General features: G+C 48.1%; 1 protein-coding gene and 1 long non-coding RNA gene across 4 annotated transcripts; one reads left to right on the plus strand and one right to left on the minus strand.

Annotated features, from left to right (window-relative positions):
• Nucleotides 1-51,291: 51,291 nt before the first annotated feature.
• On the plus strand, nt 51,292-69,976 carry CBS (cystathionine beta-synthase). 3 transcript variants are annotated; one of them, XM_073668817.1, is made up of 16 exons: nt 51,292-51,441; nt 52,660-52,853; nt 52,938-53,044; nt 53,166-53,300; nt 57,115-57,194; nt 65,624-65,758; nt 65,946-66,015; nt 66,334-66,425; nt 66,755-66,880; nt 67,723-67,807; nt 67,922-68,027; nt 68,117-68,194; nt 68,538-68,672; nt 68,947-69,055; nt 69,191-69,275; nt 69,668-69,976. In XM_073668817.1, exons 2-16 carry the CDS (start codon nt 52,666-52,668, stop codon nt 69,826-69,828), a joined length of 1,692 nt encoding a protein of 563 aa, XP_073524918.1. In that variant the 5' UTR covers nt 51,292-51,441; nt 52,660-52,665; the 3' UTR covers nt 69,829-69,976. The 3 variants fall into 3 exon arrangements, with proteins under 3 accessions (XP_073524918.1, XP_073524919.1, XP_073524920.1); XM_073668818.1 differs by having other exon boundaries at nt 69,671-69,976; XM_073668819.1 differs by lacking the exons at nt 65,624-65,758; nt 65,946-66,015; nt 66,334-66,425.
• A 9,714-nt stretch (nt 69,977-79,690) lies between these two features.
• Nucleotides 79,691-115,744, minus strand: LOC141241959 (uncharacterized). The gene is made up of 2 exons (XR_012306620.1): nt 115,428-115,744; nt 79,691-79,896 (listed from the first exon to the last, which is right to left on the minus strand). It is a non-coding gene; the product is annotated as an uncharacterized lncRNA (long non-coding RNA).
• Nucleotides 115,745-144,179: the final 28,435 nt, after the last annotated feature.

Here is a 144,179-nt window from a genome sequence, read left to right on the forward strand (position 1 = left end):
TTTGTACCTGCTGTGGGTCACACCCCTTGTGCGTCCTCAGCCTATTGCTGTCTGACACTTGGTATATAGCTCAGCAGCTCCCTTCTATCCCTGCCTGAGCATAGTGTTTCCTTCAGTGTGTGCTTGCACTCTGAAGGTGCCAGGTCCCGTCTCTTGTCTCCTGCTTTTTGTATCAGTTCCCGTGTCTGAACTGAGTCCTGTATGTCTCCTGCTTTGCGGTATCAGCTCCCGTGTCTGAACTGTGTCCTGTATGTCTCCTGCTTTGCGGTATCAGCTCCCGTGTCTGAACTGAGTCCTGTATGTCTCCTGCTTTGCGGTTTCAGCTCCCGTGTCTGAACTGAGTCCTGTATGTCTCCTGCTTTGCGGTATCAGCTCCCGTGTCTGAACTGTGTCCTTTTTGTGTTCTCTGGTCTGTCCTGTCTGAACACGCTCCTTGCCTGTTCGTTCCGCCTTCTAGTGGCCGATTTCCTAGACCCGCTCCTGCGTCTGGTCTGTCCTGTCTGAACACGCTCCTTGCCTGTTCGTTCCGCCTCTCTGGGGGCCGTATTCCCAGACCCGCTCCTGTATCCCTCTGCAGTGTCGGTCTCCTCCGTACACTCAGTTCCAGTCTGAACTCTCTCCTGTCCTTTACCTGTTTTGCCTCTATGTCCGTTCCCTTCCTTTTTCTGCAGAGTCTGAACTCGTACCTAACTCCTGCTTGTTGTCTCTGCAAGTACTGTGTGAGTATCTGGCTCTGTCTTTCCCTTCCTGTCTGTTCCGTGTGAACAGAGCCCTGTCCTCCCTGCTCAGCCTTGTCTGCACTCTAGCTGTGCTTGCCTGTAACCCTCTGCCTGTATTGTTCCTGAGTCCCGGTGTGTACTGGGTTCTATCCCGCCTGTGTTCCTACCTGCTAGTGCCTCCCTGTCTGCACTCTAGCTGTGCTTGCCTTTACCCCCCCTGCCTGCATACCCGCCTGCCTGCATACCAGTCGTGCCTGCCTATACCCTCCAGTCTGTGTGCCAGCCTACCAGCCTGTTCCTGTATTCCCCTGTGTGGGTCAACAGCCGTGTCCGGGGTCTGACCTGGAGTAGCACCTGGTCCCTCTGCTCGGTTCCTCCTTGGTGCACTGGCGTCGTATGCCGTCGTGCGACCCTGGTCGGATCGGGTGAATACTTAGTCACGCCCCTCCAGGCATTCACTCTCCGGCACGGTCCAGTGGAATCACTACCAATCCCACGCACACGCCGCTTAGCCCGGGCGTGTGCATAACACTCACACAGGGGTGTTATCAGTATTATACAGTGTTATTACCTCACACAGGAGGTATTATCAGTATTATACAGTGTTATTACCTCACACAGGGGGTATTATCAGTATTATACAGTGTTATTACCTCACACAGGAGGTGTTATCAGTATTATACAGTGTTATTACCTCACACAGGGGTGTTATCAGTATTATACAGTGTTATTACCACACACAGGGGTGTTATCAGTATTATACAGTGTTATTACATCACACAGGGGTGTTATCAGTATTATACAGTGTTATTACCTCACACAGGGGTGTTATCAGTATTACACAGTGCTATTACCTCACACAGGGGTGTTATCAGTATCATACAGTGTTATTACCTCACACAGGAGGTGTTATCAGTATTATACAGTGTTATTACCACACACAGGGGTGTTATCAGTATTATACAGTGCTATTACCTCACACAGGAGGTGTTATCAGTATTATACAGTGCTATTACCTCACATAGGAGGTGTTATCAGTATTATACAGTGTTATTACCTCACACAGGAGGTGTTATCAGTATTATACAGTGTTATTACCTCACACAGGGGTGTTATCAGTATTATACAGTGTTATTACCACACACAGGGGTGTTATCAGTATTATACAGTGTTATTACATCACACAGGGGTGTTATCAGTATTATACAGTGTTATTACCTCACACAGGGGTGTTATCAGTATTACACAGTGCTATTACCTCACACAGGGGTGTTATCAGTATCATACAGTGTTATTACCTCACACAGGAGGTGTTATCAGTATTATACAGTGTTATTACCACACACAGGGGTGTTATCAGTATTATACAGTGCTATTACCTCACACAGGAGGTGTTATCAGTAGTATACAGTGCTATTACCTCACATAGGAGGTGTTATCAGTATTATACAGTGTTATTACCTCACACAGGAGGTGTTATCAGTATTATACAGTGTTATTACCTCACACAGGGGTGTTATCAGTATTATACAGTGTTATTACCTCACACAGGAGGTGTTATCAGTATTATACAGTGTTATTACCTCACACAGGAGGTGTTATCAGTATTATACAGAGTTATTACCTCACACAGGGGGTGTTATCAGTATTATACAGTGTTATTACATCACACAGGAGGTGTTATCAGTATTATACAGTGTTATTACCTCACACAGGGGTGTTATCAGTATTATACAGTGTTATTACCTCACACAGGAGGTGTTATCAGTATTATACAGTATTACCTCACACAGGAGGTGTTATCAGTATTATACAGTGTTATTACCTCACACAGGAGGTGATATCAGTATTATACAGTATTACCTCACACAGGGGGTATTATCAGTATTATACAGTGTTATTACCTCACACAGGAGGTGTTATCAGTATTATACAGTGTTATTACCTCACATAGGAGGTGTTATCAGTATTATACAGTGTTATTACCTCACACAGGAGGTGTTATCAGTATTATACAGTGCTATTACCTCACACAGGAGGTGTTATCAGTATTATACAGTGTTATTACCTCACACAGGAGGTGTTATCAGTATTATACCGTGTTATTACCTCACACAGGGGTGTTATCATTATTATACAGTGTTATTACCTCACACAGGAGGTGTTATCAGTATTATACAGTGTTATTACCTCACATAGGAGGTGTTATCAGTATTATACAGTGTTATTACCTCACACAGGAGGTGTTATCAGTATTATACAGTGTTATTACCTCACACAGGGAGTGTTATCAGTATTATACAGTGTTATTACCTCACACAGGAGGTGTTATCAGTATTATACAGTGTTATTATCTCACATAGGAGGTGTTATCAGTATTATACAGTGTTATTATCTCACATAGGAGGTGTTATCAGTATTATACAGTGTTATTACCTCACACAGGAGGTGTTATCAGTATTATTTCCTCACACAGGGGTGTTATCAGTATTATACAGTGTTATTACCTCACACAGGAGGTATTATCAGTATTATACAGTGTTATTACCTCACACGGGGTATTATCAGTATTATACAGTGTTATTACCTCACACAGGAGGTGTTATCAGTATTATACAGTGTTATTACCTCACAAAGGGGTTTTATCAGTATTATACAGTGTTATTACCACACACAGGGGTGTTATCAGTATTATACAGTGTTATTACATCACACAGGGGTGTTATCAGTATTATACAGTGTTATTACCACACACAGGGGTGTTATCAGTATTATACAGTGCCATTGTGGCACCCCAGGGGTCTGGTTTCCACAGTAACAGCAATGTTATGTCTGAGAGCAGGTGGGAGGTCTCTTGGTCAGGGATCCTGTGCATGCCACACCTCCTGCCCAGTCCTGGGAGGGGAAGAACTTCCCCTATATAAACCTAGGGCTGAGGCAGGGTTAGTGAGTAGAGAAGAAGTAGAGACAGAGAACCAGATATAGAAAAAGAACATCAGGAGCTCTGTGGGAGCAGTGCTACACGGAGTCAGGGGCTGGCAGCTGCAGAGCTCGCCCTGACTGAGCAGTTATCACCGGACCCGGAGTCCGAGGCTGTGGGGACTAACTCCTATCCAACAGCAGAAACCGACCGGCAGGGGACTGCAGGTCCTCTGGCCCAGAAACCCGAAGGCACGGTCACACGCGTGGGACCAGCACCGCCGTCGTGGAGCGGAAGCTACTAGAAGGCCCCGAGTCACCGGCCATACGGGTGAGCACCACACGGTACACTCAGGGACGTGGGCTACTTATACCCGCCTCTAGCAAGGTAGCCAGAAGAGTATCGTTAGTTTGGGAGGCCTACAACTCCGCCTGGCCAGGGGAGATCCCATCTGCTCAAGGACTGACCAGGCCCCAATCGCTAGCCAGTACTCCGGGAGGGTCTATCTTTGTCACCAGTAAAGACCCTGAACTACACCGTACCGTCTCCGAGTGGTTCCTGCTACCCCCATCATCCACGTCGGCTGCCCTGAGGCCATACCCCTCCCGTTGGGGGTTATACTATCACGCTGCACAATCCTACCACCGGCCTCAGCGGTCTGCCCTGCAGCAGCAGCTCCTTCGCTGCATTCAACGGGTGGCGTAGTCATCCAACATCTACTGCTAATAGACTGCCGTCCAGTTTGACTCCCTGGGCACGGACCGGGTCACCGCCACGAGACTACAACCCTCAACAGATCCGGCTCCGGGTAAGCTCCCGCGTGCGCAACGCAGCGCGACACAGGCCCAGGGGCGCGTCAACTTTTGGCGTAGTCGGCAGGATTTCGTGCCCGCAACCACCGGGTACTGCGTGCCTGAAAAAGACTGTTCAAACTTACCTGTGGTGAAGATTCCCGCCATCCGTCGCCATCTTCCGCTTCCTTCCCGCCATCGGTGGAGTTTTCCCGCCATCCGGCGCCATCTTCAGCCTTCTTCCCGCCATACGTGGAGTTTTCCCGCCATTGGACGCCATCTTGAGGACGCCGCGCGGGAAGAAGAGGGGCGTGGACTCCGAAAGCGCGCGAGAACTGAAGCCCCGCCTCACGTCCGGACGTTGCGTAAGGTCCTGGAAGGAGCCCAGCAGACGCCGACGTCACAGGAGCGCGACGGAAGGTCCTCAACCCTGACGATCCACTGCGGAGCCGCGGCCTACGGAAGAGGATCATCGCAAGGTAGGCCACGGTCCACTAGGGGGGAGAAGGATGCCGGATACGGAGGAGAGCTTCACCGCTTCAACCCCCGCCAGCGCCACTGCTGTTGCGGTCATGCCTTTCACCATGCCCTATATCCCGGGGGCAGCCTGGCTACCCCAGTACTCAGGGGAGTCACATACCCTGCATGACTTTAGAGAAAAGCTGGATAGCCTCTTCCAGGTGTACCCCCTCACAGAGGAGCAAAAAGTGAGCATCCTGGTGGCCCAATTAACCGGGGCAGCCCAAAGGGAGGTAAAGTCCTGGCCACCTGGGGGGGAGGACTGTCGCAGGGATACTAACCCGGCTGAGGGACACCTTTGATACCCGCACCTCAGCCGAGATCAAGCTTAGATTCTACGGGTGCAAACAGCGGGCACATGAGAGTATAAGGGACTATGCCCTGAATCTACAAGAGGCCCTGAGAGCCATTAAGCAGACCGACCCTGACGGCGTGGGAGACGAGGACAGGCTGTTGACTGAACAATTTATAGAGGGTTTATATTGCAATGCCCACCGAACCCAGTTGCGGGCAATGGCCTTACAGGACCCTCATCTGGGATTTGCACAGTTCAAGGACAGAGCCATCCGGGTGCTTCGAGAACCGGCACCAGGTGGCGTTGTGACCCCCAGACGCCCCACTACCACTTACCACCAGGAGGTGGCGCCCTTGTCGGCAGGGCCTGTGGGAGCTGATGCGCAGGCTTTGAACAATGACCCGGCTCCAGACCTGCACCATCAGGTCCAAGAGCTAGCTAAAAGCGTTGCTGCGCTAACCCGAACTGTGCAGTCTTTACAGGTTTCCACTCCAGGGAAGATCCAGCTGGCATCCGGACCGGAGGACATCCCGTGGCGTCGACCAAGGAGGACCCCACCGGCCAGAGGAAGACCCAGCGACCGATACAACGAGGACGGACGACCCATCTGCCGCTGCAATCAACCCGGACATATGGCAAGGTACTGTCCTTTAAACTGGCACAACCTGGGGTAGAGGGCCAACCCCCAGGAAAAAGATCACCAGGCCCATCGAACTGGCGCGACAAATATGTGGGAGGACGTCCAGTCTTACCCGTGGTACTGGATGGCATTCCTATGAGTGCCCTACTGGACACCGGGTCACAGGTCACCACCATCCCGTACGTGCTCTTCAAGCAGTACTGGAATGACTCGGATATCACCCGCTACCCTGACGACGACTTGAGTATCATCGCCAGCAATGGTCAGCCCGTGCCACAGATTGGATTTAAAGAGGTGACCATTAAAATCGGTAGAGTCGAACTGGCAGCACAGGGACTGATCATTGTAGACACTGACAAACACGAGAGTCACCCAAAGATAACTCTAGGAACTAATGTAATTGAAAATTGTCTTGCAGAGGTGATTTTCCTTTTACAGCAGGTTGCCAAGAACGCCAGCTCCGGCCAGCAGCGAGTGCTCCAGAAAGAGATCCGGGCACTGATGCGACGGCAACAGCTAGAACTCTCCGGTGGTGAGATTGGTAGCGTGCGAATGTGTGACCCTTTCCCTATTGCCATGCCCCCGAAAAGTGAAATGATGATTTGGTGCCGGGCAGCTATTGGTCTGAGAGGTAGAGATTACCAGGCAATGGTAGAACCAGTTTACTCAGACAGTAGGCCCACCATTTTAACAGCACGGGGGGTGGTCAATGTACGCCATAGGAGGGTGCCCGTTCGCATAATAAATATCGGGAAGAGGGAAGTGTACCTGCCCCGGTATGCCACGCTAGCCAAATTGTATACCATCAATCAAGATTCCATACAGTCCGTAGAACCCTTGCCTCCATCTTCCCCGGAGGAAGGTAACGGCTCTCAGAAAACAATGGAGGACTGGTGTCAGCAACTACATTTGGGTACTGACTCCACTCCCTCACACCAGAAACAGGGAGTCTATCGGGTGGTTCAAGAGTACGAGAGAGTGTTTAGTAAACACCCGTTAGACTTCGGGCGAGTCAAGGGGGTAGAACACCGCATCCCCACGGGAGACCATCCTCCCATAAAAGAGAGGTATCCACCCGTACACCCTGCACACTACCAACACGCCAAGGGGATGCTTAGAGACATGAAGGAGGCTGGGGTGATCAGGGATAGCTGTAGCCCCTGGGCAGCTCCACTAGTCTTAGTCAAAAAGAAAGACAACACCATGAGGATGTGTGTAGATTACCGGAAAATCAACCGTATCACACACAAGGATGCGTACCCCTTACCAAGGATAGAGGAGTCTTTGGCTGCTTTAAGATCTGCTAACTTCTTCTCTACCTTGGATCTCACTAGTGGGTACTGGCAGGTTCCTGTAGCAGAGGCGGACCGGGAGAAGACCGCATTCACCACCCCGATGGGACTTAGCGAGTTTACCTGCATGCCGTTCGGACTCTGCAATGCACCAGGAACCTTCCAACGATTAATGGAGTGCTGTCTGGGCCACAGAAACTTCGAGACGGTCCTGTTGTACCTGGACGATGTCATCGTATATTCCAAGACGTATGAGGACCACCTGAAACACCTGGCGGAAGTGTTCGAAGCTCTGGCAAGCTACGGCCTAAAGGTGAAACCCTCCAAGTGTCACCTCCTGAAACCAAAGGTGCAGTACCTGGGACACGTGGTGAGCGCTGATGGAGTGGCTCCCGACCCTGATAAGATCACCGCAATTAAGGAATGGCCAAGTCCCTCCAGTGTAAAGGAAGTGTGGCAGTTCCTCGGGTTGGTAGGCTATTACCGCAGATTCATCCCCGGTTTCACCAAAAAGGCAGCTCCTATGCAGGACCTCCTGATAGGCCAGTCCCGGAAGGCCAAGAACCAGAAGCCACCCTTCAGATGGAAGAAGTTAGAAGAAGAGTCCTTCCGCCAGCTGAAGATGGCCCTCACGGGGGATGAAATCCTGGCGTACCCTGATTACAGCCAGCCCTTTATCCTCTACACCGACGCAAGTAACATCGGGCTAGGAGCCGTACTGTCCCAGATCCAGCAGGGGAAAGAACGAGTAATCGCTTACGCCAGCCGAAAACTGCGACCCACCGAAAGAAACCCTGAGAATTACAGCTCATTTAAGCTAGAGTTCCTGGCAGTGGTGTGGGCAGTCACCGAACTCTTTAAGCACTACCTCGCTTCTTCCCGGTTCACCGTGTACACGGATAACAACCCGTTGACACACCTGGACACGGCAAGACTCGGTGCCCTAGAGCAGAGATGGATGGCTCGTCTGTCCAACTACGAGTTCACAATCAAATACCGGGCAGGACGCTCCAATACCAACGCGGACGCCCTGTCCAGGATGCCAAACCTACCGGACGTAGGAGAAGATCCAGAGGGACTGGAAGAAGTCGAACTCCCCGCGTTCCACCGTCATGGGACTATCCAGTATTCCCATCGGGTAAGGAGTAAGCAAGCCGCTACGTTTAACCCCTTGCCTCACTACAACTGGGAGGAAACGCCGCAAGACAGTGACCCTGCCGTCCGGCTGGTGAAGGAGATGCTGACTCGGCCAGAGGCTCGCCTTGACCCAGACGCTCCGGAGGAAGCCAAGCAACTGTGGGCTGAGAAGAGTCGACTGTTCCTTTACAAGGGGAAGTTGTGCCGCAGAATGGTTAACTCCCGGACGCATGAACTAATCTGGCAAGTAGTGGTGCCACGGAGAGACGCAGCCATGGTGATGGAAGCATACCACGACGAGGCTGGACACTTCGGATGGAAGAAGCTGGAGTTCCTGCTGCGTGGGCGGTTCCACTGGGTAGGCATGAGGGGAACCATCGAGAGGTGGTGCAGAGACTGTGGCCCGTGCAACCTAAGAAGGAAGGACCGTGCCAGCCAGAAGACTCCCCTGCAGTCCATCGTCACCCGGCAGCCGTTGGAACTGGTAGCCTTGGATCATGTAAAACTGACCCCAAGCAGAAGTGGCTACGTCTACGCGTTAACCATTGTGGATCATTACTCCCGGTTCTTGGTTGTCGTCCCCGTTAAGGACTTAACGGCTCAAACAGCAGCTAGAGCCTTCCAGCAGCACTTCTGCCGTCCACACGGGTACCCGGACCAAGTGCTGACGGACCAGGGACCTGCCTTTGAAGCGGAGGTCTTCCAGGAATTCTGCAATCTGTATGGCTGCCGGAAGATAAGGACGACACCCTATCATCCGCAAACTAATGGACTTTGTGAGAAAATGAACCAGGTGGTAATGGATCTCCTGAAAACGTTGCCCCTGGAAGAACGCAGTCTGTGGCCTAAGAAGCTGCCCGATCTGGTGGACCTATACAACCACATCCCGGTCGGTTCCACCAACTGTACCCCGGCTTACCTAATGAGGGCGAGACCTGGTAAGTTACCTATTGACCTGGAAATGGGAGTCCTGACACCCGAGGACACTTCACCAGAAGCAGACTGGGACACAGAGAGGCAGCAGCAGTACCAGAGAGTACAGGAGAGCGTGGAGCGAAGTCTCTGTCAGGCTAGGGAAAGACAAGAGAAAACTTACAACCAGTATGCTCCCGCTGTTCCCCTGGTACCCGGAGAGCAGGTCTTGAAGAGGAAAAGACGGCTCCACAAGTTGGACGACCAGTGGGAGAAGGACCCGTACACCATACTGCCCTCAAGCCACGAGAACCCGAAAGTCTGTACCATCAGTAAAGACGGAGGGGAGACCATAGCCATTGTATCCCGGGATCACCTGAAGAAGTGTCCTGAACAGCTACGGAACCCTGAAGAGGAACAAGAAGACCATCGACCCGTAGAGGAAAGGGAAGATATGGTTAGTACTGTGCTCGGAGACTTCCCTCGGTCCTGGACTCAAGTCAATGGTGCAGTTGTGGTACCCGTCCTCACGTTCCTCCAACCAGCATCCCAAGTGCCTACGGAGCAACAGGTAGAGCTGGAAGAGCAGCCGGTCCAGGAGGCAGAAGACTCCACACAAGCAGAACAGGAGGATCAACCCTCTGCTTATAGTGAGCCTGCCGTACCCCTAGTGAGCCAAAGAGCCGGTAGACAGCTGCCCAGTTTACCCTTGACAGCTCCTACACCCTGTAGTTCAGGGCCAGACAGTCAACTCCGTAGGTCCACTAGGGCCACTAGAGGCCAGTTACCCGCACGTTGGAGGATTTGAAGTGTTTAAATTGTTTTATTTGTGGTCACCTGTCTGTTACTTGTAAATAATTATGTGTTTCTAGTTATTTTTAGGAGTCCTTGGTGGATTTACCGGGAATCTTTGTACATAGTTGGAGCGTAACCCAGGACGGACTAAAGACTGTTAAGGACTCGGGGCAGGACAGACCCCTACCTGGTTACGTCTCCCTGTTTTGGTGAAATGGACACCTTGTTTTTCTTCAAAGACTGCACCCGGTTGCGGACACGCCGTAACCATCTTTATGTGTTTTTCTTATTGTATTATTATTGTTTATACCTTGTTATGTTTTTTTCTAAAAATATGTTTAGTCCCGGAGTACTAAATTTCACTAGGGGGGATGTGGCACCCCAGGGGTCTGGTTTCCACAGTAACAGCAATGTTATGTCTGAGAGCAGGTGGGAGGTCTCTTGGTCAGGGATCCTGTGCATGCCACACCTCCTGCCCAGTCCTGGGAGGGGAAGAACTTCCCCTATATAAACCTAGGGCTGAGGCAGGGTTAGTGAGTAGAGAAGAAGTAGAGACAGAGAAGCAGATATAGGAAAAGAACATCAGGAGCTCTGTGGGAGCAGTGCTACAAGGAGTCAGGGGCTGGCAGCTGCAGAGCTCGCCCTGACTGAGCAGTTATCACCGGACCCGGAGTCCGAGCCTGTGGGGACTAACTCCTATCCAACAGCAGAAACCGACCGGCAGGGGACTGCAGGTCCTCTGGCCCAGAAACCCGAAGGCACGGTCACACGCGTGGGACCAGCACCGCCGTCGTGGAGCGGAAGCTACTAGAAGGCCCCGAGTCACCGGCCATACGGGTGAGCACCACACGGTACACTCAGGGATGTGGGCTACTTATACCCGCCTCTAGCAAGGTAGCCAGAAGAGTATCGTTAGTTTGGGAGGCCTACAACTCCGCCTGGCCAGGGGAGATCCCATCTGCTCAAGGACTGACCAGGCCCCAATCGCTAGCCAGTACTCCGGGAGGGTCTATCTTTGTCACCAGTAAAGACCCTGAACTACACCGTACCGTTTCCGAGTGGTTCCTGCTACCCCCATCATCCACGTCGGCTGCCCTGAGGCCATACCCCTCCCGTTGGGGGTTATACTATCACGCTGCACAATCCTACCACCGGCCTCAGCGGTCTGCTCTGCAGCAGCAGCTCCTTCGCTGCATTCAACGGGTGGCGTAGTCATCCAACATCTACTGCTAATAGACTGCCGTCCAGTTTGACTCCCTGGGCACGGACCGGGTCACCGCCACGAGACTACAACCCTCAACAGATCCGGCTCCGGGTAAGCTCCCGCGTGCGCAACGCAGCGCGACACAGGCCCAGGGGCGCGTCACTATTACCTCACATAGGAGGTGTTATCAGTATTATACAGTGCTATTACCTCACATAGGAGGTGTTATCAGTATTATACAGTGTTATTACCTCACACAGGAGGTGTTATCAGTATTATACAGTGTTATTACCTCACACAGGGGTGTTATCAGTATTATACAGTGTTATTACCTCACACAGGAGGTGTTATCAGTATTATACAGTGTTATTAATTCACACAGGAGGTGTTATCAGTATTATACAGAGTTATTACCTCACACAGGGGGTGTTATCAGTATTATACAGTGTTATTACATCACACAGGAGGTGTTATCAGTATTATACAGTGTTATTACCTCACACAGGGGTGTTATCAGTATCATACAGTGTTATTACCTCACACAGGAGGTGTTATCAGTATTATACAGTGTTATTACCTCACACAGGAGGTGTTATCAGTATTATACAGTGTTATTACCTCACACAGGAGGTGTTATCAGTATTATACAGTGTTATTTCCTCACACAGGAGGTGTTATCAGTATTATACAGTGTTATTACCTCACACAGGAGGTGTTATCAGTATTATAGTGTTATTACCTCACACAGGAGGTGTTATCAGTATTATACAGTGTTATTACATCACACAGGAGGTGTTATCAGTATTATACAGTGTTATTACCTCACACAGGGGGTGTTATCAGCATTATACAGTGTTATTACCTCACACAGGAGGTGTTATCAGTATTATACAGTATTACCTCACACAGGGGTGTTATCAGTATTATACAGTGTTATTACCTCACACAGGAGGTATTATCAGTATTATACAGTGTTATTACCTCACACAGGGGGTATTATCAGTATTATACAGTGTTATTACCTCACACAGGAGGTGTTATCAGTATTATACAGTGTTATTACCTCACACAGGGGTGTTATCAGTATTATACAGTGTTATTACCACACACAGGGGTGTTATCAGTATTATACAGTGTTATTACATCACACAGGGGTGTTATCAGTATTATACAGTGTTATTACCTCACACAGGGGGTGTTATCAGTATTACACAGTGTTATTACCTCACACAGGGGTGTTATCAGTATTATACAGTGTTATTACCTCACACAGTAGGTGTTATCAGTATTATACCGTGTTATTACCTCACACAGGGGTGTTATCATTATTATACAGTGTTATTACCTCACACAGGAGGTGTTATCAGTATTATACAGTGTTATTACCTCACATAGGAGGTGTTATCAGTATTATACAGTGTTATTACCTCACACAGGAGGTATTATCAGTATTATACAGTGTTATTACCTCACACAGGAGGTGTTATCAGTATTATACAGTGCTATTACCTCACACAGGAGGTGTTATCAGTATTATACAGTGTTATTACCTCACACAGGGGTGTTATCAGTATTATACAGTGTTATTACCTCACACAGGGAGTGTTATCAGTATTATACAGTGTTATTACCTCACACAGGAGGTGTTATCAGTATTATACAGTGTTATTATCTCACATAGGAGGTGTTATCAGTATTATACAGTGTTATTACCTCACACAGGAGGTGTTATCAGTATTATACAGTGTTATTACCTCACACAGGGGTGTTATCAGTATTATACAGTGTTATTACCTCACACAGGGGTGTTATCAGTATTATACAGTGTTATTACCTCACACAGGGAGTGTTATCAGTATTATACAGTGTTATTACCTCACACAGGAGGTGTTATCAGTATTATACAGTGTTATTATCTCACACAGGAGGCGTTATCAGTATTATACAGTGTTATTATCTCACATAGGAGGTGTTATCAGTATTATACAGTGTTATTACCTCACACAGGAGGTGTTATCAGTATTATACAGTGTTATTACCTCACACAGGGGTCTTATTAGTATTATACAGTGTTATAACCTCACACAGGAGGTGTTATCAGTATTATACAGTGTTATTCCCTCACACAGGAGGTGTTATCAGTATTATACATTATCACCTCACACAGGAGGTGTTATCAGTATTATACAGTGTTATTACATCACACAGGGGTGTTATCAGTATTATACAGTGTTATTACCTCACACAGGGGGTGTTATCAGTATTACACAGTGGTATTAATCATAGAATCATAGAATCATAGAATGGTAGAGTAGGAAGGGACCTCCTGGGTCATCTGGTCCAACCCCCTGCTCAAAGCAGGTTTCACTAAATCATCTCAGACAGATGTCTGTCCAGCCTCTGTTTGAAGACGTCCATTGAAGGGGAACTCACCACCTCTCGTGGCAGCCTGTTCCACTCATTAATCACCCTAACTGTCAAAAAGTTTTTTCTAATATCTAATCTGTGTCTCCTCCCATTTAGTTTCATCCCATTGCTTCTAGTCTTTCCTTGTGCAAATGAGAATAAAGATGATCCTTCTACAATGTGACAGCCCTTGACATATTTGTATACAGCTATTAAGTCTCCTCTCAGTCTTCTTTTTTGCAAGCTAAACATTCCCAAATCCTGCAACCGTTCCTCATAGGACATGGTTTGCAGACCAGTCACCATTCTGGTCGCTCTTCTCTGAACTTGCTCCAGTTTGTCTATGTCTTTTTTAAAATGTGGTGCCCAAAACTGTACACAGTATTCCAGATGAGGTCTGACCAAAGAGGAGTAAAGACCGATAATGACTTCACGTGATCTAGACTGTATGCTTCTGTTAATACATCCCAGAATTGTATTTGCCTTTTTTGCTGCTGCATCACACTGTTGACTCATGTTCAGTCTATGATCTATTAGTATACCTAAGTCTTTTTCACATGTACTGTTGCTTAGCTCTATTCCTCCCATTCTGTAGATGCTTTTTTCATTTTTATTGCCCAGATGTAGTACTTTGCATTTTTCCCTGTTAAAAACCATTCTGTTGGTTGCTGCCCACTGCTCCAGTTTATTTAGGTCTTTTTGAATCCTCTCTCTCTCTTCTCTAGTATTAGCTATCCCTCCTAGCTTTGTGTCATCAGCAAATTTAATCAGTTTACCCTCAATTCCTTCATCTAAATCATTGATAAAGATGTTGAACAATACAGGTCCCAGGACGGAGCCCTGTGGTACCCCACTTGAGACATTCATCCAGCTGGATGTGAAGCCATTTACAACCACCCTTTGAGTCCGATCACTAAGCCAGTTATGAATCCACCTAACAGTTGCCTGGTCCATTGCATACTTGGTCATTTTTTCAATAAGGATGGTGTGAGATACTTTGTCAAATGCTTTGCTGAAGTCAAGATATACTATATCTACAGCATTTCCCTGATCCACCCAGTCAGTGATTCTGTCATAGAAGAATATTAAGTTAGTCTGACATGACTTGTTAGTTACAAACCCATGCTGACTCTGGTTAATCACTTCATTCTTATCCAGGTACTTACATACATGTTGTTTAATAATTTGTTCTAAGATCTTTCCTGGTATAGAAGTCAGACTCACCGGCCTATAGTTCCCTGGGTCCACCTTCTTCCCCTTTTTGAAGATAGGAACAACATTTGCTCTTCTCCAGTCTTCTGGGACTTCTCCTGTTCTCCAAGAATTTTCAAAGATTATGGAGAGTGGTTCTAAAATTTCTTCTACAATCTCCTTCAGTACTCTGGGGTGTAATTCATCTGGACCTGGAGACTTGAACTCATTTATGGTAGCTAAATATTCCCTCACAATCTTTCTGTTTACAGATAACTTGGATTCCTCTATTCCTTTAAAAGGACAGTGAAGATCAGTTGATGTTACATTTTCTTTCTGAGAGAAAACAGATGCAAAATAGGAATTAAAAAGTTCGGCCTTCTCAACATCCTCTCTTACCATTTCTCCATTTTCATCCTGTAAAAATCCTATAGCATCTTTGACTTTTCTTTTACTTTGACATACCCCCAAAATCCTTTTTTATTGCTTTTGACATCTCTTGCAAGCCTTAATTCATTGTCAGCTTTAGCTAACCTGATACGTGCCCTACAGGATCTGCAGACTGCATTATAATCTTCTTTAGATATGCCTCCCTCTTTCCATTTAATAAACATTTCTTTCTTTCTTTTTAGCATGTGTTTAAGTTCTGTGTTCATCCATCCTGGTTTCCTTAAATGCTTCCCATTCTTCCTACTTTTCGGGATTGTTAACGATTGTGCTTTGAGAATCTCATTTTTAAAAATTGCCCATCCTTCCTGGACATTTTTGTCCTTAAGGACATCCAGCCATTGGATCCCTCCTATTCTCTTTCTGAGTCTCTTAAAATCTGCCTTTCTGAAATCTAACCTTGTAGTTTGAGTCTTCACATGTCTTCCTCCTCTAGTTATCCAAAATTCTATAATAGCATGATCGCTGCCTCCTAGGGTCCCAGCCACCTTTACCTCCTCAACCATTTCCTCCCTGTTTATAAGGATTAGATCCAAAGTAGCAGATCCCCTTGTTTTCTCCCCTACCTTTTGGAAGATAAAGTTGTCAGCAAGAGAGGATAAGAATTTGCTTGACCTGTTAGTTTTACTTGAGAGAGATTCCCAACAAATGTCTGGATAGTTGAAATCTCCCATGACCACTACGTCATATTTTTTGGAGAACTTGGTCATTTTATACATAAAGAGTTCATCCATATCTTCAGCTTGCCCAGGTGGCCTGTAGTAAATGCCTACAATGGTGTCCTTTCCGTTGTTCTCTCCTTGTATTCTTACCCAAACAGTTTCCACGGAACTCCCAGTCTCTGAAGCTTCAATCTCTGTGCAGATATACGCTTTTCTAACATACAATGCGACACCTCCTCCTCGTTTATCAAGTCTGTTTCTTGCAAATAAGTTGTATCCTTTTAGCCTTTTATTCCAATCATGTGTATCGTCCCACCAAGTTTCAGTGATTCCAATGACATCATATTTCTTTTCCTGCATTAGTAGTTCCAATTCTCCTTGTTTGTTGCCCATGCTTTGTGCATTTGTATAAAAACATTTTAGTTTGTGATTGATTTCTCTTCCTCCCATATTTTTATTATTTAAATTGTTTTGTCTTTGTTCTTCCTTTCCACTTCCAGTAGCAGAGATCTCAATAGTATTTGTCAGCTGTATGGCTTTTTCTGGCCTTTTGCTTCCCTTCCCACATTGTTCTAGTTTAAAGCTCTCCTGATGAGTGTAGCAAGGCGACTTCCAAATACATGTTTTCCAGTCTTCGTAAGGTGCACCCCATCTCTAGCAAGTAGTCCATCGTATAGGTAATTCATTCCGTGATCCAGAAATCCAAATCCTTGTTGACGGCACCATCGACGTAGCCAGTTGTTCACCTGTAGAATCTTATTCCACCTCATTGTTCCATGGCCATCCACTGGGAGGATGGATGAGAAGACCACCTGCGCTCCCAATTCTTTCACTTTCTTGCCTAAGTCTTCAAAGTCACTGCAGATGGTTTCCAGGTCCTTTCTTGCGGTGTCATTTGTCCCCACATGTATTAGCAGGAATGGGTAGTGATCTGTAGGTCTGAAGAGTCTTGATATCCTGTCAGACACATCTTTAATTTTTGCTCCTGGAAGACAGCACATTTCTCTTGAGGTTATGTCTGGTCTGCAGATAGCGGCCTCAGTTCCTCTTAACAGGGAATCCCCCATGACCACCACTCTCCGTTTTTTCTTCACAACATTCTTCTTTCTCCATCTAGGAGAATTCTGAGGGCTTACAAGGTTATTCATTGCTGGCAAAGTCTTATTTTGCTGTATTTCTTCATGGTTCTCCTGTGTGAGAGCCTGGTACTGGTTCCTGAGCAGTATGGGTGTTGACTGCCTCTCGATCCTCCTGCTTCTGTGGGTCACATGCTTCCATTCCTCTGTTTCGTCAGGTGCAGTTCGAATTTCTTCTCTTTCTGAATCATGAAGAGATAATTCTGCTCTGTCTAAGAACTCTTCACCTTCCTTAATGATTTTCAAGGTAGTTAACCTCTCTTCTAGATTTCGCAACTTTTCCTCCAACAGGGACACAAGCTTGCATTTCTGGCATGTGAAGTTTGGCTTTTCCACGGGCAAGTCTGTGAACATGTAGCAGGATATGCAGCTCACCAAATGGCTCCTGGACTCTTCCATGTTCTTACTGTTAATGTTCTGAAAACAGTGAAAAAAGCTTAAAAAAAAGTTTCAAAATGCGCGCGCCTGTAGGCGCGCGGTTTACCGATGTCCTCTTTTCAGCTCCAACAGCCAAAATCCAGTGTTCTTTGAGCTCGCGGAGACTCTTCACTTACCCCAAAATGCAATGGGAATATGCAAATTATCTCCTCAGGACTCCTCCCCTGGTTTACCGATGTCCTCTTTTCAGCTCCAACAGCCAAAATCCAGTGTTCTTTGAGCTCGCGGAGACTCTTCACTTACCCCAAAATGCAGTGGGAATATGCAAATTATCTCCTCAGGACTCCTCCCCTGGTTTACCGATGTCCTCTTTTCAGCTCCAACAGCCAAAATCCAGTGTTCTTTGAGCTCGCGGAGACTCTTCACTTACCCCAAAATGCAATGGGAATATGCAAATTATCTCCTCAGGACTCCTTCCCTGGTTTACCGATGTCCTCTTTTCAGCTCCAACAGCCAAAATCCAGTGTTCTTTGAGCTCGCGGAGACTCTTCACTTACCCCAAAATGCAGTGGGAATATGCAAATTATCTCCTCAGGACTCCTCCCCTGGTTATTACCTCACACAGGGGTGTTATCAGTATCACACAGTGTTATTACCTCACACAGGAGGTGTTATCAGTATTATACAGTGTTATTACCTCACACAGGAGGTGTTATCAGTATTATACAGTGTTATTACCTCACACAGGAGGTGTTATCAGTATTATACAGTATTATTTCCTCACACAGGAGGTGTTATCAGTATTATACAGTGTTATTACCTCACACAGGAGGTGTTATCAGTATTATACAGTGTTACTACCTCACACAGGAGGTGTTATCAGTATTATACAGTGTTATTACATCACACAGGAGGTGTTATCAGTATTATACAGTATTATTACCTCACACAGGAGATGTTATCAGTATTATACAGTGTTATTACATCACACAGGAGGTGTTATCAGTATTATACAGTGTCATTACCTCACACAGGGGTGTTATCAGTATTATACAGTGTTATTTCCTCACACAGGAGGTGTTATCAGTATTATACAGTGTTATTACATCACACAGGGGTGTTATCAGTATTATACAGTGTTATTACCTCACACAGGGGGTGTTATCAGTATTACACAGTGCTATTACCTCACACAGGGGTGTTATCAGTATCATACAGTGTTATTACCTCACACAGGAGGTGTTATCAGTATTATACAGTGTTATTACCACACACAGGGGTGTTATCAGTATTATGCAGTGCTATTAACTCACATAGGAGGTGTTATCAGTATTATACAGTGCTATTACCTCACATAGGAGGTGTTATCAGTATTATACAGTGTTATTTCCTCACACAGGAGGTGTTATCAGTATTATACAGTGTTATTACATCACACAGGGGTGTTATCAGTATTATACAGTGTTATTACCTCACACAGGGGGTGTTATCAGTATTACACAGTGCTATTACCTCACACAGGGGTGTTATCAGTATCATACAGTGTTATTACCTCACACAGGAGGTGTTATCAGTATTATACAGTGTTATTACCACACACAGGGGTGTTATCAGTATTTTGCAGTGCTATTAACTCACATAGGAGGTGTTATCAGTATTATACAGTGCTATTACCTCACATAGGAGGTGTTATCAGTATTATACAGTGTTATTACCTCACACAGGAGGTGTTATCAGTATTATACGGTGTTATTACCTCACACAGGGGTGTTATCAGTATTATACAGTGTTATTACCTCACACAGGGGGTGTTATCAGTATTATACAGTGTTATTTCCTCACACAGGAGGTGTTATCAGTATTATACAGTGTTATTACCTCACACAGGAGGTGTTATCAGTATTATACAGTGTTATTACCTCACACAGGGGTGTTATCAGTATTATACAGAGTTATTACCTCACACAGGGGGTGTTATCAGTATTATACAGTGTTATTTCCTCACACAGGGATGTTATCAGTATTATACAGTGTTATTACCTCACACAGGAGGTATTATCAGTATTATACAGTGTTATTACCTCACACAGGGGGTATTATCAGTATTATACAGTGTTATTACCTCACACAGGAGGTGTTATCAGTATTATACAGTGTTATTACCTCACACAGGGGTGTTATCAGTATTATACAGTGTTATTACCACACACAGGGGTGTTATCAGTATTATACAGTGTTATTACATCACACAGGGGTGTTATCAGTATTATACAGTGTTATTACCTCACACAGGAGGTGTTATCAGTATTATACAGTGTTATTACCTCACACAGGAGGTGTTATCAGTATTATACAGTGTTATTACCTCACACAGGAGGTGTTATCAGTATTATGTAGCACCCTGAGGATTCGGCTGCTACAGGAGTATTGCACCTCAAGCCAGAGGTGTGATATTCCACTCCCGAGTAAGGAAGGAGTGTGGAACTGAGCTCGGTAGGCTGCATGCACTACACACATCCCATTTCCGGGGAGCAGACCGACGGTACTCCCACTTAGAAATGTGCAGGTACGACCGAGTCTGTTCCTGGCTGGAGTGGGAGGGGGGGTGGTACATCCCAAGTAGTGTAGGGGCAGATAGGGGGAGCAGCCTGGGTAAAGATAGGAGCTCATTGGGTGCTGGTCACCTGAGCTCACACATAGAGGGTGTATATAAGGTGGGCACCAACTAAGAACAGGGTCAGTTGCAGAGAGAAAGTCAGCGAGCAGAGGAGAAGAGAGACCCAGAGTGAGAGAGGAGAAAGAGAGACCCAGAGGGAGAAACAGAAGAAGAGGACTCTAAGAACCTAAATTAAATCCCCGGGTGAAGAGTCGGCACAGGGTACCGGAACCCAAGCTGGTGGGGGCAAAAACACACCCCAGCCAGAGACCGGAGGCCGTGGGCAGCGTCTGCCACGGCCACCCACCACATCCACCACGAAGGCATACCACGTGGAGGGTCAGGGAACCCAAGGCCAAGGGTCTCCCAACAGAAGGCCCGAGGGAGCTGGACCTGGGTGGATCAATAGTGGGGACGGCCAGAGAAAGGACAGAAGGAGAGCTCAGGGTCACGCTCCGGACTTATTTGGGGGTTGGCTGGATCCAGAACCTGGTGGACGCAGCACGGCTCGGGAGGTCACTCGAAGCTGGAGTGAACGGAACATCAGCAGTGAGTAAACATCCTAAACTGCATAACCCGACTCTGTCTCTGATTGCCGTCTACACTGCATCACCACAACCCCCATCCTCTGCACCTGATCCCCCTGAGGCTATACCCCTCCCGTTGGGGGTTATCCTATCAAGCTGCACCAACACCACAAGCCTCAGCGGACCCTGCTGCAGCGGCGGCCACAGTGACCGCAACACAACGGGTGGCGTAGTCGACATTAAGAACTTAGTAACATCTGTAGGACTGCCACATACAACTGAGTTTGACACCCTGGGCACGGACCGGGTCACAGCCACTCGGAAGACTACAACCCCCATCTGATCCGGCTCCGGGTATTCCCCTGAAAGAAAGGAATATGGCCCAGGGGGCGCGTCAACTTTGGCGTAGTCGGCAGGATTACGTGCCCGCAACACCCGGGTACTGCGTGCCTGAAGAAAAGGACGAGTTTACCTCAAAAAGAAGTCTCCTGCCGGTTCCGGAGGGTCCCCGCCATCGGACCCCATCACCAGTCGATTCCAGCCGGTTGTCCGCCATTAACAGCGTTTTCCCGCCATCTGCAGAGTTTCCCGCCACTGGGAAGCGATTCCCGCCATTTCCAAAGGTTTCCCGCCTTGGAAGAGCGGACGCCATTATGGGCGTGCCAGAGGGTGGTGAGAGGCCACCTCCCATCGTGGGCCAGGACCGAAAATGGCGCCAAAAGTGGAAACCGCCCCCACCAACAGAGACTGTGATGCTGGAGGTGTCGGTCAGCGTGAAAGAACCGCCCCTGGGGCTGACAATCACCAAGTGGCCCCGGGACCGCCCTCGAAGGGGGAGGAGACGAAAGAAAAGAAGGAAGATGGGTGCCGCCTGGAGCAGTCTAGAGCGAGCGCACCCGGAGGCAAGAAGCTTGGAGAAGAGTAGCGGAGGAGCTCACCCGGAGATGGCGAGAGAGCAGAGCAGCACCGGCCCGCTGGCCAGGAGCCTGCTGGAAGAAGAGCAGAGCAGCACCGACCCGTTGGTCAGGAGCCTGTTAGAAACCACGACCCCACTAGGCCTAGTGGTGGTCCTTGCACAGCTCCCCCGAGACCGGGAGTGTGCGCAGACTGCCCTGGAGGGCCTCGCACGGAGGATGGCCCGGGTACAGCGAGAGACATTGGCGGAGTGGAGCCGAGAGATGGCCCAGCAAACCAAGACCCGGAGCACGCCAGCCAAGATGAGGAGACAGACCGCCTCTGAGGATGGCGCGGGAGGACCCAAGGCCGGAGACGGCGCCGAGAAGGGAGCCGAACGCATGGAGGCAGGTAAAGGGGACGTCTACACCCCAAACCGGGACACCGCTTACCTGCCCCAGCTCCCCGTCGCAGAGCCCGAAAGTCCCCCTGCTGTGCCCGAAAACGCCATGTCACCGACGCAGACTAGGCCCCAACCGGAAGCCGCCGCCGCGACCCCTGTGACGCCATGCGCACCGACCCCGAGCGTGGCAAAACAGGAAGTAACACCAGCCTGGTCGCAGGGCCTAGAATTCCCGGGCGTCGCATCACCAACAGCGCCCCCTACCTCCGCGGAGCCTCCGGCCTGGCCGCAAGGCCAGGTAGCCCAGGGCGCCGCCGTCCTAACGGTGCCCTTCACCTTCCAGGTGCCCCAGGCCTGGCCGCAAGGCCTGGGCAACCCGGGCGCCACCACCACCGCGCCCGCACCCGTAAAACCAAGGGTGCCGCGTCTGGGAGAGGACTTGTTTGCCCAGCACACGTGGCCGGACGGGCAGCCTTTCATCTGGCCCCAGAAATATTATGAACTGGAGCACCAGAGGAGAGTTGGGGCCATGTGTGCACCCCTGATTCCGGCTCCGAAGCCCGTGATAAGGATCTCGCCCCCGCTTGAAGAGACCCAATTTGAGTGGGACCCCACCGGAGAAGACCTAATGGGGTTCACTCAAGAAACCAGGGCAGCTGCAGCGGAGCGTGCTGAGTGCTGCCGACAGCAGCTCGAGGAGTTTGCGAGGGAGCGGAGAGAGAGGCGGGTCCGGGAACAACAGGCCCAAATAAGGAGCGCCGAGCAGAAGAGCCGGACCAGGAGGGACCCCCGTGCAGCGCACAGTCCCCGCACCACCGGGACTGTAATCAAGTTCAACATGCAGCACGGGTGGGGCTTCATCAGAGACCACAACACCCCCGGCGACGTCTTTGTCACGCGCAGAGATGTGGAGTCCCATCTGCCGGAGGGGCACAGAGGTCGTGACCTTTATATCGGGGATGAGGTCACCTTTACCCGGCACAAGTGTGCCAAAGGACCTTACGCCCTCCATGTGCATCGCCTGACAGAGGAGGAGCTGCGATGTGAGGAGGAAGAGCAAGAGGATCCGGACGGGTCTGAAGCTAAGATCCCCAAAGAAAGAGCAGGAGGAAGACGTCGTTAAGTACAGCGGAGCAGGTGCTGTAAATAGTTACCCGACCGGGGTACAAAGAAACTGTTACTGCAAATATAGTCCCCGTTGGGACCAGCTGATGTGAACTGTTCACCCGTTTACCCTTAATCCCACAGGCTGAGGACTGTGAGCAGCCATTCCCTTTCCCTCCTTAACTGGCCGAGGACTGAGAGCGGCCATACCCTTGTATATAGTTGCGCGTCCTAAAGCGCCCCCTACTGGTTTTACTGTAAAACCACCTTAAAGAAAGGAACTGTCGCACTTTGCCCGGTCAACAGTTGCCCAGTGACCGGAGGAGGAACAAGAGACGACGAGAATGTTTAATGCTGCTAATTTATATAAAGTTTTATATGTTTTACATGTTTATGTTTATATAAAAATTTTTGTATGTTTTGTGATGTTTTTGTCTTACAGCCCGAGGACGTGCTGTGATTTACCAGGGGGGAATGTAGCACCCTGAGGATTCGGCTGCTACAGGAGTATTGCACCTCAAGCCAGAGGTGTGATATTCCACTCCCGAGTAAGGAAGGAGTGTGGAACTGAGCTCGGTAGGCTGCATGCACTACACACATCCCATTTCCGGGGAGCAGACCGACGGTACTCCCACTTAGAAATGTGCAGGTACGACCGAGTCTGTTCCTGGCTGGAGTGGGAGGGGGGGTGGTACATCCCAAGTAGTGTAGGGGCAGATAGGGGGAGCAGCCTGGGTAAAGATAGGAGCTCATTGGGTGCTGGTCACCTGAGCTCACACATAGAGGGTGTATATAAGGTGGGCACCAACTAAGAACAGGGTCAGTTGCAGAGAGAAAGTCAGCGAGCAGAGGAGAAGAGAGACCCAGAGTGAGAGAGGAGAAAGAGAGACCCAGAGGGAGAAACAGAAGAAGAGGACTCTAAGAACCTAAATTAAATCCCCGGGTGAAGAGTCGGCACAGGGTACCGGAACCCAAGCTGGTGGGGGCAAAAACACACCCCAGCCAGAGACCGGAGGCCGTGGGCAGCGTCTGCCACGGCCACCCACCACATCCACCACGAAGGCATACCACGTGGAGGGTCAGGGAACCCAAGGCCAAGGGTCTCCCAACAGAAGGCCCGAGGGAGCTGGACCTGGGTGGATCAATAGTGGGGACGGCCAGAGAAAGGACAGAAGGAGAGCTCAGGGTCACGCTCCGGACTTATTTGGGGGTTGGCTGGATCCAGAACCTGGTGGACGCAGCACGGCTCGGGAGGTCACTCGAAGCTGGAGTGACCGGAACATCAGCAGTGAGTAAACATCCTAAACTGCATAACCCGACTCTGTCTCTGATTGCCGTCTACACTGCATCACCACAACCCCCATCCTCTGCACCTGATCCCCCTGAGGCTATACCCCTCCCGTTGGGGGTTATCCTATCAAGCTGCACCAACACCACCAGCCTCAGCGGACCCTGCTGCAGCGGCGGCCACAGTGACCGCAACACAACGGGTGGCGTAGTCGACATTAAGAACTTAGTAACATCTGTAGGACTGCCACATACAACTGAGTTTGACACCCTGGGCACGGACCGGGTCACAGCCACTCGGAAGACTACAACCCCCATCTGATCCGGCTCCGGGTATTCCCCTGAAAGAAAGGAATATGGCCCAGGGGGCGCGTCAATTATACAGTGTTATTACCTCACACAGGGGTGTTATCAGTATTATACAGTGTTATTACCTCACACAGGAGGTGTTATCAGTATTATACAGTGTTATTACCTCACACAGGGGGGTTATCAGTATTATACAGTGTTATTACCTCACACAGGAGGTGTTATCAGTATTATACAGTGTTATTACCTCACACAGGGGGGTTATCAGTATTATACAGTGTTAATGACTCACACAGGAGGTGTTATCAGTATTATACAGTGTTATTACCTCACACAGGAGGTGTTATCAGTATTATACAGTGTTATTACCTCACACAGGAGGTGTTATCAGTATTATACTGTGTTATTACCTCACACAGGAGGTGTTATCAGTATTATACAGTGTTATTACCTCACACAGGAGGTGTTATCAGTATTATACAGTGTTATTACCTCACACAGGGGTGTTATCAGTATTATACAGTGTTATTACCCCACACAGGAGGTGTTATCAGTATTATACAGTGCTATTACCTCACACAGGAGGTGTTATCAGTATTATACAGTGTTATTACCTCACACAGGAGGTGTTATCAGTATTATACAGTGTTATTACCTCACACAGGAGGTGTTATCAGTACTATACAGTGTTATTACCTCACACAGGAGGTGTTATCAGTATTATACAGTGCTATTACCTCACACAGGAGGTGTTATCAGTATTATACAGAGTTATTTCCTCACACAGGGGTGTTATTGTGACACCCCAGGGGTCTGGTTGCCACAGTGATAGAGATATTATGTCTGAGAGCAGGTGGGAGGTCCTTTGGTCAGGGATCCTGTGCATGCCACACCTCCTGCCCAGTCTTGGGAGGGGCTGAGGCAGGGTGAGTCAGACAAGGAGAGTGGAGAAGAGAAGCAGCATAGGAAACAGCAGAGTTACAAGGAGTCAGGGGCTGGCAGCTACAGAGCTCGCCCTGACTAAGAAGATTCTTTACCGGACCCGGAGTCCGAGGCTGTGGGGACTAACTCTTACCCAGCAGCAGAATCCGTCGGGCAGGGGATTTCAGGTCCTCTGGCCCAGAAGCCCGAAGGCACGGTCACACGCGTGGGACCAGCACCGCCATCGTGGAGCGGAAGCCATTAGAAGGCCCCGAGTCACCGGCCATACGGGTGAGCACCACACGGTACACTCAGGGACGTGGGCTACTTACATCAGCTTCTAGCAAGGTAGCCAGAAGAGTACAGTCAGTTTGGGAGGCCTACAACTACGCCTGGCCAGGGGAGATCCCATCTGCTCAAAGACTGACCAGGCCCCGTTTGCTAGCAAGTACTCCGGGAGGGTCTGTCGTTGTTACCAGTAAAGACCCTGAACTACACCGTACCGTCTCTGAGTGGTTCCTGCTACCCCCATCATCCACGTCGGCTGCCCTGAGGCCATACCCCTCCCGTTGGGGGTTATACTATCACGCTGCACAATCCTACCACCGGCCTCAGCGGTCTGCCCTGCAGCAGCAGCTTCCTGGCTGCACTCAACGGGTGGCGTAGTCATCAACCATCTACTGCTAGTATATCGCCGCGCAGTTTGACTCCCTGGGCACGGACCGGGTCGCCGCCACGAGATTACAACCCTCAAGAGATCCGGCTCCGGGTAAGCTCCCGCGTGCGCAACGCAGCGCGACACAGGCCCAGGGGCGCGTCATTATCAGTATTATACAGTGTTATTACCTCACACAGGGGGTGTTATCAGTATTATACAGTGTTATTACCTCACACAGGAGGTGTTATCAGTATTATACAGTGTTATTACCTCACACAGGAGGTGTTATCAGTATTATACAGTGTTATTACCTCACACAGGAGGTGTTATCAGTATTATACAGTGTTATTACCTCACACAGGAGGTGTTATCAGTATTATACAGTGTTATTACCTCACACAGGGGTGTTATCAGTATTATACAGTGTTATTACCTCACACAGGAGGTGTTATCAGTATTATACAGTGTTATTACCTCACACAGGGGGTGTTATCAGTATTATACAGTGTTATTACCTCACACAGGAGGTGTTATCAGTATTATACAGTGTTATTACCTCACACAGGAGGTGTTATCAGTATTATACAGTGTTATTACCTCACACAGGAGGTGTTATCAGTATTATACAGTGTTATTACCTCACACAGGAGGTGTTATCAGTATTATACAGTGTTATTACCTCACACAGGGGTGTTATCAGTATTATACAGTGTTATTACCTCACACAGGAGGTGTTATCAGTATTATACAGTGTTATTACCTCACACAGGGGGTGTTATCAGTATTATACAGTGTTATTACCTCACACAGGAGGGGTTATCAGTATTATACAGTGTTATTACCTCACACAGGAGGTGTTATCAGTATTATACAGTGTTATTACCTCACACAGGAGGTGTTATCAGTATTATACAGTGTTATTACCTCACACAGGAGGTGTTATCAGTATTATACAGTGTTATTACCTCACACAGGGGTGTTATCAGTATTATACAGTGTTATTACCTCACACAGGAGGTGTTATCAGTATTATACAGTGTTATTACCTCACACAGGGGGTGTTATCAGTATTATACAGTGTTATTACCTCACACAGGGGTGTTATCAGTATTATACAGTGTTATTACCTCACACAGGAGGTGTTATCAGTATTATACAGTGTTATTACCTCACACAGGAGGGGTTATCAGTAGAGATGAGCGTTGTTCTACTCGAACTGTTCGCCAATCTCAAATTCGAGCTGTTTTGGCCGGTGTTCGAGCCGGTCGGCGAACACGAACAATTTGAGAAAAATTCGGCTGTTCGAGGTTATGTTCGATAACTGTTCGTGCACCAAAATCATAACTGGATTTTTTCTCAGTAATGATGAAAATTAATGTTAATACGCACTTTGAGTGTACAGCGGGGCGGGGGGAGGGGCAGGGGATGGATCTCTGCAGGAACAATGAAGATCTCCATTTTTTTTTCTCTTTCCCGCATTTGCAGTGGGGAGGTGCAATCTGTCAGCCTATCAGCAGCGCACACACGGAGCGAAGTGCTTTTTTTCACACAAGCAAGGGCATGTGTGATTGGCAGTGTATGTCACATGTCCTTGCCCTATAAGACCAAGCCATTTTCCCCGTCGCCACCATTTTCTCACTGCTGCAGCTGCGTGTTAGACGGCACCGCTGTTGCTGTGTGCGCTATACCTTGTTAATTTCAAGCCAATTTTCGCACAAATATACAGATAGCTTGGGAGTAGGGAATAGTTGTGATTGCAGTCCTTTTAAGGACTAGGTTACAGCATTTCCTACGACTTTTATCAGGCAGGTCTGTGCTCTTAAATAGATAGATTGTGGGAGTAAAGACTAATTGTAATTGGAGTCCTTTTCAGGACTAGGTTACATCAGTTCCTATCAGTTTTTGCCAGGCAGGTCTGTGCCAGTGCTGTGCAAGTTTTTTTCACAGCATTTGGCTGAATCTAGCAAAGCTAATCCTTTTTGGCCTATTGCAGAGTGTGTTAGTCAGTGGAGTAGCCTATCTGTGTTGCAAGATATACCACCTGTGTATAGAATACCAATTTTTTTACTGCACCTAGTGAAGTAAAATCTTTTGGGCATAGCATCATTCTATTAGTCCATCTATACTGACCTCCATCAGGTTGCAAACTGAATATAATTTTTTTCTGCATCTAGCTCTGAAAAAATATTTGGGCTTCTAGCGGTGTGTGGGACTTGGTCTATTAGTCCATCTATACTGACCTCCATCAGGTTGCAAATTAAAAATAATTTTTTTCTGCATCTAGCTCTGAAAAAATATTTGGGCTTCTAGCAGTGTGTGGGACTTGGTCTATTAGTCCATCTATACTGACCTCCATCAGGTTGCAAATTAAAAATAATTTTTTTCTGCATCTAGCTCTGAAAAAATATTTGGGCTTCTAGCAGTGTGTGGGACTTGGTCTATTAGTCCATCTATACTGACCTCCATCAGGTTGCAAATTAAAAATAATTTTTTTCTTCATTTATCTCTGAAAAAATATTTGGGCTTCTAGCAGCGTGTGGGACTTGTTCTATTAGTCCATCTATACTGACCTCCATCAGGTTGCAAATTAAAAATAATTTTTTTCTGCATGTAGCTCTGAAAAAATATTTGGGCTTCTAGCAGTGTGTGGGACTTGGTCTATTAGTCCATCTATACTGACCTCCATCAGGTTGCAAATTAAAAATAATTTTTTTCTGCATCTAGCTCTGAAAAAATATTTGGGCTTCTAGCGGTGTGTGGGACTTGGTCTATTAGTCCATCTATACTGACCTCCATCAGGTTGCAAATTAAAAATAATTTTTTTCTGCATCTAGCTCTGAAAAAATATTTGGGCTTCTAGCAGTGTGTGGGACTTGGTCTATTAGTCCATCTATACTGACCTCCATCAGGTTGCAAATTAAAAATAATTTTTTTCTGCATCTAGCTCTGAAAAAATATTTGGGCTTCTAGCAGTGTGTGGGACTTGGTCTATTAGTCCATCTATACTGACCTCCATCAGGTTGCAAATTAAAAATAATTTTTTTCTTCATTTATCTCTGAAAAAATATTTGGGCTTCTAGCAGTGTGTGGGACTTGTTCTATTAGTCCATCTATACTGACCTCCATCAGGTTGCAAATTAAAAATAATTTTTTTCTGCATGTAGCTCTGAAAAAATAATTGGGCTTCTAGCAGTGTGTGGGACTTGGTCTATTAGTCCATCTATACTGACCTCCATCAGGTTGCAAATTAAAAATAATTTTTTTCTGCATCTAGCTCTGAAAAAATATTTGGGCTTCTAGCGGTGTGTGGGACTTGGTCTATTAGTCCATCTATACTGACCTCCATCAGGTTGCAAATTAAAAATAATTTTTTTCTGCATCTAGCTCTGAAAAAATATTTGGGCTTCTAGCAGTGTGTGGGACTTGGTCTATTAGTCCATCTATACTGACCTCCATCAGGTTGCAAATTAAAAATAATTTTTTTCTGCATCTAGCTCTGAAAAAATATTTGGGCTTCTAGCAGTGTGTGGGACTTGGTCTATTAGTCCATCTATACTGACCTCCATCAGGTTGCAAATTAAAAATAATTTTTTTCTTCATTTATCTCTGAAAAAATATTTGGGCTTCTAGCAGCGTGTGGGACTTGTTCTATTAGTCCATCTATACTGACCTCCATCAGGTTGCAAATTAAAAATAATTTTTTTCTGCATCTAGCCCAGCCAATAGTTTTGGCCTAATACCACAGTTTGGCCACTCAGCTCTGCTCGGTTACCATCCATTGTTTTTTTGTGCAAACAACTCCAGAGTTGTGAATTAGTTAACCACCAAAATGAGTGGAAAAAGGCCTGCTGCTGGTGGAAAGGGGAATAGGCGTGTTGGGAAGGGGAAAAAAGGTTGTGTCCGTGGGGTAGGTGCAGAAGAAAGACCATCTTCCAGCCAAACTAAAATGTCTACTTCTTTTAGCGGACAATGTGATAAGATCCCTTTCTTACGGCCACGCCAATCGCTACAAATTCCAGATGAGGCACAAAAACAGCAGGTGCTTCAACGGATATCAAGTGCTCCTTTAAGTGGGCTCTCCTCCACATCAACTTCAACATCACAAATACTCCAGTCCTCAAAGGTGTCACCCAAATCTCACTTGCTTCCTCACAGCTCCCAAATCTCCAGCTGCCCGTCTGAGTATGAGGTAGAACAGATGGTTGAGTCTGCAGAGCTGTTTACTCATACTATAGCCTGGGAATCAGAGGTCGACTCCAGCGCTTCTGTGAATCCAGACGAGGAAATGATCTGCACTGATGCCCAGAATCTTTATGAGTCGGATCCAGGACCAGACGCAGAAGGTTCTGACCATAATGTAGACCCTCATTCCCAAACTGTAACTCCTGTTGGTGGAGACAATGAGGAAGACGATGATAAGACTCAAATACCTGATTGGAGCGACAACTTTAGTTTTTTGTCAGGGCAGGAACAGGTTGGCTCTGAGGACGACGGGTGTGATAACGCACAGGGTGATGATGATGAGGTCGGAGATCCCACTTACTGTCAACCCACAGTCAGCCAAGAGATGAGGTCAGCAGAGGAGGTGGAGGAAGATGCTAGTGACGACGAGGTCAGGTTGCGCCTTCCTGGACAGAGACGTAGTACTGGAAGCACGTCAACAACTGCATCCTCAAACACAACTCTGCCTCTCACCACAAGTCGTGGTGGCTCTTCAGGTCGCATGGGTGCTAAGCCTTACATAGCCTGGGCATTTTTTCAGATCGATAAAGATGACCCAACTCGTGTTATCTGTAACATTTGTCAGCAAAAGCTAAGTAGAGGCCAAAAAATACATAGTTTGAGTACTTCATGCATGAACCGGCACATGGACATGAAGCATAAGTTGCAGTGGGAAGCTCAGTGTGCTACAATGCGGCCTAGCCGGCCGGGCCAATCACCGTCTGCCATATCTTGTGCATCCGCGGCCTCTTCATCCTCTGTGACTGGGGGGACAGCAGTCACACCTGTTTTGGGGCGCAGACCTGCCACCTCTTTACCCGCAACAGCCAGCGTGATTGGCAGGTCATCATTTTCTTTGGAGGTGGTAACACCAGCTGGTGTTGAGCGCTGTCCGACATCGATAGCACCACCTTTGGATCAAGGCAACCTAACATGTCCGCCTGCATCTTCCTCACAGACCGGCAGTTTGCCGGGGACACCCTTATCAACCCCGTCTAAGCACAATAGCCAGCCCTCGGTCCCTCAGATGTGGACAAGTAAAAGACCATTTCCTCCTAGCCATGAGAAAGCTAAGAGGTTGAATTTCACCATCTGCAAGCTCTTGGCTACAGAAATGCTGCCTTTCCGCCTGGTGGACACAGAGGATTTTCGAGACCTTATGTCCGTCGCAGTGCCCCAGTACCAGATGCCCAGTCGGCACTACTTCTCAAAGAAAGGTGTGCCTGCGCTCCACCAGCATGTCGCACACAACATCACCGCTTCTTTGAGAAACTCTGTGTGTGACAGGGTGCATTTCACCACAGACACTTGGACGAGTAGGCATGGACAGGGGCGTTACATGTCGCTGACTGGGCACTGGGTAACTATGGTGACAGCAGGGCAAGGGGCTGCTGTCCAAGTCTTGCCGTCCCCACGAGTTGTGCGTCAATCCTCTTTATGTCAAAGTTCCTCCACTGCTTCTGCCTCCTCAACCTCCTCTCGGTCTTCCACCTGCACCCAAAGCCTGTCTGGTCATGCCACAAGCTTTCTAACTGCGCAGAAGGGATCCTGCACACCTCCTTACTATGCTGGCAGTAGGGCTCAACGTCATCAGGCGGTTTTTACATTGAAATGTCTGGGAAATGTGAGTCACACAGCTGAGGAGTTGTGGTCAGCTCTGGAGAACCAATTTCATGAATGGTTGTCTCCACTGGACCTGAAACCAGGGAAGGCCGTGTGCGACAATGCTGCAAACCTGGGTGCAGCCCTTCGCCGGGGCAATGTCACACACGTGCCTTGTATGGCTCACGTGTTGAACCTGGTTGTCCAGCAATTTTTAGCCCACTATCCCAGACTAGATGGCCTTCTGCAGAGGGCACGGTCGCTGTGTGCTCACTTCCGCCGTTCGCATCCCGCAGCTCAGCGACTTACATCTCTACAGAAGTCGTTGGGCCTGCCACTTCACCGGCTAAAATGCGATGTGCCTACCCGGTGGAATTCAACTCTGCACATGTTGCAGCGACTGTGGCAGCACCGACAAGCCCTGGTGCAATACGTTCTGACGTATAGCCTGGGCCAACGAGATTCAGAGGTGGGGCAAATCACGCTGGAGGAGTGGTCTCAGATCAGGAACCTATGCACCCTTCTGCACAGTTTTGAAATGGCGACGAAGATGTTTAGTGCTGACGATGCCATTATCAGCATGACTATTCCGGTGATTTACATGCTGGAGCACATGTTAAACAGAATTCGGAGTCAGGTGGTGGCACAAGAGGAGGTGGAGGAAGTAGAGGAGGAGAAGTTGTATGCGGAAGGGCTAACATCTGCAAGGTCCAGACGGTCGGCAGCACCAAGGCGGCAGGCATGTGAGGGTGGGGGAGATGGTTTTACCAGGGCGCATGGTAGCAGCCAAACTAGTGAGGAAGGTGCAGGAGCCCAGGAAGAAGTGGAGGACGAACTGATGGAAGACTCATCAGATGAGGGAGACCTTGATCACATTTCTGTTGTGCGAGGTTGGGGGGAGAGGACAGAGGAAGGAAGCATGATTGTTACCTCGCCACCAACACAACAGGGACTTGGTGCTCCTGGATGCACAACACACATGAGTGCCTTCTTGCTGCACTACCTGCAACATGACCCTCGAATTGTGAGAATTAGAAATAATCCTGACTACTGGGTTGCCACACTGTTAGATCCCCGGTACAAAAGTAAATTTGCAGAAATTATTCCTGCCATAGAAAGGGATGCACGCATGCAGGAGTATCAGCAGAGACTGTTGCAGAATCTTACATGTGCTTTTCCACAAAATACCAGTGGTGCACGTAGTGAATCTCACAGTTCCAACTTGCCAACCGTGGGACCGTCAAGTGTTCAGCACTCAAACCGTAACAGAACCACAGTATCTGCTGGTAACATCAATTTTGCGGAATCATTTCACCACTTTTTTAGCCCATCCTTTGCAAGGCCACAGGAGACAAGAAGTCTGACACATAGTCAACGCCTAGAGACGATGGTACAGGAGTATCTCCAAGTAAACATTGAAGCCACGACTGTGTCACTGGACCCTTGCTCTTTTTGGGCTTCCAATCTGGATAAATGGCCGGAGCTAGCCACTTACGCCTTGGAGATCTTGTCATGCCCCGCAGCCAGCGTTCTGTCTGAACGTGTGTTCAGCGCTGCTGGTGGTGTGCTGACAGATAAGCGCACGCGGCTCTCCACTGATAATGTAGACAGACTCACGTTCATAAAGATGAACAAATCATGGATCCGAAACGACTTTTCTACCCCTGTGTCATCCTGGGGAGAGTAAAAGCTTGATGATTGGTTAAAATCACCCTACCAACCGTTTTAAGCTTTCAAATTACTAATCATGTTTATCTGTATCTTGACTGGAAAATAATTTGGGCTTTGTAGCAGTGTGCAGCACTGATCCTATTAGGCCATCTATAATAAGCTTCACCAGATTTAAAATTAAAAATAATTTTTAGCTGCATCTAGCCCGGAAAATAATTTTGGGGCTCCGAGATGCGCAAGACACATAAGTGCCTTCTTGCTGCACTACCTGCAGCATGACCCTCATATTGTCAGAATTCGAAGTAATCATGACTACTGGGTTGCCACACTCTTAGATCCCCCAAACTTTTCGATCAACCTTTTCATTTTAATAAAGACCAAAAAAATGGTCATTTTTGAAATTATAAGCATTAGCAGGTTGTTAGAAACTGAAATCAAACAGTTTTCAACTCAAAACTTTATTCTAGGTGATGTTACATTTTCACATAGGACCCCTTGTTCGAAAGGAGCTTCTGAACTCTCTCGTCCATTGAATTTGTCAGGTTTTGGATGGTTTCTGCTTCAATTGTTTTGCATGAGGACAGAATACCCTCCCAGAGCTGTTGCTTAGATGTGAACTGCCTCCCGCCATCATAGACACTCCTTTTAATGATGCTCCAAAGGTTCTGAATGGGGTAGAGGTCAGGGGAGCATGGGGGTCACACCATAAGTTTGTCCCCTTTTATGCCCATATCAGCCAGAGATGCAGATGTTTTATGTGCAGCATGAGATGGTGCATTATCATGCAGAAAAATGATCTTGCTGTGAAATACACGGTTCTTCTTCTTGAACCATGGCAGGAAGTGCTGTTTGAGAAAATCCACATACATTATGGAGTTCATCTTTAGCGCTGTTATGCACACGCCCGGGCTAAGCGGCGTGTGCGTGTGATTGGTAGTGATTCCACTGGACCGTGCCGGAGAGTGAATGCCTGGAGGGGCGTGACTAAGTATTCACCCGATCCGACCAGGGTCGCACGACGGCATACGACGCCAGTGCACCAAGGAGGAACCGAGCAAAGGGACCAGGTGCTACTCCAGGACAGACCCCGGACACGGCTGTTGACCCACACAGGGGAATACAGGAACAGGCTGGTAGGCTGGCACACAGACTGGAGGGTATAGGCAGGCACGACTGGTATGCAGGCAGGCGGGTATGCAGGCAGGGGGGTAAAGGCAAGCACAGCTAGAGTGCAGACAGGGAGGCACTAGCAGGTAGGAACACAGGCGGGATAGGGCCCAGTACACACTGGGACTCAGGAACATTACAGGCAGAGGGGTACAGGCAGGGCAGGACAGGACTGCCGGAGCAGCGGGCAGAAGCAGGGCAGGACAGGACTGCCGGAGCAGCGGGCAGAAGCAGGGCAGGACAGGACTGCCGGAGCAGCGGGCAGAAGCAGGGCAGGACAGGACTGCCGGAGCAGCGGGCAGAAGCAGGGCAGGACAGGACTCTGTTCACACGGAACAGACAGGAAGGGAAAGACAGAGCCAGATACTCACACAGTACTTGCAGGGACAACAAGCAGGAGTTAGGTACGAGTTCAGACTCTGCAGAAAAAGGAAGGGAACGGACATAGAGGCAAAACAGGTAAAGGACAGGAGAAAGTTCAGGCTGGAACTGAGTGTACGGAGGAGACCGACACTGCAGAGGGATACAGGAGCGGGTCTGGGAATACGGCCCCCAGAGAGGCGGAACGAACAGGCAAGGAGCGTGTTCAGACAGGACAGACCAGACACAGGAGCGGGTCTAGGAAATCAGCCACTAGAAGGCGGAACAAACAGGCAAGGAGCGTGTTCAGACAGGACAGACAAGAGAACACAGAAAGGACTCAGTTCAGACACGGGAACTAATACCGCAAAGCAGGAGACATACAGGACTTAGTTCAGACACGGGAACTAATACCGCAAAGCAGGAGACATACAGGACTCAGTTCAGACACGGGAACTGATACAAAAAGCAGGAGACATACAGGACTTAGTTCAGACACGGGAACTAATACCGCAAAGCAGGAGAAATACAGGACTCAGTTCAGACACGGAAACTGATACAAAAAGCAGGAGACATACAGGACTTAGTTCAGACACGGGAACTAATACCGCAAAGCAGGAGACATACAGGACTTTGTTCAGACACGGGAACTAACACCGCAAAGCAGGAGACATACAGGACTAAGTTCAGACAGGCCTGGAAATACAGCCTCCAGGAAAGGCAGACAAGGAAACAAAGACGGAACCTGGCACCTTCAGAGTGCAAGCACACACTGAAGGAAAACACTATGCTCAGGCCGGGATAGAAGGGAGCTGCTGAGCTATATACCAAGTGTCAGACAGCAATAGGCTGAGGACGCACAAGGGGTGTGACCCACAGCAGGTACAAAAAGCAGGAAGTGATCGGGCGCCGCCCTTAAGCAGCAGAGACAGACACAAACAGACAGCATGGAGGGAAGCCAGAGAGACATTCTGGACAGGAGATCAAGTGCGCGCTCCTGCACAGTGGGAAATGGACCACTATGCAAGGACGCCGCCAGGTATGTTACAGTACCTCCCCCCTTACGCCCCCTCTTCTTCAGGCCTGCCAGAATCTTCCGCAGGGAATTCGAGGACCAGTCGTTCACTGGGTTGGAGGGGGACAGAGACTTGAGGGTAATCTCTGCTTCGAGGTACATCTTGTCAAGCTCACAGGAAAAAATAGACGGGTTATCAGGTACATAATGAGGAAAAGTCACTGTCTCTTTGTTATCTGGTGGTACCCCGGAGGATTCAGGAAACAACTGGAGGTCCTCCGCCGGGTCAGAAGAGTGCAGAGGCTCAGAGAAAACAACTGCTTCAGAGTACACTAGGTCGGACTCACTGGAGGAAGCAGGCGAGGTATCGGGTACCGAGTATAGGAAAGTCTCTGTCCATTCACCACCAGGTGGCACCCCGAAGGGTTCTGAACACAACTGGAGGTCCTCCGCCTGGTCGGAGGGGTGTAGAGACTCGGGAGTAACCTCTGCTTCGGAGTACACTAGGTTGGACTCACTGGAGGAAGCAGGCGAGGTATCGGGTACCGAGTATAGGAAAGTCTCTGTCCATTCACCACCAGGTGGCACCCCGAAGGGTTCTGAACACAACTGGAGGTCCTCCGCCTGGTCGGAGGGGTGTAGAGACTCGGGAGTAACCTCTGCTTCGGAGTACACTAGGTTGGACTCACTGGAGGAAGCAGGCGAGGTATCGGGTACCGAGTATAGGAAAGTCTCTGTCCATTCACCACCAGGTGGCACCCCGAAGGGTTCTGAACACAACTGGAGGTCCTCCGCCTGGTCGGAGGGGTGTAGAGACTCGGGAGTAACTTCTGCTTCGGAGTACACTAGGTTGGACTCACTGGACGAAGCGAGCGAGGTATCAGGTACAGAGTATAGGAGAGTCTCTGTCCTTTCGCTACCAGGTAGCACCCCGAAGGGTTCAGGAGACAACTGGAGATCCTCCGCCTGGTCGGAGGGGTGTAGAGACTCGGAGGTAACTACCACTTTGGGGTACCCATTGTCAGGCTCACAGGACGAAGCGGACAAAGTATTGAGTACCGGGTGTAGAGAAGTCTCTCTCCATTTGTCATCGAGTGGTATCCCGGAGGATTCAGGAGGCAACAGGGGATCCTCCGCCAGGTAGTAGAGGTGCACAGACTCAGAGGTAACCACAGCTTTGGAGCATCCTTGGACATGCACACCGGTTAAAGAGAGAGAAGCATCTGATGCCGGGTGCAGGAAGTTCTCCTGTGTGGAGTCTGGATGGGCAGAAGTCTCTTCGGGCAGGAGAACTGGTGCACTACCCACGCACATTACCCATTGGGGTTTCTCCGGGATACAGGGAGATGAAGCTTCAGTAGGGACTTCAAGGTTGGGGTCAGGAGGTCTCAGGGAGGACAGACCCTGGCGTGACGGCTTGCCTCTACGTCTAGCACGTCTGGACTGCCTCTTGAGGTTGAGAGAAGTATTCCGGAAAGCGTAGTCACCCTGTGAGGATTCTGGGTGGGCAGTAGTCTCATTGGGCTGGAGGACTATTGCGCTACCCACACACATTACCCATCGGGGCTGCTCCGGGATATTGGGAGGTGAAGCTTCAGCAGGAGCCTCCGGGTTAGGATCATCGAAGACCATTAGAAAGGCCACCAGGAAGGCCATTAGGTCCCGGAGGATCGGATCCTGTGTTTCATATAGGGGGTTGATCCATTCCAAGGCATCACCCGCCAGGTAAGACATAATAAAGGCCACTTTAGCCCAATCGGAAGGAAAATAGAGAGGGTAGGCCTTAAAGTGTAGCATGCATTGCTCCACAAATGCACGACACTGTCTTGGATCCCCATAGTAACGTGGCGGATCCGCAGGAACGAGAGCTGATAGATCCATCTGGACGGTGCGTAATTTCGCCTGGAACTCAGCTAAGAGAAAAAAAAAGTTTATTTATTTTATTTTAATGCATATATTCGCTGGAAAACTTCTCAGAGAGCGAAGGCCGTGGGGCTCAACGGGAACCATGGCCTGAGCATGCTGTTATGCACACGCCCGGGCTAAGCGGCGTGTGCGTGTGATTGGTAGTGATTCCACTGGACCGTGCCGGAGAGTGAATGCCTGGAGGGGCGTGACTAAGTATTCACCCGATCCGACCAGGGTCGCACGACGGCATACGACGCCAGTGCACCAAGGAGGAACCGAGCAAAGGGACCAGGTGCTACTCCAGGACAGACCCCGGACACGGCTGTTGACCCACACAGGGGAATACAGGAACAGGCTGGTAGGCTGGCACACAGACTGGAGGGTATAGGCAGGCACGACTGGTATGCAGGCAGGCGGGTATGCAGGCAGGGGGGTAAAGGCAAGCACAGCTAGAGTGCAGACAGGGAGGCACTAGCAGGTAGGAACACAGGCGGGATAGGGCCCAGTACACACTGGGACTCAGGAACATTACAGGCAGAGGGGTACAGGCAGGGCAGGACAGGACTGCCGGAGCAGCGGGCAGAAGCAGGGCAGGACAGGACTGCCGGAGCAGCGGGCAGAAGCAGGGCAGGACAGGACTGCCGGAGCAGCGGGCAGAAGCAGGGCAGGACAGGACTGCCGGAGCAGCGGGCAGAAGCAGGGCAGGACAGGACTCTGTTCACACGGAACAGACAGGAAGGGAAAGACAGAGCCAGATACTCACACAGTACTTGCAGGGACAACAAGCAGGAGTTAGGTACGAGTTCAGACTCTGCAGAAAAAGGAAGGGAACGGACATAGAGGCAAAACAGGTAAAGGACAGGAGAAAGTTCAGGCTGGAACTGAGTGTACGGAGGAGACCGACACTGCAGAGGGATACAGGAGCGGGTCTGGGAATACGGCCCCCAGAGAGGCGGAACGAACAGGCAAGGAGCGTGTTCAGACAGGACAGACCAGACACAGGAGCGGGTCTAGGAAATCAGCCACTAGAAGGCGGAACAAACAGGCAAGGAGCGTGTTCAGACAGGACAGACAAGAGAACACAGAAAGGACTCAGTTCAGACACGGGAACTAATACCGCAAAGCAGGAGACATACAGGACTTAGTTCAGACACGGGAACTAATACCGCAAAGCAGGAGACATACAGGACTCAGTTCAGACACGGGAACTGATACAAAAAGCAGGAGACATACAGGACTTAGTTCAGACACGGGAACTAATACCGCAAAGCAGGAGAAATACAGGACTCAGTTCAGACACGGAAACTGATACAAAAAGCAGGAGACATACAGGACTTAGTTCAGACACGGGAACTAATACCGCAAAGCAGGAGACATACAGGACTTTGTTCAGACACGGGAACTAACACCGCAAAGCAGGAGACATACAGGACTAAGTTCAGACAGGCCTGGAAATACAGCCTCCAGGAAAGGCAGACAAGGAAACAAAGACGGAACCTGGCACCTTCAGAGTGCAAGCACACACTGAAGGAAAACACTATGCTCAGGCCGGGATAGAAGGGAGCTGCTGAGCTATATACCAAGTGTCAGACAGCAATAGGCTGAGGACGCACAAGGGGTGTGACCCACAGCAGGTACAAAAAGCAGGAAGTGATCGGGCGCCGCCCTTAAGCAGCAGAGACAGACACAAACAGACAGCATGGAGGGAAGCCAGAGAGACATTCTGGACAGGAGATCAAGTGCGCGCTCCTGCACAGTGGGAAATGGACCACTATGCAAGGACGCCGCCAGGTATGTTACAAGCGCCTTCAGGGATCCTAAAGGGGCCGACAATCTCTCTCCCCATGATTCCAGCCCAAAACATTACTCCACCTCCTCCTTGTTGGCGCTGTAGCCGTGTTTGCGTGGGGTGTCCATCAACCAGCCATCCTCCACTCCATTCATCTGGACCATCGAGCGCTGCACGGCACTCATCCGTGAACAAAACAGTTTTGAAATCAGTCTTCATGTAATGTTTGGCCCACTGGAGCCGTTTCTGCTTGTGTGAAGTGGATAGAGGAGGTCGACAGGATGGCATATGCACAGCTGCAAACCTCTGAAGGACCCTGCATCTTGTTGTTCGGGGGACGTTGGAGGCACAAGCAGCTTCAAAAACTTGTCTGCTGCTATGACAAGGCTTTTTTGCCGCTGCTGTTTCAACCTGACGTAATTGCCTGTAGGAAAGAGTCCTCAATTTGCCCTTATCAGCACGCACACGTGTGTACTGTGAATCAGCTACATACTTCTTGATTGCCAAGACACTTCATCCTGATCATCGCACAATGTTGATTGTAGTCATGCCTTGACCTAAACACTCCACAATTTGTTGCTTCTCAGCAGCCGACACATCCTTTTTCTTTCCCATTTTGGCAGAAAATGTAGGCTGCTTAATAATGTGAGAGAGCCTTCTTAAGTAGTCTTGCCTTTCATTGGACACACCTGCCAAAGTAATTACCACAGGTGTCTGCAATTGCTTACAGTGATATAAAGAGCCCTGACACACATCACCATCAATGAGTTTAACTGACAAACAAACAAATTCTTCCCTTATCACTCCTAAACACTTTTTGCATAATAATTTGGAACGCGGTGTACATGTGCTTTTCCACAAAACACCAGTGGTTCACGTAGTGATTCTTACAGTTCTAACTTGCCAACCGTGGTCTGTATGGAATTGTTCAATAAAGGGCCCAAAATTAAGATAACATAGATGGGAGAGGTCTCTATGAATAGGAATTCCTAAGTATTTGATACCCTGTGAGGGCCAGGCAAAGGGAAAGTTGGACTGGATGGAATCCTATATGGATTTAGGGAGGGAGACATCGAGGGCCTCAGACTTCGCTGCATTGATTTTAAAATTTTACCATGTAACAAAGTGATCTATTTCAGCCATAACAGCAGGGATGGATATATGTGATTGAGTGATATATACTAGGACATCATCAGCAAATAGAGAGCACTTGTACTCGGTGCCTCCCACCTCAATCCACCTAATATTGGGGTTATGGCGAATTGATGAGAGCAGGTGCTCCGTCACTAGGATGTATAAGAGAGGGGACAGAGGACATCCCTGCCTTGTCCCATTGGTGATTGTGAAAGGTGATGAAAATGTTCTGACGCACCCCCTGGGCCTTGGGACACCCGGAGCCGGACCCTTTTTGGTGGATGCTGGTGGTTGTAGTCTTCGTGGCGGCGATCCGGTTCCGTGGCTCAGGGCGGTCAAACCAGTGGCGGAACTATTTATGTGGTTTTGATGTTTAAATGTCCGACTACGCCACCCGTGGATTGCGGTCAGAGTGAACCGCCGCTACAGGGCAGACCGCTAAGGCTGGTGTTGTGGGTGCAGCAGAGCGTAGCATAACTCCCCACGGGAGGAGTATAGCCTCAGGGCAGTGTATGCGGAGGATTGGGGTGATGGTGCAGGGCAGCAGCAGTAACGACACGGAGTCAGTGATGCAGTTCAGGGCCTTTACTCACAGTTCTTATTATCCAGACCACGTCTGCAGGTAACGGCTGCCCACGTCGTACTGTGCTCACCAGGTGAGGGGCTCAGACAACTCCCAGATAACTTTGGAGCGCTTCACAGGACCCCCTTTGTGTGTCCTTTGTCTGGCCTTTCTTACCAACACTTCTGTCCGGCTGCCTCGGGCCTCCTCTTGGTAAACTTGGCGCCAGTTTCCCTGACCCTATGTGGTGCCTTCCTAGCGGGTGGAGCAAGGGGCTGCGCCACATAAAATGTCAGAGCCTCCGGTTTCTAGCTGAGGGTCGTTTCCTGCCTCCACTAGTTCGGGGACCGGTCTCCCCCTTTGGCCTGACCCCTCCACGCAGGTGGATTCGGGCGTGCGGTGGCGACTCGCCCGTCCGCACCCCTGGGATCCCTTCATTCCTCGTTCCTGGAGCCTTCTCCGCTCCTCTTCCTTCCTTCTCCCTCTTGCAGGCCTGGGCCTCTGTTACTAGGCCCGCCTCCGGAGCAGAGCTCATGCAGAGCCCCTGCTCCCTGCCACTTCTGCTCAGACTTCTCTGCACTGAACTAAGATGGTGCCCACCTTTTATACTCCCTTCTCAATGCACCCAGGAACTGCTTCCTCCCTGCTCCTGCACTGCAGGGTTCCCCTTCCTCAGTGTTCCCTCCCCCCACTCCAGCCAGGGACAGGGACTGTCGTGCCCATCTCAGGGGCATATTGGTCGCCCTGCCCCACGGCAATGTGGTGTAATGCATGCAGGTGTCGGGTCCTGATCCACACTCCATCCTTATCTGAGAGTGAGATATCACACCTCTGGGTGAGGTGCAATACGTCTGTAGCAACCGAGCCCTCGGTGCTACAGTTCCATTTATCTTCAGCCTAGGTGACGTATTGTGATACAGGGCCGTGATTTTGGCTATAAAAGGGTCCCCTAGACCCCTACCCCAAGCTTTTTAAGAGAATCATATATGGCGTGCCAGGAGACTCTATGGAATGCTTTCTCAGCATCCAACGAGAGTATCTACTTACAAATTTTTAACTGCATCTAGCCCAGGAAATACTTTGTGCCTAGTAGCAGTGTCTGCTAGTCAGCGGATTATCCCGGCTGTTAAGCAAGCTACACCACCTGTAGTTTGGACACTTAATTTTTTCAAAGGAAATGCTTCGGGACCACGGGATACTTAGTGAAGAGCATCAGGAGGCACCCCAAGGCATAGAGGCTGGGACTGGCACTAGGATGCCTTGCGGTGGACAGCCGAGCTCGATCCTTATAAAAGCTTTTTAACTGCAGCAGCTTTAGTGGACGCTACTGGAGCTGGAATTACGCGGCTGCTGGCATGAGACTTGCCCTCCAATAGATCCTTGTAAATGGATTTAAAGTGTATTCATTCAAATTAGAGGGACAATTTAAATTAAAAAGCTTAGAGCTGCCTCCACCACAGGGGGGCTCTCTCGACCCACCAGCGGACAGGCACCAGTATTGGGAGAGGGGGGCTGGCCGTCAGGGTTCACCGCGGCTCTGGCACAAACCCGGCGACACGGAGGTGGCACGGGCAGGAGCGGACTGGCCGTCTCGGCTTCTCACTTTTTGGATTTTAGAAGGGCATGACATGCCTATATCTGTGTCTCCCCCTCCTTTTACTCCTCCACCTCTTTTCTTTTCGCATGACTATATGTACTTGTCACTTTTCCATGTGTTAGTTGTGTCTTCTGAGCAGTTTGTCAGCTTTTGGACACCTTTGAAGGTGTTTTCTATGTGTTTCTATGTGTTTTTGTTTGCCTGCCATTGGTTTTAACGGTGTTCGAAGGTGTTCGACGAACAGTTCGGCGAACACACGGGTGTTCGACGAACCGAACCGAACTCGAACACTACGGGGGTGGCTCAACACTAGTTATCAGTATTATACAGTGTTATTATCTCACACAGGAGATGTTATCAGTATTATACAGTGCTAATGTAGCACCCTGAGGATTCGGCTGCTACAGGGGTATTGCACCTCAACCCAGAGGTGTGATATTCCACTCCCGGGTAAGGATGGAGTGTGGAACTGAGCTAGTAAGCTGCATGCACTACACACATCCCATTTCCGGGGAACAGACCGACGGTACTCCCACCAGTTTATGTGCAGGTACGACAGTGTCTGTTCCTGGCTGGAGTGGGAGAGGGGTGGAACATCCCAGTAGTGTAGGGGCAGATAGGGGGAGCAGCCTGGGTAAAGCTAGGAGCTCATTGGGTGCTGGTCACCTGAGCTCACACATAGAGGGAGTATATAAGGTGGGAACCATCTTAGATCAGGGTCAGTCTGTCAGAGTTGAGTCAGAGAAGCAGAGCAGCTCAGCCAGCTCCAAGGCCAAGAGAGAGAGAGAGAGAGGAGAAAGAAGGACCCAGAGGGGGAGAAGAGGGAACTCCAAGAACCCAAAATTAGATCAGAGGGTGAAGAGTTGGCACAAGGGTACCGGATCCCAAGCTGGCGGAGGCTACAGCACACCTTAGCCAGGAACCGGAGGTCGTGGGCAGGATCTGCCACGACCCTCACCAAATCCACCCGGAAGGCAAACCAAGAATAGGGTCAGGGAACCCAGAGACAAGGGTTTACCAACAAGAGGCCCGAGGGAGCCGGACTTAGGTGGATCCCTGGTGGGGAAGGCCGGAGAGGAGGACAAGTCAGAAAGGGAGCTCAGGACCACACTCCGGAGTTGCCTGGGAGTTGACCGAGTCCAGGACCTGGTGGACGCAGCACGGCTTGGGTGGTCACTGCTGTACACAGTGACCCGAGCAACACCAGTAAGTAAAACCCTGGAACTGCATTTTATGCCTCTGAGTCTCCTTGCTGCACCTTCACAACCACCATCCTCCACGGCTGACCCCCTGAGGCTATACCCCTCCCGTTGGGGGTTATACTACCGCAGCTACACACACACCACCAGCCTCAGCGGACCATCTTGCAGCGGCGGCCTTTTGACCGCAAATCAACGGGTGGCGTAGTCGACACTAATAACATCTATAAGGACTGCCGCACACTGAGTTTGACACCCTGGGCACGGACCGGGTCACAGCCACTCGGAGACTACAACCCCCATCTGATCCGGCTCCGGGTATCCCTAACAACATGGCCCAGTGGGCGCGTCAACTTTGGCGTAGTCGGCAGGATCACGTGCCCGCAACAACCGGGTACTGCGTGCCTGAAGAAAAGATCGCATTTACCTCAAAAAGAAGTCTCCCGCCAATTCCAGAGGGTCCCCGCCATCGGACGCCATCTCGGATCAGTTCCCGCCATTTGCCCGTCATCTGCAGTCTTTTCCCGCCATCTGAGAAGGTTTCCCGCCTTGGCAGAGCGGACGCCATTATGGGCGTGCCAAAGGATGGCAAGAGGCCACCTCCCATCGTGGGCCAGGACCGAAAATGGCGCCAAAAGTGGAAACCGCCCCCACCAGCAGAGACTGTGATGATTGATATGTCCATCAGCGTGAGAGAACTGCCCCTGGAACTGGCAATCACAAAGTTGCCCCAGGACCGCCCTCGGGATGGGCGTAGACAGAACAAAAGAAAGAAGATGGGAGCAGCTTGGAGGAGTCTGGAGGAGAGTCCAGAGAGAATACACCCGGAGATGGAGGGAGAGTCAGGCAGCACCGACCCAGTGGTCAGGAGCCTGTTGCAGGTCGCCACTCCAGAAGGCCTGCTGGAGATCCTGGCGCAGCTCCCCGGAGATCGGGAGCGTGCACAGACCGCATTGGAGGGCCTCGCACGGAGGATGGCCCGGGTGCAGCAGGAAACACTGGCGGAGTGGACTCGAGAGATGGCCCAGCAGGCTGGAGCCCGCCAGCGAAGCATGCCACCCGCAGCGAGGAGCAAGTCCACCTCTGAGGACGGCGAAGGAGGGACGACGGCCGGAGACGACGCCGCGGAGGGAGCCGAAGAGATAAAGGCAGGTAATGGGGACGACAGCATCCTGTGCCCAGAAGCCGTAAACCTGCCCCAGCTCCCCGTCGCAGAGCCTGAAGCCTCACTCACCGTTCCCGTAGCCGCTGCGTCATCGCTCCAAGCTAGGCCTCAAGCGGCCGGAGCCGCGGCCACTCCCCCTGCTACGTCACGCGCCTCAATCCAGAGCGCGGCCAAGCAGGAGACGCCACCGGCCTGGTCGCAAGGCCGAGTGCCCCCGGGCGCCGCAGTACCAACAGCGCCCCCTACCTCTGCCGAACCACCGGCCTGGTCGCAAGGCCAGGAACATCCGGGCGCCGCCGTCTTTACGGTGCCCTTCACCTTCAGGGTGCCCCAAGCCTGGTCGCAAGGCCTGGTAAACCTGGGCGCCGCTACCACCTCCGCGCCCTCAACATCTAGGGTGCCGCACCTGGGTGAAGACCTGTTCGCCCAGCATACGTGCCCGGATGGGCAGCCCTTTATATGGCCACCAGAGTATTACCAACTTGAGCTCCAAAAAGAAAGACCCCTAGATGAGCCCCTGATTCCGGTTCCGAAGCCCGTTAAGATCACCCCACTCTCGTTGGAGGAAGCGCAGTTTGCGTGGGACCCCACCGGAGGAGACCTCATGGGATTCACCCAAGAAACGCGGGCGGCCGCAGCTGAACGTGCGGAGTGCTGCCGGCAGCAGTTAGAGGTCTTCGACCGGGAGAGGAGAGAGAGGCGGGTCCGAGAGCAGCGGCTGCAAATCCAGAGCGCAGAGCAGAAGAGCCGGACCCGGAGGAACCCCCGTGCAGCCCACGGTCCCCGTGCCACCGGGACTGTAATTAAATTCCAACTGCAGCACGGTTGGGGTTTCATCAGGGATCATCACACCCCCGGCGACGTCTTTGTCACCCGCAGAGACGTAGAAAGCCATCTGCCGGAGGGACACAGAGGTCGTGACCTGTATGTAGGGGACGAGGTCACCTTCACCCGGCACAAGTGTGCCAAAGGACCCTACGCCCTCCATGTGCATCGCCTGACGGAGGAGGAGCTGCGGTGTGAGGAGGAGCAAGAGGACCCGGACGGGTCTGAAGAATCTAAAGAAGGAGCAGGAGGACGCCGTCGTTGAAGTACGGTAGAGAGAAACTGTACATAGTTACCCGTCAGGGTATAAGAACTGTTCTAGTTAAAATATAGTCCCCGTTGGGACCAGCAGATTGAACTGATGCCCGTGTGTCCCTAGTTCCTAATACCTGGCCGAGGACTGAGAGCGGCCATATCCCCTTGTATATAGTTGCGCTTCCTAAAGCGCCCCCTACCGGTTTTATAGGAAACTGTTTTCTTCAAGAGACTGTCGCACTTTACCCGGTCACAAGTTGCACCGTGACCGGAGGAACCAGAAATAAGAATGTTATTTATGAAAAGTTTTTATATGAAGAGTTTATTGCTGCTAATGATGTATATGATGTTTTATATGTTTATGTTTATGAAAAAAAAAAAAATGTATGTTTTGGATGTTTATATTTTACAGCCCGAGGACGTGCTGTGATTTACCAGGGGGGAATGTAGCACCCTGAGGATTCGGCTGCTACAGGGGTATTGCACCTCAACCCAGAGGTGTGATATTCCACTCCCGGGTAAGGATGGAGTGTGGAACTGAGCTAGTAAGCTGCATGCACTACACACATCCCATTTCCGGGGAACAGACCGACGGTACTCCCACCAGTTTATGTGCAGGTACGACAGTGTCTGTTCCTGGCTGGAGTGGGAGGGGGGTGGAACATCCCAGTAGTGTAGGGGCAGATAGGGGGAGCAGCCTGGGTAAAGCTAGGAGCTCATTGGGTGCTGGTCACCTGAGCTCACACATAGAGGGAGTATATAAGGTGGGAACCATCTTAGATCAGGGTCAGTCTGTCAGAGTTGAGTCAGAGAAGCAGAGCAGCTCAGCCAGCTCCAAGGCCAAGAGAGAGAGAGAGAGAGGAGAAAGAAGGACCCAGAGGGGGAGAAGAGGGAACTCCAAGAACCCAAAATTAGATCAGAGGGTGAAGAGTTGGCACAAGGGTACCGGATCCCAAGCTGGCGGAGGCTACAGCACACCTTAGCCAGGAACCGGAGGTCGTGGGCAGGATCTGCCACGACCCTCACCAAATCCACCCGGAAGGCAAACCAAGAATAGGGTCAGGGAACCCAGAGACAAGGGTTTACCAACAAGAGGCCCGAGGGAGCCGGACTTAGGTGGATCCCTGGTGGGGAAGGCCGGAGAGGAGGACAAGTCAGAAAGGGAGCTCAGGACCACACTCCGGAGTTGCCTGGGAGTTGACCGAGTCCAGGACCTGGTGGACGCAGCACGGCTTGGGTGGTCACTGCTGTACACAGTGACCCGAGCAACACCAGTAAGTAAAACCCTGGAACTGCATTTTATGCCTCTGAGTCTCCTTGCTGCACCTTCACAACCACCATCCTCCACGGCTGACCCCCTGAGGCTATACCCCTCCCGTTGGGGGTTATACTACCGCTGCTGCACACACACCACCAGCCTCAGCGGACCATCTTGCAGCGGCGGCCTTTTGACCGCAAATCAACGGGTGGCGTAGTCGACACTAATAACATCTATAAGGACTGCCGCACACTGAGTTTGACACCCTGGGCACGGACCGGGTCACAGCCACTCGGAGACTACAACCCCCATCTGATCCGGCTCCGGGTATCCCTAACAACATGGCCCAGGGGGCGCGTCACTATTACCTCACACAGGAGGTGTTATCAGTATTATACAGTGTTATTACCTCACACAGGGGTGTTATCAGTATTATACAGTGTTATTACCTCACACAGGAGGTGTTATCAGTATTATACAGTGTTATTACCTCACACAGGGGTGTTATCAGTATTATACAGTGTTATTACCTCACACAGGGGTGTTATCAGTATTATACAGTGTTATTACCTCACACAGGGGTGTTATCAGTATTATACAGTGTTATTACCTCACACAGGAGGTGTTATCAGTATTATACAGTGTTATTACCTCACACAGGGGGTGTTATCAGTATTATACAGTGTTATTACCTCACACAGGAGGGGTTATCAGTATTATACAGTGTTATTACCTCACACAGGGGGTGTTATCAGTATTATACAGTGTTACCTCACACAGGGGTGTTATCAGTATTATACAGTGTTATTACCTCACACAGGAGGTGTTATCAGTATTATACAGTGTTACCTCACACAGGGGTGTTATCAGTATTATACAGTGTTATTACCTCACACAGGGGTGTTATCAGTATTATACAGTGTTATTACCTCAAACAGGAGGTGTTATCAGTATTATACAGTGTTATTACCTCACACAGGAGGTGATATCAGTATTATACAGTGCTATTACCTCACACAGGAGGTGTTATCAGTATTATACAGTGTTATTACCTCACACAGGAGGTATTATCAGTATTATACAGTGTTATTACCTCACACAGGAGGTGTTATCAGTATTATACAGTGTTATTACCTCACACAGAAGGTGTTATCAGTATTATATAGTGTTATTACCTCACACAGGGGTGTTATCAGTATTATACAGTGTTATTACCTCACACAGGGGGATTATCAGTATTATACAGTGTTATTACCTCACACAGGAGGTGTTATCAGTATTATACAGTGTTATTACCTCACACAGGAGGTGTTATCAGTATTATACAGTGTTATTACCTCACACAGGAGGTGTTATCAGTATTATACAGTGTTATTACCTCACACAGGAGGTGTTATCAGTATTATACAGTGTTATTACCTCACACAGGAGGTGTTATCAGTATTATACAGTGTTATTACCTCACACAGGGGGGTTATCAGTATTATACAGTGTTATTACCTCACACAGGAGGTGTGATCAGTATTATACAGTGTTATTACCTCACACAGGAGGTGTTATCAGTATTATACAGTGTTATTACCTCACACAGGAGGTTTTATCAGTATTATACAGTGTTATTACCTCACACAGGAGGTGTTATCAGTATTATACAGTGTTATTACCTCACACAGGAGGTGTTATCAGTATTATACAGTGTTATTACCTCACACAGGGGTGTTATCAGTATTATACAGTGTTATTACCTCACACAGGGGTGTTATCAGTATTATACAGTGTTATTACCTCACACAGGGGTGTTATCAGTATTATACAGTGTTATTACCTCACACAGGGGTGTTATCAGTATTATACAGTGTTATTACCTCACACAGGGGTGTTATCAGTATTATACAGTGTTATTACCTCACACAGGAGGTGTTATCAGTATTATACAGTGTTATTACCTCACACAGGGGGGTTATCAGTATTATACAGTGTTATTACCTCACACAGGAGGTGTGATCAGTATTATACAGTGTTATTACCTCACACAGGAGGTGTTATCAGTATTATACAGTGTTATTACCTCACACAGGAGGTTTTATCAGTATTATACAGTGTTATTACCTCACACAGGAGGTGTTATCAGTATTATACAGTGTTATTACCTCACACAGGAGGTGTCATCAGTATTATACAGTGTTATTACCTCACACAGGGGTGTTATCAGTATTATACAGTGTTATTACCTCACACAGGGGTGTTATCAGTATTATACAGTGTTATTACCTCACACAGGGGTGTTATCAGTATTATACAGTGTTATTACCTCACACAGGGGTGTTATCAGTATTATACAGTGTTATTACCTCACACAGGAGGTGTTATCAGTATTATACAGTGTTATTACCTCACACAGGGGTGTTATCAGTATCATACAGTGTTATTATCTCACATAGGAGGTGTTATCAGTATTATACAGTGTTATTACCTCACACAGGAGGTGTTATCAGTATTATACAGTGTTATTACCTCACACAGGAGGTGTTATCAGTATTATACAGTGTTATTACCTCACACAGGGGTGTTATCAGTATTATACAGTGTTATTACCTCACACAGGAGGTGTGATCAGTATTATACAGTGTTATTACCTCACACAGGAGGTGTTATCAGTATTATACAGTGTTATTACCTCACACAGGGGTGTTATCAGTATTATACAGTGTTATTACCTCACACAGGAGGTGTTATCAGTATTATACAGTGTTATTACCTCACACAGGAGGTGTTATCAGTATTATACAGTGTTATTACCTCACACAGGGGTGTTATCAGTATTATACAGTGTTATTACCTCACACAGGGGTGTTATCAGTATTATACAGTGTTATTACCTCACACAGGGGTGTTATCAGTATTATACAGTGTTATTACCTCACACAGGAGGTGTTATCAGTATTATACAGTGTTATTACCTCACACAGGAGGTGTTATCAGTATTATACAGTGTTATTACCTCACACAGGAGGTGTTATCAGTATTATACAGTGTTATTACCTCACACAGGGGGGTTATCAGTATTATACAGTGTTATTACCTCACACAGGAGGTGTTATCAGTATTATACAGTGTTATTACCTCACACAGAAGGCGTTATCAGTATTATATAGTGTTATCACCTAGGGTGTGTACCGTAAGTGATGACGTCAGAGCTGCACATTATATAACTGCGCAGCCTGGATTGCATCAGTCCCATCTGTTTGCCTCTCAGGTGCGCGATCTCCGCCCACATAGTTACATGAGCTTATGTGAGGTTTGTGATTTCCTGATTGGACTGGAATGGTTGCTGTGGGTGTTTCTCCCTATTATAATGTGACCAATCATAGATCTCCTTAGTAACCACCGCCTTCTGTTTGACCAATGGGAAGACTGGCTTGCGGTTCTAGGTAAATCACGTGGTCTGACAGCGGCTCTCACTGCTGCGACACTGCGCAGAGCCGGGAGGTGAAGAGTGTCCGCTGCCAGGTAACAGTCGTCGGAATGTGTGCGCAGGCCTGCTGCCCCTGCTGTAGAGACCCCCACAATGTCCGTGTGCGGTGACGGAGGATGGGGGAGATGATGTCCCGTTTGTGTGTGTAGTGATCCTGGAGCCCTCAGCTCTGCTCTTCTGCCCCTCCTCACGGTCCCCCTGCCTCCCTCACTCCTGACTGTGTCCCCCCTGCCCCCCTCACTCCTGACTGTGTCCCCCCTGCCCCCCTCACTCCTGACTGTGTCCCCCCTGCCCCCCTCACTCCTGACTGTGGTCCCCCCCCCCCCTGCCCCCCTCACCCCTGACTGTGGCACCCCCCCCCTGCTCCCCCTCCTGACTGTGCCCCCCCTGCTCCCCCTCCTGACTGTGGTCCCCCACCCCCCTGCTCTCCCTCCTGACTGTGGTTCCGCCCCCCTCCCCCGCTCCCCCTCCTGACTGTGGGCCCACCCCCCCCCCCCTGCTCCCCCTCCTGACTGTCCACCCCCCCCCCTGCTCCCCCTCCTGACTGTGTGTCGTCCCCCCCCCCCTGCTCCCCCTCCTGACTGTGTGTCGTCCCCCCCCCGCTCCCCCTCCTGACTGTGTGCCCCTCCCTGTTCCCGCTCCCTCCTGACTGTGCCCCCCCCCTGTTCCCGCTCCCTCCTGACTGTGTGCCCCCCCCTGTTCCCGCTCCCTCCTGACTGTGTCCTCCTTCCCCGGGAGATGCCTCGGGCTGATCCCTCTCTCTGTAGAAGGCTCTGACACCACAGTGATGTGATCGGCCCGGTGTCGGGGAGTCTGGAGATGGTGGACGCGTCTAATGATTACAGGGCCGCCTCAGTCTCCGATCTCCTCACATTACTCTGACCCTCCAGAAGACCATGTAATGTGGAGGTGATCGGCCCCAGGTGCGGGCACAGGATCTGTATTTTGGGCATCTGCTGATGCTGTGGGGTAACCTGAAGGATGAGAAATGTCTGCAGGAAGATCCTATAGTGTGGGGGGCTGCATGTGCCCTGATGTCCACATCCCTGAGCGCCCCCTTGTGCACACTGATCAGGAGCCCCTTGAGGGGCTGGGATGTGCCCTTTAGATGTCGTAGAGCAGCTTCTTGTCTCTTCCTGTCCCCCATGATGGCTCAGCCCTTATTGCAGACTTCATGCCGCAGCATATAAGGGGCCCTGTTTCCTCTCTACCATGTGGTGACCCCCACCCCCCTTATCTTCTCCTTCCTTCAGGTCATCATGCCGTCTGTCCCCCCTGAATCAGAATCTGTCTCTTGTCCTCACCTTGCTGATAATCGCGTAACCAATGGCGGTGTGAATGCAGAACTTGGCGCAGAGAGGAAGTGGATCCGCCCTGACCTCCCCAGCAAGTGCACATGGCAGCTGGGCATGCCACCGGCCAAGTCTCCGCATCACCATGTCCCCCTGTAAGTATAACATGAGCAGAAGCCCCTGGGAAACCTCTGCTCGCTGCAACCGGTGCAGGGACTAAGTGATCCTCTCTGTTCCAGTAACCCCAGTCCCTCCATCCTCCCGAGCGTCCTGCAGAAGATCGGTCACACTCCGCTTGTCAGGATCAACAAGATCGGAAAGAGGCATGGACTGAAGTGTGAGCTGTGTAAGTAGCCACCAGGTGGAGGGTGTCCGTGTCTGATTAATGCCCTTCGCTGCATAGTCCTGTGTGTTTTACCTGTCTTTGTATATGTTTTGATTACTCCCCTTATATTGGTGTCCTGCAGTGGCCAAGTGTGAGTTCTTCAATGCCGGAGGGAGTGTGAAGGATCGGATCAGTCTGCGGATGGTGGAGGATGCTGAGAGAGAAGGAGTTCTTAAACCAGGGGACACCATCATAGAGCCAACCTCCGGAAACACTGGTGAGCATATTACACCCACTGCAGTCTTTTGCAGTCCGTGATGAAAAAAAAAAGGGGTTGAGTGACCGAGACGTGTAGTAAGATGTAAATGTACACGGCCTATGACAACCAGGGTTGTGGAGTTGGTCAGCTGAACCTCCGAATCCTCAATTTCCCTGACTCGTGACTCTGACTCCACAGCCCCGGTCACTACTGAGCATGTACATAAAGAGCTGCACAGATTCATGTCAACTAAAAGCCGAGGTCCTGAGATCAGGACTGGACAGACATTTATAGGACATTTCATCACTTTCCTTACAGCACATCCTGCATTGTACTGGCGCCCCCAATGTATTATCTATTGTACTACTGGCGCCCCCAATGTACTATATAGGTGCATCTCACTAAATGTAGAATATCATCAAAAAGTAAATTTAATTCAGTACAATAAGTGAAGCTCCTATATTCTATAGTCATTACATGCAGAGGGATCTATTATATAGAGTCATTACACGCAGAGGGATCTATTATATAGAGTCATTACACGCAGAGGGATCTATTATATAGAGTCATTACACGCAGAGGGATCTATTATATAGTCATTACACGCAGAGGGATCTATTATATAGAGTCATTACACGCAGAGGGATCTATTATATAGAGTCATTACACACAGAGGGATCTATTATATAGAGTCATTACACACAGAGGGATCTATTTCACATGTTTATTTCTGTTAATGTTGATGATTATGGCTTACAGCCAATGAGAACACAAGTCATTATCTCAGTAAATTAGAATACTTTATAACAGCTTGAAAAATGTTTTTAAAATCCAAAATGTCCTCCTGAAATGTCTGTTCAGTGTCTGCCCTCAATACTTGGTCGGCTCCTCGTGCATCAATGCGGCAATGTGGCATGGAGGCGATCCGCCTGTGGCCCTGCTGAGGAGTTATGGAAGCCCAGGTGGCTTTGATAGCCGCCTTCAGCTCGTTTGCATTGTTGGCTCTGGGGTCTCATCTTCCTCTTGACAATACCCCATAGATTCTCTATACTAGATTCTCTATGGGGTTAAAGTCAGGCGAGTTTGCGGACAATCAAGCACAGTGATACTGTTGTGTGTAAACCAGGTATTGGTACTTTTGGCTGGGTGGACAGGGGCCAAGTCCTGCTGGAGAAGGACATTTCCATCTCCATAAAGCTTGTAGTCAAAGGGAAGCATGAAGTGCTCTACAATGTCCTGGTAGACGGCTGCGCTGACTTTGGTCTTGATAAAACCCAGTGGACCTCCACCAGCAGATGACATGGCCCCCCAAACCATCACTGATTGTGGAGACTTCACACTAGACCTCCAGCAGCTTGGATTGTGGCCTTTCCACTCTTCCTCCAGACTCTGGGACATTGTGGAGTGTGTCAGTGACTGCCTTCTGGACATCTGTCAAGTCAGCAGTCTACCCCATGATTGTGGAGCTTACTGAAACAGACTAAGGGACCTTTTTAAATGCGTAGGAAGCCTTTGCAGGTGTTTTTTGTTAATTATTCTAATTTACTGAGATAATGACTTTTGTTTTCATTGGCTGTAAGCCATAATCATCAACATTAACTGAAATAACTACTTGAAATAGATCACTGTGTGTAATGACTCTATATAATAGATCGCTCTGTGTGTAATGACTCTATATAATAGATCGCTCTGTGTGTAATGACTCTATATAATAGATCGCTCTGTGTGTAATGACTCTATATAATAGATCGCTCTGTGTGTAATGACTCTATATAATAGATCGCTCTGTGTGTAATGACTCTATATAATAGATCACTCTTTGTGTAATGACTATATAATAGATCACTTTGTGTAATGACTCTATATAATAGATCCCTTTGTGTGTAATGACTCTATATAATAGATCCCTCTGTGTGTAATGACTCTATATAATATAGGAGCTTCACTTTTTTTTATTGAAGAACTGAAATAAATAAATTTAACTTTTTGATGATATTCTAATTTAGTGAGATGCACCTGTATATTGTACTGCCGTCCCAGTGTATTAATCTACATGCCTCACCCCAATATGACCAGTACTGGAGGCTGGAGATGGCGGTATTACATGCTATGTACATTATACTACACCCCACGCAATGTGACCAGTACAGGAGATGGCTTTGTTACGTGTGGTTTACAGTATGTTACTCCCCCGCACTGTGTGGCCTGTACAGGAGGCAGGAGATGGCGTTGTTACGTGTGGTTTACAGTATATTACTCCCCCCGCACTGTGTGGCCTGTACAGGAGGCAGGAGATGGCGTTGTTACGTGTGGTTTACAGTATTACTCCCCCGCACCGTGTGGCCTGTACTGGAGGCAGGAGATGGCGTTGTTACGTGTGGTTTACAGTATATTACTCCCCCGCACCGTGTGGTCTGTACTGGAGGCAGGAGATGGCGTTGTTACGTGTGGTTTACAGTATTACTCCCCCGCACCGTGTGGCCCGTACTGGAGGCAGGAGATGGCGTTGTTACGTGTGGTTTACTGTATATTACTCCCCCGCACCGTGTGGTCTGTACTGGAGGCAGGAGATGGCGTTGTTACGTGTGGTTTACAGTATATTACTCCCCCGCACTGTGTGGCCTGTACAGGAGGCAGGAGATGGCGTTGTTACGTGTGGTTTACAGTATATTACTCCCCCGCACCGTGTGGTCTGTACTGGAGGCAGGAGATGACGTTGTTACGTGTGGTTTACAGTATATTACTCCCCCGCACTGTGTGGCCTGTACAGGAGGCAGGAGATGGCGTTGTTACGTGTGGTTTACAGTATATTACTCCCCCGCACTGTGTGGCCTGTACAGGAGGCAGGAGATGGCGTTGTTACGTGTGGTTTACAGTATATTACTCCCCCCCCCCCCCCCCCCCCCCCGCACCGTGTGGCCTGTACTGGAGGCAGGAGATGGCTTTGTTACGTGTGGTTTACAGTATTACTCCCCCGCACTGTGTGGCCTGTACAGGAGGCAGGAGATGGCGTTGTTACGTGTGGTTTACAGTATATTACTCCCCCCCCCCCCCCCCCCCCCCCCTGCACCGTGTGGTCTGTACTGGAGGCAGGAGATGGCATTGTTACGTGTGGTTTACAGTATGTTACTCCCCCGCACTGTGTGGCCTGTACTGGAGGCAGGAGATGGCGTTGTTACGTGTGGTTTACAGTATATTACTCCCCCCCCCCCCCCCCCCCCCCCGCACCGTGTGGCCTGTACTGGAGGCAGGAGATGGCTTTGTTACGTGTGGTTTACAGTATTACTCCCCCCGCACTGTGTGGCCTGTACTGGAGGCAGGAGATGGCGTTGTTACGTGTGGTTTACAGTATGTTACTCCCCCGCACTGTGTGGCCTGTACTGGAGGCAGGAGATGGCTTTGTTACGTGTGGTTTACAGTATATTACTCCCCCGCACCTTGTGGTCTGTACAGGAGGCAGGAGATGGCGGTATATTTGTTAGTCTGTGACGTGTTTGACTATCCCCGCCCTAGCTTGTGCTGCTGTCGGCTGAGCTGGCAGTCCCATATCGTGGTCAGACGGGTTGGGTTTAGATGTTGACCTTCACGCCTCGCACACCTTGTTCTGATTCCTCTGTGAACTTTGCAGATGGTGGAGGAGACGGTGCCATTTCTAGGCACTCCTGAGGCTCAGAGCAGACGTGTCCGTGCAGAAGGTCTTGTTTTTCTGGGATAATCTGATAATTGTGTGACTAGGACGCTCCAGCCGCAGGCGAGTCCCTGCTCATTGCCCTCCCCCCGCCATCGCTCGCTGCTTACTCCTCTATGTATGATGTGCTTCTTTCCTCCTCAGGGATCGGCCTGGCCCTAGCGGCTGCGGTGAAGGGATATCGCTGTATCATTGTGATGCCGGAGAAGATGAGTATGGAGAAAGTAAGTCTGGCTGGAGGTCGGCGCCATGCGCTGCTGCTTAGGCTCCTTCTCTTGGATCAACCTCATCTTGGACAGCTTCTTCCAGATCACATTTAGTTTTGCACCCTGTGCATATGAGTGTGGCTTTTTCTCTGAGCTGGTCATTACATGCCTGGATGTCCATTATCCGGGCTCGGTCCTCATTCACATAAGGTTTTAATATTAGAGGTTAGGACTGTCCCGATTAGGGTCACCGTGACGTTGTGGGACGGCTTTTACATTTTTTAGCAAAATGATGTTACTTAATCACCCTCCATTGTTTTTGTGCCCTATTGTTTGTTTACGACAGGGGATTCGCTTATGTTTTGTCACATTTTATGATGTGTGGCTACAGCGTTACAGTATTCCAGTACATGCGTGCCCCATGCTGATTGTGCTCTCCCTGGGTCTAGAGAGGCTGTAAAAGTCTACACACCCCTGGTGAAATGAGTTTTCTTTCATAAAAAAAATAAAAAATCCCCCTACCAAGAAGAATCATTTCACAACTATTTTTTCCCCATTTATCCTCTTCATGACATCCGCCATACATGTACAGCACAGTGCGAGTTGTGACGACCGTGCCGGCTCACTAGCAGGGCCATCAAAACAATCAGCGGGTGTGAGCTGTCAATCACAGCTGACACCCTGCAGTAACGCCCACCGTCAGTGCTTGCGCTGATCGTGGGTGATTGACCCCTCTGATGTCAATAGTGAGAGCGGCATCGATCTGCTTATAGAGCAGGGGGTTCCATCATGCCGATGGTCTCCATGGTGATGGAGTCACCCAGGTACGGTGGCCTGTAAGGTCTCGCCTCTAATTGATAGCTCTAATTCCCTGCAATGTAAAAGCACTGCAGAGTAATAGACTAGCGATCAGAGCAGGGAAAATTCATGTCCTATCCTGGCACAAAGTAAAAAAAAAAAAGTGAAAAACTTAGTAGAAATGTGAAAAAATAAAATGGAAACATGTTTTGCAAGTAGAAACACGCTGTTAAAAGAAAAAAAAAAAGTACACATTTAGTATCGCTATGTCCGAAATCTATATAAATACCATAATATTAATCTGTCTGAATACCATAAAAACGTGCCAAAAATGAAGCTTTTTCATCATACTGACACAAATTTTAGACGAAAAACTGATCAAACAATCATTAAAAATGTCATCTTGTTCCGGTAAAAACAGTGATGGTCCGACACCAGTACACCCACCTATCAGCTGAAAACTGCCCCGGTAGCAGCCGCACCTCAGTGATATACGGACGGCCCCCCGCACATTGCATAGACGAGTACTGAGCGTCCTCTCCCATTGTAGTGAATGTTCGGCAGAATTCAGGCAATGTACGCGGTGGTGTATGTAGCCCATCCATCGCTTGGCCTCTGTACACACAGTCAGTCCACCTATTCTACAATAAACTCTTCCAGATGTACTCTGTAATGTCATCATGGACGACCATTCAGAAGTGTGATGCCTCCGCCTGACCGGCGTGCACTTGGGTAACTATAGAGAAGCCCAGCAGATTGCACTTTCCTGTACTGGAGGAGACTGGGAAGAGATGAATGCCGTGTGATGACGTCTCTTTACAGTGGGCCCCATGGTGGACGGATGCTTCGAGATCCATCCTGACAGTGAACACTGATGGGCACACACCGCCCAAGCGTATGCACCCCACCGTGTCCACAAGTACAGTGTGAACCTCGCCCTAGTTCAGGCTGCTGTCAGAGCAGTTTCTGCTGATTGTGAGTCTGACCCCCCCCCCCCACCACCACCACCAATCTTTTATTGAGATCAATCCTCACTTGTTGTGTCCTGGACACTCCTCGTAACAATCTATGCGGCACAAGCCGGGCACTAAAATGTAAAATTTGCAGTTTTTACTCTGCAACATCCATTGTGCGCAAATTTCTGGAAAATGCCAGTCGGGTTAAAATAGTCACTACATCCCTAGATGACTTTTCTAAATGTAATTTGCAAAATGGGGTCACCTTTTGGGGATTCTGCTGTTTTGGAAGCTTGGGGGTTCTGCAAATGGTGGCCACAAATTTCTCCAGGACACCTTGCTGCCTAAAAGCCAAATGGCGCTCCTTGTCTTCTGAGCCCTGCCGTACGCCCAAACGGAAGGGGGTGTGACCACGCAGAGGATCCTACTGTACACCCAAACGTAAGGGGGTGTGGCCACGCAGAGGGTCCTGCCGTACGCCCAAACGGAAGGGGGTGTGGCCACGCAGAGGATCCTACTGTATGCCCAAACGTAAGGGGGTGTGGCCAGACAGAGGGTCCTGCCGTACGCCCAAACGGAAGAGGGGGGTGTGGCCACGCAGAGGATCCTACTGTACGCCCAAACGTAAGGGGGTGTGACCACGCAGAGGGTCCTGCCGTACGCCCAAACGGAAGGGGTGTGGCCACGCAGAGGATCCTACTGTACGCCCAAACGTAAGGGGGTGTGACCACGCAGAGGGTCCTGCCGTACGCCCAAACGGAAGGGGGTGTGGCCACGCAGAGGATCCTGCCGTACGCCCAAACGTAAGGGGGTGTGACCACGCAGAGGGTCCTGCCGTACGCCCAAACGGAAGGGGGTGTGGCCACGCAGAGGATCCTGCCGTACGCCCAAACAGAAGGGAGTGTGACCATGCGGAGGATCCTGCCGTACGCCCAAACGGAAGGGGGTGTGGCCACGCAGAGGGTCCTGCCGTACGCCCAAACGGAAGGGGGTGTGGCCACGCAGAGGATCCTGCCGTACGCCCAAACGGAAGGGGGTGTGGCCACGCAGAGGGTCCTGCCGTACGCCCAAACGGAAGGGGGTGTGGCCACGCAGAGGGTCCTGCCGTACGCCCAAACGGAAGGGGGTGTGACCACGCAGAGGATCCTGCCGTACGCCCAAACGGAAGGGGGTGTGGCCACGCAGAGGATCCTGCCGTACGCCCAAACGGAAGGGGGTGTGGCCACGCAGAGGGTCCTGCCGTACGCCCAAACGGAAGGGGGTGTGGCCACGCAGAGGATCCTGCCGTACGCCGAAGGGGGTGTGACCACGCAGAGGGTCCTGCTGTACGCTCAAACGGAAGGGGGTGTGACCACGCAGAGGATCCTGCCGTACGCTCAAACGGAAGGGGGTGTGGCCACGCAGAGGGTCCTGCCGTATGCCCAAACGGAAGGGGGTGTGACCATGCAGAGGATCCTGCCGTACGCCCAAACGGAATGGGGTGTGGCCACGCAGAGGGTCCTGCCGTACGCCCAAACGGAAGGGGGTGTGGCCATGCAGAGGGTCCTGCCGTACGCCCAAACGGAAGGGGGTGTGACCACGCAGGGGATCCTACCGTACCCCCAAACGGAAGGGGGTGTGGCCATGCAGAGGGTACTGCTGTACGCCCAAACGGAAGGGGGTGTGACCACGCAGGGGATCCTACCGTACGCCCAAACGGAAGGGGGTGCGGCAACGCAGAGGGCCCTGCCGTAGGCGGAAGAAATAGCGTAATAATTCACAGGGTACGGTTATTTTCCTCTCTAGCCATGGTAAAGATGAAACCTTTTGATTTGAATCTACTTATAATTGTAACAAATGTCATGGTAGTTCCCACCACATAGTGGGTACTGGGGCACGAAAATGCTTTATAAATGTTTGGGTCCATTTCCTCCTATTTCTTGTGAAAATTTGGGGTGCTAAAATATATATATTTTAAAAAAAGTTTAACTTTTTCATTTTCACATCCCAGTGTTATAAAACTGTGACACACTTGTGGTTCAAGATGCTGACCACGTCCCTAGATGAATTCATTGAGGGGTGTAGTTTCCACAATGGAGGTCACGTGTGTGTAAAGGGGGCTTTTCTGCTGTTTTGGCGCTTTGGGGGCGCTCTTCAAATGCAACACAGAGTCTGCAGTTTATTCCGGCTAAATCAAATTTGTGCTCAATAAATTCCAATGGGCTGTGGAGGGAAGGAGCCTTTCTGTGCGGGGGTAAATAAAAAAACAAGCAAATTTAAGATAATGTAGTTTAGTGTTGTAGTTGTGCTCAGAATCAGCCGATCACATTTCCCTCGCATTACATAGTAGTCAGTGCTCGGCCGCCATCATTTACAGCAATTCTGATTTAACACCAGAGAACGTTAGTTGCATTTTACACCAGAAACCAAGGTCCATAAACAGCTGACAACACAGCAAAACGATCTCATTGAGAAAAGTTGTCAGACATTGGATCTACCATGTACACACTGAAGACCTTATCAATAAATGGTTTAAATTTGGCACAACAGTGACATTACCTAGACCTGGACTTCCCTCAAAAATTGAAGAAAAGGCAAGACAATCTGCCTGGAGGCTGCTAAGAGGCCGACGGCAACATTAAAGGAGCTGCAGGAACTTCTGGCCAGTACTGGTTGTGTCCTGCAGCTGACAACAATATCCCATAGTCTTCATATTTGAAGCTGGGTGACACGATTAAGGCTGTGCGCCCACGATGCGTTTTTTTAAGCGTTTCCGCAGCGGCAAAAGTGCTGCAGAAACGCTTAAAAAACGCATGGTAGAAGGTCTGCCATGTCCCCCAATGATAATCTGCACGTGCTGTGCACATGCTGCGGGAATTTCCGCTGCGGATTATCATTGTAGAAAAAAACGCAGCACTACCATTTATTTTGCGGAAGCGTGGCATTTTCGCCGCCATTGACTTGCATTGAAACGCATAATATCCGTATCAGCACATTTGTACACACAGATATTATGCGTTTCAATGTGCGGATGGTACCTGGGTGTGGAGGACAGGAGACTCTCATCCGGACCCGGGTACCATAGAACCTGTAAAAAAAAAAAGAATAAAATAAAAAATAAATATTATACTTGCCTTCTGACGACCCCCGCTGCGCTCATACTTGCTTGGCAGCAGTTCGCGATGGAATGAAGGACCTGTGATGACGTCATAGTTATGTGACGGGTCATGCTACGCTGACGTCAGCAGGTCCTTCACTCTACCGCTGCCGGCAGCCGGGACGGAGGGAATCAAGACTGCGGCGGCCATCGGAGGGTAAGTATACATTTATTTTTTTACATTCTCTCGGGTCACACTATATATGCCGGTTGCATGGATTTATATAGTGTGACCAAGTTGTCAAGCACTTTCCAAGTGATGCTAAATTCAGAAAAGCGCTTCTCAACCCGCAGGCGGAAATGCAAGTGAAGAACGCTTCACATCCCCAAGTCCCTGGCAGGAAAAACGCATGTACAATCCGCATGCGTTTTTTCTGCCAGGGAGATGCAGAAACGCTCAGGAAAAAATTCTGAGCATTTCTGCATCGTGGGCACATAGCCTAAAGCTTTTTCTTACAAACAAAAACATCCAGGACCAGCTATATCTTTACAAAACGCTCACGTCTGCCAAAAAACAGGAAAGCTATTATGTCTGATGTGACCAAGGTGGAATATTTTGGTAATGGTTCCAAAAGGTATTTTTTTGGTGCAAAGCAGACACTGGTCGCCACCAGAAGATCGCCATCCCCACAGTGAGGCATGGTGAGGGCAGCATCAGGTTCTGGGGCTGTTTTTCAGGAACTGGGTCTTTAGACAAGAGAGGGGATTATGGTCAAAACAAATGTCAGAGAATTTTACCTCAGAACCTTCCGGCGTCTGATAAAAGGCTGAAGATGACGAGAAATTTCACCTTTCAGCGACAACAGCCGTAAGTGACCAAGAGAATGGCTTCACCAGAAGATGGAAGTTCTGGAGCAGCCGAGCCAAGACCTGACCCCAAGGGACGATCTGTGGTGACTTGAGGGCGCTGTACACAGGAGACGCCCCCGCAGTCTGACAAGGATCGCCAATTCTAGATGTGACGTGATAGACCCCAATCCAAAAAAACTGAACGCTGCCCGACACTCACAAGGAACTTCAACAGAGTAATAGTTTAAGGGTGTGCAAAATGATACAACATTATTCAGTTTTTCTCTGTGGCGTGTGCAGATTATGGTGCGACGTTACCTTTTTTAGTTTTCTTAAATCACCAAGAATTATTTCAAAATTTTTTTGTATGACAGAAACCTGGCATCTTAACAGGGGTGTGCGGACACATGGGGTACATGGGGCGGGCACACGCTGCTCCACGCTGTACGTTGGCTCTCCGGGTGTGGTACATGGGGCGGGCACACGCTGCTCCACCCTGTACGTTGGCTCTCCGGGTGTGGTACATGGGGCGGACACACGCTGCTCCACGCTGTACGTTGGCTCTCTGGGTGTGGTACATGGGGCGGGCACACGCTGCTCCACCCTGTACGTTGGCTCTCCGGGTGTGGTACATGGGGCGGGCACACGCTGCTCCACGCTGTACGTTGGCTCTCTGGGTGTGGTACATGAGGCGGGCACACGCTGCTCCACGCTGTACGTTGGCTCTCCGGGTGTGGTACATGGGGCGGGCACACGCTACTGTAATTTGGCTCTCCGGGTGTGGTTCATGAGGCGGGCACACGCTGCTCCATGCTGTACGTTGGCTCTCCGGGTGTGGTACATGGGGCGGGCACACGCTGCTCCACGCTGTACGTTGGCTCTCCGGGTGTGGTACATGAGGTGGACACACGCTGCTGTACGTTGGCTCTCTGGGTGTGATACATGGGGCGGGCACACGCTGCTCCACTCTGTACGTTGGCTCTCCGGGTGTGGTACATAAGGCGGACACACACTGCTGTACATTGGCTCTCCGGGTGTGGTACATGAGGCGGGCACACGCTGCTGTACGTTGGCTCTCCGGGTGTGATACATGGGGCGGGCACACGCTGCTCCATGCTGTACGTTGGCTCTCTGGGTGTGATACATGGGGCGGGCACACGCTACTCCACGCTGTACGTTGGCTCTCCGGATGTGGTACATGGGGCGGGCACACGCTGCTCCACACTGTATGTTGGCTCTGTGGGTGTGATACATGGGGCGGGCACACGCTGCTCCACGCTGTACGTTGGCTCTCCGGGTGTGGTATATGAGGCGGGCACACGCTGCTCCACGCTGTATGTTGGCTCTCCGGGTGTGGTACATGTGGCGGGCACACGCTGCTCCATGCTGTACGTTGGCTCTCCGGGTGTGGTACATGGGGTGGGCACACGCTGCTCCACCCTGTACGTTGGCTCTCCGGGTGTGGTACATGGGGCGGTCACACGCTGCTCCACGCTGTACGTTGGCTCTCTGGGTGTGGTACATAGGGCGGGCACACGCTGCTCCACGCTGTACGTTGGCTCTCTGGGTGTGGTACATGGGGCGGGCACACGCTGCTCCACGCTGTACGTTGGCTCTCTGTGTGTGGTACATGGGGCGGGCACACGCTGCTCCACGCTGTACGTTAGCTCTCGGTGTGGTACATGAGGTGGGCACACGCTGCTCCATGCTGTACGTTGGCTCTCCGGGTGTGGTACATGGGGCGGGCACACCCTGCTCCACGCTGTACGTTGGCTCTCCGGGTGTGGTACATGAGGCGGGCACACGCTGCTCCACGCTGTACATTGGCTCTCCGGGTGTGGTACATGGGGTGGGCACACGCTGCTCCACCCTGTACGTTGGCTCTCCGGGTGTGGTACATGGGGCGGTCACACGCTGCTCCACACTGTATGTTGGCTCTGTGGGTGTGATACATGGGGCGGGCACACGCTGCTCCACGCTGTACGTTGGCTCTCCGGGTGTGGTATATGAGGCGGGCACACGCTGCTCCACGCTGTACGTTGGCTCTCCGGGTGTGGTACATGGGGCGGGCACACGCTGCTCCACGCTGTACGTTGGCTCTCCGGGTGTGGTACATGTGGCGGGCACACGCTGCTCCACGCTGTACGTTGGCTCTCCGGGTGTGGTACATGGGGTGGGCACACGCTGCTCCACCCTGTACGTTGGCTCTCCGGGTGTGGTACATGGGGCGGTCACACGCTGCTCCACGCTGTACGTTGGCTCTCTGGGTGTGGTACATGGGGCGGGCACACGCTGCTCCACGCTGTACGTTGGCTCTCTGGGTGTGGTACATGGGGCGGGCACACGCTGCTCCACGCTGTACGTTGGCTCTCTGTGTGTGGTACATGGGGCGGGCACACGCTGCTCCACGCTGTACGTTAGCTCTCGGTGTGGTACATGAGGTGGGCACACGCTGCTCCATGCTGTACGTTGGCTCTCCGGGTGTGGTACATGGGGCGGGCACACCCTGCTCCACGCTGTACGTTGGCTCTCCGGGTGTGGTACATGAGGCGGGCACACGCTGCTCCACGCTGTACGTTGGCTCTCCGGGTGTGGTACATGGGGCGGGCACACGCTACTGTAATTTGGCTCTCCGGGTGTGGTTCATGAGGCGGGCACACGCTGCTCCAGGCTGTATGTTGGCTCTCCGGGTGTGGTACATGAGGCCGGCACACGCTGCTCCACGCTATATGTGGTCTTCTTACTGGGCTGTGATCTTTTCTCCTCAGGTAGACGTTCTCCGTGCTCTTGGAGCAGAGATTGTCCGCACTCCAACCAGCGCCCGCTTTGATTCCCCGGAGTCGCATGTTGGGGTTGCTTGGCGATTAAAGAACGAGATCCCCAATTCTCACATCCTGGATCAGGTATTGGACAGACAGGTTGGATGATGGGCAGCGGGCAGGACTAGGCATATCAGGATAGATGAGCAGGCTATGCTGTGCGGGCACTGAAGATCGGCGTTACCGTTGGGTGGCAGTATGCGGCCTCTCGTGGCTGTCATTGTATGGTACCTGGATCATTATAGCTTATGCTCCTCTCCTTGTCATCTAGTACCGGAATGCCAGCAATCCTCTCGCTCACTATGATAGTACCGCAGAGGAAATTATCCAGCAGTGTGATGGTAAGTGGGACGTGGTGTGGCGGTATACAGCAACCTTTACCTGCACCGACGAGTGATCTGATCAGTTCTGCTTCCTAGCCCAATGTGGTGGTTTATGGATGGGTTGTCATGATGGAAAGGTTGGTCTCCGTATGAGACAAAGTCCACAAACAGTCTAGAAATTCGGTCTCTCTGGCTTGGGGTGGCAGGCCTAACACGGCAGGCTCCAGCAGACGATGAGGCTTCTGGTACATGTAGATTTTGTGTTCTGATGTTCAGGCAGCTGCTGCCCGGGTGATACAGGCAGATCAATCAGTTATGATCCCTGTTTTTACGCAGGGCGAGTGGATATGGTGGTGGTTGGTGCCGGAACTGGCGGGACAATTACTGGGCTTGCACGAAAACTGAAGGAAAAGTGTCCAAACTGCAAGGTGAGGAGGATGAATGTCACCTGTGCTGCTGTAGTCTGATATATGAGCGGTGAGTGTAATAGTACAACGCAAAGCAACCAAAGTTTTACGGTGTCTCTCGGACTATAAAAAAGGTTGTGCACCCCTGATCTAGAAGGTGGAGTGTAACCGATGCTGCTCGGGAAGTCGTGGTGGTGAGCAGATGCTAAATGCACGCACGCTAGTGAGCCGGTTCCCATATGGTCCCTGCTCCTGCGTGATTTATACTTCTGTTTACATGACTTGTAAAGTTGTTATGGGACCTATACAGGAGGCTTGAATAAAAGCGGTCTCGTCCTCATTTTTTTTAGGTAGTCGGGGTGGATCCAGAAGGTTCGATTCTAGCTGAACCTGAGGAGCTGAACCAGACAGACAAGACGGGATACGAGGTGGAAGGGATCGGATATGACTTCATTCCCACTGTACTGGACCGAATGGTAAGAGTTCATACGGTGTTAGATATTGAGTAGATTTATGAGCCAGAGGCTGTTGAGTTATTGATCGGAGTTATCTGCAGCGGAGAAGTAGCTGTACACTTGGTGATTGTAGTGGATTAGTTGGTGAATCTGATCCGTGAGGAGTAGCTGGAGAATCGGTGACACTAATGATCTGCAATGGCAGAGAAGCTGGGGAATCTGTGATTGTAGTGATCAGCAGCTGGAATACTAGTGATCTGTGGCGGGGTAGCTGGAGAATCGTTGATCGTAGTGATCTGCAGCTGTGGCGGGGTAGCTGGAGTATCCGTGATCGGCGGCGGGGTAGCTGGAGTATGCTTGATCGGCGGCGGGGTAGCTGGAGTATGCGTGATCGGCGGCGGGGTAGCTGGAGTATGCGTGATCGGCGGCGGGGTAGCTGGAGTATCCGTGATCAGCGGCGGGGTAGCTGGAGTATCCGTGATCGGCGGCGGGGTAGCTGGAGTATCCGTGATCGGCGGCGGGGTAGCTGGAGTATCAGTGATCGGCGGCGGGGTAGCTGGAGTATCAGTGATCGGCGGCGGGGTAGCTGGAGTATCAGTGATCGGCGGCGGGGTAGCTGGAGTATCAGTGATCGGCGGCGGGGTAGCTGGAGTATCAGTGATCGGCGGCGGGGTAGCTGGAGTATCCGTGATCGGCGGCGGGGTAGCTGGAGTATCGGTGATTTTAGTGATCGGCGGCGGGGTAGCTTGAGTATCGGTGATTGTAGTGATCGGCAGCTGTGGAGGTGGTATCAGTTATGGTGATCTATGGGCAGGACAGTGTGATCCTGTTTGAGGCGCCATTCCTGCTTCTCTATCTGTCAGGTGGTTGATAAATGGTACAAGTCAAATGATGAAGATTCTTTCTCTATGGCCCGAGCACTGATCAAGGAGGAAGGACTGCTCTGTGGTGAGTAGTGCTGAACCGTTGCGCCATGATGATGCGGGTCACATTGTGTTGGTGAATGATCATGTTGGTCACCCTCGGCTTCCCGGTGATGATGACGACTTTCTCTCTGGGCAGGAGGCAGCTCTGGCAGTGCCATGAGTGTAGCTGTGAATGCTGCACAAGAGCTGGAAGAAGGACAGAGATGTGTGGTGATCCTGCCGGACTCTGTGCGGAATTACATGTAAGGCTCCATGTCCGTGATGCCACCGGGTATTACACTACACCTGCTGGGGCAAGTGTGCCAATTGCTAACACATCTTTTGTTCTCAGGTCCAAGTTCCTTAGTGATAAATGGATGACTCAGAAACAGTTCCTTAAGGTGGAGGAACTGGAGGGCAGTAAACCCTGGTAAGAGGAGACATCTTTTCCTTTTTTTTCCAGGATGTTTTGGTGTGATCTCAGGTCATCAGTCTGTGGACCCTGGTGCTCCTAATGTTTATGCCCCATGCTCATCGTTTTCTGCAGCTGATTGTTGTCTCCCGACTTATTGGACATGTTTGAGAAGAGCACACAGGAGACTTTATCATGTCGTCGTCCAGTATGAAGTTTCTGCTCCCATTGATGGATCCACCAATATGCATTGTTGCCTTCCATGGTTGAGCTAGTACCACATTTATTATGTACCGCACGATGTAGCCATGCACCTGGTTGTCACTTCCTGTACCTATATGCCATCATTTGTCACTCTTAGGTGGTGGAACGTCAAGGTTTCGTCATTGTCTCTTTCTGCTCCACTGACCGTCCTCCCGACAGTCAGCTGCAACCAGACAATCCAGCTCCTCCGAGAAAAAGGTTTTGACCAAGTTCCCATTGTGTCTGAGTCAGGGTGAGTCACGGCGCGGCGTGCGTCACAGTGCGACGCGGTGTGCGTCACAGCGCAGCGTGCACTCCTAGTTTCAGCTCTGTTTGTACTGCGCGTTATGACTACTATAATTTTTTTTTAATTTGTTGTTCCTGAGCCCACACAGCGGAGATTGACAGACGGCCATGTGTATGCCTTCCTTTCGACTAGATGACAGCGCATTGCTGTTGTCATTTATATCCCTACATATGGTTCCTATGTATCTTCTGACTATTCAGCCCTATGTTATATCTTGCAGGTTAGTGCTTGGTATGGTGACCCTTGGGAATATGCTGTCATCCGTGTTGGCCGGGAAGGTGAAATCCTCAGATCCTGTTGCCAAAGTCATTTACAAGCAATTTACTCAGGTACGGCGGCGGGAGGTTGTGGGGTCAGTCTTGTATCAGAAATTGGAGATGGGACAGATTGATGGCGCGGAGTCTTTTATAAGTGTACCCACTCAGTAGAAGTAGTCTGTGTCCATGACCATCTTCCTGTTCTAGGTGCACCTCATGGACAATCTGGGGAAACTTTCCCGCATACTGGAGACCGATCACTTCGCTCTTGTAGTTCATGAGCAGATTCAGTGTAAGTTGCTGCATGGTTCCTGCCTCTTCTCTTTTTCTTACCTCATTTTTTTTGCCTTTTTATTCCAATCCTGCAACAACACAAAGTTGCTGAAAAAATACAAACAACTTTTGACATCTTCATGCCCATTTTGGCCAGCTCCTACAGAGTGGGCAGAGCTGTGACAGCTTGGCAAATTCATGAGAAGTTTTGGTGTACTTTATGGTAGAAATGTTACTCCAGTCAGGGGCCGGAGTAAGATTTCTTGTGAAGGCACATGCCATCATTAAGATGTGCCTAATTCATTAAGTAGTGTGCATCTTACTACAGCGCGCCCATCATTAACCCTTGCATACTCAACGCCAGTCTGAATGAATCGGCTCCACATTTCTAAGTTATAGGCTGTCTCTCAGCAGATCACAACGATGGCTCCTCCAGTAAGAAGCAGATGGTATTTGGAGTAGTGACTGCTATTGATCTCCTAAACTTTGTGACCCGTGAGCGGGAACGGCGAGTCAGTGAATCGAGTGACAGGGACCCGAGTGAAAGGACCAGACATTTCAGCGCTTCTTAGATGGAAGAAGTGAGAGAATCCGGTGCTGTCCTGGTGTTTTCCATAACGAAGGAGGAAACTTTACTGCATGAAGGTCCATTTCATGTCACATAATAATTGCTACCCAATAAATGAGCTTGCAGCATTGATGCTCCCTGCATCCACTGTATTCTGCGTCCCGTGTCTCATTGCTGGCATTATTGGTATCCTTCTCTTCTGTTCAGCGCTCGGTTCTCAATATTTATGGCCATTTCTACAGTCTCTGTACACAGGATGGATTTGACCGTTCTTGGGTAAGTGAGAATGGTGTTTTCTATGAATGATACTGGAAAGAAAAAAAAGTTATACCCTAATCTTTGTAACAATATCTCGTGTATCAGATTTTATAGTCTGTGAATGAGATGAAAGAGGAAGAATCCTACAGAATTTATCCTCCTCTATACTGTCATGACCTGACTCCGGGGCTCGATCCGGTGACCTCTGGCTGTAGGTCGGTTTCTCTCTCTGCACCACAGCCTGTGTTGTCTCTATCCAACTGCTGATGATGCTCTTGTCTTTGCTTCCTTGTGTTGTTTCTGTGCAGGTGTTTTCCCTTCCTCGTTTTGGTTTGTCCGATCACTTCTTGAGAGGGGATATTTACACTCTCCTGGCACTTCCAGTCTTTGCTGGCTGTATTCCAATTTACCGTATTTTTCGAACTCTAAGACTCACCCAAAATTTTGGGGTGTAATATAGGGAAAAAATTGTTTTAGAAGATGGGGATCCTTTTTTTAGTCTTAATAGGTACAGTATCCTTACTTGGGGGGCGGTGGAGCGAGGGTCACAGGAGGTAGGATCCTTCAGGAATCCGGTGCTCCAGCAGCGGGGAGTTGTGGTGGAGCAGGATTGCAGGGCCCTCAGTTCCCTCTCTCAGGAAACTGGCAGCTGGAGCAGAAGAGATGGTTAGGGGCCGGGTCGGGGGCCTGGTTCAGGTGTTTGGCGGTCGGGCCCTGCCTGAGGGCCGGGACCGGGGTCTGGCTGCATGCCGATGAGGCCTGCCTGGGGACTGGGACTGGTGGTGGCGGCAGCAGCAAAGGAGGAGGTGAGATGCTGTGGGTGTCTGGCTGTAGGCCGGCGCGGGTTGGATTGGATGCGGGCAGTGTCTGGCTGCGGACCGGCGCAGGTTTCCTGTGTGCGCGGCCATCTTCCTGAAGCTGTGATCTACAGGAAAATGGCTGCCCGATCTACAAGTCAGTGCATGCGCCGGCTCGGGCGGCCATTCTCCTGTGGATCACAGCTTCTGAAAGATGGCCGCGCACACCGGAAACCTGCGCCGCTCACCGGCCCCGGACCGCTGCCAGACACCCGCTCCTCCTTTGCTGCCGCCACCACCGCCGGGTCCTTGAAGGAGAGAGGCCCCGTGATCCCGCTCCACCACTGGTATGCAACGTTCGGACCATAAGACACACCCCCCATTTTCCTCCCAAATTTGTACGTCTTATGGTCCGAAAAATACGGTAGATGGATATTTTGAGTCCCGGCTCCCCAGTTAAGGATTGTTTTGCTGAGATTTTCTCTATTCCTTCTCCTGCGGTTCGTTTGCATGTTACTCTTCCCATTTTGTTACATTTAGGGTCTGGGGGTTTCTATGTATAACAAAGGTCTTTTGGGGTTCCTCTTTTTCTTCCGTCTTTCATGTATGACTGTGTGAACATGTCCTTAGCCTTGTACCTCACACTCTGTCTGTGCGCTACGTTCTGTTGTTGTCTTGGGTTGCACTCTTGTGTTTTAGGTGAAGGTGCAGTTAAAGACACTCGGGGTCGGCTGATGTTGAGTAGGGGCACCATTGCGTAATTTTAGGGTGCCAACCTCTGCGGTCAGGCAGGGACAAATCAGGGTCAAGTTAGTTTTGCCTAGTCTGTATAAGGAACCTGTGGTGCAGGATGAACATGTCCCCTGGTTTGTTCATCCCTGTGGGATTGTTAGGGCTCAGTCATAAAATTATAGCCGATTGAGTGTGTTCTGGGACTTGTTTGCGCCTTGGCCGCACAACTACAGGCTTTGTCCTCAGAGGTCGCAGAGATTAAGGACCAACTGCAGCATTCATGTTCAGCCACTTCTAGTGACCAAGGTCATCCGAATACAACGTTGGAACCTAAAGTAAAATTACCAGATTGCTTAGATGGACACAAGTACGTTTTCTGCTTCATGTAAATTATACTTCAGTTTACGTCCGGTATCCCGTGGGTCCGAGAGTCAACAAGTAGGCATTAGGCTGTGTGCCCACGATGCGTTTTTTAGGCGTTTCCACAGTGGAAAAAATGCTGCTTAAACGCATGGTAGAAGGTCTGCCATGTTCCCCAATGATAATCTGCATCTGCTGTGCACATGCTGTGGGAATCTCCGCTGCGGATAATCATTGCGGAAAAAAACGCAGCACTACCAATTATTTTGCGGAAGTGCTGCGTTTTCGCCGCTATTGACTTTCATTGGAACGTTTAATATCCGCTTCACTAGATAAGCACATGCAGATTCTATGCGTTTCAATGTGCGGATGGTACCCTGGTGCAGAGCACTGGCTGTGACCCTTGACCCCATCGAGACCTAATTGGTTCAGGTCCCGATGACGTCACAGTCATGCCAGCCAATGATGGCAGTTGCTGGAAAAGTGTGAAGTGAGAACCTTTTCCCAGGTGATTTGCCTCCTAGAAAACACTTTCTCCTCTTATCTTATGTCAGTGAGTGATTAAAAGAGAAGCTGCGCGGCCTCCCGAGTGTTTGCGCGGCCTCCCGAGTGTTTGCGCGGCCTCCCGAGTGTTTGCGCGGCCTCCCGAGTGCTGCTGGGCCTCCCGAGTGCTGCGCTGACGAGTGCTTTGTTCCTGAGCAATCTTGTCATATTGTAAAAACAGACAAGTCAATAGATTCCCCCCTTTCCCAGTTAGTCCCATCATTTTATCAGTTAGGATATAGGGCAGGTGTTTAGTATAGTATATGTTGACTAGATATATTAATTAATTATGACTAATCTAATTTATATTCTTAAAATTGTTAGGGTCGATCGCATTTGTTTTACCGATCATTTATTACTCGTTCATCAAGTATCTGATCAATTAGTTGCGTTAATTCATTTTTGTACTAATATACAGAAATACTATATACACATAATTTGATAGGAAGTTAAATAAATATAACTTAATACTGTAGCGTGTAATTTATATATAAAAGTAATAAACTGCGTCAGTGTTTATCGTGCAGAGGAGCAGTGAAGTCAGATGGAGATGTGGATCTCGAGGGCTTTAGTGACAGTGATGGCTCAGACACGAGCAGTCAATCTGTTCCATCAAACACCAGTACAAGAGGGGCAAATAGCTCCTGGAAAAAGGTCTCCATATCGGGCACCACTGCCCCGTACAAGCGCTTTCCCTGGTGCTGGTGAATTGATGAACAATGTATAAGGGGGCTTTACCACTTGTTGGAGCATTTCACATATGGGGGGCTTTGGATTCAGCTGCTCCATTCAGCCCTGATTTAATGCCATTCCTATTTTTTTTTATTTGCTTGACAGGTTGCTAGAGCATATTGTCCTGAAAACAAATGTATATGCTTCCCAATTCATTAGTCCAAGTCCATGATTATAGAATGGTAGAGTTGGAGGGGACCTCTTGGGTCATCTGGTCCAACCCCCTGCTCAAAGCAGGATTCACTAAACCATCTCAGACAGATGTCTGTCCAGCCTCTGAAGACGTCCATTGAAGGGGAACTCACCACCTCTCGTGGCAGCCTGTTCCACTCATTGATCACCCTAACTGTCATACAGTGTCTTCTAATATCTAATCTGTGTCTCCTCCCGTTCAGTTTCATCCCATTGCTTCTAGTCTTTCCATGTGCAAATGAGAATAAAGCTGATCCTTCTACAATGTGACAGCCCTTGAGATATTTGTAGACAGCTATTAAGTCTCCTCTCAGTCTTCTTTTTTGCAGCTAAACATTCCCAAATCCTGTAACCGTTCCTCATAGGACATAGTTTTCAGACCGGTCACCATTCTGGTCGCTCTTCTCTGAACTTGCTTCAGTTTGTCAATGTCTTCTTTAGAATGTGGTGCCCAAAACTGGATGCAGTATTCCAGATGAGGTCTGACCAAAGAGGAGTAAAGTCCGATAATGACTTCACGTGATCTAGACTGTATGCTTCTGTTAATACATCCCAGAATTGTATTTGCCTTTTTTGCTGCTGCATCACACTGTTGACTCATGTTCAGTCTATGATCTATTAGTATACCTAAGTCTTTTTCACATGTGCTGTTGCTTAGTTCTATTCCTCCCATTCTGTAGATGCTTTTTTCATTTTTATTGCCCAGATGTAGTACTTTGCATTTTTCCCTGTTAAAAACCATTCTGTTGGTTGCTGCCCACTGCTCCAGTTTATTTAGGTCTTTTTGAATCCTCTCTCTCTCTTCTCTAGTATTAGCTATCCCTCCTAGCTTTGTGTCATCAGCAAATTTAATCAGTTTACCCTCAATTCCTTCATCTAAATCATTGATAAAGATGTTGAACAATACAGGTCCCAGGACAGAGCCCTGTGGTACCCCACTTGAGACATTCATCCAACTGGATGTGAAGCCATTTACGACCACTCTTTGAGTCCGATCACTAAGCCAGTTATGAATCCACCTAACAGTTGCCTTGTCCATTCCATACTTGGTCATTTTTTCAATAAGGATGGTGTGAGATACTTTGTCAAATGCTTTGCTGAAGTGAAGATATACTATATCTACAGCATTTCCCTGATCCACCCAGTCAGTGATTCTGTCATAGAAGGAAATTAAGTTAGTCTGACATGACTTGTTAGTTACAAACCCATGCTGACTCTGGTTAATCACTTCATTCTTATCCATGTACTTACATACATGTTGTTTAATAATTTGTTCAAAGATCTTTCCTGGAATAGAAGTCAGACTCAGCGGCCTATAGTTCCCTGGGTCCACCTTCTTCCCCTTTATGAAGATAGGAACAACATTTGCTCTTCTCCAGTCTTCTGGGACTTCTCCTATTCTCCAAGAATTTTCAAAGATTATGGAGAGTGGTTCTAAAATTTCTTCTACGACCTCTTTCAGTACTCTGGGGTGTAATTCATCTGGACCTGGAGACTTGAACTAATTTATGTTAGCTAAATATTCCCTCACAATCTCTCTGTTTATGACGCGCCCCCTGGGCCTGTGCTGTGCATGGGATACCCGGAGCCGGGTCTCTTGTGGGATGCTGGGGGTTGTAGTCTCCGTGTGGCGGCGACCCAGTCCGTGGCTCAGGGTGGTCAAACCAGTGGCAGTCTTAATGTAATAGCAAATGTCCGACTATGCCACCCGTGGATTGCGGTCAGTGGGGACCGCCGCTGCGCTGCAGACCGCTGAGGCTGATGTTGTATGCGCAGCCAAGTATGGGATAACTCCCCACGGGAGGAGTATTGCCTCAGGGCAGCTAGCGTGGATGATGGGAGTGATGGTGTGAGCGTCCCAGTACTAATGGTGCTGGTGCTGCGATGAAACACAGAGACGTGTGGTGCAGTTTAGGGTCTTTACTGATGGTAATAAGCAGACCCTCCTGGGAGTACTGGCTAGCAGTAGAGGCCTGGTCAGTCTGAGAGCTAGCAGGATCTCCCCTGGCCAGGTGGAGTTGTATGCCTCCCCGTCTATCTGTACTCTTTCCTGGCTACCTTGCTGTGTGCGGGTAGAAGTAGCCCACGTCCCTGAGTATTCCGTGTGGTGCTCACCCGTATGGCCGGTGACTTGGGGCCTTCTGTTAGCCTCCGCTTCACGATGGCGGTGCTGGTCCCTTGCTTGTGACCGTGCCTTCGGGCTCCTATGGCCAGAGGACATGGAATCCCCTGCCGGTTGGATTCTGCTGCTGGACCTGGATGTCCCCACAGCCTCGGACTCCGTGTCCGGGTTTAGTGTCTTCAGCCAAGGCGAGCTATCTAGCTTCCAGCCTCTGGCACTCGCTCTTGCTCCTACAGAGCTCCTAGTTCTTGCTTTCCCTGTGTCTGCTGTCCTCCAGACCCGACTGCGTCTCTGTCTGGGACTTCACTCTAGGCTCTGACTGACCTAATCCCGCCCCAGACCCAGTTTATAAGGGCAGATTCCTCCCCTCCCAGGTCTGGGCGGGCAGTGTTGCATGCTTAGGGCTCCTGACCAGAGAAACCTCCCACCTGCTCTCAGACATAATATTTCTATTACTGTGGCAACCAGACCCCTGGGGTGCCACATTTACAGATAACTTGGATTCTTCTATTCCTTTAATAGGACAGTGAAGATCAGTTGATGGTACATTTTCTTTCTGAGAGAAAACATGCAAAATAGGAATTAAAAAAGTTCGGCCTTCTCCACATCCTTTCTTACCAGTTCACCATTTTCATCCTGCAAAAATCCTATAGCATCTTTGACTTTTCTTTTACTTTTGACATACCCCCAAAATTTTTATTGCTTTTGACATCTCTTGTAAGCCTTAATTCATTGTCAGCTTTAGCTAACCCGATACGTGCCCTACAGGTTCTGCAGACTGCATTATAATCTTCTTTTAGATATGCCTCCCTCTTTCCATTTGATAAACCTTTCTTTCTTTTGAGCATGTGTTTAAGTTCTGTGTTCATCCATCCTGGTTTCCTTAAATGCTTCCGATTCTTCATACTTTTTGGGATTGTTAACGATTGTGCTTTGAGAATCTCATTTTTAAAAATTTCCCATCCTTCCTGGACATTTTTGTCCTTAAGGACATCCAGCCATTGGATCCCTCCTATTCTCTTTGAGTCTCTTAAAATCTGCCTTTCTGAAATCTAACCTTGTAGTTTGAGTCTTCACATGTCTTCCTCCTCTAGTTATCCAAAATTCTATAATAGCATGATCGCTGCCTCCGAGGGTCCCAGCCACTTTTACCTCCTCAACCATTTCCTCCCTGTTTATAAGGATTAGATCCAAAGTAGCAGATCCCCTTGTTTTCTCCCCTACCTTTTGGAAGATAAAGTTGTCAGCAAGAGAGGATAAGAATTTGCTTGACCTGTTAGTTTTACTTGAGAGAGATTCCCAACAAATGTCTGGATAGGTGAAATCTCCCATGACCACTACGTCATATTTTTTGGAGAACTTGGTCATTTGATACATAAAGAGTTCATCCATATCTTCAGCTTGCCCAGGTGGCCTGTAGTAAATGCCTACAATGGTGTCCTTTCCGTTGTTCTCTCCTTGTATTCTTACCCAGACAGTTCCTACAGATCTCCCAGTCTCTGAAGCTTCAATCTCTGTGCAGATATTCGCTTTTCTAACATACAATGCAACACCTCCTCCTCGTTTATTACGTCTGTTTCTTGCAGATAAGTTGTATCCTTTTAGCCTTTTATTCCAATCATGTGCATCGTCCCACCAAGTTTCAGTGATTCCAATGACATCATATTCCTTTTCCTGCGTTAGTAGTTCCAATTCCCCTTGTTTGTTGCCCATGCTTTCTGCATTTGTATAAAAACATTGTAGTTTGTGATTGGTTTCTCTTCCTCCCATATTTTTATTATTTAGATTTTTTGGGGTTTGTTCTTTCTTTCCACTTCCAGTAGCAGAGATCTCAATAGTATTTGTCAGCTGTATGGCTTTTTCTGGCCTTTTGCTTCCCTTCCCACATTGTTCTAGTTTAAAGCTCTCCTGATGAGTGTAGCAAGGCAACTTCCAAATACACGCTTTCCAGTCTTCGTAAGGTGCACCCCATCTCTAGCAAGTAGTCCATCGTATAGGTAATTCATTCCGTGATCCAGAAATCCAAATCCTTGTTGACGGCACCATCGACGTAGCCAGTTGTTCACCTGTAGAATCTTATTCCACCTCATTGTTCCATGGCCATCCACTGGGAGGATGGATGAGAAGACCACCTGCGCTCCCAATTCTTTCACTTTCTTGCCTAAGTCTTCTAAGTCACTGCAGATGGTTTCCAGGTCCTTTTGTCATTAGTCCCCACATGTATTCGCAGGAATGGGTAGTGATCTGTAGGTCTGAAGAGTCTTGATATCCTGTCAGACACGTATAATTTTTGCTCCTGGAAGACAGCACATTTCTCTTGAGGTTATGTCTGGTCTGCAGAGCGGCCTCTGTTCCTCTCAACAGGGAATCCCCCATGACCACCACTCTCCGTTCTTTCTCCATCCAGGAGGATTCTGAGGGCTTACAAGGTTCTTCATTGTGGACAAAGTCTTATTTTGCTGTATTTCTTCATGGTTCTCCTGCGTGAGAGCCTGGTACTGGTTCCTGAGCAGTATGGCTGCTGACTGCCTCTCGATCCTCCGGCTTCTCTGGGTCACTGGCTTCCATTCCTCTGTTTCGTCAGGTGCAGTGAGAATTTCTTCTCTTTCTGTATCATGAAGAGATAATTCTGCTCTGTCTAAGAACTCTTCACCTTCCTTAATGATCTTCAAGGTAGTTAACTTCTCTTCTACATTTCACAACTTTTCCTCCAACAGGGACACAAGCTTGCAGGCGGAAGCCTTAAGGCTATCCTATTATGCTAGGCCAAATTTATGGACCCCAACTAATCTTCCTGAAATAAAAACATTTTTTTAGGACTTACATTTATGATGGGGCTTGTTAAAAAAAAAAAAAAAAAAAAGTGTTCGGTCCTACTCGTCCAGCCACCCTATTCAAGCCACCCTTATATTTTCTGTCATTTTACCTAGGACCTGTTATGAAATGCCTGAGATTTTGGCAATCTAACAACATTAGTCAATGCCTGCCCAGAAATGCCCCAGAACATGACAAACGATATAAAATCAGACCCAGACAGAAAAGTTCTTAAGGCTGTACAACACAACATTTCTATCAATGAGTCCTTTGTAAAATTCAAGCCACGGCCCCGCTGTCAGTATTTGGTCAGTATTTTTTCTCAGGCGTGGGAGACAAAACCAGGTGAAGAACAATCAGAGAAAAGGTAGAATAGAAACAAGTCACCAATCCTGCAGTTATCACTCACTCCTGAGAAAAAATACTGACCAAATACTGATAGTGGGGCCGTGGCCTTAGGGTAAGACTGCACCTCAAACAATATATTATATCTGATAAAATGTGGGAGAGTTCAACAGGATTAACATCAGCTTTTTGCATCTGCATGAGGGGAAAAAATGTCCAACTAAACCCATCAAGATGTTCTACTTACCTGGGGCCATCGGGAAAAAGTGTTTGGGAGCTAATACATTTTTTTTTAAAAAAGGCTATAAGCTGCATGTAGACAATTACCACACCAGCCTTCCCCTATTCAAGTCTGGTTGAACTCAAACGCTTGTGGGAACATTGGTAAAAACAGTCAGGGGGTCCCACAATCATTGGCCAACAAAGTTCCAAAAGGGGCAGTCAGGGGCTTGCTCTAGAGCTGCTTGTCCTCAAGGATAAGGGCTCATACCCATCTGTGTTTAAACCGGACAAATGCAATCCCATAAATCATCGGATTACCCTTTGACTAATGTTAGTCCGTGATTCTGTGTTCATCTACTATTTAGTTAGTTATTTTCTCGGATTGGACTGAGCAAAAAATGTCAGCATGCTGTAAGTGGCCGGATATATTGGACGAGACTCGCCAATGCAAGTCAATGGGTACGAGGAAAAAAATCGCATGGCACACTGACTTTTTTTTTTTTTTTTTTTTTACACACCCATCTCGTAGGAAACCTGACATTTCATCAGCCAAGTACAGTAAATTCTCAGCGTGATCTCTCAGAATAGATATATGCATAGGTATGTATTTAGGGGGCGCTGATGGACTACACAACCCGGACTTGCTGCTGATACGGGCAGTGAGCCAGAAAGGCTGCAAGGGTTTAATCAATCAATGAAAGGAGTATCCGAGCTCGAGGTACTAAAAGGAGGGACTGTGAACGAGTAGATTAAATAAATAATTTTATTAGGTGGTTAAAAAAAGTTCAAAAATAGTTATCAGAAGCACTCGTAAATGAGGCACAGATCAATAAATAAAATTGTCAGTGGGGATGGCTGACCAATTCATTCTAAAAACACATGTTCATATGGATCTTTCTTGGAACATGCCACAGGAAGTTAATGGGTCGATGGCTTGATAGTGGGTGAGGGTCACCTGGAAGGGAAAGGAATGGCAATTAATACAGGTCCTAATTCCTTTTGGCTTAGTTATATAGACAGTGAAATTGATATAAAATAATACCTGCTTTGATATAGAAGGGTATTGTGGTTGAGGTTTCAGGTCTGTAGGAATGCTGTAGGTTAGAAGTCTGTGAACACAGGGCAAGGTGAAGAGGATTGTACTTGGAATTGGGGGATTAGTAGTGGTAGGTAAAGGTTTTACCTTGATTTATGGGTAGAGTGGGGGTACTGGTGGAGTGGACTCCAAGAGAATTGCGGAACTGCCGGCTTTCCTCTGTACCTGGGTTGGTTTAAAAGGATGTAACTACGAGGGGGTATACTGATTCAACATATTAATGGGGTATTGAAATGGTAAATTACCCTGCGTTGGTGAGAGGAGTTTCTCACATGTAGAGCACAGTCTTGGTATTCTTGGGTTGGCAAGGAGGTGCTTATCTCTGATGCACAGCGTGAGCAAGAAAGGACCTTTTCTTTCTGCTCCGATTATTCTGTCTGTGGGTGCCAGACAGAGATGGATATCAGCGCTGTGCTCTACCGTGGAGGGCTGGTAGTAAGCGGTGGTATACAGTGCAGTAGAAGCCTTGCCGTGAAACGGCAGCTGGTGGTTCAGGGCACGTACCTTCTGGTAGCTGTGTTTGCTGGCGGTGATCAGATGTCGTTCCAGAGGTCTGTTCCTTACTGACTTGTTGGTTAGAGCGTGAGCGCTCTGTAGTGTGGGGGTCACGCCGCACACGGAGTCCCGGCCGGAGGCTCCAGTGGTGGCGGGCGCCCGGAGGTAACGGTACCTACTTCGTACAAGCGAGGACCTGCGTGATGTCAGGTCACGTGGTGTCTCTCGATGGATTAGGTACGGGTAGCACTGAGGACCTTTCCTACGTGTTTCGGATTACACGGAATCCTTCGTCAGGGATGGTCCTGCCAATGCTGGGTACTTCCTTTTATACGTAAGTACTTGGTCCTCATTGTGCTACATTGATTGAAGACAGATAATGCATAGATAGACCTGGTTATCATAGTTGTTTGATTACTGTCAGAAATCAGTGTTTTCTTGTAATTGATTCAGTTACTTAGTTAAACGCAAAAAGTTCTATTTCACTGTTCAGACCTTTGGGTCTCAGTGAGTTTAATTTGAAGATCCAACTGCTTTCGATTCTGGACATTTGATTGATATAATGTCCTTGCCTCCAATGTTTATGGACAATTTGGATACCTGTAATTTGTATATCTTTAATTGAGCCTTCATGTTTGTCCAAAAAATGTTTGGAGAGAGGGTGTTTCGGAAATTTGTTACGTATGTTTTGCAGATGTTCTCCTACTCTCCTATTCAAGGGACGTATTGTGCGTCCCACATACAGTTTTTCGCAAGGGCATTTGAGTCCGTAGATTACCCCCTTAGTTGTGCAGGTAATGAAGTCCTTTATAGGGAATTCAATCTCCCCGTGGGATATTTTATGTTTTTTAGTGTGTAGACTCTTGCAGACTGAGCACTTATTGCATGAGTAGAAGCCGGCAGGGCTTGAAAATAGACTTTTCGGTAGAGCTGTAGATGGAGGATTTTTTATGGATGGGGCTACTAAGTTGCCAAGATTTCTGGCTTTCCTAAATATGTACTTTGGTTCCAGGGGGATCTGGTCTCCTACTATCTTATCTCTGAGGATGTTCCAGTGACGTTTGATGATTTTCCTCAAAAGATAGGTGTTGGAGTTATATGTGGTTATTATTGGGATATCAATGGTTAATCCATTTGGGTCTGGATTAATTATTTTTTTGTTGTCCAGAAGTTCTGATCGGGGAATTTTTCGTGTCTGGATTTTAGCATTGTCCAGAAGTGTTGAATCATAGCCCTTACTTAGAAATCGCTTTGTCCCGATCTTTCCTGTCTTCCGATCAAGAGGAGGAGCCTATACATGTCATCGATCCCTCCAAAGTGATGAATGTGGCTCCCTTGGACCTGTCTTGTCTCCCACCCGGTAAGACGTTTGTAGCGGTTCCGGATCGTAAGAAGGTTCTTCACTGGGGTCATTCATCTAAATTAGTCGGCTATGCTGGCCATAGGAAGACCTTCCTGCTCATTACCCGGCATTACTGGTGGCCTTCCCTGCGCAAGGATGTTGTAGAGTTCGTCACAGCCTGTTCATCCTGTGCCCGCAGCAAGGTTCCTAGATGTCTTCCAGCCGGCTGTCTCCTGCCTCTTCCCGTACCTGCTGCCCCGTGGCAACACATTGCTATGGACTTTATTACTGATCTCCCTGTTTCTGCCGGTTGTACGATCATTTGTGTGGTCGCTGACCGCTTTTCTAAAATGGACCACTTTATCCCTCCGCCTGGTCTCCAGTCTGCATCTGTGCTTGCTAAGGACTTCATCCATCACATCTTTCGTCTCCATGGCCTACCCCTCCACATTGTGTCTGATCAAGGGGTCCAGTTCACTTCGCACTTCTGGAGAGCTACGTGTAAGCTGCTGGATGTCTCTCTGGATTTCTCCTCTGCTTATCATCCTCAGTCCAATGGCCAAGTGGAACGTATCAACCAGATCCTTACCAGCTTCCTCCGGCACTTCGTCAACGCTCACCATACCGATTGGGTAGAGCTCCTACCATGGGCCGAGTTCTCCTATAATAACCATGAGAGCGAATCTTCTTCCAAGTCCCCGTTCTTTGTGGTCTACGGTCAACACCCCTGGATTCCGTTTCCCGTCTCCGCTTCAGTGGACAATCCTGCCGCGGAGTCTCTGGTCAGCGAATTTTCCACCTTTTGGGAGGACACTAGATCCACACTTCTTCAATCCTCCGAGCGGATGAAAAGACATGTTGATAAGAGATGTCTAGATCCGCCTCAATTCCGTCCGGGAGACAAGGTTTGGCTCTCCTCCAAACATGTTCGTCTCAAAATACCCTCCTATAAGTTGGGTCCACGATTCATCGGTCCATTTGAAGTCCTCAAGCAAATCAATCCAGTGGCCTACAAGTTAAAACTCCCGGCCACCTTACGGATTCCCAACTCCTTCCACGTATCTCTCCTCAAACCGGTTGTTCTTAATTCTTTTTCCGACGATCCAGGTACTTCCCCAGCTCTGGTCTCCGCTGAGGACGTCTATGAGGTAGAGAACATTCTGGCCACCAAGAGGGTAAGAGGAAAAACTTTTTTTCTGGTGGATTGAAAGGGGTTTGGCCCAGAGGAGAGAACTTGGGAACCCAGGGAAAACATCCACGCCCCACTCCTTAAAAAAAAATAAAAAAATTTCTGACCTAAAGAGGGGGCGCAAGGGGGGGGGGGGTACTGTAGCATCGACGTCTCTGCACCCTGACATGCAAAGATGCCGTTCCCCTTACCGCCGCACGCAGCTTCCCGAGCACTGTGCTTAGGACGCGCGCGCTCCCTCCCTCTTAAAGGCGCCTTCCTAAGGAGTCCCCAGCCAATGGCCGGAGGACCTCTCATATAAAAGGCACCTCCTCCAAAATGGAGGTGCCCGTGCAAGGTTGTAGCTCTGTGTTCTAAACTCTGCTTCAGCCCTCAGGTCCCGCTGCTAGTCTACCAGTCCAGTCCGCCAGCCTGACTACCAGTCCAGTCCGCCAGCCTGACTACCAGTCCAGTCCGCCAGCCTGACGTCCAGTCCGCCAGCCAAGTACACTCCCCAGCCCGATGGTCTGCCTATGGTCCTAACCCGCCAGTCTGTCCATGGGCCAGGCTTGCCTGCCTACCCGGAGAACGTACCAGTTACCTGTTGTGCCTACCTGCCAGCCTACCTGGAGGCTCCTGTCAGTTACCCGTGGTGTCTGCCAGTCTGTCTTCCCGGATCACCCGTCAGCCTGCCTGCTGTGCTCATCTGCTGTACCGGTCAGTCCCTGCCTTCTGACCCGTGGGCGTCATCTGCTCTCATACAAGGCCTGGCCCAGAGTAGCACCTGGTCCCTCTGCTCGGTCCTTCCCTGGTTCACGGAGTCAATTGAGCCGACGTGCGACCTTGGTCAGTCCGAGTTGATACCTAGTTATGCCCCTCTGGTCCCTCCTTGCACCGCAGCACAGAGGTTCCACCACCCGGATCTGTAATAGTCAGGCTGGCAGCGGGACCTGAGGGCTGAAGCAGAGTTTAGAACACAGAGCTACAACCTTGCACGGGCACTTCCATTTTGGAGGAGGTGCCTTTTATATGAGAGGTCCTCCGGCCATTAGTCGGGGACTCCTTAGGATGGTGTGTGGCCCCTTTAAGAGGGAGGGAGCGCGCGCCCTAAGCACAGTGCTCGGGAAGCTGCGTATGTCGGCAGCAGCAGGAGGGCCGGAAGACGTCGGGATAGGAGCGCGGCGGTAAGGGGGACGGCGCCTCTGCCTGTCAGGGGGCAGAGACGCCGATGCGACAGTTACCTTTAGTAGCCATTCAAACCCATTTGTGATAAATTCTGTGCATGTTATCAGGCCAAAATCACCAGGGTATGTGAACTTTTGATCAGGGTCATTTGGATGTTTTTGGTTGTCATTAAGCCGGGGTATGTAAACTCTTGAGCACGACTGTATATATTAGGCATGTGCTGTGTATATTGGGTATTGTCAAGGACGTCAGAGACGACACAAGAGATATCACACAATATCCCACCTCTGCCGTCACTTGTCAAGAATTCACAGAATTGAGCAGGGATTCGCGAGCACACGATTCTGATTGGTCACTACGTAGCTATCGGCAAGTGAGCAGAAAGCGTATTGCATCAGACCTCTGGATTCCAACGCATGTGTTACGCTCGCGCCCGGACTGACTGGCGTGAGCGTGATTAGTGATCCCCCTGTACCATGAACCGAGGAGTGCCTGTAAGGTCGTAACTAAGTATCAACCCGATCCGACCAAGGTCACACGGCGGCTTAGTCGACTCCGTGGACCAAGGAGGAACCGAGCAGAGGGACCAGGTGCGACTCCAGGTCAGACCCCGGTCACAGTTGTTGACCCACACCGGGGAATGCAGGAAGAGGCAGGTTAGACTGGCATACAGGCAGGTGGGTACTGGCAAGCACGGCTGGTATGCAGACAGGTGGGTACTGGCAAGCACGGCTGGTATGCAGACAGGTGGGCACTGGCAAGTATGGCTGGTATGCAGACAGGTGGGCACTGGCAAGCACGGCTGGAGTGCAGACAGGGAGGAACTAGCAGGTTGGAGCGCAGGCTGGCTAGGGTCCAGTACAGACTGGGAGACAGGTACAGAGCCGCAGATGCGGTAGACAAGCAGAGTAAAGCGAAACCGCCAGAGCGGAGGACAAGGCAGAGCAGAGAGAAACTGCTGGTGCAGTGAGCAAGCAGAGCAGAGCGAAAACTGCCGGAGCGGTGGGCAGAGCAGAGAGAAACCGCAGGTGCGGTGGTCAAGGCAGAGCAGAGCGGAACCGCCGGAGCGGTGGTCAAGGCAGAGCAGAGAGAAACCGCAGGTGCGGTGGGCAAGGCAGAGCGGAACCGCCGGAGCGTTGGACAAGGCAGAGCAGAGAGAAACCGCAGGTGCAGTGGACAAGGCAGAGCGGAACAGCCGGAGCGGTGGGCAAGGCAGAGCAGAGAGAAGCCGCCGGAGCGGTGGGCAAGGCAGAGCAGAGAGAAGCCATCGGAGAGGTGGGTAAGGCAGAGCAGAGGGGACAGGGCTCTGTTCACATGGAACAGACTGGAAAATACAGGAAGATGGCTAGAACACAGGAGGAAGATACGAAGGAAGGGAAAAGGGACAAGCAGAACCAGATACACACAAGGTACTTACTATGAAGTAGCGAGTGGACACAAAACTCACAAACAGAAGTACAGAGACAATGAGTTGGAGTTGGGTGCAGGTTCAGATACCTAAGGGAAAGGGAAGGTACAGACATAGAGACAAACAGGTAACAGGCTAGGATACAGTTCAGACAGGAACTGGTACTGCAATGAGATATAAGAACGAGCCTGAGTATACAGCCCCCAGAGTGGCGGAAACAGACTAGAAGTTACAGGTAACAGGCCTGGGTATACAGCCCCCAGAGTGGTGGAAACAGACTAGAAACAGAACAGGACCTGGCAATTCAGTAGCAAAGACTAACTGAGTGAAGGTGTTGCTCAGGCACCTCCTTCTGGGTGGAGTGGGTTTAAATATCCAGTGACTCACAGCAATAGGCTGGAGACGCATTAGGGGTGCGCCCACAGTAGCTATAAGAATCAGGAAGCAACCGGGCCGCCGCCCTAAGCAGTCAGTCAAGAGACATGCACACAACATGAACTGGAGCAAGGTTTGTAGGCTGGACTGACAGGTAAGATTGCAGTCTTGCATAGTGGGAGGTGGTGCACTATGCAAGCACGCCGCCAGGGATGTTACAGCATGGAATATGTCTATACGCCTCGTATGGTTACTGCCAGCTTCACGATAGCCCAATTATTATTTGCTGCCACCACCGGCCGAGTTTGGACTATAATACAGGCCTGGCCGGACGCATACGTTCTGGTAATGTATATGGCTTCAGGGGAGGGAATGATTACAGAACAAAAGAAGCAGGACTATTAAATTTTATATTTAATACAAAAGGGAGGCAGTGTTATGAAAAATATACAAGGATTTTACAAAGGGGACAATATAAAACATGCCATTACACAAAATAATAAGGATTAAAGAAGAAACTTACTATATGATCGCAGAGACTATTCAATATAGCTGGAGGGGAGACACTCCAGATTGATTTGACCATTATCGAACGGAATCTGTTGCTTATAAAAAAAATATATACTCCTGGCAACGAATACTGAGCCATCCTCAGTGGATTCTTTTATGCTGAAAGCGAGACCTGCCCACACAGCCCCTGGGACGACGACATGTGGGCTGAACTCTAGCTTTCATACTTTCATATTTTTATTAGAATATCTGGCTTTTGCAATAACTCATCGTTGGTTGATCGCAGAAACCCTGAAGTAATAAAATTGTTTCCGTTATGAATTCACCTTCCTTTAGAGACCACACATGACATAGTTGCGGTCTGCTATTTTGTTACTTTTGCGCCACAGCCCCCTGGAGGGGCTTACAGTGACGGGAAAATATCTATATCGTTCCTTAGCTGACCCTGTCACTAAAAATATGGGCCCCATTATTATCGGAATTTTGGATCTTTCAATATTCCATATTCCGGGTCAGCTCCAGCCCAGCTGCCAGACCTCTATTAAATTCCCTTTGACGTCCTGGGAATAAAGTTTCCTCAGCTAGATGTAAATTGTCGCAGGTCTGTGTCAGGGGAAAGCACACTCACATTCTAGTTGGGTTTGTAGCACCTTTCTTTGTGCTAGCATTTGTTTATAATTCCTTCTGCTGTGGGGGCTAATTTGCATAGGAGCAGATGGTCCAGGTGTCAGCTCTTGGTCCTTTGACAAATGGTGGATAAGGGAGGGGTGAGAGGGGCTTCACTGGGTGAAAGAATATTTTCAATTTTTCTATGACATCTCCCCCTCTTTGAGGTGGCGTAGGGGCTGATTTACAGATCTCCCCTTAAGCCTACCTCCTCTGTATCTCCTTGATGGGATAGCCCATTTGCGTTGCCATGTTCACTACCCTTCTTGTGCTGAATGGTAAAATCGTACTGCTGTAGAGCCAGGCTCCACCGCAGTAGTTTACCATTGTCACCGGACACCCGATGCAGCCAGCTGAGGGGGTTGTGGTCAGTCACTATGGTGAAGTTGCGCCCGTATAGATAGGGCTGCAGCTTCCTCAGGGCCCACATTATCGTGAGCCATTCCTTCTCCACAGTGGCGTATGCCACTTCCCGGGTTAAGAGCTTGCGGCTGAGGAACATCACCGGATGCTCTTCCCCCTGCCTGTTTTCCTGGCTGAGCACAGCACCCAGGCCAAAAGCACTGGCATTCGTTTGGACTACAAACCGCCGGGCGAAGTCCGGGGGCCTGCAGAACTGGGGAACTGGCCAGGGCAACCTTCAGCGCCATGAAAGACCGCTCAAAGTCAGTTGTCCAGTTGACTGTCAGCGGTAGCTTCTTTTTTGTGAGGTCCGTCAGAGGCTTAGCAAGGGCACTATAGTTGGGAACAAACTTCCTATAGTACCCTACCGTACCCGAGAAGGACATCACCTGCTTTTTGGTTTTGTGGGAGGGCCAGAAGGTATTAACCTTCCCAGGCTCAGGCTTCAGAGTTCTGCCAACCACTCAGTGTCTGAGGTACTGCACCTCCGTCATGCTTACCTGACACTTTGCAGGCTTTATAGTCAACCCAGCGTCGTGGACCCACCTGAGCACCTGCTCCAGGTGCGCAAGGTGTTCCATCCCAGGTGGGACTGAAGATGGCAATGTCATTCAGGTACGCAACCGTGAACCCCTCCAGTCACTCTAGCAGCTGGTTGACTAATCGCTGGAAAGTGGCAGGTGCATTCCTCATGCCAAAGGGCATGACGAGGGATTCATACAGCCTGAACGGTGTAATTAAGGCGGACCTCTCCTGGGCCTCCTGAGACAGAGGAATCTGCCAGTATCCTCGACTCAGGTCCATAATTGTCAAGTACCAGGCACCAGCTAAGCAATCCAGCAGCTCATCGATTCATGGCATTAGGTACACAGCGGGAGCTGTGATGGCATTTAGCCTCCTGTAGTCCACGCAGAACCGGGTGGTCCGGTCCTTTTTCGGGACCAGGACTGCAGGCGAGGCCCACACACTTTTTGACCTTTGGATCACCCTCAGGCACAACATCTCGTCTATCTCCGCCTTCATGTCTTTCTGCTCCTCTAGAGAGACCCGGTAAGCGGATTGACGGACTGGGGTGTGACTCCCTGTGTCCCCCTGGTGGACAGCTAGCTGCGTCCTCCCTGATACACCCGTGAAGAGGGTCAGGTAAGGCCGGAACACCTCCTGCAGCTGGGACTTCTGGTTCACGGATAGCTTTGGGTTGAATTCCGCATCCTCAATAGACCCTCTGTCCCAGGAGGCCAGTAAGTCCACCAGGACTAGAGTCTCGCCTTCTTTGGGGACGCTACACACAGGAAGGGCAAAGGCCTCCCGGTCATGATGAGCTTTCATCATGTTGACGTGGAAGACCTTCTGCCTCTTCCTGGCATGGTCAATGGTGACCACATACAGTAGTTCACATCATTGAGGCTCTGGCATATGGGCCTTCCCAGGCTGCCTGAAGCTTGTTCTGGGTCATGGGGACTAGGACCCACACCTTCTGACCCACTTCGTACACCTGCTCCCAGGCGTTCCGGTCATACCACAGCTTCTGGCTGGCCTGGGCCTGCACCATACTCTCATGCACCAGCTGCGTCATTGCCTGCATTTTGTCACGGAGCCGCATAACATAATCTATGATGGACACTTCGGGTGAGTTCAGTTCCCCTTCCCAGGATTCCCTTACCAGACGAGGGGCCGTCGGACTCGTCTGCCATACAGGAGCTCGAAGGGGAGAACCCCATTGAGGCCTGTGGTACCTCTCTGTAAGCAAAGAGCAGGTGTAGGAGGTACTGCCCCAGTCGCGCCCATGGGACTCAACCAGCATCTTAAGCATCTGCTTAAGGGTACCATTGAATCACTCACACAAACCATTGGTCTGTGGGTGATACGACCTCGGTACCAGGTGCTGCACCTGCATTTTCTTACAGAGAGCTTCCATTAACTGAGACATGAACTGAGTCCCCGGGTCCATAAGCATCTCACTGGGAAATCCTACTAGTGAAAACATGGCCAGCAAGCCATCTGCTACCTTATCAGCCCTAATGGAGGACAGAGCTACTGCCTCCGGCTACCGGGTAGTGTAGTCTACCACAGTAAGGATGAACTGTTTTCCAGAGCTGCTGGGGATGGCCAGCGGGCGAATGATGTCCACAGCAATCCTCTGGAACGGCTCCTCTATCACTGGCAAAGTGTTCAAAGGAGCCTTGGATGAACCCCCCGACTTCTCCACCCTTTGACACATGATACAGGAGCGGCATTAGTTGGCAACACCTGTCCTCATTAGAGGCCAATAGTATTTGTGCAATAGCCGGGCCTTGGTTTTGCGGACCCCCAAGTGTCCATCTAGAGGAATATTATGGGCAACCCGCAACAACTCCTCCCTAAACTGATAGGGCACGACCAGCTGTCTTTTCCTCATCCACTCCTGTTGGTGGTTACATGGGACCTTTTCCCGGTACAACCTCCCTTGATCCCAGAAAACCCTCTCCTTATCGGATTCGGAAATGGGCTTCTCCGTGAGGTCCCTTAATGTCTCTAGGCTGGCATCTATGTGCAGAGCCGCCTGGAACTCCTGGCTGGAGGTAGCCATAAGCGACGTTAGGGCCCCAACCTTACTGGAACCAGCTCTGGGTCCACAGCCAGTTCTGTTGTCCCACCAAGGAATGAGGGCCCAGAAGGCAGGCTGTCTCCCCGGAGGACAACAACCTTTTACCATCAGCCTGACAGGCTGGGGGCACCATCTCCCGGCATCCCACAATACCTCAGGAGCCATGCCAATCATGGGACAGCTACGACCGGCCAAGTCACAGTCCGCCGTGACACTGGTCAGCGGCACGGGACCGCTGGCTTCCCCCATCGCCCTTAGCACTCATGCTGGCTCCATTTTGGGGGTCCTCAGCAACATCACCCCGCTGGGTGACATGGCTGAGCACTCCCTCACCGCAAGACAGGTTATCATTATGCATCATATAATCGTTCATATAATCAGCATTTTCATCACAGACATTATCAGATCTGGGTGGATTGTCAGGAGCATATTGGGCAATCAACCATCCCAGATCAGTCCACAATAGCACATTTGTTGGGAGGTTCTCGGACACCCCCCCCACTTCCCGCAACTTCCTCCCTGCACCATAGTCTAGGAAATCCTGGGCCATGGCCAAAGGACTGTGAACACCCCCAATCCCGGTGACAGGGTTTTCCCAGGGATAAGGTCTTCAGAGGACACCAACTCAGAGCGGATGAGGGTTTGTTCGGCTCCAGTGTCCTTGAGCCCCATAGTGACTTTATCGCCCACGGTGACTGATTGTAAGCTGTCATAGACCCCCCCCCAACCGCCCCACCCACTAAAAGAACCGCTGCAGTAGGCCCCTGGGCCTTAGGTGTGGGGCTCTTCTGCCTCTGCGGGAAGGTGAGGCTGATCTGACCAGTCTTGTCACAGGTATAGCACCGGCGTGCGTCAGATGCAGACCGGGTGCTGGAAGATGGGGCAGGACGCGTTGAGGGCTGGGTGGCTGGAACACTGGGGGTGGTTGTAGGCTTACCCCCTTTCCAGCTGGCGGCGGCTGCCTTTCGCACCTATGGTGTGCGGTTGGCCTCATAGGCATCCGCAATCTGGGCTGCTTTAGCGGCTTCCTTCGGCTGCCAGTCCAGCACAAACTGTCTCACCTCCACAGGGCAAGGATGAAGAAACTGGTCCTTCACCATCAGGTCCTTTAGGTCCTCAAAGGTGGTGACCGACAGTCCTTGGACACACTGCTCAAAGTTGGTCCTGAGCCCATCCACCACATCACTGTAGCTGTCATGTGATCCACGTTGGAGGGCTCTGAACTTTTTACGGTAAACCTCTGGAGTCAGCTGGTACTTTTTTTATCAGGGCCTGCTTGACGGCCTCATAGTCTCCATCTTGGTCTCGAGGAAGAGAAGCAAACACATCCAGAGCTTTTACTCGGAGGTCTGGGGTTAAATACCTGGCCCACTGGGCTTCAGGCAGCTGATACTGTCTGCAGGCTTTTTCAAATCTCCGCAGAAATATGTCCAAATCTCCATCATTTTCCATCACAGGGAAATGCTCAGGATGGGGTTTAAAACAGTTGGCACTGTTGGACTCACGGGTCTGTGTGGAAGATGGCTCCCTCTGAATCCTGGCTAGCTCCAGCTGGTGCCGCTGCTCATTTTGCCACTTCCGCTCAGCAGCCTCTCGGTCAGCTTGGGCCTGTCGCTCAGATCACTCAGCCTGGGCCTCGCGCTCAGCAGCCTCTCGGTCAGCTTGGGCCTGTCACTCAGCTCGCTCAGCCTGGGCCTCGCGCTCCGCAGCCTCTCGGTCAGCTTGGGCCTGTCGCTCAGCTCTCTCAGCCTGGGCCTCGTGCTCAGCAGCCTCTCGGTCAGCTTGGGCCCATTGCTCTGTTCGCTCCTGGAATTTCAGGATCAGCTGCAGTCGTCCGTCACGATCATCTGCTTTGAGCAGCTTCAAGACCATATGGAGGTGAGGATCCACACTACCCTGGTTGCGCGAATGGCTGGCAATCACAGGTGGGACCCCTGCAGCAGTGCCATCCAGGCCTTGGCTGGCCGCCCCATCATCAGGGCTCTGAGGTCGGACTCGCTCTGCGGCACATTGCAACAGTTCAGCAATCAATTGGGCCTTGTTTTTGCCCTTGGAGTCAATCTGCCTCAGCTCACAGAGAGCGGTTAGAGTGACCTTTGACTGCCAGGTATACCAGGGCTCTCCGCGCATAGTCATTATTGCCAAATAAAAGATAGGACAGAAAAACAAGAGAAGGGAAGGGGATGCAACTGCTACATGTACAGTAATGTCTCAGATAAAAAAAAATATTAAAACACTGAGTCTGATTTCTTAAAACTTTGCACAGAATTCTCGCAAGAACTGTGCAAGTTTTCAGTGACAGGAATGATTGCTCAATCCAGCCACAGATGTTCTGTAATATCCCACCGCTGCCACCAATTTGTCAGAGACGACACCGGGGAGATCACACAATATCCCACCGCTGAAGTCACTTGTCAAGAATTCACAGGATTGAGCAGGGATTCGCGAGCACACAATCCCGATTGCTCACTACCTAGCTATCGGCAAGCGAGCAGAAAATGTATGGCGTTACACCTCCAGATTCCAACGCATGGAATATGTGTATACGCCCCGTACTGTTACTGTCAGCTTCACGATAGCCCAATTATTATTATTCGCTGTCACTACCGGCCGAGTTTGGACTATAATACAGGCCTGGCCGGACGCCTGCGTTCTGGTAGCGTATATGGCTTTGGGGAGAGGTAACGCTTACAGGACAAAATAAACAGGACTATTAAATTTTATATTTAATCCAAAAGGGAGGCAGTGTTATGAAAAGTATACAAGGATTTTACAAAGGAGACAATACAATACATATGCAGTTGCACAAAATAAAAAGGATTAAAGAAGAAACTTGCTGTACGATTGCCGAGACTATTCAATATAGGTGGAGGGGAGACACTCCAGATTGATTTGACCGTTACCGAATGGGATCCGTTGCTTATAATAAATATATACTCCCCGCAATGAATACTGATCCATCCTCAGTGGATTCTTTTATGCTGAAGGGGGCACTTGCCCACACAGCCTCTGGGATGACGACATGTGGGCTGGACTCCAGCCTTCATATTTTTATTAGAATATCTGGCTTTTGCGATAACTTATCGTTGGTTGATTGCAGAAGCCCAGAAGTAATACCATTTTTTCCGTTATGAATTCACCTTCCTTTAGAGACCACACATGACATAGTTGTGGTCTGCTATTTTGTTACTTTTGCACCACAGCCCCCCGGAGGGGCTTACAGTGACGGGAAAATATCCATATTATTCCTTAGCTGACCCAGCCACTAAAAATATGGGCCCCATTATTATCAGAATTATGGAACTTCCAATATTGCATATTGTGGGTCGGCTCCAGCCCGGCTGCCAGACCTCTGTTAAATTCCCTTTGACGTCCTGGGAATAAAGTTTCCTCAGCTAGATGTAAATTGTCGCAGGTCTGTGTCAGGGATTCTAATTGCATTTGTAGCACCTTTCTTTGTGTTAGCATTTGTTTACAAGCACCTTCTGCTGTGGGGGCTAATTTGCAAGGAGCAGATGGTCCAGGTGTCAGCTCTTGGTCCTTTGACAAATGGTGGATAAGGGAGGGGTGCGAGGGGCTGCAGTGGGAGAAAGAGAATATTTTACATTTTTCTATGACTGGTATATATATTATGTATGTGCATACTATATATATATATATCTATATCTGTTACATTCACTTTATATATTATGTGCTGTGTGTGTATATATACACTACCGTTCAAAAGTTTGGGGTCACTCAGACAATTTTGTGTTTTCCATGATACTTTTATTTATCAAATGAGTTGCAAAATTAATAGAAAATATCGTCCAGACATTGACAAGGTTAGAAATAATGATTTTTATTTGAAAGAATAATTTTCTCCTTCACAGTTTGCTCCTTTGCAGCAATTACAGCATTGCAGACCTTTGGCTTCTAGCTGTTAATTTGCTGAGGTCATCTTGAGACATTTCCCCCCATGTTTCCTGAAGCCCCTCCACAAGTTGGATTGGCTTGATGGGCAGTTTTTGCACCATACGGTCAAGCTGCTCCCACAACAGCTCAATGGGGTTGAGATCTGGTGACTGCGCTGGCCACTCCATTACAGATAGAATACCAGCTGTCTGCTTCTTCCCTAAATAGTTCATGCATAATTTGGAGGTGTGCTTTGTGTCATTTTCCTGTTGTAGGATGAAATTGGCTCTAATCAAGCGCTGTCCACAGGGTATGGCATGGTGTTGCAAAATGGAGTGATAGCCTTCCTTATTCAAAATCCAATGTACCTTGCACAAATCTCCACTTTACCAGCACCAAAGCAACCCCAGACCATCACATTACCTCCACCATGCTTGACAGATGGCGTCAGGCACTCTTCCAGCATCTTTTCAGTTGTTCTGCGTCTCACAAATGTTCTTCTGTGTGATCCAAACACCTCAAACATTGAGTAGTCTGTCCATAAAACTTTTTTCCAATCTTCCTCTGTCCAATGTCTGTGTTCTTTTGCCTATATTAATCTTTTCCTTTTATTAGCCAGTCTCAGATATGGCTTTTTCTTTGCCCTGAAGGCCAGCATCCCGGAGTCGCCTCTTCACTGTAGACGGTGATACTGGCGTTTTGCGTGTACTATTTAATGAAGCTGCCAGTTGAGGAGCTGTGAGGCGTCGATTTCTCACACTAGAGACTCTAATGTCCTTGTCTTGTTGCTCAGTTGTGCAGCGCGGCCTCCCACTTCTCTTTCTACAGTCATGGCCAAAAGTTTTGAGAATGACACCAAAATTATATTTTCACATGATCTGCTGGCCTCTGGTTTTTATTAGTGTTTGTCTGATGTTTATATCACATACAGAAATATAATTGCAATCATCTTATGAGTACCAATAGATTATATTGACAGTTAGAATGAGTTAATGCAGCAAGTCAATATTTGCAGTGTTGCCCCTTCTTCTTCAAGACCTCTGTAATTCTCCCTGGCATGCTCTCAATCAATGCTTGCATTTTGCCAGAATTTGTTGGTTTTTGTTTGTCCACCCGTCTCTTGATGATTGACCACAAGTTCTCAATGGGATTAAGATCTGAGGAGTTTCCAGGCCATGGACCCAAAATCTCTGTTTTGTTCCATGAGCCATTTAGTTATCACCTTTGCTTTATGGCAAGGTGCTCCATCATGCTGGAAAAGGCATTGTTGGGCGCCAAACTTCTCTTGGACGGTTGGGAGAAGTTGCTCTTGGAGGACATTCTGGTACCATTCTTTATTCATGGCTGTGTTTTTAGGCAAGACTGTGAGTGAGCCGATTCCCTTGGCTGAGAAGCAACCCCACACATGAATGGTTTCAGGATACTTTACAGTTGGCATGAGACAAGACTGGTGGTAGCGCTCACCTCTTCTTCTCCGAATAAGCTGTTTTCCAGATGTCCCAAACAATCGAAAAGGGGATTCATCAGAGAAAATGACTTTGCCCCAGTCCTCAGCAGTCCACTCCCTGTACCTTTTGCAGAATATCAGTCGGTCCCTGATGTTTTTTCTGGAGAGAAGTGGCTTCTTTGCTGCCCTCCTTGAAACCAGCCCTTGCTCAAAGAGTCTCCGCCTCACAGTGCGTGCAGAAGCACTCACACCAGCCTGCTGCCATTCCTGAGCAAGCTCGGCACTGCTGGTAGTCCCATCCCGCAGCTGAAACAGTTTTAAGATACGGTCCTGGCGCTTGCTGGTCTTTCTTGGGCGCCCTGGAGCCTTTTTGACAACAATGAAAGCTCTCTCCTTGAAGTTCTTCATGATGCGATAGATTGTTGACTGAGGTGCAATCTTTGTAGCTGCGATACTCTTCTCTGTTAGGCCATTTTTGTGCAGTGCAATGATGGCTGCACGTGTTTCTTTAGAGATAACCATGGTTAACTGAAGAGAAACCATGATACCAAGAACCAGCCTCCTTTTAAAGTGTCCAGTGATGTCATTCTTACTTAATCATGACTGATCGCCAGCCCTGTCCTCATCAACACCCACACCTGTGTTAATGGATTAATCACTAAAACAATGTTAGCTGCTCCTTTTAAGGCAGGACTGCAATGATGTTGAAATGTGTTTTGGGGGTTAAAGTTCATTTTCTGGGCAAATATTGACTTTGCAAGTACAGTAATTGCTGTTAAGCTGATCACTCTTTGACATTCAGGAGTATATGCAAATTGCCATTACAAAAAATGAAGCAGTAAACTTTGCAAAAATTACTATTTGTCTCATTCTCAATACTTTTGGCCATGACTGTACTCTGGTTAGAGCCTGTTTGTGCTCTCCTCTGAAGGGAGTAGTACACACCGTTGTAGGAAATCTTCAGTTTCTTGGCAACTTCTCGAATGGAATAGCCTTCATTTCTTCCAATTCTTTATTTTAAATTTAGAATCAAAGCAGAAATACTATGTAACACAGAAGCACATATTGGTTCCACTAATAGAGAAAACATACTCACTGCATTACACAGTTATGATACAGTAAATACAGAATTTAACAATTTTCTAAGAGATAATGCAAAACGAAACAAAACAAAACATTCCCAATTACAGGAGAGTATCAGTAATATATTAGCGCGTTCTTGAAATTAAACCATTTCTTGAGGTATACCGACTTTGAGTATACATAAGAGAGATCCGAAATACCCGTTCCCCATCAAGCAATCACTCTATAGGGCAGCGTGCCCCCGGGTCACCTTGCAGGATTTGGCAGTATATATGAGAGGTTAGTATTGCCACCCACAACACCCAATGGTGGTTGGCCACTCAGTCAACCAGTGTGGCGTCCCCCACACACTCAGGGACGGGGAAGCGACGTCACCCCGCATATTGTATCCACGGGGCCCAAATCTTCCCAAACTTGTTGTAACGGGTCTGGGAGGCGGAACCTCTGAGCAACTTATACAAGGGGGCGGTCCTTGTAAGGAAGCGGGTGGCGACCAGGGCAGGCAGGCAGATAGTCACAGCAGGTGACCGGGACAGTCTCTGGGTAAACGGGCAGGAGGTCACAGCAAGTGACCGGGACAGTCTCTGGGTAAACGGGCCGGAGGTCACAGCAAGTGACCGGGACAGTCTCTGGGAAAAGGGTAGGTACGACCTGTGACGGCTGAGCCTCCGGGTAGGCTAGCAGGCAGATGAGTGCTCCCAGGTGAGCAGGCGAGAGTCTCTGGATAAGCTGGTGGTCACAGCAAGTGACGGCGGAGCCTCCAGGTAGGCTAACAAGCAGGTAACAGATGAGCGCTCCCAGGTGAGCAGGCGAGAGTCTCTGGATAAGCAGGTGGTCACAGCTTATAGGAAGGAATCTTGAGCCGGACATATTTGGATGAGAGACAGACTTTATCTCCGGGACGAAATTGTGGGGAATCCAGGCGTTTTTTGTCAGCGTGTCTCTTCATCCGCTCGGACGACTGAAGGAGTGCGGATCGGGTACTTTCCCAAATGGAGGAAAATTTGCTAACGAGAGATTCCGCGGCCGGGTTGTCCACAGAGGTGGAGACAGGAAAAGGGATCCGAGGATGCTGACCGAAGACTACAAAAAACGGGTATTTAGAGGAAGATTCGCTCTCGTGATTGTTATAAGAGAACTCGGCCCATGGTAGGAGATCCACCCAATCAGAATGGTGGGCATTAACGAAGTGCCGGAGGTAACTGGTCAGATTCTGATTGATCCGCTCCACTTGACCATTGGACTGTGGGTGGTAAGCGGAGGAGAAGTCCAGGGTGACGTCGAGCAGTTTACATGTGGCTCTCCAGAAGCGTGAGGTGAACTGAACCCCACGATCCGACACGATGTGGAGAGGCAGACCATGGAGACGGAAGATGTGGCGGATAAAGTCCTTAGCTAGCTCGGGTGCAGACGGGAGCCCTGGCAGGGGAATGAAATGAGCCATTTTGGAAAAGCGGTCAGCGACCACCCAAATGACCGTACAACCGGCAGAGACGGGGAGATCTGTTATGAAGTCCATAGCTATATGTTGCCACGGAGCAGCAGGTACAGGCAGAGGGAGAAGGCGGCCGGCAGGTAGATGTCTCGGAACTTTGTTGCGGGCGCAGGACACACAGGCAGAAACAAAGTCTATTACGTCCTTGTGCAGGGTAGGCCACCAGTAGTGCCGGGTAATGAGCTGGAGGGTCTTTTTCTGCCCGCCGTGGCCAGCTAGTTTAGACGAGTGACCCCAGTGTAGAATCTTCTCCCGATCGGACACCGTTACGAACGTCTTACCGGGAGGGAGACTATTTAGGCCCACGGGGGCTACCTGCATTACTCTGGCGGGATCGATGATGTGTTTAGGCTCCTCCTCAAGATCAGACACCAGAAAGGATCGGGACAGGGCGTCAGCTTTGATATTTTTGTCAGCCGGGCAAACATGAAGAATGAAATCAAAGCGGGCAAAAAACAAAGACCACCGGGCTTGGCGCTGGTTAAATCTCTGGGCGCTCTGGAGATATGCCAAGTTCTTGTGGTCAGTGTAAATTATTACCGGGTGAAGAGCCCCTTCGAGCAGGTAACGCTACTCCTCTAGTGCCATCTTAATGGCCAACAATTCTCGGTCTCCTATAGAATAATTGCGCTCAGAAGAGGAGAAAAGTTTAGAGAAAAAGCCGCAGGTTACCTTTCTTCCGGAAGATGATTTTTGGGTTAGTACCGCCCCAGCTCCGGAGGAGGAGGCGTCAACTTCAAGGAAGAATAGTTTGTTGCCGTCCGGACGATGCAGCACCGAGGCGGAGGAGAAGGCCTGTTTTAAGGAAAGAAAGGCCTCCTCTGCTTCGGGCGGCCATTCTCTGGGGTTCGCACCTTTACGGGTGAGCGCAGAGATAGGAGCGGTCCGGGAAGAGAAGTGCGGTATGAACAGGCGGTAATAGTTGGCGAAGCCCAGGAACCGCTGAATAGCCTTCAACCCCTCTGGTCGGGGCCACTTCTGGATGGCAGACAGTTTCTCAGGATCCATTTGTAGCCCTGTCTGAGAGATTATGTAGCCCAGAAATGGAAGAGAGGTCTGCTCAAAGATGCACTTCTCATATTTAGCGTAAAGATGGTTCTGCCTGAGCCTGAGCAGGACCTGACGAACGTCCCTCCGGTGAGTAGGAAGATCCGGAGAGAAGACCAAGATGTCATCCAGGTACACCACCACGCAGGAGTAGAGAAGATCACGGAAGATGTCATTGACCAACTCTTGAAAGACGGCAGGAGCGTTACAGAGACCGAAGGGCATCACGAGGTACTCATAGTGGCCGTCCCGGGTGTTGAATGCCGTCTTCCATTCATCCCCCTGACGGATACGGACCAGGTTATACGCCCCACGGAGATCCAGTTTGGTGAAGATTCTAGCCCCCCTCAGACGGTCGAATAATTCAGGAATGAGCGGTGTTACAACTCTCCTGTTAGGTTTTTTTTAGTTTGCTGGTCACATGACCATTTTGCCTATTTAATCCGGCTCCGCCCTCCTGGCTTTGCTGGACTTCATTTGTATTTACTACTGTTGAGCTAGCTTGGTGCTCTGTTGCCGGTCTCTGTTAGTTTTGCTAGGTCTTCTGACCCCTATGCTTTTTGTTGTGTGTTTGTCTTTGACTGCTACTATTTCTGCTAGGAGGTGTCCAAACTTATCCCAGTCCCTAGATCTTGTAGGGATCCCTCCCCCACATCTATAGGTCTGCGTTCAGACTAGCCGAGGACTTTAGCGGGTCTGATCGCAGGATCAGGTTCCCCGTTACATCGTAGGGATCTAGTTTAGTACTATTGTAGGGACAGATCTCCTGCCTTTCCTTAGTTTCTGTAGCAGATCATAACAGTAAGTCCAGCCATAAAAAAAAAAAAAAAAAGAATGAAGGGAAAGGATTTTCTCTGGGGAAAGACCTCCAGTTTTCCATCATGATCTCGGTGCAAGATTTGGCTCAACGCTTGCAGGGACTCTCTCTGGAGGTGACCAAGCTCCAACAACACGTGAGTAGCTGCCCTGGAGCACATTTTGTGGAGCCAAGTTACGTCTGCCTGATTTATTTTTTGGCGAACAACAAGATTATTTTTCTTTTAAAAATGCTTGTCTATTATATTTTCGTTTGAGACCCGGATCCTCTGGTGATGAATCACAGCGCATAGGGTTCATAATGTCACTTTTGCGCAAAGATCCTCAGGGATGGGCCTTCTCTCTCCATCCTAGTGATCCGTGCTTTAGTTCAGTGGATAGTTTTTTTTCTGCTTTGGGTTTGTTGTACGATGATCCTGATCGTGTCTCATCTGCTGAGTCTGAATTAAGACGTTTGAGGCAGGGATCAGGTAATGTGGAAAAATTTTGTTCTCACTTCCGTCGGTGGTCTGCCCAGGTAGGGTGGAACGATTCAGCTTTGAAAAGCTTGTTTCTTGCAGGCCTAGGTGAAAGGGTTAAGGATTTACTGATTGCTTATCCCACACCTGGAAACTTGCAGGAGGCAATGCAATTAGCTATACGGGTGGACAGGAGACTGCGTGCAAGGGTTAATGAGAGCAAATCCTCTGCTATGTCAGCTTCGAGTCCTGAGAGGTTCTGTGCTGACAATGGAGAGCCGATGGAAATTGGGGCGATGGCACCCCGCTCTCAGGAAAAAGACCGCCGACTTTCTGAAGACTTGTGCTTCTATTGCGGAAGTTCTGGTCATTTTATTAAGAGCTGTGTGCTTCGTAAGAAGAAAGAAAAAAAAAAGGTCAGTCATGCTCTTATTGCCTGTTTAAATTCTAAGGGGGTATTCCTATCTGCCACTACTGCTGCTCAGGATGAATTAATTGAATTTCGGGTATTTGTGGATTGTGGTTCTACTCTGAATGTGATTGATGGGGGATTCTTGGAAAAACTTATATTAGAACCTAAAACTTTGTCATCCCCTATTGCTGTGGTTTCTGTCGATGGCTCTCTCTTGAAGAGTGTTACTCACAAGGTCTGTGAATTTCCCCTCACTATTAATGGTATTCATCAAGAGAATTTGGATTTGGTGGTATTGGATAATTTGCCTTCTCCAGTAATATTGGGGTTACCCTGGTTAAAATTGCACAATCCTGTACTGGATTGGTCTACCAATGAAATTAAGTCCTGGAGCCCTAAGTGTTATGACAAGTGTTGTAACGGGCACATTGCTGCTGTGGATAGAGGGGAATTACCTGTACCTATTCAGGATTTTTGGAGAGTTTTTTCTGAGGAGGAGTCGCAGGTTTTGCCTCCCCATAGAGACTATGATTGTACCATTGAATTTGTCCCTGGAGCGACTCTTCCTAAGAGTCGTTTATTTAATCTTACTATTCCTGAGAGAAAGGCTTTGGAGGAATACATACAGACAAGCTTGGCCGCTGGTCACATTAGGCCTTCCAAGTCTCCTGTGGCTGTTGGTTTTTTTTTTGTGAAAAAAAAAGATGGCGGTTTACGTCCTTGTCTGGACTTTCGTGAGATTAATAAAATTACTGTACGCAATCCTTACCCACTGCCATTGATTCCTGACTTGTTTATCCAGTTAGTGGGGGCCAAGTGGTTCTCTAAAATTGATCTCCGGGGGGCATACAATTTGTTGCGCATGAAGGAGGGTGACGAATGGAAGACTGCTTTTAACACTCCTGTGGGTCATTTTGAGAATCTGGTTATGCCTTTTGGTCTCACCAATGCTCCAGCATTTTTTCAGAATCTTATTAATGACATCCTTAGACCTTTAATCGGCAAAGATGTGGTTGTGTATTTGGATGACATTTTGATTTATTCGCCGGATCTGGAGTCTCATTGGCGGAGCGTACGTGAGGTATTACAGTTATTAATGGACAATTCGCTTTTTGCTAAGCTGGAGAAATGTGAGTTCGCTGTACAGAGAATTAGTTTTTTGGGCTACATTGTCTCCAGTGAAGGTTTTGAGATGGACCCTGTGAAGGTTCAGGCTGTGCAGGAATGGCCTAGGCCTATTGGTTTGAAATCGATACAGAGGTTTTTGGGTTTCGCCAATTATTACAGAAAATTCATAAAAAAATTTTCTATTATTGTCAAACCACTGACCGATCTCACCAGGAAAGGTGCTAATGCGGCTCAGTGGACTTCTGAGGCCATTGAAGCTTTTGTGTTTTTAAAGGAGAGGTTCACCTCTGCTCCCATCCTTATGCAGCCTGATGTGACTAAGCCGTTTTTGGTTGAGGTTTATGCTTCTTCGGTGGGGGTTGGTGCGGTGTTGTCTCAGGAAAACAAGGATGGAGTACATCCCTGTGCCTTTTTTTCAAAAAAATTTTCCGAGACTGAACTTAATTACGATATTGGTAATCGGGAATTGCTGGCGATTAAACTCGCATTTGAACACTGGCGTCACCTCTTGGAAGGTGCTGAATTTCCCGTTCAGGTTTTCACTGATCATAAAAATCTGATCTATCTTGATGCTGCCAAGCGCTTGAATGCCCGTCAGGCTAGGTGGGCACTTTTTTTCTCGCGGTTTAATTTTTCCGTTACTTACATCCCTGGTACCAAGAATGTTAAAGCGGATGCTTTGTCTCGCAGCTTTTCTCCCATGGTCGGTGCTGAGGAGGAGGAGGAGAGCATTTTACAAGAAGGTGTTGTGATTGCTGCTTTGGACTCCGTTTTGGAGGATGAGATTCTTAAAGCACAGGAGAATGCCCCATCTAACACTCCCCATGGGAGGTTGTTTGTGCCTAGGACCTTTAGGAGAGATTTGTTTGTTGAGTGTAATGAGTCTCGGTTGGCAGGTCATCCAGGAATTTCTGAGACCAAGAGACTTGTGGGTCGCAGTTTTTGGTGGCCTGGATGGCAGAAGGAAGTCATTAAGTGGGTGCGCCAATGTATTGTGTGTGCAAGATCCAAGTCTTCGCATGCTCCTGCTGCGGGATTGCTTTGCCCTCTGGAGGTTCCTAGTGCACCTTGGACACATCTGGCTATGGACTTTATTACTGACTTTCCTCCCTCTGAAGGTTTCACGGTCATCTGGGTGGTCGTGGACCGTTTTAGCAAGATGTGTCACTTGGTTCCCTTCATCAAACTGCCTTGCGCTAAGACACTCGCTAAGGCCTTTGTCAAGGAGATTGTCAGACTACATGGTGTTCCTACTGACATTGTTTCTGATAGGGGACCTCAGTTCATGGCTGTTTTTTGGCGTGCCTTTTGTGACAGGTTGGGAGTTCATTTGTCGTTTTCATCCGGATATCATCCTGAGTCTAATGGCCAGACAGAAAGGAAGAACCAGGATGTTGAGCAGTTCTTGCGTTGTTTTGTGGCAGACAATCAAGAGGGGTGGTCTGAGTTTCTGCCACTTGCTGAATTTGCTCTTAACAACCATACATCCTCTTCTGCTGGGTGTTCGCCTTTTTTTTGTTGTTCTGGGAGACATCCGTCTTTTGGGTCATTTTCCAAATTGGTTTTGGCTGTGCCTGAGGAGGAGAGTTTTTCCGGTGATTTGGAGAGAGTTTGGACGGATGTGCGTGGTAATCTTCAGGAGGCTAACAAAAAATCTAAGAGGTACTTTGATAGGAAACGGCAAGAGGTTTTGTTTGCTGTTGGTGACATGGTTTGGTTGTCCTCTAAGAATCTGCGATTGAGGATTCCTTCTAAAAAATTGGGTCCCAAGTTCGTAGGGCCCTTTAAGGTACTTCAGATAGTTAACCAATCTGCTGTTAGGCTGGAGGTTCCTACGTCCTGGAGGATTAATCCGGTGTTTCATGTTTCTCTGTTGAAAAAAGCTGATGTGTCGGATGGTGACGCCTCTGCCACTGTTCCTCCGGTGGTGGAGGACGGGGAATATGAAATTTCCCGCATCCTAAATTCTAGACGGTATAGAGGGAGTTTGCAGTATCTCGTCGCTTGGAAGGGTTTCGGACCTGAGGATAACTCATGGGTGAGGGCAGATGATGTTTCTGCCCCCAGACTTGTCCGAGCGTTTCACAGGAGATTTCCTGGTAAGCCTGGGCCTAGGGGATCCGGAGGATCCTCTTAGAAGAGGGGGTACTGTTACAACTCTCCTGTTAGGTTTTTTTTAGTTTGCTGGTCACATGACCATTTTGCCTATTTAATCCGGCTCTGCCCTCCTGGCTTTGCTGGACTTCATTTGTATTTACTTCTGTTGAGCTAGCTTGTTGCTCTATTGCCGTTCTCTGTTAGTTTTGCTAGGTCTTCGGACCTCTATGCTTTTTGTTGTGTGTTTGTCTTTGACTGCTACTATTTCTCCTAGGAGGTGTCCAAACTTATCCCAGTCCCTAGATCTTGTAGGGATCCCTCCCCCACATCTATAGGTCTGCGTTCAGACTAGCCGAGGACTTTAGCGGGTCTGATCGTAGGATCAGGTTCCCCGTTACATCGTAGGGATCTAGTTTAGTTCTATTGTAGGGACAGATCTCCTGCCTTTCCTTAGTTTCTGTAGCAGATCATAACAGCGGAAGGGGGTATTTATTCTTCACAGTAATCTGGTTTAGGCCCCTATAGTCTATGCATGGACGAAGTGAGCCGTCCTTCTTTTTGACAAAGAAGAAGCCTGCTCCCGCCGGGGAGGTAGATTTCCAGATAAATCCCTGGGCCAGGTTCTCCTCAATATATTCAGACATGGACCGGGTCTCTGCAGCGGACAAAGGGTAGATTCGTCCACGGGGAGGAGTAGAGCTGGGCAACAGGTCGATTGGGCAATCGTATGGTCTATGAGGAGGCAAAGTCTCTGCTTCTTTTTTATTGAAGACATCCGCATAAGACCAATAGGGAACCGGAAGACCGGGCAGATTGGCTGGGGTAGGAGAAGGACGGGCAGGACGAACGGGAACTAGACAAGTCTTGTGGCAGTCCTGCCCCCAGCGAAGGACCTCTCCGGTCTGCCAGTCAAGTACGGGTGCATGTTTCTGGAGCCAAGGCAGGCCAAGCAATAGTGCGTGAGAGAGTCCAGGCAGAACATGAAAAGAGATGTTCTCAGAATGCAGCATTCCCACCTGTAGTGTCAGAGATTCGGTGATGAGTTGGATGGGATGTGGTAAGAGGCCCCCATCCACGGCGGCGACAGACAAAGGTACGGCCAGAGGTTTGGTGGGAATGCGGTATTTCTCTACCAGGGATTGGGAGATGAGATTTCCAGCAGCTCCTGAGTCAAGTTGAGCCAGTTCGAAATAGCGGTTCTCTCCGCAGAAGATAGAGACAGACAACATAAGGGAAGGAGAGGGTTTACTTTTGTCTAGGGCGACCTCTCTGAGCGATCCTAGACACAGGCGTTTCCCGACCTCTCTGGGCAGGAACGGATCCGGTGTTCCTTACTGCCACAGTAGAAACAACTCCCCTCGGCACGACGTAAGTCTTGACGGGTCTTGACCATCTTGGTCTGGTCGACCTGCATAGGCTCAGGTGCCTGAGAAGTAACAGAGGGAGTGACGGGTCTCTGGAAAGTAGGAGCTAGACGTGGAAACCTCCTCTCATGGGTGACCTCTTTGGCGCGCTCCTGGAACCGGATGTTAATCCGGGTGGCAAGTATTATTAAGTCGTCGAGAGAGGTAGGAATGTCCCGACCGGCGAGCTCATCTTTGATACGGCCGGACAGACCCTCCCAGAAGACGGACACCAGGGCGTCGTTATCCCAGGCCAGCTCCGAAGCAAGGGTACGGAACCGTATGGCATACTGGCCCACGGTGAGACTCCCCTGACGGAGGCGTAGCAGAGATGAGGCGGATGAGGTCTTCTGTCCGGGTTCGTCGAAGACCTTCCGGAAAGTCGTGAGAAAGACTGGCAGGTCGGACACCAGGGGATCTCCTCTCTCCCATAGAGGATTTAGCCAAGCCAGTGCCTCCCCCGTCAGATGGGACATGATGAAGGCTACTTTGGCCCAGTCGGAATTAAACTGGTGGGACTGGTGTTCAAAGTGCAGGGTGCACTGGTTAATGAAGCCCCGAGCTTGAGCGGGGTCGCCTCCGAAGCGAGGAGGTGCAGATAGCCGGATTCCAGAGCAGGATACTATGGTATTGGTGGGTAGCGGAGCAGCCGGGCTGCGAGTCATGACACTAGCGGTGGTTTCTGGTGGAGCAGTTAAAGTGTCCAGGCGAGAATTGACATTCCGCAGGTGACCCAGGATGGACTCCTGTTGGGACCTCTGTCGGGACAGTTCATGCCAAAGGTCCGAGAGCGAAAGAGCTTGGGCGCCACCGGGTTCCATGGCCCGAGCAAACTGTAACGGGTCTGGGAGGCGGAACCTCTGAGCAACTTATACAAGGGGGCGGTCCTTGTAAGGAAGCGGGTGGCGACCAGGGCAGGCAGGCAGATAGTCACAGCAGGTGACCGGGACAGTCTCTGGGTAAACGGGCAGGAGGTCACAGCAAGTGACCGGGACAGTCTCTGGGTAAACGGGCAGAAGGTCACAGCAAGTGACCGGGACAGTCTCTGGGTAAACGGGCCGGAGGTCACAGCAAGTGACTGGGACAGTCTCTGGGAAAAGGGTAGGTACGACCTGTGACGGCTGAGCCTCCAGGTAGGCTAGCAGGCAGATAGCAGATGAGTGCTCCCAGGTGAGCAGGCGAGAGTCTCTGGATAAGCTGGTGGTCACAGCAAGTGACGGCGGAGCCTCCAGGTAAGCTAACAGGCAGGTAACAGATGAGCACTCCCAGGTGAGCAGGCGAGAGTCTCTAGATAAGCAGGTGGTCACAGCATGTGACGGCTGAGCCTCCAGGTAGGCTAACAGGCTGGTAGCAGGTGGACGCTCCCAGGTGAGCGGGCAAGAGTCTCTGAACGGGTAGGTGGTCACAGCACGTGACGGCAGAGCCTCCAGGTAGACTAGCAAGCAGGTAGCAGGTGGACGCTCCCAGGTGAGCGGGCAAGCTGGTCCATAGACAGACTGACAGGTGTTGGAAGGCAGACCGTCGGACCTCAGGCTAGCAAGCAGGTAAGTGGATAACAGGCTGGTATCAGACAGCAAACTGGCAGGATACTGGCAGGTAACTGGAAGCGGGACCTGAGGGCTGAAGCAGAGTAGTGAACAGTGCAACAACATTGCTCGGGCACCTCCATTTTGGAGGAGGTGCCTAATATATGGAGGGATCCTCCGGCCATTGGCCGGGGACTCCTTAGGGCGGCACGCGCGGCCCCTTTAAGAGAGAGGGAGCGCGCGCGCGCGCGCCCTAAGCACAGTGACCGGGGGAGAGCGGGCGCTGCAAGCAGAGCGGGAGGAAGCCGTCGGGCACGTAGCAGCGAGGTGAGGGGAACAGCGTCCCTGCCTAGCAGGAGGCAGGGATGCAGACGCTACACTTGTTATGGGTCAGAGAGTCCCAACTTGTCAGTTCTTCTAACCTGAATAGCTCTCATTTTACATTTCCATTCTTCTAGCGTCGGTGGGGTTTGCTGTTTCCATTTAAGGGCTATCAGATGTTTTGCCGCCCCTAGCATCAGTGGGGCCAATTCATGCTTTTTTGGGTGGAAGTTATCTGTGGGGAGGGATAAGAGCACCTCCGCAGCCGTCAAATGTCTCAAAAAGTTTGAGAGATCGCATGACCCCCATAACCCTAGACCAAAATTGTCGGAGGGCCGGGCAATACCAGAAGATATGGGACAAAGTGCCTCGCGCACCCTCACACCTCCAGCATTGAGGGGAGTTGATTAGCCCCAAATGGTGAAGTTTATCCGGCGTATAGTACCATCGCGAGAGCAATTTGTGTGCCATTTCTTGGGACACCACACATCGTGAAAAACCATGTGAATTGAGACATATCTTTTGTTTATCTTGTGAAGAGAGATGGATATTCAGTTCAGTCTCCCAGGAGTGTAAAAATAACTGTAAGGCATCGTCTGCCATATTCGTGAGATTAGAGTAGAGTCTAGATACAATTTTCGGAACAGGATGATTAACTTTTGTTAGGATCTCCAGCCAGAGCCATTTGGTGCGGGTTTGAGTTAGTTTTGTGGTCAAATTCATATAATGGGCAACATGTAGATGTTGTAAATGATTGAGGGGTCATTTCCCAGCCGCCAATGGCCAACCGTTAACACAAGGAATTTTTCCCTGTAGCAAATGTGAAATGGGTTTTTGTGGTAGGGATGACCACAGTTCATAGGGGTCTATAAAATCCGGGGAGAATAGGTAGGGGATAAGCCCTATTGCTATTTTATCTATAAAATTACAAATTGGTGCTCGGATTGGAATCAGTGCTCGTCTCGTTTGTAGAGTGGCTAGGAGAATGTCTCCCAATCCCTCTCTTGGAAGGGGGCAGTCTGTCCATAAATATTTCAAAGCATGTTTTCCCAGGAGTTGCATTTCAATGTGCGAATCATGACCCTTCTCCGCCCATCTTATTAATTTTAGCCAGTTTGCCAGAAGGATGGCCTGATGATAGAAGGTTAGGTTAGGTAGACCCGCTCCTCCCCCGCATTTTGAGCGCATCAGAAGTTTCAAAGGTAGTCTGGCTTTTTTGCATTTCCAAACAAATTTGGCTATTAATTGGTTGAGAGAGCGTATGAAGGAAATGGGGAATTGGATTGGGATCATATTCATCACATAGAAAATCTTGGGGAAAACAAAGGACTTAAACACATTTATCCTGCCGAGCCAGGACAGGAGAGGGGTATCATAGGAGCGCAGGAGAGTTTCAGTTTGTCTTATGAGTGGGGAGAAGTTGTGTTGGAAAAGCGTACTGGCATCATCCGTTATATATATCCCCAGGTATTTAAGTTTGTGATGTTGCCATTTAAAGGGGCAAGGCTCTTTAGAATTTGTACGTCCTCTCTAGGCACGGATATATTCAAGGCCTCCGATTTGTCCAGATTAATCTTGAAATTGGAAAGTTCTCAAAACAAGGAGAAGAGTTCCAAAATCTTTGGGGCTGCTATTTTGGGATTGGAGAAAAGAAGCAAGAGATCATCCGCAAAGGCAGCCGCCCTCAACTCCAAATGGTTAATCTTCAACCCCTCAATCTCAGGCTGCTTGGATAAATGATTCCATCGCTAGGACGAATAAAGAAGGGGAGAGAGGGCAACCCTGCCTTGTGCCATTAGTGATATTAAAGGGCGCTGACAGAGTCCCATTCACCCTGACCCGGGCCGTAGGAAAGGTATACAGAGACATGATTGCGTCTATGAAAGGAGGGGGGAAGGCGAACCTATGCAGAACACACGCCATATAGCGCCAACTGATACGATCGAATGCCTTTTCAGCATCCGTGAAAAGTAATATGAGCGGCTGACGATTGTGCCTAGCATAAGAAATCGCCTGTAAGACTTTAATAGTATTGTCCCTTCCCTCCCTTCCACGAACAAAACCAGCCTGATCAGGGTGAACTAGGTCGGCCAACACTAGATGTATTCTATTAGCTAAAATTTTGTCCCATAGTTTGAGGTCCGCATTCAGCAGGGAGGTGGTAATTGCTGCACAGGGTGCACAGCAATATGTGCATCTAGAGCCTGTGGTGGGGGTACCGAACCCCAGAGGAAAAGGTTAAACAATTCAACCAGATGAGGAACAAATACCTCCGCAAACGTCTTATAATATATAATGGGGAAGCCGTCCGGACCCGGGGTCTTCCCACCAGGAATAGAAGAAAGTGCCTCCTTTACCTCTCGAGAGGAGATTGGGGCAAGCAAAACAGAATGTCCTGAAGCGGAGATCTCCGGAAGCGCAAGAGTAGATAGGAAGTCATGTATGCGATGGAGTGCTGTAGGAGGGTCGGACATGGAGTCATGGGGGTTTAGATTGTATAGGGAGTGATAATATGTGCAGAAGGCCTCTGCTATTCCCTCAGACTCCGAGACTACCTTTCCCCCCTCCGATCGAATCTGCCTAATGAAGCATTTGTCCCTCTGTGCCTTTAACATTCTGGAAGTAAGTTTGCTACCTCTGTTGCCGTGTACATATATTTTTTGTTTGCAGCATGCATACATTTTGCAAGTTAAGCAAGTCTTTTAGTTTTTCTCTCAGATCCCTCAAGTCTGTTCGGACGCTGTCCGCTTTCTTTTGTTTGTGTAAACGCTCCATGACATTGATTTGATGCAAAAGAGAGTAAATTTCTTTCTCTTTTCTTTTTTATATGTGATCCCAGGGAAATCAGTTCCCCTCTTAAGACGGCTTTATGGGCTTCCCATATCATGGGGGTAAGTTTCCCGTCTACCTTATTTTCTCTAAAAAACCTTTGCAATGAAAGGGTGATCTGGGAAACGTTGTCGGCGTTACCTAAGAGTGTTTCGTTTAAACGCCATGTGGGAGGGAGCCGCGGTAGGGAATCTATTTTAATCGACAGGAAGATCGGGGCGTGATCCGATAATGTTATGGATCCGATCGAAGTAGAAGTGATCAGTTTAATGGCCAAAGATTGGACTAATAAATAATCGATTCTGTGGTACGTGTCATGAGGGGAAGAATAAAACATGTAATCCTTTTCATTGGGGTGGGCCAATCTCCAGGGATCTATTAAGTGAATGGTTTGTAGTTTATTAATCAGTTTTCTCCTGTCTTTATGAGAAATTGCAGACTTCCATGAGGAAGAGTCCAAGTCCGGTTGTAATGTCAAATTAAGGTCACCCCCCCCCCCCAAAATTAATAGTCCTTCCATGAACAGTGAGAGTGCGTCCAAAGTGTCCGACAACCACTCCACCTGTCCCTGGTTTGGAGCATAGACGTTTGCGAATGTAATTGGGGTATTGAACAGAAGACCTTTCACAAAAACGTATCTGCCCTCTGAGTCTGTGATGCTATCTTTTAGGGTAAAGGAGAGTCCCCTCTTAAAAGCTATACTGACCCCCTTGGAAGCCGACCCCAGGCAGCTATGAAACCACATTGCGTACCTAGAAAAGGACATATTGGGGGATCTGCCTTTCTTGAAATGAGTTTCCTGAAAAAAAATTACCTGGGAGTAAGCCTTATTCAAAAGGGACAAGATCTGGCTACGTTTGACGGGACTATTCAGTCCCTTCGTGTTGAGAGACGCCACAGTGAGCGAACCTTCCCCAGCTCTACTAGCCATATTCAGACGAGTCATCGGTAGCCTCTTCCTGCAAAGTAATCCTGTAGTGGGAATTAAACAAATTCATAACAAAACTATGTATAAAAACAAAGATAATCTCATCTTCCGCAGGGGGGGGATTGTATGGACCCAATTGTTGAAGATGAGATTCATGGCAACCAAGTGGTGTTCAAATATAATTCAAGTAGTTATTAACATGTAACAAGAGAGAGACATGTACACATTAAACTGTCAGCTATAAGCCAGAAAAGAACTGTAAGTGATAAGCGCAGCCCTGCACTTTCATGGTCTGTGTCTATAACTAGAGGGGACCCATGACCGAGGACTCCCATGCTTTCTGGTAAACGAGGTTAGGGGAGGGGGAGGGGAGAAGTGGAAGATCAGCTGGATGAGGGAAGGTGGGGAAATGGGATAGATAGGAAGAGCGGGGTTAAGGAGTAGAAAAGGGGGGGGGGAGTTAGGGTATAGATAAAAGTACAAGGATCCCCACCGTCACCCCCAAGCCCCTAAGGGGGAGAAGGACCGCATAGGCGGTCGGTCCCAGTGTCCATAGCACCGACATGTAAACAGGTATTGGATGCAAGATTCCTTGAGATTAACAGTCTCTATCTACATCCATTACATAAACCTGTCTCATCAGACAGAGTCCCCTTAAAAGAAAGGTGATAGTCACATTCATGTGTGTTGTTGCCTATTTGCTTGCTTTTTGGCCTTTGGTGATGCCGACTTCTTTTTAATCGACCAATCTTCGGGCTTATCAAGCCGTGGGATGGGCAAACCGATGTCGAGTGGCATCCATGAAGGAATGGATACGGGATCCATTTGTAAAAGTTCCCAGGCAGCCTCCAGGTCTTCCAGGGTGCGGATGGTAATCTGACGATCCTCCTTAGTAATACCCACCCCAAAGGGGAATAACCACCTGAATCGCAAGCCTTGGCCTAGTACTGCATCTGCCAATGGTTTGAGAATTTTTCTCTTGGCCAACGTAGTTGGGGAGATATCCTGGAAAATTTGGTAATTGACGTCTCCATACGTCAGTGGAGATTTTTCCCTTGCTCCAGACAAAATGGCTGCCGTATCGACATAGCTGAGGAGACCACAAATTATATCCCTTGGGTGTTCATTAAGTTTGGGCTTTGGTCTAAGAGCTCTATGAACTCTCTCGATGATAACAGCGTCCACCCTTTCAGTGCCTAGTATAGCCGCGAATATCTCTTTGGACACCTTTTTAAGGGATTCTGGTGCGAACGACTCGGGAATGCCGCGAAGACGTACATTCTTTCTCCGGCTCCTATTCTCCTGGTCCTCCAGCGCCAGATAGACGGAATTGATGTGTTGCTGTTGGACAAGAATATGATCTCCAAAGGTGTTAGAGGCGTCTATTAAGTCCGTCTGTGTGTTCTCAACTGTTTCAACCCTATCCCCTATATGTCTTACATCAGCTCTAAGGTCTGACAGCTCCTTGATCAAGGGTTGTACCGTAGATTCCAGGAAAGATTTCATATAGGACCTGGAGAGAGGAGCCGAGTCTTCCGAAGTGGATCCGCAGTCTGAATCACCCAGGCCTTCTTCAGAGTGATCATTAACCACAGAAGTCGCCTCACTACGGACCTTTTGTTTATCTGGTGACTGTGACAATCCCAAATTTTTATTTAGGATTTTTTCCATATCTCCCTTAGGTGTATTAGACTGAGTTATAGAGGTTTGCCGTTGAAGGCTTTTTGCCTATATTTTATGATCTGTGCGAACCATCATGAGGCGGCTGATTACGGGCGATTATAAACACCACTTGGTTGCATCAGAAAATTCATTGTATCTGCATATTTATACGGCTTTAGGCATAGTTGTGGAGATTATAAACCCAAAAAAGTGTAGAGATGGAGTAACCCAATTCTTCCAGTAGGTGGAGCGCTCACTTCACAAATTGATGGATACCAGCACTCAGGCAAAGGAAGCTGTGCATAAGAGAAATTGAACTAGTGTTGGTGCCTGCATATGAACGGGGCACAATAATAAGGTCACAGCTCTTCCCCTCCAGCAGTTTATCACTACCCCAGGGATATATTTGTGTCCTATAGATGTTGCAGACACTGGGGACTGCTTCCCCACTGGGCAGTTAGGGGTTGATGAGTGCACAGTCCCGCTACTAGCAACTTCTCTCCAGGCGCTTGGGGGTTAACCGAGCTTGCTAGCTGAGGAGAGCGGTAACAGGAACAGTGGCAGCAGTGCAATGGCGCCCTTCCCGCTCCTATGGCTTCGTGGGCGGAGCTATGCAGGGAAAGATGGCTCCGGCTTATTGCTTTCCACGGGGGGCAGAGGTACCCACCACCGGATCCCACCTGGTGCTCTCCACCTGACTGACGTGGGCACAAAGTCTCCCACACCCGCCAGTAGCTCCCGCTCCCCTTCTGAGAGGTAAGCGTCACCGCCCCCCTGTCCCTCGCTCACCCGGCAGCTCAGGCCCCGCAGCCGTCCTCCGTGCTAGCTTTCTTCAACTGCCTGTGGATCGGCCATGGCAGTCACCCAGGGTCTCCTGAGGCTACGCAGCTCACCGCCGTGTCAGCGATTTATCCGCAGAGGCGCAGGTGATTCAGATCGGGCCGGGCGCCCCACCACAGGTCCAGCCACTCCGCTCAAGAGTCTCTGTGGCGTTTTCCTCTGTCCTCCTGGCCGTCACCGGGGTAAGTTTGACCTGGTGTCTCCGCGAGGTGGTAGAGAGGGGACACTGGAGGCTACAGGTGCTGGAATGGAAGGTAAGCTGGGTTTTTGTATACTTTTCGTGGCCTGGGAGCAGGAGCAAAAATCATGCACGACCAGCCATGCCAGAGCCCAGGCCACGCCCCATAGCCTTCATTTCTAAGAACAAGTATAGACTGTCGAGTTTCACAAGTTTTCAAAAAACATCCATTAGCTTCTTACACAGTTAGCAAACACAATGTACCATTAAAACACTGGAGTGGTGGTTGGTGGAAATGGGCCCCTATACACCTATGTAGATATTGCAATAAAAACAAGACGTTTGCAGCTAGAACAGTCATTTACCACATTAACAATGTATAGAGTGGATTTCTGATTCATTTAATGTTAGCTTCATTGAAAAAAAATAATGAAATTTCTAAATTACCCCAAACTTTTGAACGGTATATATATCCACTATACACACAGCACATACATAATATATATATACACTGTCTGTAGTCACAGCTGTTATATTCACAAGTTATATATATTATGTATGTGCTGTGTGTATAGTGGATACATATATATACACACTGTAGTCACAGCTGTTACATTCACGTTATATACAGTACAGACCAAAAGTTTGGACACACCTCATTTAAAGATTTTTCTGTATTTTCATGACTATGAAAATTGTCCATTCACACTGAAGGCATCAAAACTATGAATTACCACATGTGGAATTATATACTTAACAAAAAAGTGTGAAACAACTGAAAATATGTCTTATATTCTAGGTTCTTCAAAGTAGCCACCTTTTGCTTTGATGACTGCTTTGCACACTCTTGGCATTCTCTTGATGAGCTTCAAGAGGTAGTCACCGGAAATGGTTTTCACTTCACAGGTGTGCCCTGTCAGGTTTAATAAGTGGGATTTCTTGCCTTATAAATGGGGTTGGGACCATCAGTTGTGTTGTGCAGAAGTCTGGTGGATACACAGCTGATAGTGTAAAGGACATATTAATATTCATGCTATCCAAGTGTAAAGGACATATTGATACTCATGCTAGATCAACTCCATTTTGTCTGCTTGCTTTAAAATCATGTTCTTATCACTCCTTGCATAACATACATTCTTTCCTTCTTTTCCCATGCAACTTTCTCACACTTTTTCTCAAGAGAACATTCTGCAAGACACTCTGCTCCTGTTATCTAACTAGTCTAGGCCAGGATTGACCTTGTAAATTTCCAGCGTGCACCGAACTAACGATAATATGACCATATGTGTATTACCGTAATAATTGTACTAACACTGGTTCAAGCCTGTAGTATGGCTGTAGATGATTGGACATTAATAAACTCAAAACAATAGAAAATGCTAAGCAAAATAAACGGGATCAGAGATTCTTTGAATCCTCCCATTCAGAGCACGCATTGCCTCCGTTTGGTGTTCTGTGGATTGCGCAATCAACATAATAATTTGACACTCACTTGGTCAACCGTGAAGGGTTATTGCCCTCCCTCAACAGCTGGTGCCGTGACTCGGATCCCTAACCAGGGACGCCTCTCCGCCTCTGGACGTCCACAAAGAGAGACTTGCCTTCAGCCTCCCCCATTGGAATTGGGACTGATCATCCCCCACAAAAAGCCACGGTAAGTGCACAAGTTCTTTACTAGTGTTACTGACCGTTTGGCGTGGTTTCCACGTGGTGTGTAGTTGTTTGCAGTATCTCCGGACGTCCTGGTTGGATATAGTCAAAGGTGAGACTATATGGGGTGTAGTCCCATTAGGGGTCTGATATTATTTACTTTCAGAACAGTATCACCTCGGATTGACAAGTGAATATTGTGTGAATCTTTCTCAACTTCTGACAAAGGTCCTTAGGAGACTGAACACTGTTAGTTTCAGTCGTGGCAGGTGATCGAAGATTGGGTAGGGCACGCACGTAGATATACATATATCGAGTGTCCGGAGCGCTGCAAAGCTGCAAAAGGGCTCCTCCTTTCATCAGCCGTGAAAGACTTCCCCCGACGGGAGGGGGTGAAAAAAAAGTCAGTGGAACAGCTGGGAGGTCCGGCCGGACTCTGCTGTGCACAACAGTTAAGGATCTTTTTGTCAGTTGTAGTGATTAATCAATGTTTCCGTGGAGCAGAAATAATTAGTCTCCCCTGTGTGAGAGACAGGAGGTGAGAGGGAGAGGATGTGATGAATATCCTGATTGGTCGAGAGGGGAAAAGATCATTTAAGAATGCACCAAAAGTGTTTAAGGTGTTAAATTTTCCTGTGGGAGGGAGACGTCAGCCTGCCATCCGCCGTATTGCTCGCAGAGGAGGAGGAGACGAAGCCTGATTGTTTTAATTATTTTTATGTAAAGAAGGGAGAATTATCTAGCACTGTGACTGTTTAGTGCTACAAAATGCAGCTGATGTGAAAAAAGGCTGCGCTGAGTTTGTCGACAGAAGGGAAAACTTATGTACAGAAACTTAAACGGTTAACTGAAACATGCAAGCTACCAGATAAGGGCCGATTGATTATGTAGAAGAAAAAGGGCAAGTTAGAAGATAAAGGATTGTTACAAATAGCTTTGGCTTGGTAGGAACAGCAGAGAATTTAGAAAATGCAAACAATAAGGGAAAGACGCTATGTTATGTGTATTACAAAGATACTGCTCTCCGATAATGACGGCGTAATGAATTGTTGGGAATGTTCTAATTGTGGCCAGCAGAATCCATTGTCAGCAGATTATTGTGTTGCATGTCACGCACCCCGCCCAGAAGGCCCACCCCTCGCTACTACCCAAGCCACTCCTAGTGCCCCATCCTCATCTGTTATACCCATGTCCATCACCCCTTGTCTGCCCAAAGTTCCAACCCTTCCTGCAGCGGCCATGTTGCTACACCCATTGCATCACCTCCAGCCTCTGACCAGATGTCCCTTTGGTGGCGGCCATCTTTGTCCGCCCCTCCTGTAGTGTGCTTCCTTCTGATGGCAGCTATCTTGGCACACCCGGAATACAGGCAGCAATACACACTACACCCGGAATGTGTATGAGGAAGATCATCATGATCAGTGTGTGACAGAGCATTAGACGCCAATACGTATGAGAGTGGGGTTAACTTCTGTCAAGCCCTTAAAATATGGACTCAGGATAAGTTGGCTGATCAATCCACTACCCTCAACAGCACATATTTATGTCCACTTTGACATTAGGGCTAAAATGTGGTGATGTAAACTAATTCTCTAGATGGTCATATATCCTTAAGTTCCTAATAGATGCACATACACGTTGTCTGGTTTACAGTAATTGATTTAGCAAACGCTTTTTTTAGCATTCCACTACACAAAGACTGTCAGTTTCTGTTTTGCATTTACATATCAGGGCAGGCAATTGACCTGGACGGTGATGCCGCAGGGTGTGCGGAATAGCCCTAATCAGTTTGCAAAGAACATGTCTAGCTGTCTGCTGCCGTGGCAGCTGGACAACTCTGAGATAGTATTTTTACAATACGTGGATGATCTTCTTTGGTGTGCCCCCACGGAGCAAGTGTCCATCAGGGCCAGTGTTAGCCTCCTCAAGCATCTAGCAAAACTGAATTGTCGAGTCTCAGCCTCGAAACTTCAGTTTTGCCTTGGTCAAGTGGTCTTCTTAGGCCACTGCCTTACTCAGGGTGCCAGACATCTCACAGAAGAAAGGAAGAAGGCCATCTACCTGCTACTATTCCCAAAAGATCCCATAGAGCTGCAACGGTTACTCGGACTATGTACATATTGCAGACAATGGATCCCAGACGCCTAAAGTCTGATGCAGCCCCTATATGATGCATTAAAAGAAGACACTTTGGCTGATGTAAACAACAAGGACCACCAAGAACAGCTGCAACAAGCCTTTGAGCAACTAAAGTCAAGGATAATGACAGCCCCTGCCCTTGGAAACCCGGACTATGCTCAACCTTCCATTTGCATGTCTCTGAGACGGGAGGGCATGCAGCCTGAGTACTCCCGCAGAGACACTGTACAAAGCAGCGCCCAGTCGGGTATTACTCAGCACATCTGGACCCAGTAGCCAGGGCCTCCCCCAGCTGTCTACGAGCGGTTCACGCCACACAGCAACCTAAACATCTGTCTACACAGAGACACCTGCGGCTGCAGTGTTCGTTGATTTTGCCAGAAAATGTGAAATTACACCGGTGCACTGCCATCAACCCGGCCACCCTGCTACCAGCACCTGAAGGAGAGGGGAAAGAGGCTACACTGCATGATTGTCTGGAACAAATTACTGTGGAGTCAACTCCACTTGTTCTAGTGGGGGAAGTACCCTTGGATGACCCAGAACTTACGTTATATAGGGATGGATCAAGATATGCTGACACCTCTGGCAGGTTTCATACTGGATACTGGATATGCTGTCACAACTGAAGATACATTGGTAGAGGCTTCAACCTTACCACCCCCAAGAAGCTGGTCTCTGAAGTTGTTTGCCGGTATGGAGTCCCAGAAGTTATCGAAAGTGATCAAGGACCAGCCTTTTCCTCATGTGTATATCAAGAAATACTTACCATGCTCGGATCAACAGTGGCGTTACATACTCCTTACCATCCACAGTCAAGTGGCAAGGTGGAGAGATTGAATGGCACACTAAAAGGGCAATGAACCAAAATGATGCAGGAGACTACGGCCCAGTGGCCTGAGCGCCTTCCCATTGCACTGTATTACATACGCACCACCCCCATAGGCAAACACAAACTGTAACCCTATGAGATGCTATTTGGGTCACAGCCAGCTATAGCTCGATTTACCCCACAACAATTATCAGAAGAAACAGATCATGTTGTGCAGTATGTGATTCAGCTTGCCAAAGCCTTAACTAACACCCATGCGTTAGCATCATCTTCTATTCCAGATCCAGCTGATGCAGAAGGTTGTCATACCCTCAAGCCTGGAGATTACGGGTATGTGAAGAGGCATGTTCGGAAACACGGACTAGAACCATTGTATGACGGACCATATCAAGTGCTCCTGACAACCCCAACAGCTGAGATGTTTTATAATAACATGTATGGTTAAACTAGTCAATACCTGGAATAGCCTACAACAGAGTACTGACCCTTTTAATAACAAGTTCATTACCACCAGATTTGGTACATAAATTAGTATTACAGCACTCTGCTTTATGGGACCTGCCATCAGCCATATATTGGGTCTGTGGGAATAATACGTATAAATGGCTCCCAGTCGGAGTAGGGGGGACTTTGTACGTTGGCCCGGCTAACTCCAGCCACTTATCTACTTTACTATGGGGAATAAGATATGATAGCCATCCCTCTTCATACCATCTATAAACGTGCCAAGGACAACACCCCACGCCCATCAGGAAGACCTCATTTAGTACAAATGAGTATACCCGATAAGATAGTTAGTACTGTCTTCCTCTACCCTATGGTAACACAAATGTGGGACAAGTTAGTGGAAGTCACTGACTACTTAGATGACCAGATTTGGAATATTTTGGAAGTAATTAATACTACTGTTGCAGTGCAGAATCAGCTTATCATAGTGGCTAATCAACATACTTTACTGCTGGACTATTTAACAGCAGCTCAAGGAGGGATGTGTCAGGTTATAGGCCCAGCCTGTTGTCACTATATTGATCCCGACTCTGCCATACAGTTAAAGACTAAAATGGAAGACATTAGGAAACTCAGGGAAGAATATAACAAACATAATGAATTGACCAAAGACAGTTGGTGGTCTGATACATTTTTCTTTTTAAATCCTGCTAATTGGTTTAAAGGGATTGGTGGATGGATTGCTGGAATATTACAAGGAGTGCTGCATATTGCTGCTTGCGTCTTGTTAATATATGTCTTACTAAAACTAGTCTTTTATTGTATCCCATTTTGCATGAGGAAAACCTGCCAGTCATCAGAGAGCAAGGAGGACGCTGCCAACCAACATCCAGTGCTACTGTACACGGTCCTCCCAGATGTAACCAGCATTGAGGACCTGGACGACAAGGGAATAATGACCTTTACCCACATTCCCCAACCAACCTCACCTCTGAAGATCAGAGCTTTATGATTATATCAACTAACAAGGGGGGATGGACATGCCACGACTGCCTCGATTGGTAACAAGGGCACTAATTGAGTGAAGACCAATGTCCCTCAGGCTCAAAGCATGACCCTGGGAAAGCATCTCTATTGTTGATAATAACATAATTTTTAGGAGGGAATGTAAAGGACATATTGATACTCATGCTAGAGCAACTCCATTTTGTCTGCTTGCTTTAAAATCATGTTATTATCACTCCTTGCATAACGTACATTCTTTCCTTCTTTTCCCAAGCAACTTTCTCACACTAAATTTTTTCTCAAGAGAACATTCTGCGAGAGACTCTGCTCCTGTTATCTAACTAGTCTAGGCCAGGACTGACCTTGTAAATTTCCAGCGTGCTTCGAACTAACGATAATATGACCATATGTGTATTTCCGTAATAATTGTACTAACATTGGTTCAAGCCTGTAGTATGGCTGTAGATGATTGGACATTAACCCCTTTACCCCCGAGGGTGATTTGCACGTTAATGACCAGGCCAATTTTTACAATTCTGACCACTGTCACTTTATGAGGTAATTACTCTGGAACGCTTCAACGGATCCCCCTGATTCTGAGATTGTTTTTTCGTGACATCTTGTACTTCATGATTGTGGTAAAATTTCTTCGATATCACTTGCGTTTATTTGTGAAAAAAATGGAAATTTGGTAAAAATTTTGCAATTTTCAAAATTTGAATTTTTATGCCCTTAAATCAGAGAGATATGTCGCACAAAATAGTTAATAAATAACATTTCCCACATGTCTACTTTACATCAGCACAATTTTGGAACCAAATTTTTTTTTTGTTAGGGAGCTATAAGGGTTAAAAGTTGCCAGCGATTTCTCATTTTTCCAACAAAATTTACAAAACCATTTTTTTAGGGACCACATCACATTTGAAGTCACTTTGAGAGGTCTTTATGACAGAAAATACCCAAAAGTGACACCATTCTAAAATCTGCACCCCTCAAGGTGTTCAAAACCACATTCAAGAACTTTATTAACCCTTCAGGTGCTTCACAGGAATTTTTGGAATGTGGAAGAAAAAGATGAACATTTAGCTTTTTTTCACAAAAATGTTACTTTAGACCCAATTTTTTTTATTTTCGCAGGGGTAACAGGAAAAAATGGACCCCAAAATTTGTTGTGAAATTTCCCCTGGGCACGCAGATACCCCATATGTGGGGAAAAAACACTATTTGGGCGCACGGCAGGGCTCGGAAGGGAAGGAGCGCCATTTGACTTTTTGACTGTAAAATTTGCTTGAATAATTAGCGGACGCCATGTTGCGTTTAGAGAGCCCCTGATGTGCCTAAACAGTGGAAACCCCCCACAAGTGACCCCATTTTGGAAACTAGACCCCCCCAAGGCACCTATCTAGATGTATAGTTAGAACTTGGATCCCCCAGGTGCTTCACAAATTGATTCATAAAAAGTGGAAAAAAAAACACTTTTTCATTTTTACGAATCAATTTGTGAAGCACCTGAGGGTTCCAAGTGCTCACTATGCATCTAGATAGGTGCCTTGGGTGGTCTAGTTTCCAAAATGGGGTCACTTGTGGGGGAGCTCCAATGTTTAGGCACGCAGGGGCTCTCCAAACGCAACATGGCGTCCGCTAACAATTTGAGCCGATGTGCCTAAGCAGTGGAGCTCCCCCACAAGTGACCCCATTTTGGAAACTATACCCCTCAAGGATTTTATTAAGGGGTATAGTGAATATTTTGAGCCCAGAGGTACGACACAGAATTTGATAACATTAGGTCATCATATTGAATAAGTTGTCATTAGTCTTGAGCGCAAGTGCTCGCCACTTAAGTTTGCATTGGATACTCCAGTATGCACCATGTATAGCGTGTGCTTGAGTGACATGCTCGAGTCCCCGCCCGCATGTTTCACAGTTATTAGACACCCAAAAAAAACATGCGGGGATCGCTCGTGCATGGCAGGCAATCCCCGCGAGTTTTTTTTGCAGCGAAGAATATAGGGCGGAGACTCGAGCACCCGCGATACTCAGTGCATACCTGAGCACCCGATGCAAACTCAAGTAGCGAGCACTTGCGCTCAACACTAGTCGCCATATCGTCATTTTTTTATTATTTTTTTACTTTTGAAAAAAATCCCAACCCTAACATTAGCACAAGCCCAACCCCAGCCCTAGCGTTTATTTTTTACGCCGTTTCTCGTGCGGTATAAGTGATGAGATTACTTTATTCTTCGGGTCGGTGCGATTACAGCGATACCAGAATCATATGGGGTTTTTATGATTGACAGCTGTCACACACTAAAAGACACATTTTGGAAAATCTAGTTTTTGCATCGCCATATTTTGGCAGACAGAGTCATGTGACGGCTTGTTTTTTGCGGGATGAGTTGACGTTTTTATTGGTGCCATTTTCAGGCACGTGACATTTTTTGATCGCTTTCTATTCCTATTTTTGGGAGGCAGAATAAACAAAAACCAACAATTCAGGAATTGTGTTTTTTTTGTTTTTTTTTATTCTGTTCCGCGTGTGGTAAAATTGATAAGGTAGCTTTATTCTTCGGGTCAGTACGTTTACAGCGGTACCACATTTATATCGTTTTTCTATGTTTTGCACTTTTACACAATAAAAGCTATTTTATAGAAAAAATTATTCTTTTGCATCGCTTTATTCTGAGAGCTGTAACTTTTTGATTTTTCGGATGTTGGAGCTGTATGGCAGCTTGTTTTTTGCGGGATAAGATGACGCTTTCAGCGATACCATTTTTATTTATATTCGTCTTTTTGATCGCGTGTTATTCCATTTTTTGTTTGGCAGTATGATGATAAAGCATTGTTTTTTGCTTTGTTTTTTTTTTTTTTTTTTTTTAACCGTATTCACTGAAGGGGTTAACTAGTGGAACAGTTTTATAGGCCAGGTCGTTACGGACGCGGCGATACCAAATATGTGTACTTCTATTGTTTGTTTTGTTGTTTTTTTCATAATATTTATTGATGGGTACATTATATTTTTATTTTTAGTGGATTATTTTTATTTATTTTTTTCACTTTTTGGGAGTTTTTTTACTTTATTACTTTGTCCCACTATGGGACTTTCACTTTTTTTTATTCTGATCGCCTGCACAGCATAGGGATGGAGCACCATCCCTGTGCCATGCAGGCAGTCAGCGCTGGACAGGGAGAAGATAGTTTGGAGATGCACTGCGCATGTCCAAACAATCTTCCTGCTGTTTGGTGACCCGGATGTTGTCATGACGACATCGGGTCGTTATGGCAACACCCGGGAAGCTGCGGCACACAGCGCTGGAGGCCGGAAGAGGAGGTGAGTATTGCGATCACCTCCCCTTGCCACCGCAATGCTGCGATCGACTTCGCATTTTTTAAATTTTAAGCATTAGCAGGTTATTACAAACTGAAATCAAACAGTTTTCAACTCAAAACTTTATTCTAGGTGATACCACCAGGGCATATATGTAAGAAAACCCACTCCATTAGTACTAAGAAGCAGATGAAGTAGAGAGGCCATCCATACCCATGTTATAGTGCTGTAGAGGATCCCCAGCCAAGCCCCAAGTGGATATTGGCAAGCGACCAGTCAGCGTATGGCGCCACACCTCGGGGATTCCAAACCCTGGAATCCGTGTTTAACGCCCTCCGTACGGTCACTGTCAGCTTCACGATAGCCCAATTATTATTATTCTCTGCCACCACCGGCCAAGTTTGAAATATAATACAGGCCTGGCCGGACTCCTGCGTTTGGGTAGCGTATATGGCTTCGGGGAAGGGAACAATTACAGAACAAAAGAAACAGGACTATTAAATTTTATATTTAATCCAAAAGGGAGGCAGTGTTTAGGAAAAATATATACAAGGATATTATAAAGTAGACATTAAAATACATACGCAGTTACATAAAATAAACAGGATGAAAGAAGATAACTTACACTATACAATCACGGAGACGATTCAATATAAATGGAGGAGGAGCTCTCCAATTGGATTATGCTGTTATTGAACAGGACCCGTTGCTTATAATTCTTATTCCCCCCTGGCAATGAGTGCTCCTGTCTTCTCCATGGATTCTCTTATACCTATGGGGAGATCTGGCCACACGCCCCTGGTGGTGACATCATGTGGGCAAGGTCTCCAGCCTGTACATTTTCATTAAAAACACTAACTTCTGCGATAACTCACCTCTCGTTGATCCCAGAAGCTTGCAAACTACGCCATTTTTTCCCTTATGATTTTATCTTTATTTAGAGACCACATATCGCATAACTGCAGTCTGCTATTCTGGTGTTTTTTCACTACAGGTCCCTGATTTTGGTTCCAGCCCTGGAAAAATACATATACATTCCTGGGCTGATTTGATCACTACACATATGTGTCCCGTTACTGTCGGACGTATGGAACTCATAATATTTCATAGTTCATATCGGAGTCAGTTCGTCTGCAAATTTACCTTTGAGGCTCGGGAAGCAGCCTCACGGTCACGCGCAAATTAGTGCAAGTCTGCGTTTTAATTACCTCCTGCGTCTTTCAGAGACAAGATGCTTGCTTCCCAATGAAGTTATAACACTCCTTGGCTGGCCTTGTTTGCATAAGCTAATTGGGGCTTTTGTGCTGAGCAGAAGGGGAATAAGGGAGGGGGGTGAACATCTATGTCAGGCAGACATGGAAGAACATTTTCCTGATATTAATATTTCCCTGACATCTTCCCCTTTTTGAGGTGGCATAAGGGGTGATTTACAGATCGCCTCTTTAGCCCACCTCCTGGCCCACCCTTCCTGCTGATCCGAAAAGCCGCAGATTCACTTTCACACCAACCTGAGGGTCCAGCTTTCCGATCACCCTGACCGGTTTGGGATACATTTTCCCCACACCTCTGACAGGCAATGGGTACCTTCCTCCTATACTCCTGACAGACAGGGAGACACACTTTCCTGTTACCTTGCCTGGTTGTGGGGCCTACCTTTTTACTTGTCATCATCTTTAACTTGGGAGCTTTGCTCTCTAGGGGGGAGCTAGGACTGGCCATGTCACAGTCCATCATGGCACTGGTCGGTGGCACGGGACCACTTTCCCTATGATCCCCGTGTTTCTCCCCATCCTGTCTCGTCACCTCTGGAGCCGTGCTAGTCATGGGGCAGCTATCATTGACCATGCCACTGTCTGGCATGACATTGGTCACCTGCACGGAACGACCTGCTTCCTGGTGTCCGTGCCTGCTCCCCTTGCCCCTAGCACTTATGCTTGCTTGCTTTAGGGGATCCTCAGCAGCATCACCCCGCGGGGTAAGGTGGCTGAGTTCCCCTTTACCACAACACACACTTTTATTAGACATCACCTTGACATTTTTTACAGCGGCATTACACAACATATCAGATCTCGGAGGGTTGTCAGGGATGTATCGGGCAACCAACTTTCCCAGATCAGTTTCCAACATCACATTAGTGGGGAGATTCTCCGACACCCCCACTTCCCTTAACCCCCTCCCCGCACCCCAGTCCAGGAAAACTCGGGCCATCAGTATGGGACAGTGAACACCCCAAACCCAGTGACAGTCAGGGTCTTCCCAGGAATGAGTTATTCTGGTAACACAAACTCAGGACGGATGAGGGTGCGTTCTGCGCCAGTGTCCTTAAGGCCGACGGTGACAGTGTTTCCTATGGTAACGGGTTGTAAGTTCTCCCGGGTCCAGCCAACAGCCTCACCCACAAAAATAATGGTGGCAGTAGACCCTGGGGCCTCAGGTGTGGGGTTCATCTTCTACCTCTGCGGGAAAACCAGGCTGATGTGCCCCGTTTGGTCACAAGTATAGCAAGGACGGGAGTCAAATGCAGTCCAGGTACCGGAAGATGGGGCAGGACCCGACGAGGGCCGGCTGGCTGGGACACTGGGGGTGGTGGTAGGCTTACCCCCTTTCCAGCTGGCGGCATCTGACTTCCATACCTCTGGTGTGCGGTTGGCCTCATAGGTATCTGCGATCTGGGCTGCTTTGGCGGCTTCCTTTGGCTCCCTGTCCAGCACAAACTGTCTCACTTCCACTGGGCAAAGATGAAGAAACTGGTCCTTCACCATCAGATCCTTCAGGTCCTCGAAGGTGGTGACTGACAGTCCTCAGATCCACTGCTCAAAGTTGGCTCTGAGGCCATCTACCATGTCACTGTAGGTGTCATGTGGTCCACGTTGGAGGGCTCTGAACTTTTTCCGGTAAACCTCCGGAGTCAACTGGTACTTTTTTATCAGGGCCTGCTTGACGGCCTCATAGTCTCCATCTTGTTCTCAAGGGAGGGAAGCAAACACCTCCAGGGCTTTTCCTCTGAGCCCGGGAGTTAAGTACCTTGCCCACTGGTCCGTGGGCAGCTGATACTGCCTGCAGGCCTTTTCAAAGCCTCGCAGAAATGTGTCCAAGTCCTCATCCTTTTCCATCACAGGGAAATGCTCAGGACGGGGTTTAAAGCAGTTGGCACTGTTGGACTCACGAGTTTGCGTGGAGGATGACTCCTTCTGAATCCGGGTTAGCTCGAGCTGGTGTTGTTGGTCAGCTTGTGCCTGACACTCCTCCCGGTCAGCTCGGGCCTGGCGCTCAGCTCGTTCCTGGAACTTCAGGATCAGCTGCAGTCGTCCGTCACGATCATCTGCGGCGAGCTGCTCCAAGGCCATCTGCAGGTGGGGGTTCACACTACCCTGGCTGCGGGTATGGCTGGCAATCACAGGTGGGACCCCTGCAGCAGCGCCATCCGGGCCTTGGCTGGCCGCCCCATCATCAGGGCTCTGCTGTCGGACAGGCTCTTCGGCACCTTGCAACAGTTCAGCAATCATTTGGGCCTTGGTTTTGCCTGTGGGGTCAATCTGTCTCAGGACACAGAGGGCAGTGATAGTGGTCTTCGCCTGCTGGTGATACCAGGGCTCTCCACGTGTAGCCATTATTGCCAAATAAAAGATAGGACAGAAAAACAAGAGAAGGGAGGGGATGCAACTGCTACACGTATTGTAATGTCCCAGATAAAAAAATATTAAAACACTGAGTCTGATTTCTTAAAACTCTGCTCAGAATTCTCGCAAGAACCGTGCAAGTTTTCAGTGACAGGAATGATTGCTCAATCCAGCCACTGATGTTCTGTAATATCCCACCGCTGCCACCAATTTATCAGGAATTCCAACCCACACTGAGGGACGACACCGGGGAGATCACGCAATATCTCGCCGTTGCCGTCACGCTATTTGCCTTTCGTCCGGAGTCACGAGCACGCGATCCAGACTACTCACTACCTGGATATCGGCAAGCGACCAGTGAGCGTATGGCGCCACACCTCAGGGATTTCAAACCCTGGAATCCGTGTTTAACGCCCTCCGTACGGTCACTGTCAGCTTCACGATAGCCCAATTATTATTATTCTCTGCCACCACCGGCCGAGTTTGAAATATAATACAGGCCTGGCCGGACGCCTGCGTTTGGGTAGCGTATAGGGCTTCGGGGAAGGGAACGATTACAGAACAAAAGAAGCAGGACTATTAAATTTTATATCTAATCCAAAAGGGAGGCAGTGTTTAGGAAAAATATATACAAGGATATTATAAAGGAGACATTAAAATATATATGCAGTTACATAAAATAAACAGGATGAAAGAAGATAACTTACACTATACGATCACGGAGACGATTCAATATAAGTGGAGGAGGAGCTCTCCAATTGGATTATGCTGTTATTGAACAGGACCCGTTGCTTATAATTCTTATTCCCCCCTGGCAATGAGTGCTCCTGTCTTTTCCATGGATTCTCTTATGCCTAAGGGGAGATCTGGCCACAAGCCCCTGGTGGTGACATCATGTGGGCCGGTCTCCAGCCTGTACATTTTCATTAAAACACTAACTTCTGCGATAACTCATCGCTTGTTGATCCCAGAAGCTTGCAAACTACGCCATTTTTTCCCTTATGATTTTATCTTTATTTAGAGACCACATATCGCATAGCTGCAGTTTGCTATTCTGGTGCTTTTGCGCTACAGCTCCCTGATTTTGATTACAGCCCTGGAAAACTACATATAAATTCCTGGGCTGATTTGGTCACTACACATATGTGCCCCGTTACTGTCGGATGTATGGAACTCATAATATTTCATAGTTCATATCGGAGTCAGTTCTTCTGCAAATTTCCTTCTGAGGCTCGGGAAGCAGCCTCACTGTTGCACGCAAATTAGTGCAAGCCTGCGTTTTAATTACCTCCTGCGTCTTTCAGAGACAAGATGCTTGCTTCCCAACGAAGTTATAACACTCCTTGGCTGGCCTTGTTTGCATAAGCTATTTCTCAGGCGTGTGCTAATTGGGGCTTTTGTGCTGAGCAGAAGGGGAATAAGGGAGGGAGGTGAACATCTATGTCAGGCAGATATGGGAGAGCATTTTCCTGATATTATTTCCCTGACAATAGAGGATATATATATATATATATATATATATATATATATACACACACACACACACTGTCTGTATTCACAGCTGTTACATTAACGCTATATATATTATGTGCTGTGTATATTGGGTATACATATTATGTACGTGCTGTGTGTATAGTGGATACATATATATATACAGCTGTTACATTCACTTTATATACAGTGGTGGCCAAAAGTATTGGCACCCCTGCAATTCTGTCAGATAATACTCCGTTTCTTCCTGAAAATGATTGCAATCACAAATTCTTTGGTCTTATTATCTTCATTTAATTTGTCTTCAATGAAAAAACACAAAAAGAATTGTCCTAAAGCCAAATTGGATACAATTCCACACCAAACCTAAAAAAGGGGGTGGACAAAAGTATTGGCACTGTTTGAAAAATCATGTGATGCTTCTCTAATTCATGTAATTAACAGGTGTTGGCAATAACTAAATCACACTTGCAGCCAGTTAACATGGATTAAAGTTGACTCAACCTCTGTCCTGTGTCCTTGTGTGTACCACATTGAGCATGGAGAAAAGAAAGAAGACCAAAGAACTGTCTGAGGACTTGAGAAACCAAATTGTGAGGAAGCATGAGCAATCTCAAGGCTACAAGTCCATCTCCAAAGACCTGAATGTTCCTGTGTCTTCCGTGCGCAGTGTCATCAAAAAGTTTAAAGTCCATGGCACTGTGGCTAACCTCCCTAGATGTGGACGGAAAAGAACAATTGACGAGAGATTTCAACGCAAGATTGTGCGGATGGTGGATAAAGAACCTCGACTAACATCCAAACAAGTTCAACTGCCCTGCAGTCCGAGGGTACAACAGTGTCAACCCATACTATCCGTCGTTGTCTGAATGAAAAGGGACTGTATGGTAGGATACCCAGGAAGACCCCACTTCTTACCCCGAGACATAAAAAAGCCAGGCTGGAGTTTGCCAAAACTTACCTGAGAAAGCCTAAAACGTTTTGGAAGAATGATCTCTGGTCAGATGAGACAAAAGTCGAGCTTTTTGGGAAAAAGCATCAACATAGAGTGTACAGGAAAAAAAAAGAGGCATTCAAAGAAAAGAACACGGTCCCTACAGTCAAACATGGCGGAGGTTCCCTGATGTTTTGGGGATGCTTTGCTGCCTCTGGCACTGGACTGCTTGACCGTGTGCATGGCATTATGAAGTCTGAAGACTACCAACAAATTTTGCAGCATAATGTAGGGCCCAGTGTGAGAAAGCTGGGTCTCCCTCAGAGGTCATGGGTCTTCCAGCAGGACAATGACCCAAAACACACTTCCAAAAGCACTATAAAATGGTTTGAGAGAAAGCACTGGAGACTTCTAAGGTGGCCAGCAATGAGTCCAGACCTGAATCCCATAGAACACCTGTGGAGAGATCTCAAAATGGCAGTTTGGAGAAGGCACCCTTCAAATATCAGGGACCTGGAGCAGTTTGCCAAAGAAGAATGGTCTACAATTCCAGCAAAGCATTGTAAGAAACTCATTGATGGTTACCGGAAGCGGTTGTTCGCAGCTATTTTGGCTAAAGGTTGTGCAACCAAGTATTAGGCTCAGGGTGCCAATACTTTTGTCTGGCCCATTTTTGGAGTTTTGTGTGAAATGATCAATGATTTGATTTTTGCTTCATTCTCTTTTGTGTTTTTTCCTTGCAAGCAAATTAAATGAAGATAATAAGACCAAAGAATTTGTGATTGCAATCATTTTCAGCAATAAACTGAGTATTATCTGACAGAATTGCAGGGGTGCCAATACTTTTGGCCATCACTGTATATTATGTATGTGCTGTGTATATTGGGTATATACATTATGTATGTGCTGTGTGTATAGTGGATACATATACAGGGGGGGAAATAAGTATTTTATCCCTTGCTGTTTTTGTAAGTTTGCCAACTGACAAAGACATGAACAGTCTATAATTTTAAGGGTAGGTTAATTTTAACATTGAGAGATAGAATATCCAAAATAATAAAGAAAATCACATTGTATAAATTAGATACATTTCTTTGCATTTTGCAGTGAGAAATAAGTATTTGATCCCCTACAAACCATTGAGTTCTGGCTCCTACAGACCAGTTAGACGCTCCTATTCAACTCGTTACCTGAACTAAAGACAGCTGTCTTACATAGTCACCTGTATAAAAGACTTCTGTCCACAGACTCCATTAATCGGTCAGATTCTAACCTCTACAACATGGGCAAGACCAAAGAGCTTTCTAAGGATGTCAGGGACAAGATCATAGACCTGCACAAAGCTGGAATGGGCTACAAAACCAAAAGTAAGACGCTGGGTGAGAAGGAGACAACTGCTGGTGCAATAGTAAGAAAATGGAAGAAATGCAAAATGACTGTCAATCGACATCGATCTGGGGCACCATGCAAAATCTCACCTCGGGGGGGGTATCCTTGATCATGAGGAAGGTGAGAGATCAGCCTAAAACTACACGGGGGGAACTTGTTAATGATCCCAAGGCAGCTGGGACCACAGTCACCAAGAAAACCATTGGTAACACATTACGCCTTAAAGGTTTAAAATCCTGCAGTGCCCGCAAGGTCCCCTTGCTCAAGAAGGCTCATGTGCAGGCCCGTCTGAAGTTTGCCAATGAACACCTGGATGATTCTGTGAGTTATTGGGAGAAGGTGCTGTGGTCAGATGAGACAAAAATTGAGCTCTTTGGCATTTACTCAACTCGCCGTGTTTGGAGGAAGAAGAAGGATGAGTACAACACTAAGAACATCATCCCAACCGTAAAGCATGGGGGGGGGAAACTATATACTTTGGGGGTGCTTTTCTGCAAAGGGGACATGATGACTGCACCGTACTGAAGGGAAGATGACTGGGGTCATGTATCGCGAGATTTTGCAAAGAGGAGTGGGCCAAAATTCCTCCTGATATGTGCGCAAACTTCATCATCAACTACAAAAAACATCTGACTGCTGTGCTTGCCAACAAGGGTTTTGCCACCAAGTATTAAATGTTGTTTGCCAGAGGAATCAAATACTTACTTCTCACTGCAAAATGCAAAAAAAAATTATACAATGTGATTTTCTTGATTCTTTTTGGGATATTCTATCTCTCAATGTTAAAATTAACCTACCCTTAAAATTATACACTGTTCATGTCTTTGTCAGTGGGAACACTTATAAAAACAGCAAGGGATCAAATACTTATTTTCCCCACTGTGTATATATATATATATATATATATATATATATATATATATATATATATATATATACTGTATATACACACTGTCTGTGTTCACAGCTGTTGCATTCACGTTATATATATTATGTATGTGCTGCTTTTATAAATACATTATGTATGTGCTGTGTGTGTATAGTGGATACATATATATACACAGCTGTTACATTCATGTTATATATATTATGTTTGTGCTGTGTATATTGGGTATATACATTATGTATGTGCTGTGTACAGTGGATACATATATATATACACTGTCTATTCACAGCTGTTACTTTCACGTTATATATAATGTATGTGCTGTGTGTATAGTGGATACATATATATATACACAGCTGTTACATTCACGTTATATATATTATGTGCTGTGTGTATATATATATATATTATGTATGTGCTGTGTATACATGTACAGACACATATATATACTGTCTGTAGTCACAGCTGTTACATTCACGTTATATATTATGTATGTGCTGTGTATATATATATATATTATGTATGTGCTGTGTATACATGTACAGACACATATTATATATACTGTCTGTAGTCACAGCTGTTACATTCACGTTATATATTATGTATGTGCTGTGTATATATATTATGTATGTGCTGTATGTACATATATATTATGTATGTGTTACGTGTATAGTGGATACATATATATATATATATATATACACTGTATACACATCTGTTACATTCACGTTATATATATTATGTATGTGCTGTGTGTATAGTGGATACATATATATACTATCTGTATACACAGCTGTTACATTCACTTTATACTGTAAGGCGGCGGTGTTCACACCGTGCAGTAACTGAGGCAGTGACCCAAGCAAGTCCAACATAAACAGCTTTTATTCAGCAACTCACGGGTAAACAGAAAGTCCTCCGGTTCACAGCCGGGTTAACATGAGTCCATAAACAACGGTTGAAGGGGCAACGGCCGCGCCGGGCCGCTCAGAGCCTGACAGGTGCAGAGGCTTCCCAGGCGGTGGTTCAGCCACCCTCCATCCTGCTGAGCTTTCCTGCTGTGCTCCTAGCAGGTTCCAACATAGAACAACACTAATCCTTAGTGCAGGGGTTTTAAAGGACCTGTGGTAAGAGCCACTGGAAAACCTGGGTTGGAGGGAGGAGGCCGCCCCACTGCCTCCTGTGACCTCCTCCAAGAAATGAAGGCCCTGCCAGGTTTTACTTAATCTGCCTTAGCCAGGTAGTCTGACCAGGTCAATGCTCACCTTCATTCCTGCACTGCAGCCGCAGGTGAGTTTGTGACTGCAATGCATTCCAATGGATTTAATTGGTCTCTGTACACATTCTGGGGGATATATAATGACGCGCCCCCTGGGCCGTGGGGTACTCGGTGCCGGGCCAGTCGTTGCTAGGGGAGATGTCACAGTGGCAGTGACCCGGTCCGTGACCCAGGGCGGTCAATCAAAAGGGGAATATTTACAGGGGATTTATAGTTTTTATATACAGTTCGTGACGCCACCTGTGGTATGCGGCTATGTGGAGCTGCCGCTGCGAAGCAGATCCTCTGGAGCTGGTGTGAATGCAGCAGAGTTGGTTTAGCTCTCCACAGGTAGAGCTTAGCTCCAGGGCAGTGTAGATGTTAAAGATGTTGCTGTGTAGTGCATGGGGTGTTGGCGCAGCAGTAATAATTTACAGAGACAGTGGGGTGCAGTCCTCAGAGTTTACTCACAGGTGTTAAGTTCCTCAGGTTGCACTGTACAGGTTACAGCCTCCCACCGCGCTGTGTTCACCAGGCAGGGGTTCAGCAAACTCCCAGGTGTTTCAAGAGTGCCTGACAGGACCCCATTCTATATGCCCTTCTCAGCCATCTTCCTGCGCTGGCCCTCACCCTTCTTGCCCTGCGCCTCGCCAAACAATGTCCCAAGCCGGTATCCTCGGATCTTTCTGAGCACCCTGGAGTTCCCTGGATCCTACGTGGTTACCTTTTTGTCGACTTGAGTGCGGATGTGGCAACTGCACCCTGAAAGTACAGAAGCCTCCGGTTTCCAGTTGAACTTTGTAATTCTCACTAGTTAGGGGCCAGTCCCCTCTGCGGCTTAATCCCTCCACCACCTGGCAGATTCGGGCGTACGGGTGGCCTCCAGCACTGCCCGTACCCCTGGGATCCTTTTCACTTTCCTGGAGCCTTTCTCCTGCTCCTCTCTCCTTCTCAGTCTTGGGCCTCTCTCTCAGGCCCTCCTCCTGAGCAGAGCTCCTGCTCCCTTCAAACTCCACTGACTGACTGGCTTGTCTTTCCAAGATGGTTCCTTCTTTTATATCACTTCTTACAATGCTCCCCTGATTTACTTCCTCCACCCACACCCACTACATGGTTCCCCCTCACTCTGGTTCCCCCCACTCCAGCCAGGGACAGGGCTCAGCAGGAAAGCAACGTATCTTGCCCCTCCTGCTGGTCTGGAGTAGTGTAGTGTTGGATGCAGGTGTTAGGGTCCTGGGCAGCACTCTATCCTTACCTGAAAGTGAGATACCACACCTCTGGGTGAGATGCAGCACCTCTGTGGCGACTGAACCCGCAGGGGCGCCACAATAACGTCCCTCGTATACGATCCTGGTCACTGCCTCACATATCCCCCCTCTCTGTTCAAACTTGTGGGGTTTAACATTTGCCACCATACAAGGTGCCCTGGACAGGGCATCCGGGTTTGCTTGCAACTTCCCAGGGCGATGTTCTACAGAGAAACTGAAATTTTGCAGTGACAGGAACCACCTGGTGACTCGCGCATTCCTCTCCTTGGCATTCCTCATCCATACCAAGGGTGAGTGGTCCGTCACCAAGCGGAACTGACGCCCGAGTAAATAATAACGTAGCGATTCCAAGGCCCACTTAACAGCCAAACACTCCTTCTCTACCACGCTATAGTTTTTCTCTGCCGGGACAAGTTTTCTACTCAAGTAGGTGACCGGGTGCTCTTCACCATTTACTTTTTGTAACAATACCACCCCTAGGCCTACCTCCGAGGCGTCTGTCTGTACAATGAAGGTTTCCTTGAAGTTGGGGCTGATGAGGACCGGCTGTCCACACAGGGCCAACTTTATGGACTGAAAAGCTTCTTCTGCCTGAGGATTCCACCGAACCATTACCGATTTTTTTCCTTTCAAGAGATCGGTCAGGGCCGCCGTTCGCCCAGCAAAATTAGGTATAAACCTGTGGTAATAACAAAGGATACCAAGGAACGCCCTCACCTGTTTTGTACTTGACGGTTTAGGCCAGTTTTTTATGGCCTCAACTTTATTGATTTGGGGCTTGATAGCTCCTCGGCCTATCACAAACCCCAAATATCGGGCTTCCTCTAGCCCTATCGCACATTTTTTTGGGGGTTGCCATTAACCCCACGGCTCTGAGAGAATCCAGCACTGTTTGTACCTGGGATAGATGCATATGCCAGTCGGTGCTAAAGATGATAATATCATCTAGATGCGCGGCCGCGTACTCCTGATGAGGCTTGAGCACTATGTCCATCAACCTCTGGAATGTAGCCGGGGCCCCATGTAACCCAAAAGGTAAGACCACATAGTGGTATAGACCCTCCGGAGTTATGAAGGCGATCTTTTCCTTCGCCGAATCTGTGAGAGGTACCTGCCAGTAACCCTTGGTGAGATCGAGCGTGGTAAAGTACTGGGCCTGCCCCAGTCTCTCAATCAGCTCATCCACCCTGGGCATTGGATAAAGGTTAAACTTCAACACTTCATTCAATTTCCGGAAATCGTTACAGAAGCGTAACGATCCGTCTTGTTTTGGAATCAGCACGATGGGGCTAGCGCACTCACTCCGTGATTCTTTGATGACGCCTAACTGAAGCATTTGTTTTACCTCAGCCATGATAGCTTGCCTCCGGGCTTTGGTCTTATTCGCACCCTTACCCCAGGTTCGGTGACAATGTCATGTTGGATAACCGTAGTCCTACCCGGTAGCTCTGAGAACACGTCGGGATTGTGCTGCACCAGCGAGCGAGCCTCCCGTCGCTGCTGTTTAGTGAGGGCATCACTTATCCTGACCTCCCCCTCGGACGCTCCCCTGGCTGAAGGTAGAGAACTCTCTGGCGATACGCCCGGGGTGACGTCTGTAGCTAAACACTCTTGATCTTTCCAATGCTTTAGCAGGTTTACATGGTAAAGCTGCTCAGGTTTCTTCCTTCCGGGCTGATACACCCTGTAATTTACCTCCCCCACTTTTTCTCGAACCTCATATGGTCCTTGCCACTTGGCCATGAGCTTACTCTCGGCTGTGGGTACCAGTACTAACACCCGATCGCCCTTGTTAAAAGACCTGACTCTGGCTCTTTTATTGTATGTGCGCCTCTGGGCTGCCTGGGCATCTAACAGATGTTCTTTCATGATGGGCATGACCGCCGCAATCCGGTCCTGCATACTAGCCACGTGTTCAATTATACTCCTATGTGGAGTCGGTTCTTGCTCCCATGTCTCTTTGGCTACGTCCAACAGATCCCTAGGGTGTCTGCCGTACAATAACTCAAAGGGAGAGAACCCTGTGGAAGTCTGGGGTACCTCACGGACGGCGAACATGAGATAGGGTAGCAACATGTCCCAATTCCTCCCGTCCTTACAAACCACCTTTTTTAACATGGACTTGAGGGTTTTATTGAACCGTTCTACTAGCCCGTTGGTTTGAGGGTGGTACACAGAGATGCGCAATTGTTTAATTTTTAGCAATTTGCAAAGTTCCCTTGTCACTTTGGACATAAAAGGGGTCCCTTGATCCATCAGGATCTCCTTAGGTAGTCCAAGGCGACAGAACATGGCAAACAGCTCCCGTGCAATCAGTTTTGCCGAGGTGTGGCGTAGTGGTATAGCCTCCGGGTACTGGGTGGCATAGTCGACGACCACCAGTATATGTTGGTGGCCACAGGCGGATTTTACAATGGGCCCTACCAAATCCATTGCAATCCGTTCAAAAGGTACCTCTATCACTGGCAGGGGTACCAATGGGCTACGGAAACTTGCAGTGGGTGAGGTCAACTGACATTCGGGGCAGGATTCGCAGTACCTTTTGACCTCCACTTAAACCCCAGGCCAAAAGAACCTCTGCAAGATACGTTCTTGCGTTTTTTAGCGTGTGTGTGCCAAATCTAGAACCACCCGACGGTACGACTGAGGTACTACCAACTGTTACACGACCTCGTCTCTGATCTTATCTATCCTATAGCGCAACTCACCATTGACTACCATGCGTGGAAATACAGTATCTGCATCGGGCTGTTGGGCTACGCCGTTTACCTCTACCACCCTTTCCCGCGCCTGAGTCTGGGTGGGATCTTGTAGCTGAGCCATCCCAAACATGTCCCGGGACACTTCTAGCTCGGGGATTGATGGGGTCTCCTCAACCTCTCCTGCCAGCACCTCTAAGGGAAACCTATCGGGGTCACACTCTGTCCCTAGGTTGGACACCCCTACAGCAGGTTCATCGGGTACAGCGTCTGTAATACATTTTACCGAGGAGAATGGATTTTGTTTTTCCACAGAGTCCAGAACAGGGGAAAGTCTCTTCCCAACACAGTCCCATAGGGAAGAGTTTTTACCACCCCTTCAAGATTGTTGGAAGACCATTTCCGGTGACTACCTCTTGACGCTCATCAAGAGAATGCCAAGAGTGTGCAAAGCAGTCATCAAAGCAAAAGGTGGCTACTGTGAAGAACCAAGAATATAAGACATATTTTCAGTTGTTTCACACTTTTTTGTTAAGTATATAATTCCACATGTGGTAATTCATAGTTTTGATGCCTTCAGTGTGAATGTACAACTTTCATAGTCATGAAAATACAGAAAAATCTTTAAATGAGAAGGCGTGTCCAAACTTTTGGTCTGTACTGTATATACACTACAGACCTCTCCTCCATATTATATATACACACACACACACAGCTGTTACATTTATGTTATATATAATGTATGTGCTGTGTGTGTATACATGTACAGACACATATATAGCTCTGGCAAAAATTAAGAGACCACTGCAAAATTGTCATTTTCTGTGATTTTTCTCTTTCTAGGTCTATTTTTGAGTAAAATGTACATTGTTGCTTTATTCTATAAACTACTGACAACAAGTCTCCGAAATTCAAAGCTGAAAATGTTGTATTTATTTTTAGCAAATAAGAAATCATCAAAATAATAAAAAAGAAGCAGAGAAACAGAGGAGCAGAGAAGCAGAGAAACGGAGAAACGGAGAAACAGAGAAGCAGAGGAGCAGAGAAGCAGAGGAGCAGAGAAGCAGAGAAGCAGAGAAACAGAGAAACAGAGAAGCAGAGAAGCAGAGGAGCAGAGAAGCAGAGGAGCAGAGAAGCAGAGAAGCAGAGAAACAGAGAAGCAGAGAAGCAGAGCTTTCAGACCTCAAATAATGCAAAGAAAACAAGTTCTTATTCATTTAGAAACAACAATCCTCATGTTATAACTCAGGAAGAGTTCAGACATCAATATTTGGTGGAATAACCATGATTGTTATTCACAGCTTTCATGCGTCTTGGCTGCTTTCCACCAGTCTTCACTGCTTTTGGGTGACCTTACGCCACTCTTGACACAAATCTAAGCAGTTCTTCTGTGTTTGATGGTTGTGACCATCCATCTTCCTCTTAATTACATTCCAGAGGTTTTCAATGGGGTTCAGGTCTGGAGATTGGGCGGACATGACAGGGTCTTGATGCTCCTTCATCCACACATTGATTGACCTAGCTGTGTGGCATGGGGCATTGTCCTCAGCGTTGGGGAACATTGCCTGAGCAGAAGGAAGAAGTGTTTTTCAAGGATAACCTTGTATGCGGCTTGATTCATACGTCCTTCGCAAAGATTAACCTGCCCAATTCCAGCCTTGCTGAAGCATCCCCAGATCATCACCGATCCTCCACCAAATTTCACAGTGGGTGCAAGACACTGTGGCTTGTACGCCTCTCCAGGTCTCCGTCTAACTATTAGACGACCAGGTGTTGGGCAAAGCTGAGAATTAGACTCGTCAGAGAAGATTACCTTACTCCAGTCCTCTATGGTCCAATCCTTATGGTCTCTGGCAATCTTCAGCCTGGCTCTCCTTCGCTTCTCATTGATGAAAGGCTTTTTTCTAGCTTTACATGACTCGAGGCCTCTAGGAGCCGGTTACCAACTGTTCTGTCTGTGCACTTCACCCCAGCTGCCATTTGCCATTCCTTTTGTAGGTCACGTGATGTCATGCTGCGGTTGCTGAGTGACATTGGAATAAGATGGCGGTCATCCCGGTCAGTGGAGAATCACTTTCGCCCTCTGCCGGTCTGTAGCTTTGTTGTCCCCAATGTCTGCTGCCTGACCTTGCTGTAATGGACTGCCGTCTTCGAAATTTTAAGGATGGAGGCAACATGACGCTCACTGTATCCCTCTGCTAGTAAAGCCAGAATTGAGCCCTTCTTTTCCTCACTCAAGACTTTTCTTTCCACCTCGTTTGGCATGGTTACAAGTTATTTTTTCATTAAAATTACTTTTGGGCCGTTCCTAGCACTTGTTTTGCCATCCAGCTTGTCCTATTGCAAGAGGATTGTGAAGACCACAGCAGTGTTTTTTATACTTTCCCTCGTTACATAAGATTTGGTTCAGGTGATCACCTAATCAGAAGCACATTAAGTAGAAGGAGGTGGACGGTGGTTGGAATTCAACTGACACTGGAATGGAAGTCAGACATGTAGAGAAAACTGTGCAGCGGTCCCTTAATTTTTGCCAAGCTGTATATACACACTGTCTGTAGTCACAGCTGTTACATTCACGTTATATATTATGTATGTGCTGTGTATATATATATATATTATGTATGTGCTGTGTATATATATATTATGTATGTGCTGTGTGTATAGTGGATATATATATATACTGTCTGTAGTCACAGCTGTTACATTCACGTTATATATTATGTATGTGCTGTGTGTATATATACAGTACAGACCAAAAGTTTGGACATACCTTCTCATTTAAAGGTTTTTCAGTATTTTCATGACTATGAAAAATGTACATTCACACTGAAAGCATCAAAACTATGAATTAACACATGTGGAATTATATACTTAACAAAAAAGTGTGAAACAACTGAAAATATGTCTTATATTCTAGGTTCTTCAAAGTAGCCACCTTTTGCTTTGATGACTGCTTTGCACACTCTTGGCATTCTCTTGATGAGCTTCAAGAGGTAGTCACCGGAAATGGTCTTCCAACAATCTTGAAGGAGTTCCCAGAGATGCTTAGCACTTGTTGGCCCTTTTGCCTTCACTCTGCGGTCCAGCTCACCCCAAACCATCTCGATTGGGTACAGGTCTGGTGACTGTGGAGGCCAGGTCATCTGGCATAGCACCCCATCACTCTCCTTCTTGGTCAAATATCTCTTACACAGCCTGGAGGTGTGTTTGGGGTCATTGTCCTGTTGAAAAATAAATGATGGTTCAACTAAACGCAAACCGGATGGAATAGCATGCGTCTGCAAGATGCTGTGGTAGCCATGCTGTTTCAGTATGCCTTCAATTTTAAATAAATCCCCAACAGTGTCACCAGCAAAGCACCCCCACACCATCACACCTCCTCCTCCATGCTTCACGGTGGAAACCAGGCATGTAGACTCCATCCATTCACCTTTTCTGCGTCGCACAAAGACACGGTGGTTGGAACCAAAGATCTCAAATTTGGACTCATCAGACCAAAGCACAGATTTCCACTGGTCTAATGTCCATTCCTTGTGTTCTTTAGCCCAAACAAGTCTCTTCTGCTTGTTGCCTGTCCTTAGCAGTGGTTTCCTAGCAGCTATTTTACCATGAAGGCCTGCTGCACAAAGTCTCCTCTTAACAGTTGTTGAAGAGATGTGTCTGCTGCTAGAACTCTGTGTGGCATTGACCTGGTCTCTTATCTGAGCTGCTGTTAACCTGCGATTTCTGAGGCTGGTGACTCGGATAAACTTATCCTCAGAAGCAGAGGTGATTCTTGGTCTTCATTTCCTGGGGCGGTCCTCATGTGAGCCAGTTTCTCTGTAGGGCTTGATGGTTTTTGCAACTGCACTTGAGGACAATTTCAAAGTTTTCCCAATTTTTTGCACTGACTGACCTTCATTTCTTAAAGTAATGATGGCCACTCATTTTTCTTTACTTAGAATTTGTATTATGGCGAGAAAAAAGCAGCTAACAGTCTATTCAGTAGGACTATCAGCTGTATATCCACCTGACTTCTGCACAATACAACTGATGGTCCCAACCCCATTTATAAGGCAAGAAATCCCACTTATTAAACTTGACAGGGCACACCTGTGAAGTGAAAACTATTTCCGGTGACTACCTCTTGAAGCTCATCAAGAGAATGCCAAGAGTGTGCAAAGCAGTCATCAAAGCAAATGGTGGCTACTTTGAAGAACCTAGAATATAAGACATATTTTCAGTTGTTTCACACTTTTTTGTTAAGTATATAATTCCACATGTGGTAATTCATAGTTTTGATGCCTTCAGTGTGAATGTACAATTTTCATAGTCATGAAAATACAGAAAAATCTTTAAATGAGAAGGTGTGTCCAAACTTTTGGTCTGTACTGTATATATTATGTATGTGCTGTGTATATATTATGTATGTGCTGTGTGTGTATATATATTATGTATGTGCTGTGTATATATATATATTATGTATGTGCTGTGTATATGTATATATATTATGTATGTGCTGTGTATAGTGGATATATATATATATATATATACTGTCTGTAGTCACAGCTGTTACATTCACGTTATATATTATGTATGTGCTGTGTGTATATATACCTATATTATGTATGTGTTGTGTATATTGGGTATATATATTATGTGTGTGCTGTGTATACATGTACAGACACACACACATATATATATATATATACACACTGTCGTCACAGCTGTTACATTCACGTTATATGTTATGTATGTGCTGTGTGTGTATATATATATTATGTATGTGCTGTGCATACATGTACAGACACATATTATATATACACTGTCTGTAGTCACAGCTGTTACATTCACGTTATATACATTATGTATGTGCTGTGTGTATATATAAATATTATGTATGTGCTGTGTATATTGGGTATATATTATGTATGTGCTGTGTGTGTGTATATATATTATGTATGTGCTGTGTGTATACATGTACAGACACATTATATATACAGTCTGTAGTCACAGCTGTTACATTCACGTTATATATATTATGTATGTGCTGTGTGTATATATATTATGTATTAGTTGTGTGTATACAGTATATATTATGTATGTGCTGTGTATACATGTACAGACACATATATATATACACACTGTATACACAGCTGTTACATTCACGTTATATATTATGTATGTGCTGTGTATATGTATATTATGTATGTGCTGTGTATACATGTACAGACATATATACACTGTCTGTAGTCACAGCTGTTACATTCACGTTATAAATTATGTATGTGCTTTGTGTGTGTATATATATATTATGTATGTGCTGTGCATACATGTACAGACACATATTATATATACACTGTCTGTAGTCACAGCTGTTACATTCACATTATATACATTATGTATGTGCTGTGTGTATATATAAATATTATTTATGTGCTGTGTATATTGGGTATATATTATGTATGTGCTGTGTGTGTATATATATTATGTATGTGCTGTGTGTATACATGTACAGACACATTATATATACAGTCTGTAGTCACAGCTGTTATATTCACATTATATACATTATGTATGTGCTGTGTGTATATATAAATATTATGTATGTGCTGTGTATATTGGGTATATATTATGTATGTGCTGTGTGTGTATATATATTATGTATGTGCTGTGTGTATACATGTACAGACACATTATATATACAGTCTGTAGTCACAGCTGTTATATTCACATTATATACATTATGTATGTGCTGTGTGTATATATAAATATTATGTATGTGCTGTGTATATTGGGTATATATTATGTATGTGCTGTGTGTGTGTATATATATTATGTATGTGCTGTGTGTATACATGTACAGACACATTATATATACAGTCTGTAGTCACAGCTGTTACATTCACGTTATATATATATTATGTATGTGCTGTGTGTATATACATTATGTATGTGCTGTGTGTATATATATTATGTATGTGCTGTGTATATATATTATGTATGTGCTGTGTATATATATATATATATGTATGTGCTGTGTGTATAGTGGATACATATATATACAGTCTGTAGTCACAGCTGTTACATTCACGTTATATATATTATGTATGTGCTGTGTGTATATATATTATGTATTAGTTGTGCGTATATATATTATGTATGTGCTGTGTATACATGTACAGACACATATATATACACACACTGTATACACAGCTGTTACATTCACGTTATATATTATGTATGTGCTGTGTATATACAGTACAGGCCAAAAGTTTGGACACACCTTCTCATTTAAAGATTTTTCTGTATTTTCATGACTTTGAAAATTGTACATTCACACTGAAGGCATCAAAACTATGAATTACCACATGTGGAATTATATACTTAACAAAAAAGTGTGAAACAACTGAAAATATGTCTTATATTCTAGGTTCTTCAGAGTAGCCACCTTTTGCTTTGATGACTGCTTTGCACACTCTTGGCATTCTCTTGATGAACTTCAAGAGGTAGTCACCGGAAATGGTTTTCCAACAATCTTGAAGGAGTTCCCAGAGATGCTTAGCACTTGTTGGCCCTTTTGCCTTCACTCTGCGGTCCAGCTCACCCCAAACCATCTCGATTGGGTTCAGGTCTGGTGACTGTGGAGGCCAGGTCATCTGGCATAGCATCCCATCACTCTCCTTCTTGGTCAAATAGCCTTTACACAGCCTGGAGGTGTGTTTGGGGTCATTGTCCTGTTGAAAAATAAATGATGGTCCAACTAAACGCAAACAGGATGGAATAGCATGCCGCTGCAAGATGCTGTGGTAGCCATGCTGGTTCAGTATGCCTTCAATTTTGAATAAATCCCCAACAGTGTCACCAGAAAAGCACCCCCACACCATCACAGAGATGGTCCATCCGTTCACTTTTTCTGCGTCGCACAAAGACACGGTGGTTGGAACCAAAGATCTCAAATTTGGACTCATCAGACCAAAGCCCAGATTTCCACTGGTCTAATGTCCATTCCTTGTGTTCTTTAGCCCAAACAAGTATCTTCTGCTTGTTGCCTGTCCTTAGCAGTGGTTTCCTAGCAGCTATTTTACCATGAAGGCCTGCTGCACAAAGTCTCCTCTTAACAGTTGTTGTAGAGATGTGTCTGCTTCTAGAAATCTGTGTGGCATTGACCTGGTCTCTAATCTGAGCTGCTGTTAACCTGCGATTTCTGAGGCTGGTGACTTGGATAAACTTTTCCTCAGAAGCAGAGGTGACTCTTGGTCTTCATTTCCTGGGGCGGTCCTCATGTGAGCCAGTTTCTTTGTAGGGCTTGATGGTTTTTACAACTGCACTTGGGGACACATTCCAAGTTTTCCCAATTTTTCACACTGACTGACCTTCATTTCTTAAAGTAATGATGGCCACTCGTTTTTCTTTACTTAGCTGCTTTTTTTCTTGCCATAATACAAATTCTAACAGTCTATTCAGTAGGACTATCAGCTGTGTATCCACCTGACTTCTGCACAACACAACTGATGG

This window comes from Phyllobates terribilis, unplaced genomic scaffold, assembly GCF_046119375.1.
Source record: "Phyllobates terribilis strain yellow unplaced genomic scaffold, ASM4611937v1 Scaffold_2__4_contigs__length_985480577, whole genome shotgun sequence".
Classification (NCBI taxonomy): domain Eukaryota; kingdom Metazoa; phylum Chordata; class Amphibia; order Anura; family Dendrobatidae; genus Phyllobates; species Phyllobates terribilis.

Coding starts and splice junctions, on each gene's coding strand:
- CBS (XM_073668817.1), top strand. CDS start 52,666: ATGCCGTCTGTCCCCCCTGAATCAGAATCTGTCTCTTGTCCTCACCTT. Junction 66,016..66,333: donor AATTATCCAGCAGTGTGATG/GTAAGTGGGACG, acceptor GTTTTTACGCAG/GGCGAGTGGATATGGTGGTG. Junction 69,276..69,667: donor AGTTCATGAGCAGATTCAGT/GTAAGTTGCTGC, acceptor GCTGTCTCTCAG/CAGATCACAACGATGGCTCC.